The 144,179-nt window shown below is 47.2% G+C and overlaps 1 protein-coding gene, 1 long non-coding RNA gene, 4 other non-coding genes and 1 pseudogene across 6 annotated transcripts; 4 read left to right on the forward strand and 3 right to left on the reverse strand.

Moving 5' to 3' along the window:
• Positions 1-21,034: 21,034 nt before the first annotated feature.
• On the forward strand, positions 21,035-21,108 carry trnan-guu (transfer RNA asparagine (anticodon GUU)). The gene has a single exon. It is a non-coding gene; the product is annotated as a tRNA-Asn (tRNA).
• An 8,828-nt stretch (positions 21,109-29,936) lies between these two features.
• On the forward strand, positions 29,937-30,008 carry trnad-guc (transfer RNA aspartic acid (anticodon GUC)). The gene has a single exon. It is a non-coding gene; the product is annotated as a tRNA-Asp (tRNA).
• A 17,859-nt stretch (positions 30,009-47,867) lies between these two features.
• On the reverse strand, positions 47,868-48,193 carry LOC127586565 (histone H4-like; annotated as a pseudogene).
• A 6,857-nt stretch (positions 48,194-55,050) lies between these two features.
• LOC127586566 (uncharacterized) lies at positions 55,051-72,819 on the reverse strand. Its single transcript, XR_007958707.1, has 3 exons — positions 72,295-72,819; positions 63,013-63,247; positions 55,051-57,142 (listed from the first exon to the last, which is right to left on the reverse strand). It is a non-coding gene; the product is annotated as an uncharacterized LOC127586566 (long non-coding RNA).
• A 158-nt stretch (positions 72,820-72,977) lies between these two features.
• Positions 72,978-82,197, forward strand: LOC127586491 (uncharacterized). The gene is made up of 3 exons (XM_052044505.1): positions 72,978-72,992; positions 74,334-74,469; positions 76,166-82,197. The coding sequence occupies exons 1-3, from the start codon at positions 72,978-72,980 to the stop codon at positions 76,843-76,845; spliced, it is 831 nt and encodes a 276-aa protein (XP_051900465.1). The 3' UTR covers positions 76,846-82,197.
• A 19,430-nt stretch (positions 82,198-101,627) lies between these two features.
• Positions 101,628-101,699, forward strand: trnag-ucc (transfer RNA glycine (anticodon UCC)). Its single transcript has one exon. It is a non-coding gene; the product is annotated as a tRNA-Gly (tRNA).
• A 3,704-nt stretch (positions 101,700-105,403) lies between these two features.
• Positions 105,404-105,477, reverse strand: trnan-guu (transfer RNA asparagine (anticodon GUU)). Its single transcript has one exon. It is a non-coding gene; the product is annotated as a tRNA-Asn (tRNA).
• Between the last annotated feature and the right edge of the window lie 38,702 nt (positions 105,478-144,179).

Below are 144,179 nucleotides of genomic sequence, written 5' to 3' on the forward strand. Positions count from 1 at the left end.
AAGATTTATCGCAACGGTATACTGAAATATACATAATACCAGGCACAAGTCAAGCCTGCCTCGTGCAGCTTGTATAGAAGCAGTAGAGTCATACTGTCAAACAGAACATAAACAAACCGTTACCATGCCGACCATCCATTACCCATCAGCACCAATCCCAATGAACAGCCTTTGCTCTTCAGCATTTTGTGTCGGCCATTCAGCTGCTCGCCTGCGTTCTTCAATACCGTGAGCTTCCCTGCTTCAACCAGTCACTGATGTAGTGCGACTGAGATTCCAGTAGCCTTCTGGATGGAAAAGTCTCCGGTAAATCTCCTCTATTTTTCCCACACCTTATCCTCAATCTTTGTGTTTTAGTTTTTGAAACTTCTGGAAAGGGGAATAATTCCTTACCTCTAATATAGTCTCTGTTCCGATATACACGGAGCATAGAACGGCACAGAACAGGAACAGGCTCTCCGAACCACGATGTATGTGCCGACCATAATGGCAATTTAACTTGCACATGGACGATGTCCCTCCATTTCCTGCCTGTTCATGTGTCTGTATAAAAACTTCATAAACGTTGCTATAGCATCTGCTTCCATCAATTCCCCTGGCACTGCGTTCCAGGGACCTACCACTCTGCATCGTGAATTTCCGATAAGCTTTCCCCCTCCACGTAAAGCCATGCTCTCTCATATTTGATATCTTTTTATCCTGGAATCGTTTTGTCCTGGGATCATTTACACCATTTCTGCCTCTCATAAGTTTATGAACGTCTGTTAGGTTGACCTCAGCCTCCGACGCTTCAGAGAAAACAATCCATTTTGTCCAACCTTTCCTTCTCACCAATAGTCTCCAATCCATGCAACATCCTGCTGAATATCTTCTACACCCTGTGCAAGGCCTCCCCATCTAGCGGCGACCAGAACTACATAGAATTCTCTAACTGTAGCCTAACCAATGTTTCATACAGTTGCAACATTACCTCCCGACTGGTACATTCAACAAACCGATAGATGAAGGTAAGCATGTTGTACGTATTCTTGACCACCCTATCTACTTGTGTTGCCATTTTCACAGAACTCTAGACTTACACCCCAACATCCCTCTGTACATCAGTGCTTCCAATTGTGCTGTCATTTACCACTTACTGCTCTCTATAATTTGGCTTCCCAAAATGCAGCACCACACATTATCGGGATTGAACTCAATCTGTAGTTTTTCTCTGCACACATTTTCAGTTCTATTCCTTGGTGACTCTTTTTACAACCTTACTCACCATCCACAATTCCACCTATTTTTGCGTCGTCTGAATACTGACTAATTAGTCCGCCTGATATTTGTTCAAATCATTTCGATGGGTCGCAGCACTAATGCCTGCGGAACACAGCTCGCCACGCACCTCCAATCAAAATAACTCTCCTCCACCACTACCTTCTGGCTTCAGTGGCCTTGCCAATTTTAAACCCGCTCAAATCAATTCTGCATGGACCCCATGTGCCTTCATGTTTTCGATCAGCTGACGGTGAGGGAACTTCTGAAAAGCTTCTCTAAAAACCTGCATACAACATCCACAAATCCACTGTCCTCCCCTCACCAATCATCTTCGTCACCTCTCAAAAGTTCAATCAAGTTTCTAAGACGTGACCTCCCCACACAAAGTAATGTTGACTATCCCTTAATAAGTCTATGCGTTTTCCAAACGGGAGTGGATCCTATCCTTATGAAGCGTCCCCTATGAGTTTCCTACCGCTGCTGTAAGACTCCCCGGCCTAAAATGTCCTGATTTGTCTACATTGCTCTTCTTAAACAAAGAAGCAGCTTTGGCTGTTGTCCGTCCTCTGGGGCCTCGTATGTGGCTAAAGCGGATGCAAAGATCAATGTCCACGGGAAACTCCTCCCATATCTCTCTAAATAATCTGGTATACATCCCATCAGGGTCTGCGCACTTACCCGACTTAATGTCCTTGAAGAGACCACCTCCTTGCTGATGAAGACATGTTCCAGAATATCAGCAAACCCCACCCTATGCTCACAATATCATGAACTTTTCCTTGGTGACTACCGATGCGAAGCCTCATTCAGTATTTTGCTCATTGCCTGTGGCTCCGTGCATAAATTCCTTTCTTTGTTCTTGACTTGCCCTCCCCTCTCCGTTACCCTTTTATTTTGATGTGTGTACGAAATGTCTAGGATTCTCAATAACCTTACTCACCGAGGATATTTCATTGCCTTTTTTCGCATCTTTCTCTCTGCGGTGATGATTATTATACCACTCCGTTCCCCATTTATTTCCCTTCCTTTTTATATTCCGACCTGATGAGAACGCCGCAATTGGTCAGACAATAGAACTTCACCCAGAATTTAAATCACGAGCAGCACATTAGACAGGAAAAGGGGGTTAACCCTCTATTCAACAGTCGACAATTACTTCACTCCATAGCAGACACAATCTCTGTTCACCAATTGCCCTCGCCGTTTTTTTCTTTCTGTCAGTTAGACGAAGTTGCTTTCCTCCTTTCTCAAGTCCGATGGAGGGTTTTCGATCTGAAAGGTTAACTGGTTTAACTTTTTATGGCTATATAACCTTCAAAGTTGCCTTCCGGGCCACCCCTCGCCCACAATTTGGGAAATCAGATCATCATGCTGCGCTCCTTCTCCCTGCATGCAAACGGAAACTGAAACGGGAGGAATCGGTACAGATAGTCGTGCAGTGCTGGTCTGAGGAATCTTATGAGCTTCTACGCAACAGCTTTGAGACAATCCATGTTCAAAGACTCAGCTGCCAGCCTATATGATGAGTATGCCACCACCATCACAGACTTTATCAGCAAATGTGTTGAGGACTGTATATCACAGAGGACAATACGGGTGTTCCCAAACAGGAAACCATGGATGAACCGGAAGATCCACTCCCTACTGAAGTCGAGGACTGCTGCACACAAATCTGGTGATCCTGACCTTTACAAGAAATCGAGATATGACCTTCGGGAAGCTATCAGGAATGCCAAAGGGAAACACCAACTCAAACTAGAGTCCCAGACCAGCCGTCATTTATGGCAGGACTTACATGCCCTAACAGGCAACAAGACGAAGACGTGCTTCATAGTTAAAAACAGCGCATCCCTTCCTGATGAACTTAACGCATTCAATGCGCATTTTGAACAGAGGGAAAGTAGAATTGCCACTGCCCACCCTGACAGCCTCCAACGCAACTGAACCCGTGGTCACCGTTGAGGACGTAGGATCAGTCCTTCAGAGAGTGAACACGAGGAAAGCATTTGGCCCAAATAGTGTCCCCGGCCGTGAGCTCAGATCTTGTGCTGATCAGCTGGAAGAAGTATTTGCAGACATATTTATTCTCTCCTTGCTTCATTATCAGGTTCCCATCTGTTTTATGAAGATCACTATCATCCCGGTACCGAAGAAAAGCAAGGTAACGTGCCTCAACGACAACCTTCCAGTGGCTCTGACACCGACCATCATGAAATGCTTTGAGATGCTGGTCATGGCACCTATCAACTCCAGCTTCCCGGACAATCTCGACTCACTTCAGTTCCCCTATCGCCGAAACAGATCTACAGTAGACGCCATCTCCCTGGTCCTGCACTCTGCTCTGGAGCATCTGGACAGTAAGGACACCTCCGTTAGACGATTGTTTATTGACTACAGCTCTGTCTTCAGTAGAATAATCCCAAACAAACTTGTCACCAAACTCGAAACCTAGGACTCAACAACTCCCTCTGTAACTGGATCCTTGACTTTCTAACCAACATACCGCAATCAATGAGGATAGATACTAATACCTCCGGCACGATTATTCTCAACACTGGTTCCCAACAAGACTGCGTCCTCAGCCATCTACTCTATTCCCTATACACTCATGACTGCGTGGCCAGATTCTGCTCTAACTCTATCTACAAGTTTGCAACTGATACCAGAGTTTCAAGGCCGTATCTCAAACAGCGATGAGTCAGAGTACAGGAAGGAGCTAGAGAGCTTAGTGGCATAGTGTCATGACAAAAACCTTTCCCTCAATGTCAACAAAACAAAAGAGCTGGTCATTGACTTCAGGAAAGGGGGTGGTGCACATGCCCCTGTCTACATCAACGGTGCCGAGGCCGACAGGGTTGAGAAATTCAAGTTCCTCGGACTGAACATCACCAACAGCCTGTCTTGGTCAAATCATGTAGATGCTACGGCCAAGAAAGCTCACCAACACCTCTGCTTCCTCAGGAGGCTGAAGAAATTCGGTATGTCTACTTTGACACTCACCAAGTTTTATCGATGCTCCATAGAAAGCATCTTATATGGATGCATCATGGCTTGGGACGGCAACTGCTCTGCCTAGGACCGCAAGAAACTGCAGAGAGTTGTGGACACGGAAACTTGTCACGGAATCAAGACCCCCCTCCTTGGACTCTATCTTTACCTCCCGCTGCATTGGTGAAGCAGCCAGCATAATCAAAGACCCCACTGACCCTGGTTATTTTCGCTTCCCTCTTCTGCCTTCAGGTAGAAGATACAGGAGCCTGAGGGCAGGTACCACCAAGTTTAAGGACAGCTTCTACCCTACTGTGATAAGACTATTGAGATGGACTCTGACCTTGCACCTTATTACACTGCACTTTCTCTGTATCTGTGACACTTTATTGTTTTTACCTGTCCTACTTCAATGCACTCTGACCTAACTCAATGTAACTGCACTGAGTAATGAATTGACCTGTACGAGAGGCGCGCAAGACAAGATTTTTTCTGTACCTCGGTACAAGTGACAAGAGTAAACCAATACGATTACCAACATCTTTCCATTGCCTGCGTTATTCCAGCATTTCTGTTTCTGTTTCATATTGAAACGTTTGCATATTTTGGATTCCATTTCTCTTTATTATCTAACTGGAGGACATCAACATTGCTCCATCGCTAGGAGACGATCCTTTCATTTTCATTTCTACCAGTAAAACAATGGTAACGCCTTGTGTCTCTGTGTGTCAGGTAATAGATACAATTGTTTTTGTTTTCGCATAACATCTGAAGACAGGGTTTCTATTTTCTCCTAACAATCACGTTTAGAAGATATCGCATCCCAGATTTTTGATAGTGTTCCGGTAAGGTAAGACGGACAGTCTGAGCTTGTACAGGCTTGAGTTTAGAAGAGGGAAATGTAACTTGTTTGAGATCTATAGAATCCTGAGGGCATCGTAACAGGGGTCATATCGCGTGAGAAGGAGGTTTATCTCAGTTCCCCATCAATCACCTCACTCGCATCGTGAAGCACATCTCATCTGGCCCTGGGTATTTTTTGCACCATTAATCCAGTCAGAAATCTAATGCATAATCAATGCTTACGTGTACAAGCGTGAACGCGACATACAATAACTGGCGGCCAAATGCAACGACAACCATAGAATTAAATCTTTAGGCAATTTTCAAATATCTTTCAACATTCAGCCAATAAAATTAACCAATCATAATAATTTTCCATCACATTTCCAATCTGATTTGGTGCAACAGCACACTCCATTTAACCGCATCATCATTGGTATCTCCACCTGAGCCCAAGGTAATTTGGATGAACAACTTGCAATGTTCCGACTTGGGACATAACTGAGTTATAGACTCGATGCTCAATTTCTCCATTTCAGATGATGATCCGAGGTGAGAAGAGCGAATATCCTCAACACGGTCACCCTTTCATTTTCCAGCTATTTCTGCCCCTTCTTTCCGCTTCATACAACTTTAAGCTTGTTTTCTTTCGCTGAAATATTTGAACAGGTGACTGTGTTTCTCTACCCATAGATGTTCGCTGAACTGATGAATATTACTTTCCGATTTGATTCATTTTCCAGGAAGAGGGTTCTGGTAATAGTGGAATTTATTTTTTGGTTACTGCCAAAATACATCGGATAATCAATTGCGTGTCCTGAATCCCATTCAGGCCAGAGTTCTGGAAGTCATAAGAGATCCCTTGTCTTCGATTCTCTGAGTGGTTATTTGTTTAATAACTCCATCTCAATACAATTTCATAGATGTCACAGCGACGTATAGTGTTTACCAAATGTACTGAGGTGGGTGTGCGTTAAATCCACTGGACTGATTGCCATGACACGCACACACTGACACATCCTCCATTTGACCTGAAGACACGTTGCTTGATAACATTTGCACTGATATTTGGAACAGGTTTTACCGATTAAATTCGTACAACAATGCTGTTTTCAATTCTCATTGCCCCATTACAAGTATCCTGTCATTCATCTCCTCAGTCAGTTTCAATGACATTTTTCTCGAGTGCGCTGTCCATGTAGCTGAATCAGCAATGGCGACCAGAGTATGAGTTTGGTTAATTGGCGATAGGATGCTGGAGGTTTGTGTGTGAATTTATGGATCGCATTGTGCAGTCTCAGCTGTCTATTGTATTTTGCAATGTAATCTCGCCTCCACACCTCGCAGTGCTACACCAACACTGGTATTTGTCCCTGTGACACTGGCCCCTCTCTCCACACCTCGCAGTGCTGCACCAGTACTGCTATCTGACCCTGTGACACTGGCCCCTCTCTCCACACCTCACGGTGCTATACCAGTACTGCTATCTGACCCTGTGACACTGGCCCCTAGGTCCGCTCCTCGCAGTACTAAACCAGTACTGCTCCCAGTCCCTGTGACAGTGGGCCCCTCCTTACACACGCAGCAGCGTTAAACCAGCACTGATATCTGTAGCTCTGACAGGGTGCCCCTCCATCCAAACAGCAGTGTTAAACCAGTACTGGTATTTGCTCCTGTGACACTGGATATTTCCACTGCGACCTACTGAATTTTTCATCAACTCTCGCCAGTTTACACCACTCACCGTCACACTATGGGTAATTTACAATGGATAGTTCATCTACCAAACGGTACGATGGTGTGGCCCGCAACCGCAGCATCCTGGGACCCACGGCCTCAGAGGATAAAAACTCCACACTGTCAGTATCGGTGCTCTGGATCTAACTCGAGCCGCAGGAGCTGTGAGACAGCAGCTGCGCTCTCTGCTCCACTGTGCCGTTATTCGCTATACCTACACAATCGACGTCAGTTCTGCATTTCCCTGCTTAACCATCACTGCCTAAGTTCACAAGGCACAAGATCACAAGACAAGTGAGTAGAACTAGGCCATTTGGCCTATAGAGTCTGCTCCAAAGAAAAAAGGGAAAGGAAAAAAAGGGAAAAAGAAGAACAAAATGAGAAATTGGGACAAACTATTCTAGCCCCAATTTCCAGCCCCATATCCCTTGATACCTTGACTAATTAGATATCTATCTATCAATCTCCTTAAACACCTCCAATGATCTGGCCTCCACTGCGGTACCTGGCAAGGAATTCCATAAATTAATACCCTCTGGCTAAGGAAATTCCTCCTGTTCTCTGTTTTAAACCTGTACCCTCTAATTCTTAGATTGTGCCCTCTGGTCCTGGACTCACCCACCAAGATAAACAGCCTGGCCACTTCTACTCTGTCCAGTCCTTTCAACATCTTAAATGTTTCTATGAGGTCCCCTCTCATTCTTCTGTAGTCCAGTGAGTACAGTCCAAAAGCCGACAAACGCTCATTATATGTAAGCCCTTTCATTCCAGGAATAATGTTTTTATGTTTTTATTCTTGCGTTCAATTGTCCCCGTGTCATCCTGCCAACGTTCACATTGCAACTGGTAGCGGCAGGACCAGAGTGAAAGTGGCCCCTTTGTAACCCGGGATTCAGATCGTACTGAGCAGAAATCGTTAATGTCTGTTCATCATTCAGCATGAGTGACCCCGAACAATAGAACAATATGGATACTGTAAATGGGTCAGCTAAAAGATGCTGGATCACGCGACGATGAATGAAACGTTGACTGCCTGCAGAGACAATACCTCCATTTAATGCTTTACGATATATTTTACCAGGTTATTTCATTATTATCAACAAAATCAATGACTGCATCGAACCGCTATGAATCGGGTCCAGCCATATCAGAAGTGACATCTCTCGCTGGAATTTTTTTTTTGCATCCATTGGCATGAATGACCATGGTTTGCAGTGCGTCATAGAGTCATGTCATAGATTCGTTCAACACAGAAACGGCCCTTCTGTCCATCATGTCCATGCCGCGCTTTTTGCCCATCTGCACAAATCTCATTTGTCCGCATGAAGAGCGCATCCTTCTCTGCTGTGCCGATTTAAGTGTCTGCTTAAACGCCGTTGAAACACACATCCCTTACTTTGAAACCATGATCTTATGTTTATTATACCTCTACTTCCAGGGAAGTTTCTGACTTTCCACGCGACCTATGCTACCGATAAATTTATGCACCGTTATCAGATCACCACTCTGCCTCCTTCGCTCCATAACAAAAACGACAAGCCTATCATATCTCTTCCTATCATCAAAGTCCTGATATCCAGGCAAAATCGTTGGGTACTGAGCCCCAGGTATCAGTGAAGAGTATCAGTGATTGGAAAGACTCCGTGTGCCGCTAACCTGCGCTCCTCTGATCCTTGAATAAATCCGGAAGCTCGACGAAATGGGCCATTCCCGGGTCGGGAGCCGGTGACCAGGGATCAGTGCTGGAACCCGGCTTCTCAGAAACTATCTTCTAAAATATTCACAGACTCTGCTCCATCTGCCCTCTGAGGAAGGGAGTTACAAAGACCGACAGTCCCCTGGGTACAGGTCCTGGCTCTTACCTGAGGTATTGGTCTGACCGAGGAGGTGAATTCAAAGTTCACCGGGGTGTCCTGTGATTGGAGGTGCAGCAGCGTGGGCGCATTTTCTCTGGAATTCAGTGAGTGAGAAGTTATCTCGTTTCTCCTCACACAGTCCAGGTCCCGAAATTCGGGGCCGGAGCCAATAATGGCAATGTGCTGCTCGGCAAGTAAACTATTTGGCCCATAGCGTTCACATCGGCGATAGATGATCAGTCGACATTTTGGAGGAACGAGGACCACTGCAGTGACAGCATTTCCAACCCAACGTCCAAAATTCATAACGGAAGCACTGAACAGTAGTAAACGCAGTAATATTTATCCCATAGTCTTCTTCCTCTGGAAGCACAAATCAACAGACCCTCCAAAATCCCACACACACCATGTACTCCAACCAAACCTGCTACTGCCGTCGGCAGCATTCTAGACTGCGAGGGGAGTCCCGAATGAATATCTAGTCTGTCGGGCTAAACATGCGGCCTCGACTACGGTAAGCAGAAGGAAATTTTCCATGGGATGCTTTGTGTGTCCCAAGACGAAAGTGAACGGCACCGAACCCGGAATTAGAGAAACAGGACTGATCCTGAACTTAAAACAGAAACTGCTGGAAACACCTCATAGGTCAGGCAGCGTCTGTGAAGGGAGAAATTGGGATAACCTTCCAAGTCTATGACCTTTCACTCTGAACTGTGCACGATGAGTTGGACGGAGGGAGTCTCACTCAGAGCGGGATGGGTTTTCTCACCCGCCATCAAACCTCCCTTTTTGCTCTCAATCTCTAAATGCGGGCAACAGCAGCAGAGAAAGCGGTAATTGCCGTTCCCCAACTGCCCTGGAGGAAGGGGTGCCTGGTCGCCTTCTCGGGCCGCTGTGTTCCGTGTGGTGATGGAGCTCCAACTGGGCTGTCAGTGACGGGGCTCCAGGATCCTGACCCGACTCCAAGGTAGTAGTGGTGATCGGGGGACACTGCAGGGTGGCCTGTGCTGGACGGCCGGAGTGGTTTCACTCCCCTTCTGATCCATCCGACATGCTTGCTGGGCCCCTTCAGGCGGCAGTCGCGAGGCGACCAGCTTGGTCTGGGCTGGAGTCACATGCAGTCCAGAGCGAGTGAGGACGGTGGGTTTTCTTACCCGAGAGTGAGCAGTTGGGAGGGACTGAGTGTAAGAAAAGTTCTGTTCCCCACATTATGCAGAGGACGTGGTGATATCGGGATCTGTGCAGAGAAGATTCACCGAGATGTCGCCGACCTTCTATAAGGTGAGATTGGCTCCGCTGTCTTCGTTTTCATTGGAGTGGAAGAGGCTTAGTGTTGGGGGGACGGTTTGTTGTGCACATATTATGACAATGATAGGGAGAGAACAGGACACCATGCCATACAGCGAGATATTTAAAGCGAGAGGACACATCTTCAATCCGTGGAAGTGAGGTAATGCTGGCGGAGAGTCTAAACAAGACCAAGGGACACACAATCAATGGTAGATCATGAAGAATAAAGGAGCCGTGGGAATTCGGTGAACATGTGGACAGATCCCTGAAGGTAGGAAACAGGTCGGGCCGTCATCAGTTAGGAAAGCGGATGGGAGTCTTACCTTTCTTGGCTGAAGGAACAGAATTCCAGAGTAGCGAGTTCTGCTTGAACTGTTTGAACACAAATTCGCCACAGCGGGAGCGCTGTTTACAGCCCTGGTTATCACACCAGGGGAACATGCAGACACACCAACACGGAACAAGGAGCAGGAGCCCTACTCAGCTGCGCAAGCGCACTCCTCCATTCAGTCAGATGAACCATCATCTCATTTGAACACTAGCTCCGCGTTCCCATGTACCCACGGTTATATTTCACTCCGTTGATTATTAAGTATCTGTCGACAACAGCCTGAAAGATATTCAAATCTCGGCATCCATGTCCCTTAGCGGAAGAGAGTTCCGTGGCCTAACGAACGACTGACGGAAGATATTTCACACTTAAATAATAAATGACCGCTTATTTTAGACAAGAGCCACGAATTATAGATTTTCTCCCCAGTGGAAACATCCTTCCAATGCATATACGTTCAAGACTTACTGATTTCATGTATTTCAACAAATAACCTCTTCGTCTTCTAGACACTGGCGGATACAAATCCAAACTCTCCAACCCTATTTTATAAAATAACCTGTGTATTCCTGTTATTAGTCGAGTCAACTTCAACAGGATAATATCCTGAAATAGAGTAATGCTTCGTTTGTTTGCGAAATGGCCTCCACAGTCGTCCACAGAACTGAAACATTGACTTCTTATGATGGATTCAATTCTACGTTCGACATTCTGTGCACTCCTGTAACTTTCCTCATAACTTGCTGTACCTGCACACGAGCCTTTTTATGAATTTTTCACCAGGACACCCGTCTCCCTGATCTCCAAGATCTACAGTCTCTTATCATGAAAATAATATGGTGACAATATGTCAATATCACAGGATCTGACAGACAGTTGGGAGTATGTGGCGACGATTTAAAGCTGGTTTCACCCGCGGTGCTGATTTACTAGGAGTTCATCAATCACCCACATTCTGCAATGTGAGATCCAGGGTCATTTCTGTTCGACCCAGATCTGCCCTCATAATCCGACTCGTTCAAGTTTATTGTCATGGCGATATATAAATGGCATGGAAAAGTAACTTCTTGCAGAAATAGCACAGTGCATTGCAAACATGACAAATATAAGTTACTTAAAATTAAATTAGCATAAATTACACAGAACCTATAGAACACAATTAACAAAAATAACAGAACGACCTCAGTTCAAGTTGGGAGAAATATAGTATAAAGTAGAATTAGGATATTTCATGTCGGTTCAAGAACCCAATGCCAGTCGGGGGGGGGGGGGGGATATTTTTGAATCTTAAATTGCGAGTCGTCAGGCTCCTGTACCTCCTGCCTGATGGCAGAAGGCATGGCCCAGATGATAGGGGTCGTTGATGACGGATATCACCTTCCTAAGCCGTCGACATTTGTTGATGTCCTTGATGGTGGGTAGAGCTGTACCCGTGATGGAACGGACTGAGTCACCACTCCTTGTAGCCCGTTGTGTTCCTGTGCATTAGAGTTCTCATACTACGCTGCGATGCAACCTATCAAAATATCTGCAGAAGTTTGGCAGAGTCTTCGATGACATGCCGAATCTCCTTAAAATTTTAAGAAAGTTGAGACGCTGGCGTGCCTTCTTCATGGCTGTATCTCTGTGCCAGGCCCAAAGTAGATCGTTCGAGATGTTGATACTCAGCAATTTGAAGCTGCTGACCCTTTCACTCCCAGATCCTTCCATGAGGACTGGTGTGTGTTCGCCTGACTTCCCCTTCTTAAAGACCACAATCAGTTCCTTCGTTTTGCTGAAGTTGAGCACAGGCTGTTGCCACTAAACCGGCTGATCCATCTCACTCCTGAACGTCTCCGCGTCCCGAACCCTGATTCTGCCAACAACATTGGTGTCATTGGCCATTATGCAGATGGCGTTGGATCTATGCTTCGCATCACAGTCGAAGGTATAGAGAGAGAGTAGATCATGGGTTAGACAGGAGCCCTGAGGTGGTCAGTGAGGAGGAGGTGCAGTGCTACCCAGAACAATACAGTCTCAATTATATTGCAGGCCAGTCCAACATTCGTATACCGTGTCAGCCTGTGTTGCATTATTTATCACTCGCGCACGATTCAATCAAAGAGTCATGTTCTGATCTGCATTGAAGCAGTGATAGGATAGCTAGCAGGAAAATCATTCTCTTTGCAGATCTGTGAAAATCAGATTACCAGGAGTAACGCCAGGGGACAGGAGGATTATAAAGTATCTGCGGGAGATTTTCTTTCGCCCAGAAAGCGCTTGGAATCTGGGACACGCCATTCCAGTAGCTGGTTGAAGCCAACACTACATTTAACGATTATCCAATCGAGAACAGGAACGCCCAAGATATATAAGAGATAAACCAAGTTTATTCATTGGAATTAGTGAAGGTGTATAATCAATGATCTGCATGCGCAGAATGGGCCGAATGACCTGATTCTGAGCTGCCTGACTCTATGAATCTCGGAGTACTACTCCATTATAACCAACATCATTCAAGCTTGCACTGAAGATAATGTAATTTAAGAATCATCCAAAGGTGACTAAGTATAGTTGTCTTAAATATAGTTAGAACAACAAGCGTAGATAATCATATAAAGCTATTCAGTAACGTATTTGTGGAACACAAATAAGAAAATAGTATAAACTCCAATTAACTCCACACACTCACACTGTCCTAGAGACTGACAGGCACAGAATTAACCCCACGCTCTCACACTACCAGAGGCAAACAGGAACAGAATGAGACTTCACGTGTCTGTTGCCGTCTCTCTCTCTCTGTCTGCTTTCTCTCTCTCTCTCTCTCTCTCTCTCTCTCTCTCTCTCTGTCATGTATTTTATGCATCTTTTTTTCCACCGAGTTATGGCTAACTTACGTCTGTTCCTTTACTCAGTTAGTTATGTTTTGTTTATTATTCCTCTATCCCCTTCCTTCCTCTTGCAATTGGCTAATTCCAATTCATTTTTATTTTGATCTCTGACAGACTGAATGCTTCCTTCAATTATTCCTTTGTAGTTATTGGCTTCAATTCATTCGCAAATGTCTCCAGCTTTTGTATCCTGGCTCTCCGAATTTTTGGACTCTGTGTGTGAGTCTATGTGTGTGTGTGTGTGTGTTTGTGTGCGCGTTTCTGTGTGTGCCTCTGTGTGTGTGTGTGTTTATGTGTGTGTGCGTCTGTGTGTCTGTGTGTATGCGCGTCTGTATGTGTGTATGTGTGTGTCCGTGTGTGCGTGTGTGTGCGTGTATGTGTGTGTCTGTATGTGCGCGTCTGTCTGTGTGTGTCTGTGTGTCTCGGCGTGTGTGTGTGTGTGTGTGTGTGTGTGTCTGTGTGTTTGTATCAAAATCAGTGACGGCCGGGGCTATGTTGTTCGAGCTCTGGTGGGCTGGGTTATTCCGGATAAGGGTTGCGGGATGTTAAACGCGTTAGGTTTATGGATGAACGTACAGCACAGCTGTATAGAAATTGTAAAGGGAGCCGCTCATTGTTGCAGGTTTCCTCTTCTCTGTGCCTGTCGGTTTCTTTGCTTGTATCAGGCCCTGTGTCCGTGTTTCTGTCCTACTGGCCGTATGTGTGTGAGTGTCTGTGTCTCTGTCTGTGTGCGGTGATCATGGGTTTCCAGTTTGGTGTTGTGGCTGTGTGCACGCCCTATTGCAGATCGTGAGAATGGATGTGGCGGCTGAGTGTGGAAACACACGCGTTATCTGAGGTGAATTCTGTGCATTGGATTACAGAAAAGAACAGAAACATAGGCCGTGAATCCCACGAATGTATGGTAGCTATGGCGAAGTTAAAATCACTCGTTGACCATGTTGCTGCAGGGAGGTTAATTGAGACAGGAGAGTGGACTGTTACTGGGCTGATAATTCCCAGGTCGATGAAGCAAACCGGTGTCATTCTCACACCCTGCCTCACTAACACCAATGGACATCCGGTTCATCCACTGCCACTGAACCTACTTATGTTTGCTTATACAAGGCCCTGCTGCATGTAGTTTGTCCACAGCCCGGCCAGTCTCACCAGTCATCCCACTATCTGCCCCACAATGGATGAAGGATCCTGAAACACCGACGATTCCTTTCTGCCTTCAATCCCCATTCCTCCATCTCTCCATAACTCTGAAAACTCATGTGGAGCCACAATACGAAATTTGCTCCGCCACCTCCACCTGACCGGCTGCTCACCGAACTGACACTTCCTATTTTTGCAATCTGTTGCTTATCCGCCTTCCCTCTGCCATGAACGGACGGTCAAGCGTTCAGCCATCTGGATAAAAAGTAATAAAAACAATCAACGTGAGGATGGGAAGAGGTCATTCGTCGAATTAATGTTGATGAAACTATTAATTACACTATTGCCGGTCTGCTGTTAGCTATCATTCCGATTTTTGTCGGAATTTCTCAATTGTGAAAGGATAGTCTCAGTTTTTCAGACGTTATGTGCATACTATTTGCTTTCAATTGTCGTGACGTGAAGTTTTAGAATAAGGGGTTTATGTTACAACTGAATAAATTATGAGTTAATCCACAGCTGGAATCCTGTGTACAGTTCTGGGCGCCCCAATATGGGAAGGATGTGACAGGGCTGGAGGAGCTTCAGAGGAGATTCAGCACGGGTGTTAACTGGACAGCTAACAGGTTGCTGCAGAGAGGTTATTTCAGGAAGCACTGTGTTGCATTGTTTAGCAGATGCCCCAGGGATCCAGGAATGAAACGGTTCTGCAATTTGCGTTGTCATTTCCGATTTTCCTATTCGACTCTTTCGCGCAAAACTATCAGGTCACATGCACGCTCATTCCACCTTCATATGTCGGGTAAACATTCCAACCCAGAACACACCCGAAATATGACCTTCATTCGCTCAGCAGCAAAGGCTCCGATCACTGAAATCGCCCCAACCTTGCGGACCTTCTGGTAACCATTTCTGCTGCGCCGCTTCTGCACCACAGGACCAGCACTTCAGCGCAGGGATATCGGGCAAATGGTCACAGCGAGAAAACAAGCAGCACAATTAGACATCTGTGTACAGCGCGAAATCTGTACTTGGCGGAGGATATCTTTGACTCTCTACCCGTTCATCCCATCTGTTCTACGTTACACATTAGTCAGGGCCGTTACACAATTATCAACTACTTAGAACATCAGACATCCAGGAAATATAAAATCAGCTAAATTGTGAGGAAAGTCTTGAAACATTGTTGCACGTCATACAGCAATGAATATATCTGCAAAGAAAAGAAATCATCAGATAACAGGGGAGTGAAGGAGGCGGTGATGGAGAACAGGACCTGTAGTCCGCTGGGCAGGGAGAGTGGTAGTTTGGATCTGTAACCCATACGGAGCGTGGCGGCTGGGGGTGCGGCCAGGAAGGAGCTGAAGGAAGGAGTTCTCACTGCGAAACTACAGGGACAGAGGACAGGGGTCGTATTGTGCCTCTGGATTCACTGCATACTCGGGAGAAATCAGTTACAAGTGTGGATGAATTAGCTTCGAATACAACAGTGTGAAAGCTGCAAATGCAGCGGCCAACGGAAAACGATCAGTCAGGTGTGCTCAAATCTACTGGTACTAATTGCAAAAGAGAAAGGACTGAGGTAATGTCGGGGACTTGGACATATTTGTGTTAAATCGCCACAATAGTTGCAATAGATATATTAGTGATAATATAATTTGTTTGTTCAAGTGACTGTAACTAAGAACAGTGGTTAAGGTTATAACAATATAACAATGTCCTTGGATACTGATGCTCTATAAATCAGACTTGTTGGAGTACATCAGGTCAGAGTGTCTGCCGGAGCTGTGGATTCCGGAGCAACAGGTCACAGCTTCTCACTGAAATGGGATATCCGGTATTTTGGCGGATACAAGACATTTACTATCCTGTTATTTCAGCCGCTGGTATTCGCGGTAAGCCGCTGTGTCAGCCGCCGATGGTGAAAATTGATGACTAATTCCAAAGTTCGGAATTGTTTCTCTCTCTGCGATTTTGCACAGCCATCTGTCACCTGTCCAGTCGCAGTATTTTAAGAATGAAATGGAGATGCAAACGACGTCTGATATCTGGAGTAAAAAAATCTGCTGGAGGAACTCAGCAGATCAAGCTACATCCGTGGAACTCAACAGCTCGGACAGATGCAGCCTGACCCACTGCTTTCCTCCAGCAGTTTGTTTTCTCAATAATGGGATGTGCACGGTCTCTGCGCCTTTGGTCTTGTAGCAGCTGCACTGCATTTGCTGTGATTCTGTTTACACAGGCCGGGAAGTGACACAGGATGTTTGTCTGTGCTGGGAGTGGTTGTGCGGGTTAAAGACGGGAATCGGATAATTGACAGGTGGCAATAGTTGAGTAGCTGTGAAGAAATCCATGTTGGAGAATGAAGCTGTTGTTGATTCTTAAAAATAATTAAGTGTGCAATGACTGAATATGTGACAATTTATGAAGAATTCAGGGAGATACTCCTGGCGTCAGAGCTAACATTGTGATTAACCGTTATCAATATTGTAAAATATATTTATGTTATATCTGCATTGAACAAATCTCCAGACTGCTGCATTGAGACTTCTGCTGGTTGCTGAAACCCTCTCCATTGCCTCGTTGTGATAGATTCAGTGGGAGACGACACGTCTGGCTGTCAGGGTGTGTCAGTCCGCACTGCACCGGTTGAAGTTAGCCGACCTTCTATTGTAAAACCAACAAAATGGCAAATGAGAAGATGTGAAACGCAAACAGAAAATGCGGGGATAACTCAGCCCGGCAAGTAGCGTGTCTGGAACGAGAAAACATTGAACGATTCAGGTCACGGGTCTTTCCCAGAACAGTTCTTGGGAAGTGTCACGGACACAAAGCATTAACCGGTTTCCCTTACCAGATTTGCTGCTTGTCTGGTTGAGTGCTTCCAGGTTTTCCTGTTTTTCATCCCTTGTTTATTTGTTCCGTCACTGACATGGAGGGAGGCGAAGGGACGTAGATTATGTTTGGCTGTTGGAACAACGCCGCATTCCACTGCCTTATTTATTAATTTCATTCAGCATAATACACGGACGGCGCCGGTGAAGCTGATCCATCCATTTTTGCCTCTATGGAGGCAGTTGTCCAGCTGGAGCTTCCACGCTACTACTAAGTTAAATCAGAATTTAGGAATCCTAATCCAGATCGGACACATCTTACAAGATGCCATAATCTCCTTCTGTGTCCATAACGGCTCTGCGCCCTCACTGAATGCTTCGAAGGAGACAGGAACGAGTTTGCACCACTCAACGCAGTAACATAGTGGAGCTGTCACCGGGACCTGTCAAAATCCTGCATTGGTTTCGGGTCTGGTCAGTAATTTCTTTGCTTCTTTTTCTCGTTCTTCCAGTTAACCTGGTGGCGAATGTTTTACCGTCTCGCCGAAAGTGCGCTCTGTCGAAATGTATCACTCGCTACCTGGTGGGAATGGCAGCGGCCGATCTCATCGTCGTTACCTCGGACCCCCTGCTGACGTGGACGGTTGTGATTTATTTTCCATGATCAGTCCTCCGCATCACTCCTGTGTGCTGTCTCGTTGTGTGTCTGGTGTTTGCAAGAACTGCGGTCTCTGTCTGGCTGACAGTCGCGTTCACCGTCGATCGATTTGTAGCCATAGAACCATAGAACACCACAGCACAGAAAACAGGCAATTCGGCCCTTCTAGTCTGTGACGAAACTTTATTCCGCTAGTCCCATTGACCTGCACCCAGTCCAGAACCCTCCAGACCTCTCCCGTCCATGTATCTATCTAATTTATTCTTAAAACTTAAGAGTGAGCCCACATTTACTACATCAGATGGCAGCCCGTTCCATACTCCCACCACTCTCTAAGTGAAGATTTTCCCCCTAAACCTTTCCCCTTTCAGCCTAAAGCCATGTCTTATCGTGCTTATCTCTCCTAATCTAGGTGGGAAAAGCCTACTCGCATTTACCCTGTCTATACCCCTCAAAATTTTGTAAACCCCTATCAGATCTCCCCTCATTCTTCTGCGCTCCAAGGAATAAAGTCCTAACCTGTTCAATCTCTCCCTGTAACACAGCTCCGGAGGACCCGGCAACATTTTAGTAAATTTCCTCTGCACTCTTTCAATCTTACTGATATCCTTCCTATAGTTAGGTGACCAGAACTGCACACAATACTCCAAATTTAGCCTCACTACTGTCTTATACAACCTCACAATAACATCCCAACTCCGATACTCAATACTTTGATTTATGAATGCCAGGATGCCAAAAGTCTTTTTTACAATCCTGTCTACCCGTGACGGCACTTTCAGGGAATTATGTATCTGAACTCCCAGATCCCTTTGTTTCTCTACACTCCTCAGTGCCCTACCGTGTACTGTGTATGTCCTACCGTGATTTGTCTTTCCAAAATGCAACACCTCACACTTGTCTGCATTAAGTTCCATCTGCCATTTTCTGGCCCATTTTTCAAGTTGGTCCAGATACCTCTGCAAAATTTGAAAGCCTTCCTCGCTGTCCACTACGCCTCCAATTTTAGTGTTATCAGCAAATTTGCTGATCCAATTTACCACATTGTCATGGAGATCATTGATATAGACAACAAACAACAATGGTCCCAGCACAGATCCCTGAGGCAAAACACTAGTCACAGGCCACCAGTCTGAGAAACAATCATCCACTACCACTCTCTGTTTTCTCCCACACAGCCAGATTGGAATCCAGTTTACAACCTCTCCATGGATACCTAGTGCCTGAGCCATTTGTTGTCAGAAGCTGAAAGCAAAATATTCCACCAAGAGAACGGCCGCTGTGGTTATAGGGACAGTGAGTATGCTCGGCTGTTTGAAGACTGTCCAAAGGTACATTTCATACGAGCCTGAAGAAATAATTGACGATATTCCTTGGAACTGTTTTGTTAACCTGAGCTTCAAGACACCCCGCATGGGCGGCATTTGAGTTGTTAAGCCGCATTTAACTCCTTGTGTCCCGTTCCTTCTGATTTTTCTGCTCAGTGTTCTCACAGTCAAACGGATTTTAGCGGCCAGTAGATTCCGGAGGGGGCTCCGCCGTCGCAGAAGTGGAGAGGATGACAACGTCCCGAAGATGAAAAACAGAAGGAAATCCATCGTTTTACTCTTCAGTATTACTGGCAGTTTTATTCCGTTGTGGATAACACAGGTGAGGTTTCACATCTGTCATCGAATTTCAAAGATTCCCAGTTCTACTTCCACTGATCCTCGTTATATCACAGAATTCACACCGGGAATGCTGCACGTTCTCAGTACCTGCACCAACATTTGTAATTACGCCGTGTCTCAGAGCAAATTCCGACAGGAACTGAAGAACGCGGTGAAATACCCGCTGAATCGGATTGTGAAAATCATTAAACTTAGAAATAAATGGTATGAAACATTATAATTAAATCTGCCGACCTGCTCCCAACCGTACATCCTCCACTTGTGGAAGTAGAAATTGTGTTATGAACGGAGTTCTGCAATAACAGTGGCAGCTGATCCTGTCAGCAGCCCGTTCTCACCATCCCAGAGATCCCCCCTTTATCCCAACCTCCCTTCCCCACTCACCTTTCAGCTTGATACGAACTCTTACTCCTGTTCCCTGGTTCTGACAACGCATTTTCGACCTGGAGAGTTAACCCCGTTTCTCTTTCCACTAATATTGTCTGATCTGTTGTGCACTTGCAGTATTTTTCTCGGCTCTCTCTCTGCCCTCTCTTGCTCCCGTCATGACCAGCTCCTTTTCTTCACCGTCTTTTTTTTTCTTTTCTCTTTATCTCTCTCTGTCACTCTCTCTCTCTTTCTCCCCCCCATCTTTATCCCCCCCCCCCAGCTCTCTATAATGCCCAATGCCTTCTCTTTCTCCCTCGAACTAACTTCTGTTTGCAAAATTTAGCTGTTTTATAAATGGCGGCAAACGACCGTTACCGCTCCCTGAAGCTTTCTCTGGTCTAGAGACAAAAAGTTACCTCCGCTTCTCCATGTTTTTCCTCCACAGGTAAAATATCGCAGTGCTGCCAATAGTTTCATGAATCGCTCTCCTTTGTCACTGCAATCTGAGCTCTTGTGTGACAGGGTCATGGTCATGGAGTCACGGAGCACAGAAACTGACCATTCAACACACTGGGTCCACACATCAATCACCAGTTTACGTTGATCCCATTTTATTCTCACAACATTCCCATCAACTCCTCCACTCCCTTGCACCCGAGGAGCATTTTAAAGGACCAATTAACCTTCTGGTAATATTTCAATTCTATTTTGGAAATTCTCTCCTGCGCAGTTGTCTTGATTGTTCCCAGAAGTCGACTGATTATCTGTGGACGACATGGACGCGATGAGCCGAATGGTCTCGTTGCTGAGCTGCAAAACAAAAATAATGATGTGCAGGAACTACTGAGCACCTGTGGGAAGAGGAACAGAGTTTCAGGTCAAACCCCCTTCGTCAGAACTGAACAGGGAACAGGAAACGCCTGCAAGATGCAGGAAAGGATTTTGATCTGAAATATTAACTCCTTTCTCTTCCCACAGACGTGGCCTTATCTGCACAGCATTTCAGCATTTCCCGTCTGTTTCCTATTTATGTAATATGAGGGTTTTCTTTAATTTTCACTTCCTATCAGATCTAAAAGTCATTAATCGCTGCTGACACCTACATGTCGGTCCAGAGAGTGTGAGTAGCAATGAGATCACCTCCCATTCACTGAACTTCAGAGATTGTCGGCTCACTTCCTTCAGCTTGTCTCTGTGGCGCAATCGGTCAGCGCGTTCGGCTGTTAACCGAAAGGTTGGTGGTTCGAGCCCACCCAGGGACGCTGGCGATCCGGCAGCTTTTGCTGTGCATGTCATTATCAGCTGGGTAACACTGAGCTGTCCGGAGGCTGCTGCTGCCTCACTGGGCTCAGTGGGATCTCAACCCAGGAGTCCCGATGTTTTGCTTCCTTTTCACCGGAATGTATTGGTATTGGTATTGGTTTATTATTGTCATTTGTACCGAGGTACAGTGAAAATCTCGTCTTATAAACAGATCATACAGGTCAATTCATTACACAGTGCAGTTACATTGAGCTAGTACAACGTGCATTGAGGTAGTACAGGTACAAACAGTAACAGTACAGAGTAAAGTGTCATAGCTACAGAAAAAGTTCAGTGCAATAAGGTGCAAGGTCATAACAAGGTAGATCGTGAGGTCATAGTACATTCATTGTATAAGGGAACCGTTCAATAGTCTTATCACGGTGGGGTAGAAGCTGTGCTTAAGTCTGGTGGTACGTGCCCTCAGGCGCCTGTATTTTCTACCCGATGGAAGAGGAAAGAAGAGAGAATGTCCCGGGTGGGTGGGGTCTTTGATTATGCTGGCTGCTCCACCAAGACAGCGAGAGGTAAATACAAGAGTCCAAGGAGGGGAGGCTGGTTTCCGTGATGCTCTGGGCTGTGTCACAACTCTCTGCAGCTCCTTGCGGTCCTGGGCAGAGAAGTTGCCGAACCAAGCCGTGATACATCCAGATGGGATGCTTTCTATGGTGCATCGGTAAAAGTTGGTGAGAGTCAAAGGGGACAAACCAAATTTCTTTAGCCTTCTGAGGAAGTAGAGGCGCTGGTGAGCTTCCCTGACTGTGGCATCTACGTGATTTGACCAGGACAGGCTGTTGGTCATGTTCACTCCCAGGAAATTGAAGCTCTCCACCCTCTCGACCTCAGCACCATTGATGTAGGCAGGTGCATGTACACAGCACCCTTTCCTGAAGACAATGAGCAGCTCTTTAGTTTTGTTGACATTGAGGGAAAGGTTGTTGTCATGACACCATTCCACTAAGCTCTCTATCTCCTTCCTGTACTCCGACTCATCGCTGTTTGAGATACGGCCTGCAACGGTGGTATCATCTGCAAACTTGTAGATGGAGTTAGAGCAGAATCTGTGTGTGTGCTTCCTTCGGCGATATCGTTGGAACCGACGGACTTGCCAGGACTACTGCCGTGTTTTGACTTAATTTTGCCTCTTCGATCATTCAGTTGGGGTCTAAATAGTTGCTTCCCACGGGGTCTGGGGAGAGAACGGGACAGGGGATTGATCAACCATGATCGCACTGAACGGTGGAGTGGAAGGGCCGAATGGCCGATTGCAGCCCTATTCTCTATGTTCCAATGTCTACGTCTTTTGCTCAACGGGCGATACACGGCAGGCAGCGGCCTTTCGAAATTACGGTGTGGCCGTGGGGATGTAGCTCAGTGGAGGAGCTCATGCTTTGCAAATATGATGTCCCGGGTTCAATCGCCGGCATCTCCATGCTGATGATCTTGAATTTTGAACAATACCCCGTGCAAGTCCCTGGGAAGATTTCCGACTGACTTTAGAATGGACTTGGACAGTAAAATCCGAACCTGATGTGGGCTCGAGCCAAGGAGAGCTGGGAAAGTGACATCTAACATGGATAACTCACCTCTACTATCTCCATCGCAACTGCCAGAGATGCGCCTCTTAATCTTACCTTGTCCAATACCAGAGGATGTGCACTTAAGGTGAGACGGGTAAGTTCAAAGGAGATGTGCGGGGCATTTTTTTTACACAGAGTGTTGCGGGTGCGTGGAATGCGCTGCTTGGGGTGGTGTTGGAGACAAACACGAAAGGGGCTTTCAACAGGCTCTTAGATACAAGCATGGATGTGCAGGAAGTGGAAGGATATGGACATTGTGTAGGCAGAAGGGATTAGTTTAGTTGGGTATTCGAATACTAATTTAAATAGTTCGGCACATGGTTGTGGGCCGAAGGGCCTGTTCCTGTCTAGTACTGTTCTATGTTGGAGGAGCTCAGTGGGTCAGTCTTCTTCTGTGGGAGGTAAGGAATTGTCGACGTTTCGGGTTGAAAACCTGCATCAGGAAGGTCACAAAGTGACAAAGTGAGCTGCTGTCCCTTCAACAAGAAGGAAATCTGACAATTATTCAGTTACAGTAACAGGTTTGGGAAGCTACCCAAAATGAGCTACCACCAGGTGTTGGTGAAACCAATGCATGCTGTCCCGCGGAGTGACTGAAGTGTCCCCAGGTCATCCCCCACTGCAGCACAGCCCGTGCCCTCCGCTCTATACATTCGTGAAGCGGAGGCAGACATAGACAGGAGTTTCAGGGAGATAGTCACCACTAAAAGTCAGGAAGCAGGTAGCTGGGTGACTGTCAGGAAAGGGAAGAGGTATAGACAGAAAGAGCAGAGCACCCCTCTGGCATTCCCATCAACAATAAGTATACCGTTTTGGATACGGCTGGTGGGGACAACCTACCAGGGACAAGTTGTAGCGGTCACATCTCTGGCACCGAGGTGGTACCTTCAGCTCAGAAATGAAGGAAGGAAAAGAGGAGAGTAGTAGTGATAGGGGATTCGACAGTTCGGGGACAGATAGGAGGTTCTGTGGGAGAGATCGAGAATCCCGATGGTCTGTTGCCTCCCTGGTGCCAGGGTCCTTGATATCTCGGATCGAGTTCTCGATATTCTTAGGAGGGAGGGTGAGCAGCCAGATGTCGTGTTCCACGTAGGGACCAATGACGTGGATAGGAAGGAGGAGGAGATCCTGCAAAGAGAGTTTAGAGAATTAGGTGCAAAATTGAAGGACAGGACCTCCAAGGTTTCAATCTCAGGATTGCTATCCATTCCACGAGCTGGTGAGGCTAGAAATAGGAGCGTTATGCAGCTAAATACGTGGCTAAGGAGATGGTGCAGGAGGAAGGGCTTCATGATCCTAGACAATTGGGCCTTGTTCCAGGGAAGGTGGGACCTGTTCCGACGGGACGTTTTGCACCTGAACTGGAGGTGGACTAACATACTTGCGCGTAGGTTTGCTAGTGCTGCTCCGGGGGGTTTAAACTAGATTTGCAGGGGAGGGGACCCGGAGTGATCGAGCAGATAGTGAGGTGACGGGGGAAAATTGTCAAGCAAGGAGTGCAGGTATGGACAAAAATCAAAGCTTTGTACATGATAGAAATGTCTTAAAGTGCATCTATTTCAATGCAAGGAGTATTGTAGATAAGGCAGATGAGTTTCAGGCGTGGATTGGCACCTGAGATTACGACATTATTGCTGTTAGTGAGACCTGGTTGCAGGAGGGGCAGGACTGGCAGCTTAATGTTCCTGGATTCCGTTGTTTCAGACGTGATAGAGGGGGAGGGATGAAAGGGGGAGGAGTGGCATTACTAGTCAGGGAAAATATCACAGCTGCGCGTAGGACAGCCCGGAGGGCTCGTCTACAGAGGCCATATGGGTGGAGCTGAGGAACAGGAAAGGTGTGGTTACACTATTAGGGTTGTATTATAGACCGCCCAATAGTCAGAGAGAATTGGAGGAACAAATCTGTAGTGAGATAACAGACCGATGTAAGAAACAGAAAGGAGTCACAGTGGGGGATTTTACTTTCCATATATTGACTGGGACTCCCACACTGCGAAAGGGCTGGATGGCTTGAAATTTGTCAAATGTGTTCACGAAAGTTTTCTAAATCAATATATAGAGGTACCAACGAGAGAGAATGCAATACTTGATCTCTTATTAGGGAACCAGACAAGTCAGGTGACAGAAGTATGCGTAGGTGAGCATTTTGGGTCCAGTGACCATAATGTCATTAGTTTCAAGTTAATTCTGGATAAGGACAGGTCCGGTCCTTGAGTTGACGTTCTAAATTGGAGAAAGGCAAATTTTGTGGAAATGAGAAAGAATCTGGGAAGAGTTGATTGGGATGTTGTTTTCTGGCAAGGACGTTTTCAGTAAGTGGAAGGCCTTCAAGGACGAAATTTTGAGAGTGCAGAGTTTGCATGTTCCTGCCAGGCATAAAGGCAAAGTTAACAAGCATAGGGAACCTTGGTTTTTAAAAGATATTGGTACTCTGGTTAAGAAAAAGAGAGAGGTCTATAGCAAGTATAGGCAACTGGGAACAAATGAGGTACTTGAACAGTATAGAAAATGTAAGAAAATGCTAAAAAAGGAAAGCAGGAAGGCAAAAAGAAGACACAAGGTTGCTTTGGCAAATAATGTGAAGGTAAACCCGAAGGGTTTCTACAAGTATATGAAGAGTAAACGGATAGTAAGGGACAAAATTGGTCCCCTAGAAGATCAGAGTGCTCATATATGCGTGGAGCGTCAGGAGATGGGGGAGATCTTAAACAGTTTTTTGCATCAGTATTTACTCAGGAAACGGGCATAGTGGATATGGAAGCAAGGGAAACAAGCAGTAGGGTCATGGAACATATAGAGATTAAAGAAGAGGAGGCGCTTGCTGCTTTACAACGAATAAAGGTAGATAAATCCCCCGAGCCTGGCAAGATATTTCCTCGGACCTTGAGAGACTAGTGTAGAAATTGCAGGACCCCTGGCAGATATATTTAAAATGTCCTTAACCACGGGTGTGGTGCCGGAGGACTGGAGGGCAGCTCATGTTGTTCTGTTGTTTAAAAAAGGATCTAAAAGTAAACCAGGTAATTACAGGCCGGTGAGCCTGACATCAGTTGTAGGTAAATTATTGGATATAAATTATCTGAGAGATCGGATACACAAGTATTTGGACAGCCAAGGGCTGATTAAAGATAGTCAGCATGGCTTTGTGCGTGGTAGATCGTGTTTAACGAATCTTGTAGAGCTTTTTGAGGAGGTTACCAAGAAAGTAGATGAAGGAAAGGCTGTGGATATTGTCTACATGGACTTTAGTAAGGCCTTTGACAAGGTCCCACATGGGAGGTTAGTTCAGAAGATTCAGTCACTAGGTATCCATGGAAAGGTTGTAAACTGGATTCCAAATTGGCTGTGTGGGAGAAGAGTGGTAGTGTACGATTGTTTTTCAAACTGGAGGCCTGTGACTAGTGGCGTGCCTCAGGGATCTGTGCTGAGGCCATTGTTATTTGTTGTCTATAACAATGATCTCGATGATAATGTGGTAAATTGGATCAGCAAGTTTGCTGATAACACTAAGAATGGAGGCGTAGTGGACAGCGAGGAAGGCTTTCAAAGCTTGCGGAGTGATCTGAACCAACCGGAAGAATGGGCCAGAAAATGGCAGATGGAATTTAATGCAGACAAGTGTGAGGTGTTGCATTTTGGAGACGAAGCAAGGTAGGACATACACAGTAAATGGTAGGGCACTGGGGAGTGCGGAGGAACAAAAGGATCTGGGAGTTCAGATACATAATTCCCTGAAAGTGGCGTCACAGGTAGACAGGGTTGTAAAAAGGTCTTTTGGCATCCTGGCATTCATAAATCAAAGTATTGAGTATAGGAGTTGGAATGTTATGGTGAGGTTGTATAAGTCATCGGTGAGGCCAAGTTTGGAGTATTGTGTGCAGTTCTTGTCACTTAACTATAGGAAGAATATCAATAAGATTGAAAGAGTGCAGAGGAGATTTATTGGAATGTTGCCGGGTCTTCAGGAGTTGAGTTACAGGGAAAGATTGAACAGGTTAGGACTTTATTCCTTGGAGCGCAGAAGAATGAGGGCAGATCTGATTGAGGTTTGCAAAATTATGAGGGGCATAACCAGAGTTAATGCGAGTAGGCTCTTTCCACCTAGGTTAGGAGAGAGAAGTACGAGAGGACATGGTTTTAGGGTGAAAAGGGAAAGGTTTAGGGGGAACATTAGGAGGAATTTCTTCACACAGAGAGTGGTGGGAGTGCGGAACGGGTCCCGGGACTGAAACGTTAACTTGCTTTCTATTTCCACAGACGCTGTCTGAGCTGCTGAGTGTGTCCAGCATTTTCTGTTCTATAGTAGGTCACAGCCTCATACAGCAGCATTTACTGATGTAGTAAATGCGGGCTCACCCTTGAGTTTTAAGAGTAAGTTGGATAGATACATGGACGGGACAGGTCTGGAGGGTTATGGACTGGGTGCAGGCAAGTGGGATGAGCGGAATAACGTTTCGGCACAGACTAGGAGGGTCGAATGGCCTGTTTTCCTGTGCTGTAGTGTTCTATGGTTATCTGGTTCTATTTCACCCAAAGAAAGCAAAAGAGACACAGAGGAAGAGAAACAGGATGTCCGTCTGCTGGGTCACAGGAACAGGTATAATTAAATAATGTCAAACACGGTTATTGCTGAAATGTTGGGAACGAGGATCCGACCTGACCAGAGTACAGACAGCACGGGGATGGTAACGGGAAGGGACAGGGAGTAAGGAGCAAAGAAAGGAAGGGGAGAGAGAGAGACGGGGGGGGGGGGAGGGAGAGAGAAAGAGAGAGAGAGAGCCAGAGACAGACAGACAGAGAGGGAGTTTACGGGAAGAGATGAAGTAGTAAGTGAGTGGGAAGAAAAGAGAAACCAGCAAAAGAAACAGTGTAAAGTCGGACAAGAAAACGGCAAAAGAGAATAAAAGAGGGAATACAGAAAGATGCACTTTGCTTGTGTAACAGCAGAGTGGCGCAGCGGAAGGGTGCTGGGCCCATAACCGAGAGGTCGATGGATCGAAATCATTTCTGGGCTGAACATTTTACAACAGGACACTGTCACGTCACACATCCCCACAATATACATTTCGCTTCACTTGCTCTGAAAATCACGCATTTCAATATCAAAGTTCCTTTCATTTCATCATCTTATGCGCACAGGTCCGTAGAGGCGAACGACTGTCCCTGTTGTGCTCAGCTACAGTCTAGTACACATTGCAGAATGTTGTGAAAGGCTGTGACCTGCTATAGAACAGAAAATGCTGTACACACTCAGCAGCTCAGGCAGCGTCTGTGGAAATAGAAAGCGCGTTTACGTTTCAGTCCCGGGACCCGTCATTAGAACCGGGACAGAGAGAGAACAAGTGAATGTTCGGTAGCAGAGAAGGTGGGGAGTGAGCAGTGGGGAGAACAAGGGGAACATCTCTGACAGGGTGAGACCAAACACATCACGTGACGGGGCTGTGGGACACATAGTACGGGCTGGTTTTACCTCTGGTAAGGGGAAACACGGAGCCACAATGACAAACTGGTGACGGGCAGAAATGTCCAGTTCCGAGACAGGGTGAAGGGGTTTGGAGACGGTCTGAGGAAGGTTTTTCATCCAACGGGTGGTTGGTGTCTGGAACGTAGGACCTGAGGGGGTGGCGGAGGCAGGAAATCTCACAACATTGATGAAGTAGCCAGATTAATATTTAAATCGCTGAGGCAGATAGGTTTGTGGGACAAGTACGTGTCAGAACGGAGGGGGAGTGAGGGGAGAGATTGCACGGGGTAAATATAGACAGGCAGCATGGGGTGAGTAACTGACGTCACTCAGTGTGAACACGTCATCTGGGACATGCTGGGATCATAGAACAGAGAGCAGTACAGCACAGGAACAGGCCCCTCTGCCCACCATGTCTGTGCAGAACTCGATGCCGAATTAGACTAAACTCTTCTGCCTTTACTTGATCCATATCCCTCCACTCCCTGCAGATTCATGCGTCTATCTAATACCCTCTTAAACGTTGCTGTCGTGTCTGTTTCCAGCTCTACAGCTGGCAGGCCGTTCCAGGCACCAATCGCTCTCTGTGTAAAACACTTGCCACACCCATGTTCTTTGAAGGTCCAACTCTCACGTAAAATGCAGGCCCTCCAGTATTTTACATTTCTACCCTGGTAAAAATATTCTGACTCACTGCCCTATCCATGCCTCTCATAGTTTTATAAAGCTCCATCTGATTTCCCCTCAGCCCCTGACGCTTCAAAGAAAACAACTCACGTTCGTCCAACCTCTCCTTATAACTTCCAATTCCGGCAACCTCCCGGTAAACCTCTTCTGCATCTTTTCCAAATCCTCCATGTCCTTCCTGTAATCGAGCGACCGCATGTGTCCCAGTTTACTGTGGGAATCTGGGACAGAGTGAGAGCAGGTAGCTGCAACGATCTGTTCATTGATTTACCTGGAAAAAGGTGAGGGAAGGAAATTGCTTCCCTGACCCACTGACCTGCTCACAGTAAATGATAATTAATGAAACAGCAATGGGATCTCTCTTACACTCACCCTTCAATCTACATGAATGCAGCAGGTTAGCCTGAGTAGACCACTCGGTTCTTCCATTCTATACAGACCGTTGAACTTTGAGAAGTTCATTTCTGATAGTCCCAACCTGTGATGGCCGGGAGCGGAACCCGGTTCAAATGCTTGGAAGGCAGCTATGCTCACCATCGCTCCATGATGCTGCAGGAGATTCGGGTACTGAGCCGTCTCCAGTGCTGTTTGACTCTATGACTCGATCCCCGAGCTGCTCTCTGAAGGATCATTCCTCATTCTGCTGCAGTTCCTGTCCCGTCCAGTTGCTGTCGCCACCCTCCAACAGACCAGAGTCACATAACACCGAGTGATTATTCACCCGGGATCGGACTGAAGTAAGAGTCGATCCCTGAGATAGTGTAAGGGCTACAAATCGTTTCCTGCCTCATAATCACACAACTAGAAAAAAATCATGATTAGAAATGTCCTTTCCAACCACACTCAGCTCGGGCCTAATGGGTGTCCCACGTCCGGCCAGTCCTTGAACACAATAAGTTACTGAATAGCTGGGGAATCCTGAGACGCCTCCAGTCACACAGTGAGGTGGGTGTCTGAATGATGCGGGTTCACAGTCAACGAACAAACACGGGGATGATCCTGTGAACCCTCAGATACCCTGAAATGCACATGATAGAGCTCGGAGTCCTGTCGGTTCCTCGTTAGTATAGTGGTTAGTATCCCCGCCTGTCACGCGGGAGACCGGGGTTCAATTCCCCGACGGGGAGATGGACTTTTTGCTTTCAAAGTTAACTGGAAATACCAGAATTTTTTTTTGCAGTAAAAAATCGCAGTGATTAGATCCTATTATATTCGGAATGTGGAACAACCCGGACTGCAGTGAGCCCAGGACGGGAGAATCTCCCGAGAAGAAGGGACTTTGTGTTCAGCCTCAGGAACAATTTTGCAGAGAACGATCCCAAGTGGATGCTTTAAAAGCGGACAGGTCCCGAGTTTAAAGCCACCCTGTCCCTCCCACAGTCCCGGACCCTACGCTCTGATCAAAGCGATCTGGGCAAAGATCCGGCTGAGCTTTGTTCTGTGACGTCAGGAGGACAGGAGCGCATGCGCCGCGTAGTCCCGCCCCAGCCCTGATTGACAGCAGGCGGCAGACCATATTCGCCGTGTGCTGCAGCTCTGGCTGTGAGCGCCATTCCCTCACCAAGCGGTGGGAGCGGGTTTACAGCAGCCGGGAATGGAGAGCTACCGGGCCCAGGGGTTGAGCGCTGACAGCATCCTCCTTCCAGCAGCGCATCGCTCTGGGAGCCGCTCCGCAGATGGGCTAAGGGATCGGCATTGAGCACGGCCCCGGTGCAGTGGAAGCGGCGGCTGGGGGGAAGAGGCGGAGTGGAGCAGTGATTAGGCCCGGGAAATGGAGTGAGTGTGGAGGGAGAGGCCGTTCCCGGGCTGCGGGTTGGTAGGGCGGGGGAGCCGGAGTGGAAAGGCGCTGCCGGTGACGGCCACTGCTGCTTCCTTCTCCCCAGACCAAGAGGGAAAGTCCCCGGTTTGGTTCCTCTCTCTCCGTGTGCGTTGATACTGAACAGTGAGCAGTGGACACGGAGCCGGACACTCAGGGTGGGGGTAGTTTTACAAAGATCGTCAGTTGCAGGCTCCCAGTGAGAAGTGTAGGGGACACAGTTTAAACAGAGGCGGTTTGGTTCCGGTTGAGTGGGGAGTCCCACGGGAGAGGCAAGTGGAACTGCGATCTGTGTAAATCTCCCTGCTCCATGGGCAGTCCCATTCCCGGATCCGTGCCGGGATGTGGCGGTGTGTATGTCCCTCACTTGGTGTGGAGCTGCCGCCCTCTGCTGGTCGGCAGAAGCTGAAAGCTGCAGCCCTGCAGCGGCCTCACACACTGGCACTGGCTGCACCGGCCGCTTCACACAGCCGTCTGCCTTTTACCTCTCCCTCAATGATTCCGTTTCCTTTTCCTTCCTCTTCCCACATGGAGAGACTTCAATCAACTCTGTTGTTTCTCCCGAGGCACAAGGGACAGAGCAGACACTCCGTCTCTCATACACAAGTTATGTTACAGTGCACAGAGACACCGACAGCTCATCAGTTCCACAGTATCAGACAGCAGAGACGTTCAGTCCCACATTGAGCCCAAGACCCAGACAAAAATTTCCAATACAACAGTTAAACAGTAGGAGTGAACAGGGCTCCTTAACGATCAACAAGGTGATCTATATTTGGAACCATAGTATATGGGTGAGGTCCTGATCACATTTCACATTTTTATTTACCATGGAGAAGGACATGAATGGCAGGGAACTCGGGACAGAGATGTGGAGGAGGTGCTGGAGGTCTTACAATGCACAATGGGGGATAAAGCCCTGAGGCCTGACCAAGTGTATCCTGGGGCATTGTGGGAAGGTCAGGAAGACATTGTGTGGCCCCTTGTGGAGATACTTGTATCATCGATAGCCACGGGTGAGGGACCAGAAGATGGAGGGTGGCTCATGTTGTGCTGCAATTTAAGAAGGACTGCAAGGAAAAGCCTGGGAGCTACAGACTGGTGGGGATAACGTCAGTGGTGGGACAGTTATTGGAGGAGTTTCTGAGAGACAGGATCTATCTGCACTGGGAAAGGCAAGGACTGATTATGGATGTCAGCATGGCTCTGTCTATTGGAAATTTGGTCCCTCAAATTTGGTCAAGCTTTTTTTGAAGAGGTGACCAAGAAGATAGATGAGGGTATAGTGGTAGATGTTGTCTACATGGACTTCAGCAAGGCCTTTGACAAGGTCCCACATGGTTGTCTGGTCTGGAAAGTTAGATCACATGGGATCCTGGCTGAGCTGGTCAATTGGACACAATATTGACTTCATGGTAGGAGACAAAGGGTCATTTTTCAGAGCGGAGGCCTGTGACCAGAGGTTCACCACAGGGACCAGTGCTGTGTCTGCTGTTGTTCATATCATAATTATTTATGTGAAAGATTTTGATGAGAATACAGTGGCATGGTCAGTAAGTTTGAAGAGGATACTAACTGGGTGGTATAGTGGACAGTGAAGAAATTTATCTGAGATTCTAAAGTGATTTTGATCAACTAGGTCAGTGAGCTGAGGAATGGCAGATAAATGTGAGATGTTGCATCTTGGCAAGACAAACCAGGGCAGGACTGATGCAGTAAGTGTTCAGGCCCTGGGAGTGTTGTAGAATGGAGAGACCTGGGGGTCCAGGTACCTCATTCCTTCAAAGTGGAAACACAGGCAGACAGGTTGGTGAAGAAGGCGTTTGACATGCTTGCCTTCATCGGTCAAAGTATTGGGCACCAGAACTGGGATGTCATGTTACAGCTGTACACACCACTGGGAAAGCTGCATTTGGAGCACTGTGTACAATTCTGGGTGTCCTGCTGTCAGACAGAGGTCATTCAACTGGAGAGGCTACAAAAGAGATTTGGGGATGTTTCTGGGACTGGGGGGCTTGGGTGATGAGGAGAGGTTGGATGGGTGAAGATTCATAGGATGCTCAAAGCAGCTGCAGAGGTTGACTTTGTGGTTAAGAACTCAAATGGTGTATTGTCCTTAATCAATCATGCAATTGAACTTAGGAGCTGAGAGGTAATGCTGCGGCTAGATAGGACCCTGGTCAGACCCCACTTGGAGTACTGTGCTCAGTTCTTGTCACCTCACTACGGGATGGATGTGGAAGCCATAGAAAGGGTGCAGAGGAGATTTACAAGGATGCTGCCTGGAATGTGGAACATACATTATGAAAGCAGGTTGAGGGAACATGGCCTTTTCTCCCTGGAGTGACAGAGGATGAGGGGGGACCTGATAGAGGTATATAAGATGATGAGAGGCATTGATCGGGTAGATAGTCGGAGGCTTCTCCCCAGGGCTGAAATGGTTTCCACAAGAGGACACAGGTTTAAGGTGCTGAGGAGTAGGTATAGAGGAGATGTCAGGGATAAGTTTTTTACTCAGAGAGTGGTGAGTGTGTGGAATGGGCTGCCGGAAATGGTGGTGGAGGTGGATATGATAGGGTCTTTCAAGAGACTGCTAGATAGGTACATGGATCTGAGAAAAATAGAGAGCTGCAGGTAAGCCTAGTAATTTCTAGAGTAGGGACATGTTCGGCACAGCTTTGTGGGCCAAAGGGCCTGAATTGCGCTGTAGGTTTTCTATGTTTCTATTTATTTCCCTGGAACGTACGTAACCTCAGAGATGTTTATAAAACCATGACGGACTTAGGTCAGATGAGCAGCCAAAGTCTTTTCCCCAGGCAGAGGAGTCCAATACCAGAGGCACAGGTTTAAAGTGAGAGAGGAAAGATTTAAAAGGGACCTGGGGGCAGGTTTATCACACAGAACGTGGTGCATATATGGAACAAGCTGCCAGAAGAGGTGGTACAGGCGGTTACAACAATTAAAAAGCATTTGGACAGTTCCATGGAGAGGAAAAGTTTACAGAGATGTGGGCCAAATGTAGGCAAATTGGAAAAGTTCAGGAAGGTCACTTGGTCGGCATGGATGAGTTGGGCTTAAGGGTGTGTTTCCGTGCTGTATAACTCTGTGACTCTAAGTCTGCTGGTGTTCCAGAGCTGGGGGGCAGTGTCAGCAGTGAGAAGGTTGCAGAGAGGGTTTGGGGGTGTAGACAGGATAAGTGAATGGGTGAGGACAGGTCATATGGAACAGAATGTGGGGAAATGTGAGGTCATCCACTCCCAGAGGAAACAGAGAAAAGAAGAGATCTTTTTCCATGGGGACAGAGTGAAATGTTCAGAGGGACCTGGGTGTCCTTGTAAACAAACCACTCAAAGTGACCACGCAGGGACAGCAGAGAATTCAGGAGGCCAAGAGGATTCTGTCCTGTGATGCAGGAGGATTGGAGAGCAGGACTAGAGATGTCCCACTGGGGTTATATAAGGCCCTGGTGAGAGCGCACCTTGAACATTGTGTCCACTTCTGGTCACACTACCTCAGGAATGATCTACCTGCAATAGAGGGAGCAGTGACTGTTCTGTGACTGGACTTGTTCCAGGGAGGGCAGTTCCCCTGTGTGAGGGGACAGTGAGTGGGCTGGGCCTGTATTGTCTGGGGTTAAGGAGAAGAAGGGGAGATCCAATGGAGACTTGCAGAATTGTTGGCGGGTGTGACAGACCGGATACAGGGAGGGTGTTTCTGCTGTCTGAGGAGTCTGTAGTGAAGGGTCACAGTCTCAGAATGAGGGGTTGGATCTTCAAGGACAAAGTCCAGAAGCTTCTTCCTTCATCAGAAGATGGTTCAGAGCAGCGTGGGGGGAAGTAGCAGAGACCCTGTCCATCATTTCCCAGCCCTCTCTGTCTACAGGTGGGGTGCTGGAGGATGGAATGCTCTGACATGGTATCGGTGGTTACAGAGGGAGACAGGAACAGACTGAGTTATTACGGTTTGGTTACCTTCACAGCAGATGCGGCGGAATTACTGGGGGGAGTTCTGAGGGATGGCAGGAATCACCACTGACAGCAGCACAGGAATGGGTTCTTGGATTCAGAGTGGGCTTGTCCATGGAAGACAGAGGGTGGTGGTCGATAGGGCTTGTTCTGGTGGGAGGTCTGTGACTTGGCTGGAAAAGTGGATGGGTGGCTTAGTAAGTTCACAGATGATACAAAGATCACTGGCATTGTGGATAGTGCAGAAGATTGCCGAAGGATACAGTGAGATATAGATCAGTTACAGATGTGGGTGGAGAATCAGCAGATGGAGTTGAATCTGGCCAAGTGTGAGGTGTTGTGCTTTGGGAGATCACGTGTGAAGGGATACTCTACTGCTTAATGGCAGAGCCCTTAGCAGTATTGATGTACAGAGGAACCTTGGGGCCCAAGACCATAACTACCTGAAAGTGGCTGCACAGGTTGACAGGGTTGTAAAGAAGGTGTATGGCAGTGAATTCAAGAGATGGGAAGTTATTTTGCACTTTATAAAACTCTGGCTAGGCTGCATCTGGAGTATTGCATTCAATTCTGGTCAGCCCATTACAGGAAGGATGTGGAGGCTTTGGAGAGGGTGCAGATTTACCAGGATGCTGCCTGGATTAGAGGGCATGTGCTATATTGATATATTGGTTTATTATTGTCACATGTACTGAGGTACAGTGAACAAACCTGGGTTGTTTTCTCTGGAGCGGTGGAGACTGAGGGGAGACTTGATCAAAATTCATAAGATTATGAGAGGCATAGATGGATTTGACAGCTGGTATGTTATTCCCAGGATCAAAACATCTAATACTCAAGGGCATGTATTTAAGGTGAGAGGGGTTAAGTTCAAAGGAGATGTGTGGGTAAGTATTTTCACACAGAGAGTGCTGGGTGCCTGGAATGTGCTGCCAGGGTGGTAGTGGGGGAGGCAGATATGATACAGGCATTGAAGAAGCACTTGGATTCAGCTGGAAGTGGTGCAGAAAACATCCACAAGGATGTTGCCTGGACTGGAGGGCTGGAGTTACCAGGAAAGATGGGAGAGGCCGAGTCCGTTTCCCTGGAGCAAAGGAGGTTGAGAGGTGACATGATGGAGGTGCAAATAATAACAAGGGACAGAGACAGGGTGGAAGGGCAGAGTCTGTTCCCCAGGGTGGGGGTGTCTGACCGAGTGGGCAGAGGATGAAGCTGAGAGGGAGGAGCTTCAAAGGATGCGAGGGGGACAGTTTTCATGGAGTAGTTGGGATCAGGAATGAGCGGCGGGGAGCTGCTGGAGGCAGGAACAGTGACAACAGGCAGAGACGTCGGGACAGGTTGGTGAGTGAGCAGGGCGCAGAGGGATGTGGAATTCATGCAGGCAGTGGGATTGGTGCAGAGAGGTGTGATGGTTGGCACAGAGCCAATGGGCATAAGGGCCTGTGTCTGTGCTGCACAACTCTGTGACTCTGTGACTGATGAAACATGTTGTTCTCCACTTTGATGCACAGGGCAAGGGGTTTATTTTAAATTGGGAGCAAGTGGGGAGTGCAGATGTTCACAGGGACTGGGGTGTCCTTGTCCCAGCCCAGGGGAGCACTTGAGTAGGAGCAAGGGACGTTTCCCTGGTGTCCCACCAATAACTGATCCCCAGTCCCACCCCAGGAACAGATCACCCTGTGGTCAGCACTGTCTGTGGGATCATGCTGTGCAGGACTCACACACCATCCATCCCAACAGTACCTGTGCTGTAATCCACACTCTCATTGGGTGCTCAGTGACAGGGTGACACCATCACTGCAGACGTACACGGAGACTTTATTTCCAACAACACACCCACCCAGTGACACCGAGTCCCAGTTGCACACCCGTCACATTCTGAACCCTCCACACTTCCCGGGAACAAACATCAATCCCGCCCCTGCACTGCTGGGATGCCATGTAGTATTCTTGGGACTTAGTGTCGGCAGTGGGAGGGTCACTGTCACTGACCTGGGTCCACGGGGTCTCCCAGTCCGGGCCCCCAAGGTGTGTGTCACAGACCTGGGTTCCACAGGGCCCCCATCCACCCTGGAGTCACTGTCACTGCCTGAGCTCTGCAGGGTCCCCTGGTCCACCCCCATGGTGAGTGTCAGCTTTTGCATGCAGAAGTTGCCCCTGATGTCCCCTTTAAATCTCTCACATCTGATCTGAAACTTATGCCCTCCTGTTTTTCTCACCCCCTCTAATGACAATGTACTTTCACCCTCTCTCTGCTCCTCAGGATCTCATCTAGCTCTATCAGGTCACCCCTCAATCTTCTACATTCCAGGGAATAAAATCCTTGTCAATCAACTCTCTTGTAACTCAGGGCCCTATGTCCAGGCAACATCCTGGTAAATCTTTTCTGCACTCGTTCTAGTTTATTAACATCTATCCTATAACAGGGTGACCAAAACTGTCCAAGTGAGGCTTCACCAACATAACTTCCCAACTCCTGTACTCAGTGTCCTGACTGATGAAGGCCAGTGTGCTGAACCCCTTCACCACCCTCTCTCCGTTAGACACTGCTTTCAGTGAGCCATGCACTTGCACTCTGAGGTCCCTCTGTTCCATAACACTTCCCAAGTTCACTGTTCAAATCTTACACTGGTTTGATCTTCCAAAAAGCAATACTACACACATTTACCTGGATTGAAATCCATTTGACAATTCTGACCAGTGGGATGTGGGAGGAAGGGGTTAGATAGTCTTAGGAGTGCTTTGAAGGTCAGCACAACATGGTGGGCTGAAGGGCCTGTATTGTGCTGTATTGTTCTATGGTTCACCTGACATACCTTGCTGATCAAGATCCCCTTTAATTTTTCTTAATCTTCTGCACGATCTACAACACCATCTAATATGGTATCATTTGCAAACTAACCAACTGTGCCTTGAACATTCACATCTAAATCATTCATATGAATTATAAACATCAAAGGCCCCAGAACTGACCCCTGTGGCACTCCACTAGACACAGATCTCCAGTCTGAGAAACAACCCTTGACCATCACCCTCTGCTTCCTTCCACTGAGGCCATTCTGAATCTAATCTGCTCTCTCCCCCTGGATCCCATGTGATCTAACCTTTCAGACTGAGGAACTTTGTCAAAAGCCTTGCTAACTCCATACACACAACGTCCACTGCCCTACCCTCGTCTGCACTCTTAGGTACCTCCTTGAAGAACTCAGACACGACTTCCCAGGCACAAAGCTGTGCTGACTGTCCTGAAGCAGACCAAATGCTGGTGGATCCTGTCTGTCAGAATTCTCTCCAGCAATTTACCCACCATCCATGTCAAGCTCACCAGTCTGTAGTTTCCTGACTTGCCTTTACTGGCCTTTTTTAACAATAGTACCACATTAGCCACTCTCCAGTCATCCAGAACCTCACCTGTGGCCAGAGGTGAAGCAAAAATCCCTGGAAGGGCCTCCATAATTTGTTCTGTAGCTCCCCACATGGTTCAAGAATGCACTAGGTCAAGCCCTGGGGATTTATCCATCTTAATGAACTTTAAGCCCTCCTACACTTCCTCGCTGCTAATCCGTATGTGGTCCAAGACATCAGCACTTGTCTCCCCCATTTCCTTCACTTCCATCATTTTCTCCACATTAAAAACTGAAGAGAAACATTCAATTAAAAACCTCACCCATTTCCTTTGGTTGCACACACAGACGGACATGCTGATCTTTAAGGGGACCTATTCTCTCCCTAGCTACCCTTTTACTCTGAATATACCTGTAGAATCTCTTGGGACTTTGCCTCACCTTGCCTTCCAGATCCTTCAAATATCCTTTTTTTCCTCCTAACTTCTGTCTTAAAGTGCACCCCAACACTTCTTGCAGTCATTAAGAGATTCACTAGTTTCCAATTGCTTATATGCAGTGTATACCTCCCTCTATTTCTCTAAGCCTCAATATTTCTCATCAGCCAGGGTTACTTAAACCTGCCAGCCTTGCTCTTCACCCTAACAGGAACATGCAGGCCCTGAACACATGATATCCCACTTTTAAAAGCCTCCGACCTGGCAGATGCTCCTTTCCCTGCAAACAATCTCACCCAGTCGACAACTGCAAGATCCTGCCTAATGGCTCCAAAATTTGCTCTGCCCCAGTTCAGGACCTTAACATGTGAACTGACCCTATTCTTCTCTGTAACTGCTTTAAAACTAACAGAATTATGGTCACTGAACCCAAAGTGCTCACCGCCACTTGCCCTACTGCATCCCCTAGAAATCTCCATTTTCCAGAACTACTTTGAAACTTTCTGAGTTATGCTCACTCGCCTCAAAGTCCTCGTCCACTGACACTTCCATCACATCCCTGCCCTGTACCCAGTTGGACTATCAATGTACTGGCATAGAAAGCTCTCCTGGATGCACTTTATAAATCCCATATCTGATCCTTTCACACAAAATGGATCCAGTTAATGTTGGGGAAGATGAAATGCTCCAACTGCTGTAACCGTATTTCCATTACACCTCGATGTGATTTGCCCACAGATCTGCTCCTCAATCTCCCACCAACTATGGGAGGCCTGCAGTATAAACCCAGCAATGGGAATGCCCTTTTATTTCTAAGATTTGCACACACGGCCTCAAGTGAAGAGCCTTCAGAAACATCCCTCTTCATTACTGTACTGATGCTGTTCTTAACCAATCTTGTAATCTCCTCTTTTACGTCCCTCCCTACTATGTGTGAACACTCTACACCCCAGGGTGGAGAGTGTCCAGGGTGCAGAAGGTTCATGTGACAGGGAGGAAAGCCACATTTTGTTTTAAACATTGTGTTTGTCCCCACCTCTACAGCTTCCTCTGGCAGCTCATTCCATATACCCCCCGCACTCTGTGTGGAAAAAGTTGCCCTTCAGGTCCCCATTAAATCTTTCCTCTTTCACAAATCCATGTCCCCTAGTTTTAGACTCTCCGACCCTGGGAAAAAGTCAGTGATCGATGCACCCCAGGATGTTATAAATTTCTATAAGGTTCCTCTGCCTCCTAACCTCCAGGAAAATAAAACAATCAAGACCTCTCCAGTCTCTCCTTATAACTCAAGCCCTCAGTCCCAGTAACATGCTTGTTAGTCTTTGCTGCACCCTTTCCAGCTTAACTGCAGTCTGCCTACAGCTGGGCGACCAGATCTGCATAAAGTACAGTGTGGTCTCACCAATGACATGTGCAGGAGTAACACAACATCCCAACTCCTGTACTCAGTGCCCTCACCGATGAAGGCAAGCATGCCAAACACCTTCATCATCCTGTCTACCTGTGTTTACAACACTGCCCAGGGCCTTGCCATTTCCTGTGCAAGTCCCGCCCTGGTTTAACTTCTCAAAATGCAACACTTAACTTCTCAAAATGCAACACCTCACACTTGTCCCAGTTAAATTCCATCTGCAATTCCTTAGCCCACATCCCCAGTTCATCAAGATGCACTTACAGTCTTGGATAACCTTCACTGTCCACTGTACCACTGATTTTGGTGTCATCCACAAATGTACTAACCATGTTATCATCCAAATTGTTAATATAGATGACAAACAACAGTGCACCCAGCACCAATCCCTGTGAACACCACTGGTCACAGGTCTCCAGTCTTAACAACAACCGCCCCCACTGCCCCCCTCTGTCTCCTTCCTGCAGGTCAATGCTGTAGCCACTGATGTCAGGCTCACCAGCCTGTTATTCCATGGTTTTTCCTTGCAGCCCTTCTTCAAAAAAGACACAACGTTAGCCACTCTCCCGTCTCCCCGTACCTCACCCATGGCTGAAGCTGATGCAAATATCTCTGCCAGGGCTCCTGCAATTGCTTGCAAAGCTTCCCACAGTGTCCTAGGATACAATTGATCATGTCCTGGGGATTTATCCACCTGAATATTCTCTCCTCTGAAAGGCCTTGTCTCTGACTGCAACACTGCCACACCCTCTCCTGCTGATCAACTCTCTCAGTCCATCTGCTTCACCAGTGCATTAAAATGGATTCAATTTCCCCTTCCACCCCTCCCAGGTCAGGCCCATATCTGCTCTGCCCACTGCACTGACCCAGCTGAGTGGGAAGAAGTGCTTCCTGACATCCCCAGAGCACAGCCTGGCTCTAATTCTCTGGCCATTCCCCCTTTTTCTGAACTCTCCCACCAGGGGAAGTAAGAGCCTCTGCTCTTCTCTGATCAGTTCCATGAATCACAGGGGAGTGTTGGGGCTGTCCTGCTGCTTAACAGTGGAGTACAGATCTGTGTGTTCACTGCACAGTGCTGAGAGTTGTATCAGTCTGTGTCCCTATGGTAAAGGACTTGGTGTTGTAAAGTTCACTCTCCTTGTAGTCCACTGTGGACTGTTTCTGTACAGTGCAGTGTGGGGGGTTTATGTGGCTGTGTCATGAAGGTGCAGGGCTGTGGTTTGTACACTCTGCAGTGCAGTTCTGGGTGTTGTATCATTCTGTCCCCTCAGACTACACTGCTCTGATGGTGACATTTGTGTCTGCACCATGCTGGGAGTTGTAAAGTCCTGTGTCCCTGCTGTACTGGGATTGTAAGTGGCTGTGTCCATAGGATCCACTGCTGCTGTATGTCCCACCCTGTGTCCTCCCAGTGCAATGCTCCATGTTGTAAATTTCTGTGTGCTCATGGTGCAACGTTCTGTGTTGTAAAGGTCTGTGCCCTCACAGCACAACACTCCTGTTGTAAAGGTCTGTGTTCTCACACTGCAATGATCCATGTTGTGAAGACCTCTGCCCACACATTACCACAAAAAACACAAGGGAACAGGAGCAGGAGTTGATCACAGGGTCCCTCAAGACTAGGCCATGATTACATATGATGGCTGACCTGCCCCAAGCCTCCTCTTCCATGTCAGTCACACTTGGACTCAGTTCTCCAATGTTTCAAACATTTACCTCCCTCCTCTTTATATCCCTCCAGTGATCCAGCCTCCCTGTCCCTCTTGGGTAGAGAATTGTAGTGCTTGCCATACAGTCAAACAGTGTTTTACAGGACTGTGCCCTTACAGTACAGTGCAGGGATTTAGTCTTGTTTCCTGTCAGTTCACTGTAGTGATGTACAGGTCACACAATGCAGTGTCAGTTACCTGTTGTGTAAGATGCAGGTGTCCCCCACTGGTACAGTTTGTGGATGGCTGGGTGTCTGTGTGACCAATGTAAATCCAGAAAATGCTGGAAATACTCACTGGATGCAGGCTGACATCAGTACTTTGAGCATTTTCTGTTTTTATTTTTGATTTCCAGCATTTCCATATTTGAATTTCATTCTTGTTTATTTGTATAAACAGTTGTAAGGTTCTGTGCCCTTACAGTACAGTGCCAGCTGTTGTAAAACTCTGTGCCCTTACAGTACAGTGCTGGCTGTAATAAAGGTCTGTGCCCTTACAGTACAGTGCTGATGATGTTTATAGGTCAGAGTTACAGTGCGATGCTGGGATTGTCCAGTGTTGTGTTTTGTTAAATCTCTGCCCCTGTATTAGAGAGCTGGGTGTTGTACTGGTCTGTGTCCTCACTGGCCGGTGCTGTGCTCTGGCAGCACAGTGTGCTTGGGATACATTACAGTGTTTTTACAGAAGTGTGTCCTTGTTACACAAACACTGTCTCACCCTGGAATTTAAACACAGGTGGTGGAGGAAAGGAGAGGAAGAGACCATTTGACCCATCGAGTTGTGCTGCCTCCCGGTACAACAACCCCATCAGTCCCATTCCCCACTCTTTCCCCATAGCTCTGCCAGTTATTTCCCCAGAAGGAACTGTCCAATTCCCCTTTGAACACGCTGTTTGGGTGTTCCCACCACCCCTGCAGGCAGTGAGCCCCAGATGAGAACCACACTCAGAAGAACACAAGACAACAGGAGCAGGAGTTGCCCACCTGGCCCCTCACACCTGCCCCAACATTCACTGTGACCGGGGCTGATCTGTCCCAGGCCACAACTCCCCTTCTGTTCCAATTCCACATCCCCCTCACTTCCCTCATCTTTCCACCATGTATCTTCCTCCTCTTTCCATCTCTCCAGTCATCCAGCCTCCATCCGCTCCGGGGCAGAGAATCCCAAACATTCCCCACCCTCTGCGAGAAGTTGCTGCACATCAGCTTTAAATGGCCCCTCCCTGACCGTGTAACTCTGTCCCCTCATTCCAGGTGCTCCCACTGGTGGAAACACCTCACCACCTCCCCTGTCTTCACCTGGATGGGCCGTGAGTGTTTCAGTGATATCACCTCTCATTTTCTTAAACCCCAAAGAACTTGGATCTACTTTCTCCAGAACCTTGGGATCGGACAACCCTCTGATCCCAAGGATTATCCTGTTGAATCCCTTTGGGACTGACCCCAATGCCAGCAGAGCCGTTCTTCAGTAAGGGGACCAGAACTGTGCCCAGTACTCCAGGTGTGGCCTCACCAACTCCCTGTACAACTGCAACAACACTTCCCTATTTCTAATCTCCAACCCTCCCATCACAAATACCAACAGACCATTTCCCTCCCGTACTGCTTGCTGCACCCAGCTACTGAACTGCAGTGATTCACACGAGAAAACCTAGATCCCTCTGTACCTCACCCCTCTATAACGTCTCCCCATTTAGATCACAACCTGCCCCTTGATTCCTATGACTGAAGTCTATGACCTCACACTTCCCCACATTAAACTCCATTGACCAAGTGTTCTCCCACACACCAACTTCTCTCTATCCTGCTGCAGAGACCAAATGTCCCCACCACAACATGCCCTCCCACCTGTTTCCCTTTTGCTGACAGACTTGGATACCTCACCCTCTGCTCCCTCCTCCAGGTGATTAATATTGATGGTAAGTAATTGAGGACCCAGAACTGATCCTTGGGACACTCCACTGGTTACATCCTCCCAGCCTGAAACACACCTGCTTATTCCATCTCTGTCTTCTGTGTGATAACCAGTCTTCAGCCCATGTTAACACACATCCCCAGCACTGTGAGCTCTGGTCTTGTGCACCAGCCTTTTATGTGGCACTTTGTCAAGTGCCTTCCAGAAATCCAAACACACCACATCTACAGGTTCCCTTCTAACATCTCGAACAACTCTGGCATATTGGTCAAAGTTGCCCAGCTGTTGATGTTGACAGAGTTACTGAGGGGTGCAGCACAGACACAGCCCTTTCAGCCCATCGTGTCCATGCCCACCATTGTACTTCTCCATCCTGGTCCCAGTGACCCCATTTGTTCCATATCCTCCTCTGCCTTGGTGATTCAGGGGCTGGTCTGGGTACATGTAAAATGTTGTGGGTGAACCTGCCTCCATCTCCTCAGGCGGCACATTCCTGATTCCTTCTGCTCTCTGTATGTGAGGGATATCACCCTCGGGTCCCCTCTGAACCTCCTCCCTCTCACACTTCACCTCCGCTCTGTGGATTCAGACTCCCCCACATAGGGAAAATATTCTTTCTATTTACTTTATTGTTCCTGCTCATACTTTTGTGTCCCTCTATCAGATCACCCCTCTTCCTCCTCCCCTCCAGGAACAATGAACCCAGTACAATCAAGGTCTACTTGTACCTGAAATACTCCAATCCAGACACCATCTCACCTGCACCCCCTCCAGTGCAGTCCCTTCCCTCTGTGTGGTGACCAGAACTGCACCCAGTGCTCCAGCTGTCCCCTTCCCAATGGTGGATGAAGCTGTTACCTGCTGTCCCTGCTCTTCTGGTCTCTGCAGCAGCTGATGAAGGCAAACATCCTATGTACATCCTTCACCATCCCATCTACCTGTGCTGCCACTTTCAGGGATCTGTGGTCCCTCTGTTACCTGACACTCCCAGGGGCCCCACCATTTAATTGGTACGTCTGACTCCAGTTAAACTTCCCCAGTGCATCACCCCACTCGTGTCAGGATTAAAGTCTATCTGCCGTTCCTCTACCTGATGTTCCAGCTGCTGAATCTCATGTTGTGGTCTGAGACCATCCTCCTCACCGTCGACATCACCACAGATGTTTGTGTCAGCCACAGAATGACTGATCACCCCTCCTACATTCACAGCCAAGTTGTTCCTTGGTGTGTATCACAGCCATCAGTGATGGCAGCACCAACCTCTGTGGGACACCACTGGTCCCAGACTTCCACTGGGAAAACCAACCCTCCACCACCTCTCTCTGCATCCTATCAACAAGCTCATTTTAGATCCAATTTGCCAACGTGCCTCGGATCCCATGGGCTATAACTTTCTGAGCCAACCTTCCATGGCTGAAATGTCACAGAGTCGGAGAGTTATACAGCAGGGAAACAGTCCTTTGGCGCAACTTATCTGTGCTGAACCTTTGCCTCCTTGAGCTAGTTTCATTTGCCTGTATTTGGCCATATCCCTCGAAACCTTTCCCATCCATGGACCTGTCCAAATGTATTTTAAATGCTGTAATTGTACCCACCTATGCCACTTCCTCTGGCAGCTCATTCCCTATACCCACCACCCTTTGTGTGGGGAAAAATTTGCTTCTCATGACCCATTTAAATCCCCCCCCCACCTTAAAATTCTGCTCTCCAGTTTTAGCCTCCCCTACCCTGGGGAGAAAGGTTGTGACCATCCACCTCATCTATGCCCCTCATAGATCGTCCCTGATGTATCTGCCCCCACAACCTATGCCTCCTGTGCTCCAGGCAAAAATGCCCCATCATCTCAAGACAGGTTAACATCTTTTTGAATCTTTTCTGCACCCTTTCCAGCTTACGGACATCCTTCTTGTACATGGAACATAAAACACAGTACAGGCCCTTCAGCCCCCAATGTTGTGCCAACATTTTATCCTGCTCTAAGATCTATCTCACCCTTCCTTCCTGCATAGACCCCTATTTCTCTATCATTCATGTGTCTATCTAAGAGTCTCTTTAATGTCCCTGATGTATCTGCCCCTACAACCTCTGCCAGCAGTGCATTCCATGCACCCACCACTCTCTGTGTAAAAAAAAAACTTACCCCTGACATCCCCCTTATAGTTTCCTCCAATCACCTTAACATTCTGAATCCACGCAGCCAAGTTTCACTGGATTCTAGCTTGGTGGCCAGAACTGCACACAGTACGCCCACCAGCACAACCCCAATCACTGCAGTACAACAACATGATGATCACTTTGCACTAAAGTGAACTTCATTTTTTGTTTGAATTGTGTTCTTTCTTAGAAAAATTATGTGTAATTGATGTTTAATTGATGTTTTTCTTTAGAATGCTGTTTATCTGAAGCTCCGTCTGTGTGATGCTGCTGCAGGTAAGTTCTTCATTGCACCTGTGCACACATGAACTTGTGCACATCGCCATAAACTCGACTTATCGAGTCACAGAGTAACACAGCACAGAAACAGACCTTTGACCCAACTCGTCCGTGCCGACCAGGGTGCCCATCTAAGCTAATCCCATTTGCCCATCTTTGGGCCACATCCCTCTGAACCCTGCCCCCCCCCCCCCCCATCCATGTACTTATCCAAATGTCTTTTAACCTTTGCTGTTGTACAATGATGTAACGTGATGGACTCCTGCACTCAGTGATAAAAACATGCACGTCATATACCGCCTTCACCCTGTCCACTTGTGTTGCCACTTTCAGGGAATGATGTACTTGTACCCGGAGATGTCTCAGTCCTACGTCACTCTCCAGGGCCCTGCCATTTACTGTGTAAGTCCTGACAGGGTTTCACTTACCAGACACTTTGCACTCGTCCAATCTGCCATTCCTGCACTCACTTTCCCAGTTGATCTGGATCCTGTTGTAATCTCAGAGAACCTTCTTCACCGTCCAGTATAGCATCATTTTTGGTGTCTGTGCAAACTTACTAACTGAGGAAGTCACTGATTGGTGATGGACCCCCTGTTGTTTGCCATCTATATTCCCATCCAAATCATTAATATAGATGTCAAACAGCAGGGGACCCGTCACCAATCTCTGTGCACATCACTGGTCACAGGCCTCTAATAACAAAAAGAACCCTCCACTACCACCCTCTGACTCCTTCCACCAAGCTAATTTTGTATCCAGTTAGGTTGCTCACCCTGGACCCATGTGATCTGACCTACCAACCAGCAGCACCTTGTCAAAGGCCTCACTGAAGTCCTTGTCCTGCCTTTGTCAATTCTTTTGGTCACCTCTTTGAAACTCAAAACTCGTAGGACATGATTTCCCCCACACAGCCATGCTGACTATCCTGAGTCAGTCCCTGTCTTTCCAACTGCAGGTATGTTAGATCCTGTCCCTCAGAATCCCCTCCAGTAACCTTTCCACCACTGATGCCAGGCTCACCGGCCGGTGGTTCCCTGACTTGTCCTTGCAGCCCTTCTTAAATACTGGCACATTAGCCCCCTTCCAGTCTTCTGGTACCTCACCCATAGTTAAAGATGATACAGATACCTCTGCCAGGGCCTCACCCATGGCTCATGATGGTTCAAATATCTTGGCCAGCACCCCAGCAATTTGTTCCTGGCTTTCCACCATGTCCCTGGAAAGTCCTCACTGAAGCCCATATACAGACATGCACAATGCTGCCCTCATTAGTATGCACCATCACCTCTGGAAAACATTCAATCAAATCAGTGAGATGGGATTTCCAGGAATTGGAATTGGTTTGTTAACTGTCATGTGTTCTGAAGTACAGTGAAAAACTTGTCTTGTATACTGTTCACAAAGCGATCCCCCTCACTTCAGTATACTTCACTGCCCCAATTCCCCACTCCACCAGCTGAATGAAGCTCTCTCCCAGTGGAGAGACAGCCGGTTCACTGGGCCCGGAGTGGGGAAATGGGGAACTTCAGAACGGCTGCCACTTCCAGAGTACTGACCCACAGAGGAGCAGTTTAATTTCCAGCCATTAATGTCACAACCCCGCTCTTTCTGACCTGATGCCACCCAGTCTGTGTTCCACAGTGCCGTTTGACTCTGGACTTTACCGATGTGTAAACAGAACAACCGGTGACCAAGTGATGCTCATGTTTGTGTCTTAACATTTATCTACAAACCCACCCTCCCACCACATATCCCTGCAGAATTTTCAATAATTGGCTAAAAATCTCATCCACCTGGTTCTCCGAAATATTATCGAATATTGTTGGGAAGAAAGTGTTAACATTTCAGGCCAATGACATTTCATCAGATCTCTGGGTCACTGCTCCCTCTGTGAGGGAGTGGGTGGCTCCAAGAAGAGCCTTTGTGTTGTGCTTGGGAAAAAGGGGCAAGTTCTTCAGCCACTGAAGCCATAGAGAGTGTGGCCCTGGTGTTTCAGAGCATACACCACATCCACAGCAGTGACCAACTTGTTCTTGGCATGCTCAGTGTAGGTGACCGCATCCCTGATCATATTCTCCAGGAAAATCTTCAGCACCCCATGGGTCTCCTCGTAGATCAGACCCGAGATGTGCTTGATGCTGCCAGGCTGAGCCAGGCCCAGATGGCTGATTTGGTGATGCCCTGGATGTCATCACTGAGCACTTTATGGTGCTGCTTGGCTCCACCTTTGCTTAGTCCTTTGCCTCCTTTTCTTCTGCCAGACATGATGCTGCTTCACGCAAGTACCTGTTCAATGACACACCGACTGCTGCTGTCTCCTTTTATACACAGCGGACCAACCTGCCCGAGAAAGGTGCACAGAGAGAGAGAGAGGGGTGGGAAGGAGAGGAGAGGAGGCAGACAGAGTGGACAGCGGCTTCTCATCTTCCAGTTCCACCCCCACTTTTCTACAACCACCAATTTCCAATGGTTTCCCCACAGCAGAGTGGAAACACAGCACTCGGGACAAACTCTCTCACACACCGTGTCCATGTTGAAGGATTTCCCAGTTTCACTGCCTCTCCTGCTCCTGAATTATCAGAAATCCATCTCTGTTTGACAAACAAACACTTGATGGACCGGGTGAGAGTGATGTCTGTCCCTCCCTGGGCCCATGAACAGGGCAGTGCACCCTCGTCACACACAGCAGTTAGTGGGGGAGGGTGCAGAGAGCTCTAGTGATGTGAAGATTAATTCATTAAATATAAATCTGGGAGAGTTGTGGTACCAGATAGTGAGGGGGGAATGAAAAATCGTGGTCATGGGAAGGGGCAGGAATTATAAGCAGATCTGTGCTCCTGGTGAGTTCCACAGTGCAGTTACAGTTGTGGTGAAGAAGCTGGTGCAGGAGGGAGGGCTTCAGGTACAGGGATCATTGGGCTCTCTTCCAGGGCAGGTGAGACCGGGACAAGGAGGTCGGGTTCCACCTAAACTGGAGAGGAACCAATGCCCTCACAGGGAGTTTCACTGGTGCTAGTCAGAAGGGTTTAAACCAGTGTGGCAGGGGTTGGGGAACAGAGCTGCAGGTCAGCAGGTGGGGGGACTGAGGGGAAGGTCATGGTTGGGAACAGTCAGCCTGATGGGGAAGATGGGTAGGGCCAGGTAAATGAACACAGTGGGACTGAGCGGCTGAAGTGTGTGTGTTTCAGGGGATGGGACACTTTGGGTAAGGCAGGTGGCCTCAGAGCCTGGATCGGTGCAGGGAACTGTGATGCTGTGACCAGTACAGAGACCTTGTTGTGAGAGGGATGGGACTGGCAGCTCAGCATCCCAGGGTATCGATGTTTCAGACGTGATGGAGAGGAAGGTAGAAGAGGAGGTGCATCAGTGATCAGGGAAAGTGTGACAGCTGCAATCAGAGAGGACAGACTGGAGGGCTCATCCACCAAGGCAATGTGGGCAGACCTCAGGAATAAAGAAGGTGCTTTCATTCTGATGGGGTTCTACTGTTGGCCTCCCAACAGCCAGTGTGACAGAGAGACACAGATATGTGGCCAGGTTATGGAAAGATGCAAAAGCTTGTCATGGTGAGAGATTTTAACTTCCCCAATAAATGACCAAGACTTCCTCAGTGCAAGAGGCTGAGATGTTCCAGAATATGTTTGGTGCATTCTGAAGGGTTTCTTGAAGCAAACTGGAGATGGTTCACTGGAAGATGGACCAGACTGGACCTTGTATTGGGAAATGAGCCTGGCCAAGTGACTGGGATTTCAGTGGGCAGCATTTTGGGAAATGTGGCCACAACTTCTTACAATTATAGACACATGAGTAAGGATCAGTCTGGACCTCAGGGGAGGAGGGGGAGGGATAAACTGGGGGAAGAAAAGTTACAATATTATTGGGCAGGTGCTGGGGGTCTACACTGGAAGCAGCTGTTGGTGGACAAGTCCACATTTGGCATGTGGGAGTCGATTAAAGACCAGCTGATGGGAATTCAGGACTGGTGTGTTCCAGTCATGGGGAAAGACAAGGGGGGCAATGTTTGGGAACCTTGGATGATGAGAGATGTTGGGAAGTTAATCCAGAAGAGAAAGGAAGCAGATGTCAGGTGCAGGAAGCTGAAATCAGACAGGGCCTGAAAGGAACATAAAGGAAGCAGGAGAGCGGTCGTGCAGGGAATGAGGAGGGGTAAACGGGCCATGAAATGTCCTTGATGCGTAGGATTAAGGGAAATCCAAGGGCATTTTATACACACATTAAAAACAAGATGGTTGCTATGGCGAGTGTTGGACCTCTCAAGATCAAAGCAGGGAACTTCTGCCTGGAGTCAGAGGATGTGGACGAGGCACTAATGAGTACTTCACATCGGTGTTCACTAAGGAAAAGGACATGGGGGATGGTGAGAGCAGTGTGGGGAATGCTGATCACCTCAGGCATGTTGAGATCACAGAGGTGGGGTCGGGTTTTCCCCTGGGGTAAAAATGTTAAATACTCAAGGGCACAGCTTTAAGTTTAAATGAGATGTGTCGGGTAAGGTTTTGTTTTACACAGAGAGCAGTTGGTGCCTGGAATGAGCTGCCAGGGGTGGGAGTGGAAGCAGACATGATAGCAGCATTTCTGAGGCATTTTGACAGGCACAGGAACATGTAGGGAAATGGATCATGTGCAGGGAGACAGGTAGTTTAGTTTAGCATCATGGCTGGTGCACACATTGTGGGCCAAAGGGCCTGTTTCTGTGTTGTGCTGTTCCATATTGTACAGTGATGACTGTGTTCAATCCAAGAGCTGTTGCAGGGACATAGTTGTAGGGTGACTGGGACTGGGAACTCAATATACCAGGATATTCAGTGTTCCACAGGAATAGGCAAAAGGGAAAAGAGGAGGGTGGCCTTGTTGATCAAGTGGGGGTGGGGGGTGTAGATGTAGGGACGGTGATGGGGAATTGGCTTGTGGGGAAATAGTAAACAGCATGGAAAAGAATGCATAGGTGGGAGTGGTCTCTGGACCCCCAGGTGTTGCCTCTCGATGGGACAGAGCATGAGTGGGGAAATATCAAAGGGAGGGGAGAAGGGAACTGTGACTGTCATGGGTGGTTTAATCTGTGTATTGATTAAGCTCATCAAACTGACAAGGTGCCGTGGGAGAGGAATGTGTGGAGTGGTCAGGGACTGTTCCTTACAGCAGTGTGTTATACAACCTACCCAGAGACAGGACATGTTAGATGTGGGTCTGTGTAATCAGGTGGGATCAATGAGAGATCCTGTGGTGCAGGATCCCTGAGCAAGAAGTGATCACAAGGTGGGAGAATTCCAGACACAGTGTGAGGGTGAACACCCGGCTCCAGAATCAATGTCCTCAACAGGAATAAGGGCAGTTCCACGGGTGTGAGGGTGGAGCTGTCTGGGGTGGACGGGGTAAATAGGGACAGGGCAGTGGGTGAGCAGTGGCAGATGTTTAAACAGCTGGTTCATCGTGCTCAGCAGATGTTGATCCTAATTAGACAGGGGGATCCAGGAGAAAGATGAACCTTCTGTGGTCAACAAAGGAGGTTGAGGGAAATAATAATCCAGGAGCACATTAAATGGCAAGGGCTGGTGGTGGACCAGAGGCCTGGGGAGTTCTCAGGAACCTGTGACAAGAGACTCAAAAACTGAAACTAACAAGGAAATGGCAGATAGATTAACTCAACACTGAGATCAGTGTTCATGATGGGGACACAGCAAACATCCCAAAGATATCTGATGGGTGAAATTTCAACATCTGTAACAATTCCATTATGAGGGGAAAACTAATGGGACCAAAAGCAATCGTCATGGTGTATGTATATGGTGTATTGTCCTTCATCAATCGGGGAATTGAATTTAGGAGTCGAGAGGTATTGTTGCAGCTATGTAGGTCCCTGGTCAGACCCCACTTGGAGTAATGTGCTCAGTTCTGGTCACCTCACTACAGGAAAGATGTGGAAGCCATAGGGAGGGTGCAGACGAGATTTACTAGGATGCTGCCTGGAATGCGGAGCATGCTTTATGAAAGCAGGTTGAGGGAATTCGGCCTTTTCTCCTTGGAGAGATGGAGGATGGGGGGGACCTGATAGAGGTGTATAAGATGATGAGAGTTATTGATAGGGTAGATAGTCAGAGGTTTTTCACCAGGGCTGAATTGGTGGCCACAAGAGGACATAGGTTTAAGATGCTGGGGAGTAGATATAGAGGAGATGTCAGGGGTAAGTTTTTTTTTACTCAGAGAGTGGTGAATGTGTGGAATGGGCTGCCAGAAATGGTGGTGGAGGCTAATACGATAGGGTCTTTCAAGAGACTGTTAAATAGGTATATGGAGCTGAGTAAAATATAGGGCTATGGGTAAGCCTAGTAATTTCTAGGGTAGGGACATGTTCTGCACAGCTTTGTGGGCTGAAGGGCCTGAATTGTGCCATAATTGTTCTACATTCTATGTTCTATGTCACCTGGTCCCAAAAACCTGCACTCAAGTGTTTTAATGGAAGTGGCCGGAGAGATGTTGGAGACACGAGTTGAAGTTTGTCAAAACTCACTGTGTTCCAGGAAGGTCCCAGTGGGTTTCAGAACCTCAGATGTGACCCCCATTGTTGGAGAAGGGTGGAAGACAAAAAGCAGGGAACTGTGGTGCTGTTAACTTCACATCTGTTGTTGGCACCGTGCTGGAGTTTGGAATCAATGGAGAAATAACAGCTCATTTAGAAAAGTTTAACGTCATCAAACTGAGTCCACATGGTTCAGAGCCACAGAGTCACACAGCACGGGAACAGGCCCTTCGGCCCATCTGCTCCATGCCAACCAGGATTAACAACTAAGCCGGTCCCATTTGCCTACATTTGGCCCATATCCCTCTGAGCCTTTCCCATCCATGGACCTGTCCAAGTACATTTTAAATGTTGTTAATGTACCTGCCTCAATCACTTCATCTGGCAGCTCATTCCATGTACTGACCACCCTCTGGGTGAAAAAATAGCCCAACAGGTTCCCAGTAAATCTCTCCCCTCTCAGCTTCAACCTTGGCTGTCTAGTTCCTGATTCCCCAACCCTGGTAAAAAGACTGTGCATATTGATCCTATCGATGTCCCTCATTATTTTATACACCTCTGTAATATCATGACCCACTCTCCTCCACTCCAAGGAAAACAGTGCCAACCTGCTCGACCCTCAAGTCCTGGCAACATCAAAGTAAATCTCTGTATTCTGTCCAGCTCAATGGCATCTTTCCTAAGGGCCAAAAGCCTTCTTCACCACCCTGTTGACCAACGACCTGGTTTCCAACACTCTCACCTGGTTTGGTGAAGGGAAACACATCTTTGACGAATATGCCACAGTTGTTCGAGATGTTAGAAGGGAGCCTGTAGATGTGGTGTGTTTGGATTTTCAGAAGGCATTTGACGAGTTTCCACAAAACCAGAGCTCACAGTACTGGGGGAGGTGTGTTAACATGGACTGAAGACTGGTTATCACATAAAACACAGAGACAGAATAAACCGGTCTGTTTCAGGCTGGGAGGATGTAACTAATAGAGTGTCCCAAGGATCAGTTCTGGGCCCTCAATTATTTACTGCTGATATTTATCACCTGGAGGCGGGGGCAGAGTATCCAAGTCTGTCAGTGACAGGGAACAGGCAGGAGGACATGTTGTGGTGTGGGCATTTGTTCTCTGCAACAGGATATAGAGGGGTTGGGTGTGTGGGAGAAAACTTGGTTAGTAGTGTTTAACATGGGAAAGTGTGCAGCCATGCACTGCCATGTGGAATCGAAGGGCAGACTGTTATGGATGTGGAGAGAATGTGTAAACGTTTGAAATAGAGAGGGATCCAGGTGTTGTCCTGCACAAGTTACAAAGGAAGTAACGGACAGGTGCAGCAAGTGGTTCAGAAGGCAAATGGCATGTTGACATTTATTGCTGGTTGGTTGGTGCGGAGAAACAGAGAAGTGTTGTTACAGTGGTCAGGACACACACAGTGAATGGGAGGGTCCCGGGGAGTGTCAGTGAACAGTGAGACCTTGGGGTACAGGGACATAGTTCCCTGAAAGTGAAGACACAGGTAGACAGGCCAGTGAATGTGGTGCACTCAATGCTTGTTTTCATCGACTGAGGCATTGAGAGGAGTTGAGACATCATGTTACAGTTGTACAAATTAGTAAATAGGCCACGTTTGGAGCACAGTGTGCTGTTCTGGTCAGCACACTGTGGGAAGGATGTGATTCAGCTGGAAAGGGTGTTGAAAAGATTCACAGGAATGTTGCCAGGACTGGAGGTACAAGGAGAGTTTGTATGAGCTGGGACTGTTTTCCTGGGAGTGAAGGGGGCTGAGAGGAGACGCGACTGGGTGGGACAGTCACAATCTTTCTCCCAGGGTGGAAATATCAAAAACTGGAAAGCACAGCTTTAAGGTAAGAGGACGCAACTTTAAAGGAATAAGCAGGGCAATTTTTTTTTAAATACACAGAATAGTTGAGGGCATGGAATGTGCTGCCATGGGGACTGGTAGAAGCAGATACAATACAGGCATTTAAGAGGCTTTCAGATAGACACATGAATATACAGGGAATGGGGGATATGAATCAGGTGCAGGCAGAAGAGATTTAGTTTTATTTGGCATTGTATTGGTACAGACATTGTGAGCCCAAGGGCCTGTTCCTGTGCTGTACTGTTCTATGTTCTTGGTGAGCAATAGTGATCGGGAATTCTTTTGATAGGTTGTTCTACAGGAACGAGTGAGACTGCAGGATGGTGTGTCATCTCCCTGGTGCCAGGTTCATGGATAGTCAGAAAGGGGAGGGTGAGCAGCCAGAGGCAGTGGTCCTTATTGGTACTAATAACAGAGAGAGACAAAGAGAAAAGACTATTCAGGGAGTTGTGCAGAAAGTTAAGCAGGATGTCTAGGGTGGCAGTCCCAGGATTACTCCCTGTGCCACATGCTGTTGAGGTAAGAAATAGGAAGAGAGTACAGTTCCATGTGTGGCTAAGGAGCTGGTGCAGGAGGGACGGCTTCAGGTACTGGGATCATCTAGCTCTCTTCCAGGGCAGGTGGAATGTGTACAAGAAGGTTGCACATAAACCTGTCCTCCCGAAATCAATTTTCCCTTTCCGTCTGCTGTAAATAACACAGAGCCAGAAGGTCGATTCGAACAAATACCTTTATTAGCAGTGCACCGCTAGGAGAATTCTCTTCAACACTCACTAAGAGTAGCTTCCCGAGTTCTCTCCGAACAAAGAGCAGACAGACATTTACACAGGAATTGTCACGCACATCCCAAGCAAATGGCGCCATGAGTTTTGGTCAAGCTATGGAGATCCCGAGACAGCTATCACACCTTTTATCTTAGTATAATTGAGTTATAATCCAGGCTTTCAAAGGCAGGTATCACCCTTCATTGCTCAGACCAAGTCTTCACCTCGATGTTAATTACACTCAGTATCGCCACCGTCTGACATATCGGAATGGTTCATTACGCGAAACAAAGGCAGTTAACATACTTAACATTCCAACCTAACTGTTGGGTCAGCAGCTTGCTAGTCCTTGCTAAAGAAATATAAATGCACATATATACATCTTGTTTGCCAGTTATAGGTATGGTTGCAATTCTTAACCCTTCACTTCCTCATTCCCTCCTTTTTATCATTTCATGATAAACTACAGCGGCACTGAGAATGGGGCCGAGAGCTTATTAATAAGGACCTTGCAACAGGTATTTAGACAGGCCAGCACCACACAGCATACTATTATAATTACAATTAGTTCCACAGCTCCATGCAGCAGGTATGATGCCCACGACCCTCCTAGCAGCCACCCCAACCAACTTGTCCCTCCTGTAAATCCGTCTAAAGCTATCTACTTGAGTCTGAATGTCCTGAATGGCATGGGAGATGTTGTAGGACTCGTCTCTCACATTGGTGATACATTTGTCCCCAACTATAGCACATATTCCTCCTTGCTGAGCCAGCTGGTAGTCCACAGCATACCGGGTCCACTGGGCATAAAGTCGAAGCTCTGCCAGTTCCCGGTTCACCACCTTCAGGCCCTCCATAGTACTGTTTCCCAGTGAAGCCAGTCCACAAATAAGGTATTCCAGTTGTTTGTGGCTATAGTTCCTGCCGAACCCCCAGAGAGAGAGTACTCAGGAATCCATGGCCTAACAATGCTAAGGGAGATCCCAATGACATAGGATCCCTCCAATCCTCACAGAACTCCTCACTAACTGACCACACCACAAGTCTTCATCGGACATGAGCCTTCTGGGGGCAGGGGACCATGACCGGACCGATCGTTCCTATTGCAAACCAGGCTGGCAGAGTGGGGGTGGCTGTGGTGTAAGTGCCATTAAAGAGGAACACATACCCTTCCTTAGCCCCGCAGCAGGTTACATTACCTGATTGCCGTGGACTGGGCATTTGAGAATACCAAGAGATCCCAGCAACATTTCTCCCATGGTCCCTCAGGTAATTCTCCCTGGTTAGCCATTCTAAGGAGACATTAGACAATCTCACGTGGGTCCCGTTCCCTTCTCCACAAACCCATCGCTCTCCTGCAAGTAACGTAGCACACCTAGTGGCAGCGCACTCACAGCTAAACCATCCCCCTTTAAACCCGAAATTCCTCTCTGTGCAGGTAGTGGCGGCACATGCTTATTGTATGCTGTACAATTGCTAGCCCACAACCCCTCCCTATGCTGGTGAAACAGTGGGAGGACTGGTGGTGGGCTGTACTACTAGGTCCTGTTACTGTTCCATGCAAGCATTTACCCGGCAGCACCCTCCTGTAAGTTCCCGTCTGTCCAACACACATTGTTTTTGAAAATTCATACTTTAAGAGGACCCTGGGGCTCCAGCTTGGTGTGGCTATAAAAAGGCCTTCCACTGACTCTGCCAAGGGGTAATAAATGGTGCGATTCCCATGTAGCAGCATATGTATTCTGTAAAACAAATTATCCTCTAACACCCACACAAGAGTACTGGTAATGGTGAGAAGTCCGAATTTAAAAGGTATTAACCTTCCTCCGGTGGTCATCGTTTGCAGTCACTCAGATGAATCCAATGTTCCTGGCCTTTTACTTTCATGGCTGTCAGTGTTTGGAGTAATATCTGGAAGGGGCCTTTCCACCGAGGTCCCAGTTTAGGGCGCTCCAAATCCCGTATTAGTACAGAGTCTCCAATCTCCAGGTCAGGCAATTCCGTGTTTTGCCCTTCAGGTAGTTTAAAGGCACTCTCCACCTGTGAATGAAGAAACTTTAAAGAGGACGTAAGTTGTCTGAAATACCTTTGTAGTTCATCCCCCATGATATTAAGGTCAATCTGTGTAGGGGGTTGCGTGGCGGCATCCCATGGGGTTCTTCCCGGACGCCCATAGACGATTTCAGCAGCCGATACCCCGGTGGCTGAGTGGGGAGTGATTCTCATATGGTATAATGCTAAGGGGAGAACCTTCAACCACTTTAGACCTGTCTCTGACACTAATTTGGTTGGTTTATTCTTAAGGGTGCTGTTAGCTCTCTCTACTACACCCACTGACTAAGGGTGGTAGGTGCAGAGGAACTGCTGTTCGATATGCAGTGCCTCGCACAATTCCTTATTTATTTTCCCTATGAAGTGGGGCCCATTGTCAGAACTTATCCGTCGGGCTACCCCAAACCTTGGTATAACCTCTGTGAGCAATAACTTTACCACCGTTGAGGCCTTATTGTTGGTGGTTGGAAAAGTTTCAATCCATCTACTAAATACACGTGGTAATTCAATAAAGTCGAGTTGTATGCATTCAAAAGGACCACCTGGCAAGGGGTTTTTGCCTGGGGTGCACTTCACCCCTTTTGCAGCATTGGTTTGTTGACGTATCAAACATGACCGTATTTTGCCTTGTGCTGCTTCCTCCAATCTGGGGTGCCACCAGGTACGTAGTAAAATGTTATTCATTCCCTCCTTGCCAAGGTGGGTGTCAGAATGTAGGCAGTCAATAAGCATTGGTAACAAAGAATCAGGTATACATTCTTGACCGACTGGAGTAACCCAGAGGCCATGTAGCGCAGAGTGCGTACACCCGTGCACCTTCCACATGTGTTTTTCTGAGTCAGGGGCGTCCCCCTGTAAGTCCTGCACAGTGACCATGTCTGGGGTGCCGGGCGTTGCTTGTTTTTCCAGAGTGGAAACGATTTTAGAGCCCTGGCGTGCTGCCAATTTCGCTTCTATATCTGCCGTGTTATTTCCCTGGGTTATTAGGGAGGCATGCGAAAGGTGAGCGGAGCATTTAATGATGGCCAATTTGTTTGGGAGGAGGATGGCTTGGACGAGGTTCTTTACATAAACCACATTCTGTATGGGGCTACCTGTAGAGGTCAGAAATCCCCTGTGTGCCCAGAGTTGGCCAAAAATCATTGGCAACTCCAAAAGCATAGCGGGAGTCAGTGAAGACATTACCTACTTTGTCCTTGGCTAAAATGCAAGCTCGGGTCAGGGCAAAGAGTTCCGCTTTTTGGGCAGAGACTGGGGGCTGCAGAGATGCAGATTCCACACTCTGAGAGTCGTTTACTACGGCATAGCCGCTAAGGCAGGTGCCCTGTTCAGAAATGTAGGAACTACCGTCGAAGTACAGGTTTAAGTCGGCTGACTGGATGGCCTCATCTGAAAGGTCCGGACGGGGTGCAGTTAAAAAGTGGTTACACATTAGACAGTCATGAGGTGGGTCCGCAAGATCCTCAGGTGGGGCCTCTAGGAAGGTGGCAGGATTAATGGCCGTACAGTAGGCAAAAGTGAGGAGTGGGTTATTCAGGAGTGCTACCTCGTATCTGTTTCAGCGGGCGTGGGTAAGGTGTTGCGTCTGGTGAGAGGTTAAGAGTGCCATTACAGTGTGGGAGGAATAAAACATCACTGCCTGTTGCAGGGTTATATTGGAGGCTGCTGTTACTAGGGAATAAATGGCTGGAAGCATCTGTGAGCATGGTGGAAGTCCCCTTGCAACTGGGTCCAGCGGAGTGGTGTAGTATGCCAACCGGTCTTTTCTTATCCCCATGGGTTTGAGTAAGGATGGCTGTAGCGCAGTCCTCTAGGACATTCACGAAGAGCTGAAATGGGCGATCATACAAAGGGCGTCCCAGGGCCGGTGCGCTGGCAAGGGCCTGTTTGAGGTCTATCAAAGGCCTCCCTTTGTTGCTTGGTAAGTTCAAAGTAGTCCCACGGACTGGCTTGAGGCCAAGGGTGTGAGGTGCTTAGTAAGGAGCGCCACATGAGGTAGCCACTGCCTGCAGAAATGTACTAAACCTAGGAAGGCGCGCATACCCTTTGGGGTATTGGGCGGTGGGGTGGCAATGATGGGTGCAATACGTCCTGGAGTGAGCCGCCGCTCTGTAACCCTTAAGAGGGTTCCCAGAAATTTCACCTGGCGCTGGGTTTGTTTTACTTTCTGTGGAGGTATGTATCCCCAAGTGTGGAGCGCGTTAAGTAGTCTATTCGTGTCCGCGATTTTGGCGGGCTCCGAGGGGCTTGCTAGTAAAAGGTCATCTACATACTGGACAACAGTGGATTTATCAGAAAGGTGCAACCCTTGAAGTTGATTATGTAAAACTTAGGAAAAGATAGTCTGGGAGTGTATAAAACCTTGCGGGAGGCGCGTCCAAGTGTATTGCTGACCTTGGAAGGTGAAAGCAAACAGGTACTGCGAGTCGGGAGAGAGAGGAATTGCGAAAAATGCATGCTGCAAGTCCACAATGGTAAAAATGCGAGAGTCGGCAGGGATACTGCTGAGAATGAATGGTAGCTGGATTCGGGACCACGGGATGTAGTGTCTCCTCTATCTCGTTGACCTTACGTAGGTCTTGTACAAGGCGCCACTCTGTCCGTCCAGGTTTGGGGACGGGTCAAATTGGGGTGTTACAAGGTGATTGGCAAGGAACCAGGATGACTTTTTTGCGGAACGAATCTATTAACTGAGTTATTCCGTCGACTGCCTCTCTCCGAAGGGGATACTGTGGGACAGAAGGCAGTTGTGCTCCCGGTCTTACACGGATCTGGACTGGGGTCACTGGGGTGTTCCCTACCTCGGACTTCGATGCGGCCCATAAATCGGGGGTGGGTTCATCCGAAGGGAGTCGATGGGGCCGGTGATGGTGTAAACAGCCCGTCACCGAGAAAGGAACGAGGGAATAAGGCAGAGCCTGAGGAACCCCGAAAAGACCTTTGTCTGCCTGCTCCTCAAGCAGGTGGGATAGGAATCACAGTTCCTTTGGTCTATGTCCCTCGTTAACTGAGAGGGTAATGTGAGGGGACATCAAGCCTGACTGATTCCACAATTCATCAGGCACTTGGACAAGAAGTGCTGCCCCTCCTTTCCCACTACTTCCACTAAAATAGTGACAGTCACCATTCTACCCAGGAGAGGAGCATACGACCCTTCTAGTTCCCTTGAGGCCCCGGTGGGGTCGTAAGCTGGCGTCACATGCGGGTCAGTGGTTTCCAAGGGTGGGTCAAAATCGCTGCTCGTGAAGGTCATCGTCCACCACTGAGGAGGCTGGTGAATCCAGAGGATCCTGTGGTTTTTAGGACCAGTAATGGTAATACCGTCATCCAGGCATTGTATTTTGAGTTGGAAAGAGCAGAGCAGGTCCCTCCCGGCTAGATTAACTCCCAGGCTTGTGGTGAACGCAAACTGGATCAGGCATTCCCGATCTTCAAATTTAACTTGTAAGGGTTCAGTTAAGGAGTAGGATCTTTCCTGTCCCTCCAGTCCGTTCAATGGAACTGAAGCAGTGGACAGTTTAAAATCATGATGGGTAATACAAGGGGCTTCAAGGGTCGAAGTATTTGCTCCCGTGTCTATCATAAAGGGAATTGGCTTTCCTCCAACTAAGAAATTAACGATGGGTTCATCGTTCGGGTTATCGGTGAGGGCAGGGTACATGGAGAGGCTCTCTCCACGTCTAGTCAGGCAGATAACGGGTTGTTGGTTGAAAAAGTTTGTCGGCTACTGGGGGTCCAGTCTGCCGATGACGGTAGTGGGGGCAGTCCCTCCGCCAATGGTCAGGTGCCCCACAAAGGTAGCATCCCGTCGGCCTGGCGCTCGCCGGTGTGGGTTGTTGGGGTCCCCTGGGTCCCAGGTAATTACGAGAGCGTGGTGGTGGTGGCCCACAAGGGAGCCCGTACACTGGGGCTCTTGTCATTGGGGTACACTAGGTATCCTTTGCCGGACCAGTCAACCCCTTCTGGAACGCAAAATTGCCGCTCCATTTGATAGCCCGTATTGTCGGAATAGGAAGGTTGGGGCCGAGAGGGTCTCTGCACCATTTTCTGTTTTGTCTTTGTGGCTTTCGACTCGCGCCCGTTACTCCAGAAGTGGACTAGCGCCCTCCTCATGGCTTGTCGTGTGTGGTCAGGCCAGTTCATGTCATTATTGCGGATAGCTGAGGCCACTCCCGCAGGGATGCATTGTAATAGGAGGGAGTTAAACTGGGGGGAGGTATTGCCTCTGTTGTAGGCATCATCCCCAGCATAGGTACCGTAAAGTGAACAGAAACGGTCCCAAAAGTCTGGGCCGTCCTCACCCTGTTTCGGTCGGCATTCTAAAACTTTAGTTATGTCAATAGGCTGTTGGAGGGTTTTATGAAGCGCAGTTCTAATAGTGGCCACCTAGTCCTGAGGCCGGACGGCTGCCTGAAAGGCTGTCCAGTCAGCATAGTTCCTCAGGTGTTCTTTCCACTGTGCCACCTCATTAGTCGTAAGGGCCATGCAACAAAGACTGAAAAGGTCTTGGTGGGCGGCCTGGTGCATCTGAATTGTTCAGATCACATCATCTTATGAAATCCTCCGGGTTGGTTTTACGGTTGGGCGCCTGACTCATGATTAAACCCATATCCTGAGGCTCCAAGGGGTGTAAATTTGGATTGTAGGATTAGCGCTGGCTTGGGCGGGATCAGGATTGGGAACACTCCCGTTGGGGAATTGTTTCTTAACCTTGGCTCCCTTAACCACGTTCAACATGGTTGGTGGGCTGGGACCTGTAGGGTCGCCATAATCAGTGGTAGAATCAGAGTAGGTGTCCGTCTGAGAATCTATTGAAGGACTGTCCCTTGTTAAAAAGCTTCGTCGTTTGTCTGTGGCCTTAGAGCAACCCGTCTGTGGGCTTTCCCTTCGACTAAGCCGCATCCTGGTTCGGGACGCAACAGGGCCATGGACTTGTTCTGTGGGTGGAACTTGGCTAGCAGTCGCTGGTGGTAAGGGCGGGAATGCTGGCGGGCTAGCCGCATTATATGGGGGCGGCAATGAAACCGGAGGGTAGGTTGGTGCTGTGGGTCGGACCATCCAATCCTCCTCCTCTTCGTCCGTATCATTACTTTTGAACAACAGGGGCACGCCGGACATGTCGGGAGGCACCTCCACTGTATCCTTAATACTTTTATTTTTATTTCTGCTCTTCTGCTTATACACCTCATTTACCTCTTCTCTCTCCCTTCTGCTCTTTTCAGCATCGTGGTCTCTGCACTGAGACTTCAGGACTTCGCAACTCTTAGGATTTCCCTGTTCATCACACACACTAATTCCCCTTCTGAGCGCATTATGTTCCCAGCTAGCCTGCTTAGATTTATGTGTTAGGTCTTCGGCCGTTTTTCTCCAAGAGGACATTAATGTTTTCCATTTTTCCCCTGTATTCCGCTCCCAAATTGCCTTTTCTGCCTTTAGGCATTTATCTACGTCCCAAGTTCCCCCCAATGTCCATATTTCGTTTCCCAATTTCTTATTGAGGCATGCTGATAATTTACGGAAGTTACTCTCGTTCTTCGGATCGTCTTTACATAACTTAGATAGTGGGGTATTGGACCCAGACTTATCGAGCGTTTGTCCCATTTTTGTATTCTACCCGATCGGACGGTACGAATCGCTGCGATTACCTATAAGATCGGTCTCTTTCCTTCACCCACTTCAGGTTCCTGACCTTCCCGTGGGGGATTTCCCCTATTAAGTACCGGTCTAAGGCAGGGTGGTAGTACCGGAGAACCGATCTCAGAACTTAAGAGCACAAAACCTTGAAATTCACAACTTAAAATCCCAAACCCAAAACTGGGAACTCGAACCCCGAACAGAAATTAACTTAACTGGGGACTCGAACCCCTCCTTACCTGTGGCACTCGGACAGGTTCGCGAGGAGTCCGTCAGAGGATTGTCGGTAAGTGAAGGGATCGATCAGGTGTCCGACTGCCTGAGAGGGATCAAGGTGAATCGTACCTTGTGGGCCCGTCCGTCTCAGGTGGCCGTTATCCCCGTCCGTCGCTCACGCCTCTTCTGAAACCTCGTCTTGGACTCCTGGCTGGCTCGCCAAATTGTCATACCGAAATGAATTTCCCTTTCCGTCCGCTGTAAATAACACAGAGCCAGAAGGTCGATTCGACCAAATACCTTTATTAGCAGTGCACTGCTGGGAGAATTCTCTTCAGCACTCACTAAGAGTCGCTTCCCGAGTTCTCTCCGAACAAAGAGCAGACAGACATTTATACAGGAATTGTCACGCACATCCCATGCAAACGGCGCCGCGAGTTTCGGTCAAGCTATAGAGATCCCGAGACATCTATCACACCTTTTGTCTTAGTATAATTGGGTTATAATCAAGGCTTTCAAAGGCAGGTATCACCCTTCATTGTTCAGACCAAGTCTTCACCTCGATGTTAATTACACTCAGTATCGCCACCGTCTGACATATCGGAATGGTTCGGTACCCGAAACAAAGGCAGTTAACATACTTAACATTCCAACCTAACTATTGGGTCAGCAGCTTGCTAGTCCTTGCTAAAGAAATATAAATGCATATATATATATTGTTTCCCAGTTATAGGTATGATTGCAATGCTTAACCCTTCACTTCCTCAAACCCATGTCCTACAGGGAGGTTCACTAGTGCTACTCAGGAGGGTTTAAACTGGCGTGGTGGAGTGGTGGGGAACAGAGCAGTAAGTAGGAAGGGGCATTGATGTGAAGGAGAGTTGTGGTCAGCAAACACTGAAAGGAAGTCCGGGCAGGGCCAGGTTAATGATCACAGTGTGGTTGTTTCAATGGAGGCAGTGTTACATTTCAGGCAGATGGACTTAGAGTTGGTATGGTACTGCGATGTTGTGGCCATTACACAGATTTGGTTGAGAGAAGGGCAGGAGCAGCAGTTCACTGTTCCAGGGTTCAGATGTTTGAGACACAGTACAGAGGGAGAATGTCACAGCGACACTGAGGGAAGACACACTGGAGGCCCGTCCACGGAAGCAATGTGGGGAGAGCTCAGGAATAAGCAAGGTGCAGTCACTGTGATGGGGTTACACTGTAGGCCTCCCAATAGCCAGCAGGAGATAGAGGAACAGGCACGCAGGCAGATTATGGAAAGACAGAAAAACAAAACAGTAGCTGCAGTGGGTGACTTTAGATTCTCCAGTATTGACTTGGGCTCCCTCAGTGCTTGAGGCTTAGATGCAACAGAATTTGTTAGGTGCTTCCAGCAGGGTTTCCTGAAATAAGCTGTCAAACCAGAGTAGGGGACATACTTGACCTTGTGTTGGGAGAGAGTCCAGCCAGGTGAGCAGAACTTCAGTGGGAAAGTCTTGGGGAACAGTGATCATAAGTTTCCAGACAGTTATTTATGAGAATAAGACTGTAAACAGATGTGAGGTTCAGAAAGCTGAAAGTGGACAGGGCTTTGAGGAACACAGATGAAGTAAGGGCTCAGGCTGGGAATCAGGAGGTCAACAGGGGCCGGAAAAGATCTTTCGTGAGTGGGATTAAAGTCAATCCTGAGGCATTTTACACTCACATTACAAACTATAGGGTGACTAGGGAGAGGGCAGGACCACTCAAGGACAAAGGAGGGAATTTATGCCTGGAGCCAGAGGAAGTGGGGCACTAAATGAGTACTTCACATCGGTGTTCATTAAAGAGAAGGGCATGGTCAACAGCGAGATCAGGGAGGGGAACGGTGATAATCCAGGGCATGTTGACATCAGGTAGGAGGTGCTGTTGAGTATCCTGAAGAGCATGGAGGTGGATAACTCCACACAAGGACTGATGGGATCTTTCCCAGGTTATTGACAGTGAAAAGAGGAGATATCTGGGGCCTTGACGGAGGTCGATGCATCATCTTCAGGTACAGGAGGGGTCCCAGAGGATTTAAAAATAGCCAGTTTTGTTCTTGGTTAAGGAGGGCCACAGGGACAAACCAGGAAATTATAGGCCAGTGAGCTTGATATTAGCTGAAATTATTGACTAAGATCCTTAGGCATCAGATCTACTCACATGTGGAAAAGCATGGACATGTGAAAGACAGTCAGTGTGGCTTTGTGTGGGGGAGGTCACATCTTACAGACTTGAGTGTGTGAGGTGACGAAGATGATTGATGAAGGGAGGGCAGCGGGTGAGGGATACATGGACTTCAGTAAAGTTTTCCACAGGGTCCCTCATGGCAGGTTGATCCAGAAGGTAAAAGGTAGATGGAATCCATGGAGAATTGGTTAGTGGATTCAAAACTGTCTTGTCCACAGAATACAGAAGGTAGTGGCGTAGGTTATTGTGTCTGGAGGTCTGCTGGGACCTGTTGCCTGTGATATATGTAAATGATTTGGACAAAAATGTAGGTGGGTTGATTAATAAGTTTGCAGATGACAAAAAGTGCTGGAGTTGTGGATGGTGAGAAAGGTTGTCAAAGGATTCAGCAGGATATCGACCAGCTGGAAATATGGGCAGAGAAACAGCAGATGGAGTTTAATCCAGACAAGTATGAGAGGAAAGTACAGAGTAAATGACAGGTCCCTCAAGCAATGATGTACAGAGGGACCTGGGGCTGCAAGTCCTTTGCTCCCTGGAAGTGGCAAGACAAGGAGAGAGGGTGGTACAGAAGGTGCACGGCATATTTGTCGTCATCAGTTACTGTAAAAATAAAGTCAGGAACACACGTTGCTGCTGGATAAAACTTTGATTGGGACACAGTTGGAGTACTGTGTGCAGTTCTCCTCGCCACATTACAAGCTTTAGAGAAGGTTCAAAAGGGGTTCACTCAGATGCTGCCTCAAGGCAGCAACATCTGTCATCAAACATTCCACCATCCGGGCCAGGCCATCTTCTGACCGGTCCCATTGGGCAGAAGGTACAGAAGCCTGAAGTCCCACACCACCAGGTTCAAGGATAGCTACTTCCCTTCAACTATTCAGTTCTCAAACCAACCTGCACCACCTTATTCAACACTTCATCTCATCACTTTGCACTAACATGGACTTTGTATTATCATATTCTAATTGTGTTTTTATCTTGTAAAAACTGTGTATAATTTGTGTTTAATTGATGATGTTCTTGTGAATGCTGATTATACGTGGTATGTGCCTCTGATGCTTTTCATTGCACTTGGACATGGACTTCTGCAAATGACAACAAACTCGACTTTCAATGGAAAGTGGCAGCTACAGGGTTTAGAACAGCTGGCACTGTACTGTAAGGATACAACCTTTACAACAACCACATATGAAGACCTCCACAGCCACAGAACAATACAGGAAGGACACAGATTCTTATCATACACAGAAAACTAACTAGCACTGTACTGTGTGAATAGAGACCTGGACAAGCCCTGCAATGAATTGAAATTAGACAATAATACAAACCCCACACTATTGTGTAAGGACACAGGCTGATAAAATACACAGCTCTGTTTGACAAGCCCAGAGAGAACACAGCACTAGAATGGAAGGACACAGATCCCAACAACACCAGCAGTGCTCTGTGGGGCCACAGATTTCCAGCACCAACCCTTCTGCTGTACAGATAAAAACATGAACAACCCCTGTACTACACTGTGAAGTCACAGCCCAACACAGACCACACATAGCCCAGCCACCCCTACACTGGAAGAACACAGACCTGTACAACCCAGCCCAGGACTGCACGGGGACTGCACAGCAGGGAGATGAAGAAGTAGAAACCAAGCACAGTCCTGCAGGGACACTGACTGCTACACCCTCACCATGCTGAAGGAGGGGAGGGGGTATCTCTGGTATAAACCCCCCCCCCCCACGCTGGACTGTACAGAAACAGCAGTGGACTACAAGGACAGTGAACTTTAAGATACCAAGTACTTCAACATGAAGACACAGAGCTATAAAACTCTCAGCACTGTGCAGTGAGCACACAGACCTGTACACACCCAGCACTGCACTCCACCGTTAAACACCAGGACAACCCCAGCACTTCAGGGACAGAGACCTGTACAACCCCGACACTGGGCAAAAAGAAAAAGGAAACATAAAGAGGGTTTAGGAAGCTGAAATTGGACAAGACCTTTGAGGAATATGAAACAAGCAAGAGAGAATTTAAACAGGGAATCAGCAGTACTAAATAGACAATAGACAATAGGAGCAGAAGTAGACCATTCGGCCCTTCAAGTCTGCACTGCCATTTTGAGATCATGGCTGATCCTCAACAATCAATATCCTGTTCCTGCCTTGTCCCCATATCCCTTGATTCCCCTATCTATAAGAAACTTATCTAGCTCCTTCTTGAAAGTGCCCAGAGAATTGGCCTCCACTGCCCTCTGAGGCAGTGCATTCCACAAATTCACAACCCTCTGGGAGAAGAAGTTTTTCCTCACCTCTGTCCTAAATGGCCTAGCCCTTATTCTTAAATCATGCCCCCTGGTCCTGGACTTCCCCAACATCTGGAACATATTTCCTGGCTCTATCTTGTCCAATTCCTTAATAATCCTGTATGTTTCAATCAGATCCCCTCTCAATCTTCTCAATTCCAGCGTGTACAATCCCAGTCTCTCCAACCTCTCAGCATAAGATGGTCCCGACATCCCCGGAATTAACCTCGTAAACCTACGCTGCATGCCCTCAATAGCCAGGATATCCTTCCTTAACCCTGGAGACCAAAACTGTACACAATACTCCAGGAGTGGTCTCACCAGGGCCCTGTACAAATACAAAAGAATCTCTTTGCTTTTGTACTCAATTCCCTTTGTAATACAGGCCAACATTCCATTAGCCTTCATCACCGCCTGCTGCACTTGCTCATTCACTTTCAGTGACTGATAAACAAGGACTCCTTGATCCCTTTGTATTTCCCCCTTACCTAACTCCACACCATTCAATAATAATCCACCTTCCTGTTCCTGCTCCCAAAGTGGATAACCTCACACTTATCCAAATTAAACTTCATCTGCCAAGTATCTGCCCACTTACCCAACCTATCCAAATCACCTTGAATTCTCCTAACTTCCTCTACACATGTCGCACTGCCACCCAACTTTGTATCATCAGCAAACTTGCTAATGTTATTCACAATGCCTTCATATAAATCATCAACATAGATCATAAACTTCTGCGGTCCCAGCACTGAGCCCTGTGGCACCCCACTAGTCACGGCCTGCCATTCTGAAAAATACATCCATTCACCCCTACCCTTTGTTTCCTATCCGCCAACCAGTTTTCTATCCATGTTAATACCCACCCCCCTATTCCATGAGCCCTAATTTTACCCACCAATCTCCTGTGTGGCACTTTATCAAATCGGGGGCAGGAAATGTCTTTGGCGTTGGATTAAAGAAAATCCTACTCACCACAGACAAAACAAGAGGATCACTGGGGAGAGAGGAGGACAACAAGGACAATGGAAGGTACTTATGCCTGGAGCCACAGGAAGTGGGTAGGTACAAAATGAGTATTTCACATCAGTATTCATTAAAGAGAAGGCCATGGAGGACAGTGAGACCAGTGAAGGGTTTGCTGATATTGCATTTGCATGTTGATATCAAGGGTGTGGTGGTGTTGGGGCTCTTGAGCAAAATTAAGGTGGATTGCCCCAGGGCTGGATGGGATATATCCCCAGTTATTTAGTGAGAGAGGCAAGACAGGAGATTCCTTTGTAGCCTCTTTGTCATTGCAGAGGAGTTTGCAGAGGACTGGAAAGCAGCCAGTATTGTTCCTCTGTTTAAGAAGGGCAACAGAGACAAACCAGGTAATTAATGGCCAGTGGGCCTTAAGTCAGTTGTAGGGAAATTATTGGAGAAGATTCTTAAGGATAGAATCTACTTGGATCTGGAAAAGCATAAAGTATTACAAAGAATCGGCATGACTTTGTGTGGGGGAGATCATGTCTTACAAACTTTAGTGAATCTTTTGAGTAAGTGACACATTCGATTGCTGAGGTCAGGGCAGTGGGCGTTGTACACACGCACTTCAGTAAAGCTTTCAACAAGGTTCCCCATGATCAGCTGATCCAGAACATTAAGGCACACAGGATCCATGGAGACTTGGTAGAATGGATTCAAAATTGGCTTGGCCACAGAGGGTAATGGTGGAAGGGAGTTGCTCTGACTGGAGCTCTGTAACCAGTGGTGTTCCGCAAGGATCAGTGCTGGGAGCTCTGTTGTGTGGGATGTGACTGGATGAAAATACAGGTGGGCTGATCTGTAGGTTTGCAGAGACACAAAAATCGACAGAGTTGTGGATGGTGGGGAAGGTTGTCACAGGATTCAGCAGAATATCGACCAGTTGGAAATGTGGGCAGAGAAATGGCAGGTGAGGTGCTGCACTTTGGGAGGTCACATTTCTGAGGTTTTCCTTGCAATTCCTCTCCCCATCAGAGTACCTGGGATGGCAGTGACAGCAGTGACATGCTCCTCCTCAGGATGTGGGAGAGCAGGGAGACTGCCAGTGTCCCTGATGGCTTCACATGTTGGACGTGCACCCAGCTGCAGCTCCTGACTGACCGCATGAAGGAAATGGAGCTGGAATTGGATGTACTTAGGACCATCCAGGATGCTGAGAGTATCACAGACCAGAGCTTTAGTGAGGTGGTCACACCTAAGGTGCAAGTTGCAGATAGTTGGGTGACCACTAGGAGAGGTAAGGGGAAGAAACAGACAGCGCAGGGTCCCCCTATGGCCGTTCCTCTCAGCAACAAGTAGAACCCTTTGGATACTGCTGGGGAGGGGAATTAACTATTGCACAGCACCAGTAGCCAGGTTGGTGGTACTGAGACTGGATCTGAGGCTCAGCAGGTCAGGGAGAAATCAGACAGTGCAACAGTGACAGGATATTCAATAGTTAGGGGGACAGACAGGAGATTCTGTGACCACAAAACTGATGCTATGATGGTGTGTTGCCTCCCAGTACCAGTCTCGGAGCAGCTGCAGAACATTTTCAAAGGAGAGGGTAAACAGCCAGAGGTCCTGGTGCACATTCGTACCAATGTTATGGGTAGAAAGAGAGATGAGGTCCTGCACAGTGAATACAGGGAGTTAGGAGAGAATCTAAAAAGCAGAACCCCGAGGGCAGTTATGTTTGGATTACTCCCAGTTCCATGTATTTGTGATGGTAGAAATATGAAGATACCTCAAATGAATGTGTGGCTAAGGAACTGGTGCAGGGGACAGACATTCAAATTCTAATATCATTGGGATCTCTTCTGGGGTAATGGTGGCTTGTACAAGAGAGATGGGTTGCACCTGAACTGGAGGGAACCAATATCCTGGCTGGGAAATTCGCTGGAGCTACTTGGGAGGGTTTAAACTGGAGTGGCAGGTGGGTGGACCCTGAGCAGCAGAGTGGCTGATGAGAAATCAGGGTAATACTGGAGCCAATGAGAGCAAATGTAGTCCTCAGGATAGACAGGAGCACGATAAAGGGAGAGGAAAGACCATCGGTTTAAACTGCATTTATTTCAGCGCAAGAGGCTTGGCAGGTAAGGTGGATGAACTCAGGATGTGGATCGACTCTGGGAACTGGGATATCATCATCATAACAGGATCATGGCTGAGGGAAGGGCAGGACTGGCAGCTCAGTGTTCCAGGATACAGATGGTACAGGTGTGAAAGAGGTGCAGGTAAGAGAAGAGTTGCCTTCTTGATGAAAGAGGATATAACAATGATTATTAGAGAGGATATTCTTGAGGGATCATCCAGTGAGACCATATGGGAAGAACTCAAGAGACAATAAGGGAATGCTCACTCTCATAAGATTGTATTATAGGGCCCCCGATAATCAGCGGGAATTGGAGCAGGTATGTGGAGAGATTACAGCTTGTTGTAAGCACAGTAGGGTAGTATTAGTGGGAGATTTTAACTTCCATAATGTGACTGGGGCAGCCACAGTGTAAAAGGCTTGGATGGATGTATTGGATGGAAATAAATTGAAGAAAGCTTCCTTCATCAATATATGGGGGAAACTACTTGAGGATGAAACACTGGGCTTCCTCCTGGGGAATGAGGTCGGACAAGTAGTGATGTGTCTGTCGGAGAACACTGTGGGTCCAGCGACCATAATTCTATTAGTTTTAAAATAGTTATGGAGAAGGATACGACCAGTTCACAGGTTAAGTTCCTGAACTGGGGCAGAGCAAATTTTGGAACCATTAGAAGGGATCTTGCGGTGCTTAACTTGGGTGAGTTTGTTTGCAGAGAAAGGAGTGTCTGCCAGGTGGGAGACCATTAAAAGTAGGATGTCAAGTGTTCAGGATCTGCATGTTCCTGTTACGGTGAAGGGCAAGACTGGCAGGTTTCGGGAACCCTGGCTGACGAGAGATATTGGAGCAGTGGGTAAGAAAAAGAGGGAGGTATGCATTGTGTATAACCAATTTTAAACTACTTCATCTCTTGACGACTACAAGAAGTGTTGGGGTGCACTTAAAAGAGAGGTTAAGAGGGCAAAAGGAGGATCTGAGAAGGATTTGGAAGGCAAGGTGAGGCAAAGTCCCAAGAGGTTCTATGGGTACATTAAGAGAATAAGGGAGGCCAGGGAGAGAATAGGTCCCCTTAAGGATCAGCATGGCCGTCTGTGTGTGGGACCAAAGGAAGTGGATGAGATTTTTAATGAAAATTTCTCTTCAGTTTTTACTGTGGAGAAATGATGGAAGTTAAGGAAATGGGGGAAACGAGTGGTGATGTCTTGCACCATATACGAATTAGTAGCGAGGAGGTAATGGAGGCCTTATGTAAATCCCCAGGGCCTGACGCAGTTCATTCTTGGACCTTGTGGGAAGCTAGAGAACAAATTGCAGAAGCCCACCAGATAAGGTGGATAGAGTCTTCTACCCAGGCCGGAAATGTCAAATACCAGAGCGCACAGCTTTAAGGCGAGAGAGCGGTTGTTTAAAGTAGGTTTCAGAGGCAATTTTCTATTTGCCCACGGAGAGTGGTGGGTGCGTGGCGCACGCTTCCAAGGAAGGGGTGGCAGCTGAGACAACAGGGATGTTTCAGGGGTATTCAGACAGGCAGATGAACAGGCGGGGAATGGAGGGATCCGGACCGTGCAGGCGGATGGGATCAGTTAACACGGTCCCCAGAGTGGGTGCAGACATTGTGGGCCGAAGGGCCTGTCCCTGTGCCGGACTGTCCCATGTGTGTTGTGTGGCTGAGGCACTGACAGACACTTATCGTTCACCGGCCGGCAGGCAGGAAGGGAAGAGGCCGCTGCCCACAGTGGAGGCGCAGTCAGGCCCACAGACTCCACCAGTCGGCTCACAGACACACACAGGAACGGCAGAGAGCAGGGAGCAGCCCGTCTGATACAGTCGCCGCCGCCTCCATCTCTCCCCATCACCCTGCAAACCAGAGGACGAGACGATGGCATCACCTCTCATTCCGCTAAACCCCGCAGGTGCAGACCGGCCCCGCCCCGCCCGGGGGAAGCCTCAGCCCCACCCCAGGGCCCAGGCCACTACCCCCTCTGGGAAACGCCGCCGCCGCCCCCGCCTGGACAGGCCCGTGGCCGAGGGGAACGACGTCACTGACGGTACACAACCCCTGAGACGTCAGCGCGTAAAGGGATCACGTGGTTGCTTGGCGCCACGTGATGGTGCGGCCGCAGCCCGGGAGGAGGGGCAGAGGGAGCTGTCAATCAGAGGAGCGGCTGGGAACCCTGAAAATACTGTAACTGTATTGAACAAAAGGGCTTCACCGAGAGACATTTCGAAGCAAAGTCCTTAACTGTGGAAGGTAAATAGAAATTGTAACCGAGGGAGAAGACTAATTTGTCTGTTTCAATTGTATTCTTTCTAGTATAACGTTGTATAATTTACATTTAATTTATGCTCTTCTTGTGAATGTTGTGTCTCTGATGTGCCTATGACGCTGCTGCAGGTAAGTTGTTCATTGCATACATGTGCTTGTGCATCTGACAATAAGCAGAGCCGGACAGCCAGAGTGGGTGGGAAGTGGTTACCGTCTCCGGACTGGGGATCCATCTGCAGCACCGAGGGGGCGCCTCACTGCCCGAGGGGCCGGATCTCCACTGGGACAGGATTCCGTCAGGTGGGGAGAGGGTGGAGTGGACGGGAGGTGATCTCGGTGACCTGGGTGAGGTGAGTTGGGAGTGGGGTAAATGTTGGGAGGTTGGTCCCCCACACGTCAGGGTCTGAGAACGGAGGCCACGGTCTCAGAACCAGGGGCAGCCGTGACCAACAAGATGAAGGATTTCTCCCCACAAAGGATTGGGGGTGTTTGGAATCCCTTCACCCAGAAGCTGCAGAGGCTGAATCCTTGAACACATTGAATGGTGAGGTGGACAGAGTTTCCCTCTGTCCGTTTCTCCAGAGGGTTACGGGGAGAGGGTGACAGAGTGAATGAGGAAAGTTGGATCAGTCAAGTGCAGCCACTGAACGGTGCAGCAGACTGGAGGGGCCGAACGGCCGCCTGCTATTACCACTTCTTCAGGCCAGCTGCTCTCTGGTACAGGGCACCACACTGTGGGTCACTGGTTTATTGTTGTCACATGTATCGAGGGACAGTGAACAACTTCGTTTTGCTGCCATCCACCAGATCATCTCCAAGCACAAGTACACCGAGGTGGTACAGGGGAAGCAACAACAGAATACAGAATACAGTGTCCCAGTTACAGAGAAAGTGCAGTGCAGGCAGACAGTGAGGTGCACGGGCCACGACGAGGCAGACAATGAGGTCAGGAGTTCATGAGTCGAAGGAGAGAATGAGAAGGTGCAGAAGGGATTTCCTAACCTGGCTCCAGGGCTGAGGGACGTCAGTTATGTGCTGGACTCGGGAAGCTTGGCTGGTTCTCCTGGGGATACAGTAGGTTGTGAGGGAACCTGATAGAGGTGTTTAGAATCACGGGGATACAGACAGAGTGGGGAGAGACTGTTCCCATTGGTGGGTGTGTCAGGACCCAGGGGACACAGGATGAAGGTGAAACTGCCCAGGGTGAGATGGGGATGTCTCTGTAACAGGGCGAGTGGGTGGGATGGGGAACACATTGCTGAGGGGGGCGGTGGGTGGAAGAAGATGAACTGCAACAGTGAAGGGGGAGCTGAATCAGGATGTGGGACGGGACAACCTGCAGGGCTGAGGGAGAAGGCTGGGCAGTGGGACCGGCTGGAGTGACCAAACAACGAGCTGGTACAGAGTCGACGGGCCGAACTGCCTCCTTCCGTGCTGTATCCATTGGGTGATTGTGTGACACCTCCACAGGACAAAGTGGCGCACAGACCGAGGAAGGGGGGCTGCGTTCCCCACCCGAGGCGGACGGAGCAGGAAGCCCTGGAGCTGTGGAGAGCCGGTAGCAGGAGAAGGGAGAAGCAGCCGGCTGGAGCTCAGCCCCCACAGGGTGAGTCCACTCTCCCTCCCCCACTCTCCCTCCAGGGGTCAGGGCACGGGCACTGGGTCCCCCTGGGGTCGTCCCCATGTGTCCACAGGAGCAGAGGATGTCACTTGGCCTCTCAGGTCTGTTCCACCATTCCGTGTGATCACAGCTGGTCTGCCCCAGGGCTCAGCTCCCCCTCTGTGTCAGGTCCCCAGAGCCCTCAGTCCCCCGATCTTCCCCATTTCTAAACTGCAACACCTTTGTAATAAAGGCCAATGCGTCAGTTGTCCTCTTCCCCAGCTGCTGCATGTGTCTGCTAACTTTGTGACTCGCCCACAGGAAAACCCAGGTCCCTCCGCACTTCACTCATTCCCACTTTCTCCATTTGGATCCCCAGCTGCTTCTGTTGCTTCCTCCCACCACAGTGCCTGACCTCCCAGCTCCCACCAGTGCCTGACCTCCCAGCTCCCACATTAAACTGCATTCACCCATCCACTCAATCCATTTGTCTCTCACCGAGGAGTCACAATCTCCATGTCACAACCTGCCCTTCCCACCACATTTGTCTCATTGCCAAACTTGCACACCTTGTACTCCTCCCCCTCCTCCAGGTCAGTGATATAAAAGGAAAATAAATGAGGGGCAAAAACAGATCCCTGGGATAATCCACTAGTTACATCCTTCCGACTTGGAAAAAGTATTCCAAATCTATTGTGTATCTGTTAACCAACATTCAGTCCATTCTAATGCACTTCCACCATTACCATACTTGTACAATAACCATTTATATAGTACCCTGTGAAATGCCCTTCAGAAGTCCACACATACACATCTGCAGGTTCTCCTCTGTTGACTCTGCTTGTTGCATCCTCAAAAAACCCAAACAAAATGTGTCAAACGTGATTTACCTTCCAGTTAACCATGTTGTCGAGGTTTAATTACATTAAGCTTTCTCAAACAATCAGCTACTTCTTCTTTGAAGACTGACTCCAGCACTTTGCCAACAACGGACTTTAAACCAACAGGCCTGCTGTTTCCTGCCTTTTGCTTTCCTCCCTTCTGGAACACGGGAGTCACGTTTGCCGTTTTCTAATCCATCGGCACCATCCTGGAATTCAGTGAGTTTTGAAAACCTTCCCCCAATAGGTCTCTGTGGCCGATTCCTGTAAAACACTTGGGTGCAGGTCCCCAGGACCTTGTGATCCATCCAACTTCAGTCCTGTGGGTCTCTTTGACACCGTGCCCCTCGTGAGTGGGATGTTTACACGTTCCTCCGTGCTCCTTGAAACTTGCCCGTGTCTAATCTTCAGGGTAACTGCGGCACCCTCCACGGTGAAGGCTGAGGCACAATCAGGTGTTTCACATTTCTGTCATTTCCTTGATTCCTAATGTTAATTCCCCAGCTTCATTCTCCAAAACTCAGCTCCACTCCCTGCCTTTTTATACATCCACAGAAATTCCTACTGCCATTTTAATATTATCTGCATGGTTTCCTCCACTACAAGTTTTCCCCTGGTGATTTATGTTTGCTGAATGCTGCAGCTTGCTGACGCATCCCGAGTCCTCTGCTCCACCATTGGTTGCTGCTAACTTGTCGGTCCTGATCTAACCTTCTCCGTGACCCCCTGTGTAATCCGCGGGTGGTTGCCCTTTCTCCTGAAGCCCCTCAAGCTGTTGCCTCCCCTCCCACTACTCACTTAGCCCCTGCCCTCTGATCCAGGTCCGCCCCGTGACTGGGGCCCTACCGGACAGGAGACGGAGGGGGAGCAACTCCCAGAAGGTGCAGCAGCCACCACCTCGGGCCACTCGGAGCCAGGAGCCAGCGCTGGGAGGGGCGACCAGTCAGCGGGCTCCACACGGGGCGAGTCACTCAGCGACGGTGAGCAGGAGCCAGCCACAGGGGGCTGGACGGTGCAGGAGGGGGGTGGCCGGAGGCGGGGGCCGCCATGCATCCCGGCTGAAGAGGGAGAGAACGGAGAGTTCAACAGCCCGGCCTTTAGACGCAGGGTCTTCCATGTGCACCACCAGTTGCTGGAGGCCTTGGACAGCCTGTCCACCAGCTGTCTGGCCTTGTCCCAGAGCACGGAGTCGGCTCCCACCCTGGCCCACCTCCTGCTGCAAGCTCTCTCCAGCCTGCAGTCCCTGACGGAGCAGGCTCCCAGCTGTGTGGGGGCTGCCAGGAGACCCTGTGCCCAGGAGCCTGTGGCACCAGCGCTGGCACCACTGATCCAGGATCAAACGGCTGCCCTGCAGGGTCTGGTGGGCGAGGTCTCCACCGGCCTGGAGAGGCTGCGGGAGCGACTGGACGGGGGCTTCAGCCGGATCACACATCTCCTGCAGTCTGCCCTCCCAGGGAGCAGTGGCGCGGCAGGGTCACAGCGCCGGGGGAGCCGTGCATGAGTGGACCAGACTGCACTGGGGCAGCGGCAACCCTGCAATCTGTAGCCCAGGGCAAACAGGGCGGACCGAGGGACCCTGTGGTACCTGAGTTAGTGACAGTGATCCCATGGTTGGACCAGGGGACCCTGTGGAGCACGGGTCAGTGACACCCACGCTGAGCGTGGACCGGGGGACCCTGCCAAACCCAGGTCAGTTTCACCCACCACAAGGGCCCAGACTGGGAATCCCAGCAGACCCGGGCCAGTGAAAGTGACCCCAGGGCTGGGGCAGGGGACCCCACAGATTTATTACTGGCAGTGACAGTGACCCTCCCATTGCCGACACTAAATCCCGGGAATACCACATGGCATCCCAGCGGTGCAAAGACGGGGATGATGTTTGTTCCCGGGGTGTGTTGGAGTGGTCAGAATGTGACGGGCATGGAACTGGGACGAGGTGTCATTGGCTGGGTGTGTTGTTGGGAATAAAGTCTTCGTGTCTATCTGCAGTGATGGTGTCCATCCTGTCAATGAGCACTCAATGAGAGTGTGGGTTACAGCACAGGTACTGTTGGGATGGATGGAGTGTGCGTCCTGCACAGCGTGATCCCACAGACACCACTGTGACCAGAGGATGATCTGTTCCTGGGGTGGTCTGGGGGTCAGTTATTGGTGGGACATCAGGGAAACATCCCCTACTCCTACTCAAGTGCTCCCCTGGGCCGGGCAAGGACACCCGGGTCCTTGTGAACAACTGCACTCCCCACTCGCTCCCAATTTAAAATAAACCCCTTGCCCTGTGCATCAAAGTGGAGAACAACATGATGTTTCATCAGCCACAGAGTCACAGAGTTGTGCAGCACAGACACAGGCCCTTATGCCCATTGGCTCTGTGCCAACCATCACACCTCTCTGCACCAATCCCACTGCCTGCATGAATTCCACATCCCTCTGCGCCCTGCTCACTCACCAACCTGTCCCGACGTCTCTGCCTGTTGTCACTGTTCCTGCCTCCAGCAGCTCCCCGCCGCTCATTCCTAATCCCAACTACTCCATGAAAACTGTCCCCCTCGCATCCTTTGAAGCTCCTCCCTCTCAGCTTCATCCTCTGCCCACTCGGTCAGACACCCCCACCCAGGGGAATGGACTCTGGCCATCTACCCTGTCTCTGCTTCTCGTTATTTTATACACCTCCATCATGTCACCTTTCGGCCTACTTCGCTCCGGGGAAACAAACACAGCCTCTCCTATCTCTCCTTGTAACTGCAGCCCTCCAGTCCAGGCAACATCCTTGTGAATGTTTTCTGCACCCCTTCCAGCTAAATCACATCCCTCCTGTCGTGTGGTGACCAGAATGGTACACTGTGCTCCCAGTGAAGCCTAACCAATGTGATGTACAACTGTAACCGGATGTCCCAACTCTTGTACTCAATGGCTCAGCCGATGAGGACAATCATGTCCTGCCGCTGCCGCTCCCTCAGCTTCCCGTCCCCCTCCCCACTCACAACCCCACCCAGCCTCAATTCCCCGGCCTGTTGAGCTGGGGTTTGAACGACCTCAATGATTGAGCCACCACACTCCCAGGGCGGACACTTCCAAAGGTCCAGGGCACTCTCGGTGATGTCATTTTTCACCTCAGCTCCTGGCCCCCTTATTTTGTGACCCCTGTTTCCAGGTCCTTCACCCAGGGGAAAGCATCCTCCCTCCTCCAACACCAGGTCCTTGTGGAGGGAGCATGAACCTCCAGGATTTCTGACCTAGTGGGTTGTAGGAACCAGATCACTGGAGGGATTTGTTTCAGGTTTCAATGAGATCAGCTCCTTCTTCTAAACTCCAGACAACACAGACCTAGTCTGCTCAATCTCTGCACACCCACCATCCCCAGTACACGTCTGGTGAACCTGTCTGCACTCCTCTGTGGGAAGTCGATACATGTCTAGGTTCGGGAACTAAAACTGCACAACACTCCAGGAGCACTGTAACCAAGGGCCCACAGAACTGCAGTCAGTCACCTTCATTCTGGGACAGATCACCCTGCAATAATGCCAACGTTAACAACACAGACCTTTACAACAGCCGGCACTGTACTGTAAGGGACAGAAATATACAACAGCCAGCACTCTACTGTAAGGGAACAGACCTTTATAGCAGCCAGCACTGTACTGTAAGGGCACAGACCTTTACAACAGCCGGCAATGTGTATAACATACACTGCATTGCATAAGAGGGAAAGAACACGCAAGTAAAACAGCAGTATAAGCCAAGGACACAAATTCAAACAAACCTAACACTGTTCTGTGGGGCCAGAGTTTTCCAGCACCAATCCCTCTGCTGTACCGATAAAGACATGAACTGTTACGAGCCACGTTGCTATTTAAGGCACTTGGACAGTAGAGTAGTAGTGTGTGTGTGTGGTGTCATCAAGACATCAAAATAACAACGTGCTGGCAATTTTCCTCAGTGAGTCAAGAAGAGAGAGAGACTGCTGGTCTCCGTAACAATGGATGAAGAACAATAGCTGTGTCTGTCACTACAATCCATGTATGGATTTTTGGAGCAAACAAGTGCAGTCCACTTTGTCGTTCACCTGTAGTGGGAAACAGGTATTTCTGTGGGCGGCCACGTATCGAATGCCTTCGGGGTGGCACATACTTTGGAACAAAGCAAAGGAGATCATCAGGGATTGAGATGTCATATGGGTTCCATCGTGGAACATGTGGATTTTGTCATTTCTCTCTACATTCTCTCTACATTTTCTCTTCAGTCAACGGTGGTTTTGCTAAAGCCTTTGCTCACGTTTAACCTTATGACTTTCTGAACTGAACTTTGAGAACTATTCCTGGACTTGCGGTTTGGGAATTTGTCACACTCATACAATGTTTAATATTTAACTTTTTCACTTTTCTTATTATCATAAGCAGTTATTAATAAAATAGTTTCTAACACTTATACATGATGCGGGGTGTTTCTATTGTTGCTGGCATGTAACAAAATTGGGGGCTCGTCCGGGATCAATCCCAAGATTGACGAGGGTAGTCCAAGATCGAACTCAAGACTGGCACAAGAGGTCTGGGTTTGAAAAAATTGAAGCTTATTGGATGGCTGGTTGTTGGTCGGCCTGGTAAATGTCTTTTTGATTGGTTTGTGTGTGTGGAAACCAGCAACAATGGATACATTTTTGAAAAAAAATCCCTGTGGGATTGCAGGGCATGAATAAGGATGGTTTGTTCAACCTTGAAACAGTAAAGCGGTCAATGAGAAAGACAGCTGTTCAGACACTGATAGCTGTCCGTTATGTGGAGTTGAAGATGTTTGGGGAAGATGTGTTAGAACAGTTTCCTGGGAGTGAATCAGAGATTCAGCCGAATGAGAACAAAGGAAACTAGATGGCCCAGATGCAGCCGAATGAGAACAAAGGAAACTAGAGCTAGAAGGAAGAAGGTTAGATGCTGAGGCAGAACAAAGGATGTTAAATGCCCAGATAGAACTGAAGAGGATGGAGGATGAGGACAAGGAGAGACAGAGGCGGCATGAGTTAGCAATGAAATGAAAGAGTTCTGAATCTGGTTCTGATTCTGATAATGATAGCCATATCATATGATGACCATAGCCAGAGGGGAGGTTCTATTAGTCCCTCCTTTTGAGGAAGATCAGGTTGATCAGTATTTCCAAGATTTTGAAAAAGTTGCTGAGAGTTCAAAGTGGCCAAAAGAAAGATGGGCTCTTATGTTACAGAGTGTGATTAAAGGTAAAGCTCAACAAGCTTATTCTGCTTTGTCTGTTGGGGATGCAGCTGATTATAACAAGGTAAAACAAGCTGTGCTTAAAGCTTATGAATTAGTACCTGAAACATACAGACAGAAACTTAGAGACCTGAAGAAGTCTACAGGCCAGACGTACTTGGAATTTGCCAATGGAAAGAGAATATATTTTGAACGATGGTACATGTCTAAAAATATAAATGGGAATTATGATAAACTGAGAGAATTGATTTTAGTGGAGGACATTAAAAAGTGTGTCTCAGTTGAAATAACAACATATCTAAATGAGAAGGAGGTGGAAACTTTGCAAGAAACTGCTAGGTTGGCAGATGAGTATGCTTTAACCCATAAATCCAAATGGGGACAAACGAAGACCTTTCAAAAGAGTTATAGGGATAATCCAGGTAAACCGGAGGTTAAATTGAGAAGTAATCAAAAGAGGAAGGGTGATCGGAAGCCAGTGCTGGAGAAACCTGCTGAGCGTATTTGTTATCACTGTAAGAAACCTGGTCATGTGATAGCTAATTGTTCCCTCTTGAAGAAAAGGAGGCCGTGCCAAATACTTGCTTTCAAGTAGTTAAAACTAAAAATCAAAAGGGTTTTGGTCATGTTGTTAAAGATCAGTCCTTGCCAGAGGTAAATGCTGAAATGTTGGATGAGGTTAGGGAGGAATTCCGTTCTTTTGTATCAGAGGGTTTTGTCTCACTGAATGTTGGGTCACCCCAAGTGCCAGTGAAAATCCTTAGAGATACTGGGGCTTCCCAATCCATCCTGTTAGAGTGTTTCAAATTTTGGTGAGAAGACTGCTACTGGTGAGGTAAATCTAGTGCGAGGCATTGCAGGTGACACTGTGTCTGTACCTTTGCACAAGGTAATTTTAAACTCAGAGTTAATAGAAGCACCTGTTAAAATAGGGATATGACCTAGTTTACTAGTGGAAGGAGTTTCTTTGTTATTAGGGAATGACCTTGCAGGTGGAAAAATTGTCCCTGTGGTACAGTTAAAGACCAAACCAATTATTGATGAGTTCAAGAACGATTCAGATGTTTATCCATCCTGTGCAGTGACTCGAGCTGGGGCTAAAGAATTTGACGTCCAATAATCCCGTGCAGCCTGATTTTGTTACCTGTGACAGCACTAAACAAGATGCAAGTTATGATCACTTGTCCGAGACAGTTCTGTTTTCACTGGAGAATTAAAATCCTTGTATTGGGCCTGAGTATAAAGATTCGTCCTTTGCAGGAAAGAATTTATAGTGGAGCAGGCTAATGATCCTGAGCTTACTGAATTGAGAGAAAAAAAGCACTTTCATGTGATGACATTGAGAAGGTGCCAACTGGATAGTATTTCAAAAGTGGACTGTTAATGAGGAAATGGAGACCTCCTAATGTTCCTGCCAGTGAGGAATGGAAAGTTATTCACCAGGTTGTGGTCCATAATGTTCATAGGAATGAGATTTTAAACCTCGCCCATAGTATGCCTTTAGGTGGTCATTTTGGTGTGACTAAAACTGTAAGAAAGATTGTGAAACAATTCTTGTGGCCTGGTTTGAGGAAGGATGTTGTGATGTTTTGTAGAACTTGTCACACATGTCAGATGGTAGGTAAACCTAATCAGAGCTCTCCCCCCCCCCCCCCCCACCCCCCGTGGCTCCTTTACAGCCTACTCCTGCCTTTGGTGAACCCTTTTCGAAGGTGATTGTGGACTGTGTTTGTCCATTGCCAAAGTCTAAAGCTGGGAATCAGTATTTGTTAATCATCATGTGTGTAGCTTCTAGATTTCCAGAGACAATACCACTCAGAAATATTAAGGCCAAGACTGTGTCAAAGGCTCTCCTAAATTTTTCACTTTGGTTGGTTTGCCTAAAGAAATCCAGTCTGAAGTAATTTTATGTCAGGTTTATTTCAACAATTAGTCTATGAGCTGGGAGAAAATCAGGTTGTATTGTCTGCCTATCATCCAGAATCTCAGGGAGCTCGGGGATATTTCATTCTACTCAAAAATATGCTGAAGACTCTTTGTTTTGAAAACACAAAGGATTGGGATGAAGGAATTCATTTGCAGTATGTAAGTCAGTGCAGGAATCCTGAGGGTTCAGTCCTTATTAATTTCTGTTTGGACATCAGGTTAGAGGACATCTGGAATTGCTAAGAGAACAATGGGTAAATGAGGAGATGCACTTGAATTTGTTGGACTATGTTCAGAAATTTAAAATCGACTGCAGAGATTTTGCCAGTTAGCAAAAGAGAATTTAAAAACAAGCCAAACGAAAATGAAAACATATTTTGATTAACATGCTCACTCAAGGACGTTTAAGGTGAGAGATAGTGTTAGTGTTTTACCCTATTCAAAACAACCCTCTCGAAGCCCAGTTTCATGGGCCATATGTTATTGAGTAAGATTAATGATTTAAATTATATGATCAAGACACCTGATCGATGAAAGCAAAAACAACTCTGTCATGTAAACATGCTTAAACCTTATTAAGAGAGAGATACAGCTGTGGCTATGGCTGATAATGTGGGTGTTGACCCGAGGGTATCTAAAGTTGAGACTGTGGAAGATCAGTTTCGACCAAACATTGCATCACCGGAGCTCGGAAATAATAATATTTTGGAGAACATTGAAACAAAGTTGGAACATTTCCAATTTTCACAAAAAACAACAGATGAAGCAGTTAATTTTAAAATTTTGAAATTTGTTTCCGGATGTTCCAAAGAGAACTCAATAACTAATCATGACGTTGACATTGGGGATGCAAAGCCAATCAAACAACACCCATATCGAATGAATGTAGAAAAGAGTAATCTTGTTGACCAAGAGATTGAATATATATTAGAGAATGATATTATTAGATGTTCCACTTCAAACGTCAGTTCACCCTGTGTTATTGGGCCTAAACCAGATGGGAGAGTTAGGTTTTGCACTGATTATAGAAGAGTGAACACTGTAACTAAGTCAGATGCTCACCCTATTGCTCAGGTGGATGATTGCACAGAGTGGGAAAGGCGAAATTTCTTACAAAGGTTAACCTATTAAGAGGGTACTGATGCGTCGCATTGACAGATATAGGAAGAGAGATTTCTGCCTTTGTAACCCTTTCTGGATTGTATGAGTACAATGTTTTGCCATTTGCAATGAAAAATGCTCCGGCAACATTTCAAAGAATGATTAATTCAGTGATTCATGGGTTAAAACATACAGATGCCTACATTGATGACTGAGTGACAGGGAATGATACATGGGAAGCTCATACCTCTGCGTTAGAAAGGTTGTTTGAAAGACTTTCCAAAGCTAACCTTACAGTTACCTTGGCTAAAAGTGAACTTGGCCATGCCACTGTGATGTATCTTGGTTATGCTGTAGGTCAAGGCAGGTTATCTCCTGTTCAGGCAAAAGTTCAAGTAATATCTGAGTTCCCTGTTCCCACAGGTATGAGGACCGTTAGAAGGTTTTTGGGAATGGTTGGATATTATCGCAAATTTTGTGAAAGAATTTGCTGATATTGCTCTTCCCTTAACTGATCTTCTTCAGAGGGCAGTGGTTTGTTTGGACAGATGCTTGCCAAGAAGCATTTGAGAAGCTGAAAGCCATTTAATGCTACCATCCTGTGCTCAAATCACTTCACTTTGAAAAACCACTTTCATCAGCAGTAGATGCCAGTGATGAAGCTGCAGGAGCTGTGTTGTTGCAGAAGGGTGACCGTGATGGTATTGACCATCCTGTAGCTTGTTTTTCAAAGAAATTTAATGAGCATCAAAAGAATTATTCCACCATAGAAAAAGAATTACTGTTGCTTGTTTTAGCTTTGTAGTATTTTAATGTGTATGTTTTCACCGCTCAGAAACCACTTACTGTGTACAGATCATAACCCATTGGTATTTCTGAGCAGAGTGAAAAACAAGAACAGAAGGCTGTTAAACTGGAGATTAATTTTGCAATAGTTTGATCTCATGATAACTCACATTAAAGACAAAGATAATGTGATTGCTGATTGTCTTTCCCGATGTTAAATGGAAAAATGTAACTTCACTAACATGATTTTCTGTAATCGTGTAGCATGATAATTATACATTGTTTTACTAATTGTATGCGTGCTTAAAAATTTTGGTCTTGCAGATCAATCTTATTTCTTTCGAGGGGGAGGTGTTCTGAGCCAGGTTGCTATTTGGTGAATGTCCCTTTAAGGCACCTGGAGAGTAGAGCAGTGGTGTGTGTATGGTGTCGTCAAGACAGCAAGATAACAACATGCTGGCTGTTTTGCTCAGTGAGTCAAAGTGAGTCAAGAAAAGAGAGAAATAGAGAGAGGGAGAGGGAGAGGGAGAGAGAGAGAGAGAGAGAGAGAGAGAGAGAGAGAGAGAGAGAGAGACTGCTGGTCTCCGTAACAATGGATGAAGAACAATAGCTGTGTCTGTCACTACAATCCATGCATGGATTTTTGGAACAAACAAGTCATTAACCTGTAGTGGGAAACAGGTATTTGTGTGGGCAGCCATGTATCGAATGCCTTCGGGGTGGCAGAGACTTCTGAAGAAAGCAACAGAGATCATCAGTGATTGAGGTGTCCTATGGGTTCCATCGTGGAACATCCGGATTTCATAATTTCTCTCTACATTTTCTCTTCAGTCAATAGTCGTTTTGCAAAAGCCTTTGCTCACGTTTCACCTTGTGACTTGCTGAACTGAACATTGAGAACTATTCCTAGACCTGGGGTTTGGGACTTTGCCACGCACACACTTGGAGTTTATTAGTTTTGGGGATCACTTCTCTTTTTACTTCTCCTATTATCACAATTAATAAAATAGTTTCTAACACTTATTCATGACTCAGTGTGTTTCGATTGTTGCTGGTATGTAACATAAACAACCCCTGCACTACACTGTGAAGTCACAGCCCAACACAGACCACACACAGCCCAGTGTGGACAGAGAGCTTTACACCAGCCACCCCCAACACTGGAAGGACACAGACCTGTACAAACCACCCCCGGACTGCACAAGGACTGCCCAGCACAGCACAGCAGGGAGGTGGACAAGTAGAAACCAAGCACAGTCCTGCAGGGACACCGACTGCTCCACCCTTAGCATGGTTCAGTGTGCTGCTGAACCTTCAGAAGTTCCTGCCCAAGGGTTGTGGGAACCAGAACACTGGAGCGATTTGAAGGATAATTTTGGGAAAGATTTGGGAATTGTGTGGAACTGGCACAGAAAAGGAGTTGAAGCCTGGGGCAGACCACCTGAGATCACATGGAATGGTGAGGCAGGATTGGTGTCCGACACCCTGCGCCTGTTGCTGTGGTGATGCAGGGAGACACAGGGGTGGAATTTTTAAAGTGCACCCAGGAGAGCTTCATCCGTGGACAGACCTATTTGCAGCAGTGCTGGACTCAGTCCATGGGAAAGAGGCCAGGAGAATGCAAGAAGTTTCAGTGGGCGAGCACTTTGGGGCTGGTGAGCAGAACTCAGGAAGTTTCAAAGTAGGTCTGGAAAGGGAAGACAGATCGTATGGAAATTAAGTGTCTGGATTGCGGGGTTGGGGGTGGGGAAGGACAATTTCATCATCATTAGACAGGAGAAAGTAACTGCAGGGAGAGAAGTTACCTGCAGGCAGACCTACGTCCGTGAGGTGGGAATGCATAAAAGGTGAAACAGTGAGAGTTCAGGGACAACGTGTTTCTGTCAGATGAAGGACGGCAACTCCCTGGAACCCTGGATGTCCAGAAATACTGAGGATTTTATGAAAAGAATAAGAAGAGGGTGGTGGGTATAGATCACTGAAGGCTGGCGAGGCCCTTCAGGTGCACAGAGAGTGGGTGTGGTGTGTGACTCACAGAAATAGGAGGGCAAAGAAGTCACAAAATATCAGTGGTGGCTATGATTAATGGAAAATCAAGAACTTTTTTTGTATATCAAGAGTAAGAGGGTAACTGGAAAATGGGTGGGGCCTGTGAGGGGACAAAGTGACAACCTGTGTGTGGGACCAGAGGGTGTGGACAAGGTCTGAAATGAATCATTCCCATCTGTGTTTACTGTGGAGAAGGACATCGTGGTTGGAGGTTTCATTTGAGACAGTGACATTCCAGAGCACATTAAAATCAAAAAGGAGGTATCAGATGTCTCAGCAGAGATTAGGGTGGATAAATCCCCAGGACCTAAGGAGATGCATCCCAGGCTTCTGTGGGAGACAACAGAGGAGATTGTTGGGGCCCTGATGGAGATATTTAAATCTTCACTGGCCACAGGTGAGATGCCAGGTGACGGAAGACAGGAAATGTGGGATCTGTATTCAGGAGAGGGAGCAGGGGCAAGCCAGGTTATTGAAGGCCAGTTAGTCTGACATCTGCAGTTGGAAAATTATTGAAAAGAAACTTGGAGAAACAGGAATAATCTACACTTGGAGAGGCAGGGATTAATCAAGGACAGTCATTGGATTTGTTGGAGGGAAATCCTGTCTGAGTAATTTTCTGATCACTTCCCGTGGTAGCTGGTGGTTGTCCATTCATATGTGAAGAAAGATCACACCAAGAAATTAGAGGTCTGTCAGCGTAGCTTTAGTCGTGGGGAAATTTTTGAAATCTATTCCAAGGGACAATGTTGACTCAATTTAGAAAGGCAGAGATTAAGCTGGGGAAGGTAATGGGTGAATTCATTGAGGTGGTAAAAAGGAGAGGCAGTGAGGATTTCAGCAATGCGTTGAGAGATTCCACAAAACTGGCTGGTCAAAAATTTCTGTACCAGCCAGTCACTGATACAGTATGAGGTTCGATCTCTAACTGTCAGTCTCTGATACAGTGTGAGAGTGTGTGGTTCATTCTGTCCATGTCAGTCATTGGAACAATGTGAGAGTGTGGGGTTCATTCTGCACATGACAGTCCCTCGTACAGTGTGAGAGTGTGGGTTCATTCTGCACCTGACAGTCCCTGGTACAGTGAGAGAGTGTGAGTTTATTCTGCACCTGACAGTCCCTGGTATGGTGTGAGAGTGGGGCTTCATTCATTACCTGTAAATCTCTGGTGCAATGCGAGAGTGTGGGATTCATTCTGTACCTATGAGTCTTTGGTACAGTGTGAGAGTGGGGGTTCATTCATTACCTGTAGATCTCTGGTGCAATGTGAGAGTGTGGGGTTCATTCTGTACCTGTCAGTCACTGGCACAATGTAGCGTGAGGGTGTTATTCTGCACCTGTCAGTCTCTGGGACAGTGTGAGAGCGTTGGGTTCATTCTGTCATTGTCAGTATCTGGTGCAGGCAGTGTGAGAATGGGGTTCATTCTTTACCTGCCGGCCTCTGGTACAGTGTGAGAGTTTGGGGGTGATTCTGTAGCTGTCGGTTTCTGGTACATGGTGAGAGATTGGGGTCCATTATGCACATGTCAGTCTCTGCTATTGTGTAAGAGTGTGTAGTTCATTCTGTACCTCTCAGGCTCTGGTAGAGTGTGAGAGTGTGGGGTTCATTTTGTACCTGTCAATCTCTGATATAGTGTGAGAGTGTGGGGTTCATATTGTCCCTGACAGTCTCTGCTATAGTGTGAGATTGTGGGGTTCATTCTGTGCCTGTAAGTCTCAGGTACAGACTGAGAGTTTGAGGTTCATTCTGTACCTGTCAGTCTCAGGTACTCTGCTATAGCGTGAGAGTGTGGGGTTCATTCTGTACCTGTCAGTCTCATGTGCAGCAGGAGAGTTTGGAGTTGATTTTGTAACTGTCAGTCTCTGGTACAGGGTGCGAGTGTGGGGTTAATTCTGTACATGTCAGTCCTTGTTACAGTATGAGAGTGTGGTGTTCATTCTCTTACTGTCAGTCTCTGGCATAGGGTGTGAGTGTGGGGTTAATTCTGTACATGTCAGTGCTTGTTACAGTATGAGAGAGTGGTGTTCATTCTCTCACTGTTAGTCTCTGGTACAGTGTGAGAGTGCAGGGTTTATGCTGTCCCTAACAGACTCTGGTACACTGGTAGAATGTGAGATTGTGGGGTTCATTCTTTACCTGACAGTCTCTGGTACAGTGTGAGAGTGTGGGATTGATTCTGTACCTGTCAGTCTCATGTACAATGTGAGAGTTTGCGGTTGATTTTGTTACTGTCAGTCTCTGGTACAGAGTGTGAGTTTGGGGTTAATTCTGTACATGTCAGTACTTCTTACAGTGTGAGAGTGTGGCGTTCATTCTCTCACTGTCAGTCTCTGGTACAGTGTGAGAGTGCAGGGTTCATACTGTCCCTAACAGACTCTGGTATATTGGTAGAGTGTGAGATAGTGGTGTTCATTCTGTATCTGTCTCTCTATGCTACTGTGAGAGTCTGTGTGGTACATTCTGTTCCTGCCAGTGTCTGGTACAGTGTGAGAGAGTGGGGAATCATTCTGTACCTGTCAGTCTCTGGTACAATGTGAGAGTGCGGGGTTCATTCTGTACCTGTCAGTCTCTGGTACAGTGTGAGAGTGTGGTGTTCATACAGACTCTGGTACACTGGTAGAGTGTGAGATAGTGGGGTTCATTCTGTACAAGACAGTCTCTGGCACAGTGTGAGAGTGTGGGGTTCATTCTGCACATGTCAGTCTCTGTTACTGTGTAAGAGTGTGTGGTTCATTCTGTTCCTGTCAGTCTCAGATACAGTGTGAGAGTTTGGAGTTCATTCTGTACCTGAGGGTCTTTGGTATGGTGTGAGAGTGTGGGGTCCATTCTGTACCAGACAGTCTCTTGTTCAGAGTGAGAGTGTGGGCATATTCTGTCCCTGTCAGCCTCTGGTATAATATGAGAGTGTGGGGTTCATTCTGGACTTGTCACTCTGTGCTACTGTGAGAGTCTGTGTGGTACATTCTGTACCTGACAGTCCCTGGTACAATGTGAGGGTGTGGGGTTCCTTCTGTCACAGACAGTCTCTGATACTCTGGTATAGAATGATAGTGTGGATTTCATTCTCTACCTGTCATTCTCAGCTAAAGTGTGAGAGTGTGGGGTTGACACTGTACCTGTCAGTATGTAATGCAGTTTTTTTTAGAATGTGGGGTTCATACTGTACCTTTCAGGGTCTTGTTCAGTGTGAGAGTGTGGGGTTTATTCTATACTTGTCAGTCTGTGGCACAGTGTGAGATTGTGGGGTTCATTCTGCAGCTCTCAGTGTCTGGTAGAGTGTGAGAATGTGGTGTTCATTCTGCAGCTGTCAGTCTCTCATACAGTGTGAGATTATGGGGTTCATTCAGTACCTGTCAGTCACTGGTACAGTGTAGAGTGAGGGGCTTATTCTGTGCCTGTCAGACTCTGGGACGGTGTGAGAGTTCAGTGTTCATTCTGCACATGTCAGTCTCTGTTACTGTGTAAGAGTGTGTGGTTCATTCTCTACCTGTCAGTCTCAGGTACTGTGTGAGAGTTTGGGGTTCATTCTGTACCTGAGAGTCTCTTGTTCAGTGTGAGAGTGTGGGTATATTCTGTCCCTGTCAGCCTCTGGTACAGTGTGAGAGTGTGGGGTTCATTCTGGACCTGTTACTCTGTGCTACTGTGAGAGTCTGTGTGCTACATTCTGTACCTGTCAATCTTCCTCGGACAGTATGAGAGTGTGGGTTTAATTCTGTACCTGTCATTATGTGGTGCAGTGTGAGAAAGTTCCATTCACACTGTACCTCTCAGGCTCTGGTACAGTGTGAGTGTGTGGGGTTCATTTTGTACCTGTCAGTCTCTGGTGTAGTGTGACAGTGTGGGGTTCATATTCTCCCTGACGGTCTCTGCTATAGTGTGAAATTGTGAGGTTCATTCTGTAGTTGTAAGTCTCAGGTACAGACTGCGAGTGTGAGGTTCATTCTGTACCTGTCAGTCTCAGGCAGAATGTGAGAGTGTGGTGTTCATTCTGAACCTGTCAGTCTCATGTACAATGTGAGAGTTTGGGGTTGATTTTGTAACTGTCTGTCTCTGGTACAGAGTGCGAGTGTTGGGTTAATTTGGTACCTGTCAGTCCTTGTTGCAGTATGAGAGTGTGGTGTTCATTCTCTCACTGTCAGTCTCTGGTACAGTGTGAGAGTGCAGGGTTCATACTGTCCCTTACCGACTCTGGTATACTGGTAGAATGTGAGATTGTTGTGTTCATTCTTTACCTGTCAGTCTCTGGTACAGAGTGAGAGATTGGGATTCATTCTGTCACTGTCAATCTCTGGTACAGTATGAGAGTGTGGTGTTCATTCTCTCACTGTCAGTCTCTGGTACAGTGTGAGAGTGCAGGGTTCATACTGTCCCTTACAGACTCTGGTACACTGGTAAAGTGTGAGATAGTGTCGTTCATTCTGTACCAGACAGTCTCTGGTACTATGTGAGAGTGTGGGTATATTCTGTTCCTTTCAGTCTCTGGTACAGTGTGAGCATGTGGGTATATTCTGTTCCTGTCAGTCTCTTGTACAGTGTGAGAGTGTGGGGTTCATTTTGTACCTGTCAGTCTCTGATATGGAGTGAGAGTGTGGGGTTCATTCTGTACCTGTCAGTCTCTGTTACGGTGTGAGGGTGTGTTTATTTTGTACCTGTCAATCTCTGGTACAGTGTAAGAGTGTGGATTTCATTCTGTACCTGTGAGGATTTGGTACATTGTGAGAGTGTGGTGTTCATTCATTATCTGTAAATCTCTGGTACAGCGTTAGAGTGTGGGATTCATTCTGTTCCTGTGAGCCTTTGGTACACTGTGAGATTGTGGGGTTCATTCAGTACCTGTCAGTCACTGATACATTGTAGTGTGAGGGGATTATTCTGTACCTGTCAGACCCTGGGACAGCGTGAGAGTTCAGTGTTTAGTCTGCACATGTCAGTCTCTGTTACTGCGTGAGAGTGTGTGATTCATTCTGTAGCTTTCAGTCTCAGGTACAGTGTGAGAGTGTGGGGTTCATTCTGTGTCTGTCAGTTTCTGTTATAGTGTGAAAGTGTGGATTTTATTCTGTACCTACCAGTCTCTAGTACATTGTGAGATTGTGGGGTTCATTCTGTACCTGGCAGATTCTGGTACGGGGTGAGAGTCTGGGTTCATTCTGTGTATGTCTGTCTCCAGTGCTATATGAGAGTGTGTACCTGCCAGTTTCTCATAGAGTGCAAGAATGAAAGGTGTATTCATGTTTTATTCCTCACAGATGAATCCTTTGATTAAATCTATTTGTTTATTGATTAATATCAGAATAAAACTATATTATTTTTGTCAGTGCCAATGATTCTTGTTGCACTGAACACGCTTTGGAGCACTGCATCCACAGATATTCAATGCACAGATATTCTTCTTGGGAGAAATAATGTGACTTTCCTCAAGACCCCATCTCGGAATTTTGAACTGGTCTGTGTTGTGTTGCAACCATTGGGCTCATGGAATGGAGACTCTTCTTCTGACTGTAGATGTGTCATCCAGTGGTATCTGTGATGGGACCTCTGTTTGATCAGATGACAATGCACATAGGCTGATTAACTAGCTGATGACAATTGTTTGTGCAGGTGTGGATGGCAAGGAAAGTTGTCAAAGGACAGAGCAGGATAAAGACCCCTTGGAAATATGGGCAGAGAAGTGGAGGATGGGGTTTAATCTGGACAGACATGAGGCATTGTTCTTTGGGAGGTCAAATGTTGGATTATACAGTAAATGGCAGGATACTGGAGAAGAGCATTAATGTACTGAGGCATCTTTGGGCGCAAGTCCATAACTCCCTGAAATGGGTGTTACATGGAGACAGGGTAGTACAGCAGTCGTAGGGAACACTTACCTTCCTCACTCAGGGCACTGAATATAAAACTTGGGAAGTGATGTTGCAGCTGTAGAAAACTTTGGTTGGGCCACATCTGGAGAACTGGGTGCAGTTCTTCTTGCCACAATAGAGGAAGGATGTGGAGGCTACGGAAAGGGTGCAGAAGAGGTTTACCAATATACTGCCTTCATTAAAGAGTATTAGTTGTCAGGAAAGCTTGGATAAACTTGGATTATTTTCTCTGGAGGATGAGGGGCGATCTGAGAGACATACATAAAATTATGAGAGCACAGAATGGGGAGATGGTCAGGGTCCTTTTTTGCCAGGGTGGAAATACCTAATACTACTGGGCATTGGTTTAAGGTGAGAGGGTGAACATTTAAAGGGGATGAATGAGGCGAGTTTTCTTTTACCCAGTGAGTGGTCAGTGCCGGGAACATGCTGCCAGTGGGGGTGGGGGGGGAGGTGGAAGCAGATACAATTGCAACATTGAAGATGCATTTGGACAGGTACATGAACTGAGAGGGGGTGAGGAGATGGAGACCATGGACAGGCAGATGTGCAGTCTAATCTGACATTATGGAGGCACAGGTATCGTGTGCCAAAGGCCTGTTCCGGGGACTTTTTTGCAGCTGCAACAAATAATGAGGAAAACTAACAGAATGTCATCTTTTATTGATGAGGAATTGAATACAAATGTGAGGAGGTTGTGCTTCAGTTATTTGGGACAGTGGTGAGGCCATATCTGGGACACCAGTGCAGTAATGGGCTCTTTATTTAAGGAACAATGTCAATATATTGGAAGCAGTTCAGAGAAGGTTTCCTGGACCAACACTGGCACTGGGCCTGTTGTCTGATGAGGAAGGGTTGGACTGTCTGGGCCTGTATCTGCTGCAGTTTAGAAGAGGGTGATGGGACTTGATTAAAACAGGCAGAGATCCTGAGGGGTCCTGACAGGCCATGTGGGGAGAGGATGGTTCAACATTTGGGAGAATCTAGAAACAGGGACTGCTGTTCAATGATAAGGAGTCTCTCATTTGAGCCGAAGATTATTTACGATATTTTTAAAGACGATTTTTCTTGCAATTTTTTTTTACCTCATTGGTTGTTGGGTCTCTGGAATTCTCTTCCTCAAAGGGTGTTGGGAGTGGAGTCTTTGGTCCTTTCTAAGGGAGAGGTATTGAGATATGTTTTAAGGCAGGGGGTGAGACTTTACTGCGGGCAGACAGGAACCTGCAGTTTGATGTTAAACTGAGACCAGCCTTGAGCTCATTAAATGACAGAGCAGGTGGGAGGGGCTGAGTGGGGACTCCTGCTCCTAATTCGGATGTCAGTGTGTCTGTGTGTCCCTATGGGGTGGTGACCAGGACTGGACACAGCACTCCAGCTGTGCTCCAACTTGTGTTTCTACAGTTCCAGCAGAGCTCCCTGCTGTGGCATTCTGCACCTTCAGCCAACAAAGGCAAGTCTCCCATCCACCTCCTTAACCCACTGACCAACCTGTCCCTCTACTTCAGGGACCTGTCCTCATGCTCCCCAGGGTCCCTTGCCCCTCCACATCCCCCCATGTAATGTGTGTCCCCAGCTGTGTTTGGGCTCCCCACTTGCATCACCTCACTTCCCCAGATTAAATTCCATTTGCCACCTGTCTGCTCACCTGTCCAGCCCACTGAGATCTTCCTGCAGCCTTCAGCTTCCCTCCTCACTGTCAGCCACATGGCCAACAGTGTAGATACTGCAGATACTGTAACATTTGCAAACCCCTCCATCAGCTCCTCACACTGACAGCAGAGTCATCCCTTCCCATCAAACGCACGGGCTCTGGCCCTAGACCCCAGGGAGTGCCACTACAGGCAGCCTTCAGGTACTGAAGCCTTTGTCAGCAGTTCTCACTTCCTGTCACTCACGCAGTCTGGCATCCAACCTGTCACTTTGCCTTTGAAGGCATGGGGCCAATCTTCCCTGTGGGATTTGTCCAATACCTTGCTGACATCCATGCAGACCATGCCATGCACACTGTACAGAACACACAGCAGTACAGCACAGACACGAGCCCTTCAGCCCACAGTGTCTGTGCTGAAAATGATGTCAAATTAAACTAATCCCTTCACCTGTGCAGGATTCCCTATAATAGAACCATAGAACACTACAGCACAGAAAACAGGCCATTCGACCCTTCTAGTCTGTGCCAAAACGTTATTCCACTAGTCCCACTTACCTGCACCTCCAGACCTCTCCCATTCATATGTCTATCCAATTTATTCTTAAAGCTTAACAGTGAGCCCGCATTTACCACATCAGATGGCAGCCTGTTCAACACCACTCTCTGAGTGAAGAAGTTCCCTCTAATGTTCCCCTTAAGCCTTTCCCTTCACCCTAAAACCATGTCCTCTCGTACTTATCTCTCCTAATCAAGGTGGAAAGAGCCTACATGCACTAACTCTGTCTATGCCCCTCATAATTTTGTAAACATCTATCAAATCTCCCCTCATTCTTCTATGCTACAAGGAATAAAGTCCTAACCTGTTCAATCTTTCCCTGTAACTCAACTCCTGAAGACCCGGCAACATTCTGGTAAATCTCCTCTGCACTCTTTCAATCTTACTGATATCCTTCCTATAGTTAGGTGACCAGAACTGCATGCAATACTCCAAATTTGGCCTCACCAGTGACTTATACAACCTCACCATAACATCCCAACTCCTGTACTCAATACTTTGATTTATGAATGCCAGGATGCCAAAAGCCTTTTTTACCACCTTGTCTACCTGTGACGCCACTTTCAGGGAATTATGTATCTGAACTCTCAGATCCCTTTGTTCCTCCACACTCCTCAGTGCCCTACCATTTACTGTGTATGTTCTACCTTGATTTGTCCTTCCAAAATGTAACACCTCACACTTGTCTGCATTAAATTCCATCTTCCATTTTCTGGCCCATTCTTCCAGTTGGTTCAGATCCCTCTGCAAGCTTTGAAATCCTTCCTCGCTGTCCACTACGCCTCCAGTCTTAGTGTCATCAGCAAACTTGCTGATCCAATTTACCACATTATCGTCTAGATCATGGATATAAACAACAAACAACAATGGCCCCAGCACAGATCCCTGAGGCACACCACTAGTCACAGGCCTCCAGTCTGAGAAATACTCATCCACAACCACTCTCTGTCTTCTCCCACACAGCCAATTTTGAATCCAGTTTACAACCTCTCCATGGATACCTAGTGACTGAACCTTCTGAACTAAACTCCCATGTGGGACATTGTCAAAGGCCTTACTAAAGTCCATGTAGACAATATTCACAGCCATTCCTTCATCTACTTTCTTGGTAACCTCCTCAAAAAACTCTACAAGATTCATTAAAAACGATCTGCCATGCACAAAGCCATGCTGACTATCCTTAATCAGCCCTTGGCTGTCAAAATCCTTGTATATCCGATCTGTAGGAACACCTTCTAATAATTTACCCACTACTGATGTCAGGCTCACTGACCTGTAATTACCTGGTTTACTTTTAGAACCTTTTTTTAAACAACAGAAAAACATGAGCTACCCTCCAGTCCTCTGGCACCGCACCCGTGGCTAACGACATTTTAAATATATCTGCCAGGGCCCCTGCAATTTCTACACTAGTCTCTTTCAAGGTCTGAGGAAATATCTTGTCAGGCCCAGGGGATTTATTTGCCTTTATTCACTGTAAAGTAGCAAGCACCTCCTCCTCTTTAATCTTGATATGTTCCATGACCCTACTGCTTGTTTCCCTTCCTTCCATATCCTCTATGCCCATTTCCTGAGTAAATACGGATGCAAAAAATCTGTTTAAGATCTCCCCCATCTCCTGAGTCTCCACACACAGACGTCCACTCTGATCTTCTTGGGGACCAATTTTGTCCCTCCAATCCCTGCACGTTGACATGCCTGTCTGAACCCACTGAGCCCCACTCTCATGTCTGCATTCACTACCACCCTGGCAGTGTGTTCCAGGCATCTTCCACCTGTGGAAAAGAAATTTGCCTGCACATTCCCATTAAATGTTCTCCCTCTTACCATAAAGCCATGGCCTCCAGTGTTTGACATTTCTACCCTGGGAAAGAGACTCTGCCCATCTCCCCGAGCTCTCCAACATTTTATAAACTTCTATTAGGTCTCCTCTCAGCCTCTAACACATTAGAGCAAACAATCCAAGTTTGTCCAACCTCTCCTTAGTGCTAAACCCTCTTATCCAGGCAGTATCCTGGTAAACCTGTTCTGCACCCTGCACAAACCCTCCACATCCTTCTGCAATGGGGTGACCAGAACTGCACACAATACTCTAAGTGCAGCCTAACCAATGTTTTCTCCAACTGCAACAAGACTTGCTGACACTTATACCCGTTGCACCTTGTGCTAAGGGCAGGTATGACACAGGCATTCTTTACCACTCTGTTTACCTGTGCTGCAACTTTCAGGGAGACATAGACCCCAAGATCCTTCTGGAGATCAATGCTCCTGAGGGTCCTGCCATTTACTGTATGCCTTCCCTTTATATATAACCTCACAAAGTGCAACTCCTCACACTTGCCAGGATTAAACTTCACTTTTTTCATCAACTCTCCTGACAAATTATCAGAATAGCTCCAACCTTCCCATCTTGGATCCGTGGTGACTGCCCTCGAGAATAATTCTCTGCTGTTCTCAGTGGTGATTCCTGCCATCCCTCAGGATTCACCCCAGTAATTTCCCCAGCACTGATGTGAAGGTGACCAGCCTGTAATAACTCTGTCTGTCCCTGTCTCCCCCGTAACCATGTCAGCAGCCTTCCAGTCCTCCAGCACCCCACCTGTAGCCAGAGGGGGCTGGGAAAAGGTGGGCAGGGTCTCTGTTATTTCCACCGACGCTGCTCCGGGACGTGTTTATCCAGGCCGCTGAATTATCTGTGTGTAAAGGTGCTGAACAATGTTTCTTCCCTCTGAGCCATCTCTCTCTCCCACTCCTCCTGCTCCTGTTCCTGATGTTCTCATTCAGCTCCTTGTGCCTGCTCCACTGGTCAATGAGGTCATGGCTGGTCTTTCACCTCAGGACCACTCTTCAGCACTAAACACAGGTGCAGCAACTTCCCGAATGACTAAATATCTCCCAGAAACTATCAGTCTCAGCCCTGAATATAATGAAACCTGGGTCACCACAGTCCACAAGTCAGGAACATCAAGGTGAACCATCTTCTGATGAAGGAAGCAGCTTCTGGACTTTGTCCTTGATAGTCCAACCCCTCATTTTGAGACTGTGACCCTTCACTACAGACCCCTCAGACAGCAGAAACACCCTCCCTGTATCCGGTCTGTCACACCCGCCAACAATTCTGCAAGTCTCCATTGGATCTCCCCTTCTTCTCCTTAACCCCAGAGTATACAGGCCCAGCCCACTCACTGTCCCCTCACACAGGGGACCTGCCCTCCCTGGAACCAGTCCAGTCAGTGTGGGGAACAGTCACTGCACCCTCTATTGCAGGTAGATCCTTCCTGAGGTAGTGTGACCAGACGTGGACACAATGTTCAAGGTGCACTCTCACCAGGGCCTTATATAACCCCAGTGGGACATCTCTAGTCCTGCTCTCCAATCCTCCTGCATCACAGGACAAAATCCTGTCAGCCTCCATAATTTCTTGCTGTCCCTGCATGGTCACTGCCAGTGGTTTGTTTACAAGGACACCCAGGTCCCTCTGAACATTTCACTCTGTCCCCATGGAAAAAGTTCTCTCCTTTTCTCTGTTTCCTCTGGGAGTGGATGAGCTCACATTTGCCCACATTCTGTTCCATCTGACCCGTCCTCACCCATTCACTTATCCTGTCTACACCCCAAACCCTCTCTGCAACCTTCTCACTGCTGACACTGCCCCCCAGCTCTGGAACACCAGTAGCCTTAGAGTTACAGAGTTATACAGCACAGAAACACACCCTTCAGCCCAACTCTTCCATGCTGACCAAGTGACCTTCCTGAATTTGGCCCACATCCCTGTAACCCTTTCCTCTCCATGGAACTGTCCAGATGTCTTTAAAATGCTGTAACCATACCCGCCTGTACCACCTCTTCTGGCAGCTCGTTCCATGTACGCACCACGTTCCGTGTGATGAACCTGCTCCTGGTCCCTTTTAAGTCTTTCCTCAAAGCCAATGCCTCTGGTTGTGGACTTCTCTCCCCTGAGGAAAAGACATCAAGCTGTTCACTTGATCTATATCTGTCATGATTATTTTAACCTCTCTAAGGTCATGTACACTTCAGGGAAATAACTCTTAGCTTACCAAAACTCCACTTATCAGCCAAATCCCCCATTCCTGGGAACATCCTGAAACCTCCTTTGCACCCTCTCCAGTTGAATGACCTCCATCTGACAGCAGGACAATGAGATCTGCATGCAGTGCTCCAAATGCAGCTTTCCCAATGGCATGTACAGTTGTACATGATGTCCCAGTTCCGGTGCCCAGTATTCTGACCAATGAAGGCAAGCATGTCAAACGCCTTCTTCACCACCCTGTCTACCTGTGTTGCCACTTTGAAATAATGAGGTACCTGCACCACCAAGTCTCTCCATTCTACAACAGTCCTGTCCTGGTTTGTCTTACCAACAGGCAACATCTCACATTTGTCTGCCATTCCTCAGCCCACTGACCTAGTTTATCAAGATCTGGTTGTAATCTAAAGACACATTTTCTCACTGTCCACTGTACCATCCAGTTGTGTATCCTCTGCAAAATTACTGACCATGCCACCTAAATTCTCATGCAAATCTTTCATATAAATGATTCCGATATAAACAACAGCAGACACAGCACTGTTCCCTGTGGTGCACGTCTGTTCACAGGCCTCCAGGCTGAAAAACGACCCTTTGTCCCCAACCATGAAAGCAATATTGTGTCCATTTAACCAGCTCACCCTGGATCCCATGTGATCTAACTTTCCAGACCAGCCAACCACACAGGACCTTGTCAAAGGCCTTGCTGAAGTCCATGTAGGCAACATCTAATACACTTCCCTCATCCATCTTCTTGTTTGCCTCTTCAAAAAAAAACTCAACCAAATTCGGGAGGCACAATTCCCACAGACAGAGCCATGCTGACCATCCATAATCAGTTTTTGCCTTTCCCAATGCAGGTAGATCCTGTCTTTCAGAATCCCCTCAAATAACTGTCCCACCACTGACGTTAGCTCCACCAGTCTGTAGCTCCCATGCTTTTCCTTGCATCCCTTCTTAAATTACAGCACAACATGAGCCACCCTCCATCTTCTGGTTCCTCACCCGTGGCTATTGATGATGCAAGTATCTCCACAAGGGGCCACACAATGTCTTCCTGACCTTCCCACAATGCCCCAGGATACACTTGGTCAGGCCTCAGGGATTTTTCTACCTTTTTACATTGTAAGATCTCCTCCATTGTCATGTAGTCTCTCTTCAAGACATCTCTGTCCCTGCTATTCATGTCCTTTTCCACAGTAAATACAAATATGTGTTCAGGACCTCACCCATATACTATGGTTCCACGTAGAGATCACCTTGTTGATCTTTAAGGGGCCATGTTCACTTCTACTGTTTAACTGTTGTATTGGACATGTGTGTCTGGGTGTTGGGCTCAGTGTGGGACTGAATGTCTCTGCTGTCTGACACTGGAACTGATGAGCTGTCAGTGTCTCTGTGCTCTGTAACATATCTTGTGTATGAGAGACGGAGTGTCTGCTCTGTTTATTGTACCTCGGGAGCAACAACAGAGTTGATTGAAGTCTCACACTGTGGGAAGGGGAAGGAAAAGGAAACGGGGTCTGTGACGGAAAGGTAACAGGAGACGGCCGTGTGAAGCGGCCGGTGCAGCCAGTGCCAGTGTGTGAGGCCGCTGCAGCGCTGCGGCTCTCAGCTTCTGCCGACCAGCAGAGAGCGGCAGCTCCACACCAAGTGAGGGACACACAAACCGCCGCATCCCGGCACGGATCCAGGAATGGGACTGCCCATGGAGCAGGGAGATTTACACAGCTCGCATTTCAACTCACTTCTCCCGGCGGACTCCCCGCTCAAACAGAGCTGAACAGCCGCTGTTTAAACTGCGTCCCCCACACTTCTCACCGGGAGCTTGCTACAGACCTTCTTTGTAAAACTGCCCCACCCTAAGTGCCCGGCTCCGTGTCCACTGTTCACTGCGCAGTAACAACGCACACGGGGATACTGGAACTAAACCGGGGACTTTCCCTCCCGATCTGGGGAGATGAAGCAGCAGTGACCGTCACCGGCAGCGCCTTCCCACTCTGGCTCCCCCACCTGCCCACACCCACAGTGGGAACGGCCTCTCTCTCCACACTCACTCCATGTTCCGGGCCCAATCACTGCTCCACTCCGCCTCTTCCCCCCAGCCGCCGCCTCCACTGCCCCAGGTCCGGACTCCATGCCGATCCCTGAGCCTATCTGCGGAGCGGCTGCCAGAGTAATGCGCTGCTGGAAGGAGGCTGCTGTCAGCGCCCTGCCCCCAGGCCCGGGAGCTCTCCATTCCCGGCTGCTTTAAACCCGCTCCCGCCGCTCGCTGAGGGAATGGCGCTCACAGGCGGAGCTGCAGCACACGGCGCATGTGCGTTGACGCCATTGTCAATCAGGGATTGAGGCGGGGCTACTCGGCGCATGCGCTCATGTTCTCCTGACGTCACAGAGCGAAGGTCAGCCGGACCTTTCCCCAGTTCACTTTGATCAGAGTCTGAGCGAAGGGTCCGGCGCTGAGGGAGGGACAGGGCGGCTCTAAACCCGGGACCCGACCGCTTTAAAAAAATCCACTTGGGATCGTTCTCTACCAAATGTTTCAAACTGTTCGTGATGCTGAACACGAAGTGCCTTATTCTCGGGAGATTGTCATGTCCCGGTCTCACTGCAGACCGGGCTATTCCACATTCCGAGGTTCCGATAAACTGATCACTTCAACAACAAAATCTTTGTCGGTTTTAGTATTCAAAAATTCTCTTATATTTCCCGTTAGCTTTGGAAATAAACATCTCCCCGTCGGGGAATTGAACCCCGAGCTCCCGCGTGACATGCGGGGATACTAACCACTATACTAACAAGGAAGCGATGTAATTATATCGCCCACCTTTCGCTTGTCAGGGTACAGGACGACTCACAGGATCACACTAATGTTAGGTCATTGATTGTAAAACAGGCGCCTTTCACACACTCACTTCACTGTGTGACCAGAGGGGTGTCAGGATCTCCAGCGATTCAGTCACTTGAGCTTCAGGTGTGAGTAATGACCTGTCAGACACTAGCTCGGGGACTGGTGATTGAGTCACAGAGTCAAACAGCACTGGAGACGGTTCAGTACCCGAATCTCCTACAACAGGATCATGGAGCGATGGTGGTATAGTGGTGAGCGTAGCTGCCTTCCAAGCAGTTGACCCGGTTTCGATTACCGGCCGTCGCAGGTTGTTGAGTTTTAATCTCCTGACATCGGGTCTATCAGAAATGAACTTCTTACAGTTCAATGGTCTGTACAGAAGTGGCGGGGCCGATTGATCTACTCAGGCTAACCTGCTGCATTCATGTAGTTTGATTGGTGAGTGTAAGAGAGGTCCCATAGCTGTTTCATTAATTATCACTTACTGTGAGCAGGTCATTGGGTCAGGGAAACAATTCCCGTCCCTCTCCCTTTTCTCGGGAAATCGATGAACGGATCAGTGCAGTTTCCTGCTCTCACTCTGTCCCAGATTCCCACAGCAAACTATCACACTTGTGGTCGTCCCATTACAGCAAAGATGTGGAGGCTTTGGAAAGGGTGCGGGAGAGATTTACCAGGCAACTTCCTGGATTAGTGGATATGAGCTGTAAACTGGGACACATGCGGTCGCCACATTGCAGGAAGGACATGGAGGCTTTGGAAAAGGTACAGAAGAGGTTTACCCGGATGTTGCCCGGATTGTAAATTATAAGGAGAGGTTGGACAAACGTGGGTTGTTTTCTCAAGACCATCAGGTGCTGAGGGGAGATCTGATGGAGGTTTATAAAACTATGAGAGGCATGGATAGGGCAGTGAATATTTTTCCCAGGGCAGAAATGTAAAATACTGGAGGGCATGCACTTTACGTGAGAGTTGGAACTTCAAAGGAGATGGGTGTGGAAAGTGTTTTATACAGAGAGCGATCAGTGCCTGGAACGGACTGCCAGGTGTAGAGCTGGAAGCATACACGACAGTAACGTTTAAGAGGCTGTTCGACAGACACATGAATCTACAGGGAGTGGAAGGAATATGGATCAAGTACAGGCAGAAGACTTTATTCCAATTCGGCATCGAGTTCGGCACAGACATGGTGGGCCGAAAGGCCTGTTCCTGTGCTCTATGATCTGTTCCTCTGTTCTATGATCCCAACATGTCCCAGATGATGTGTTCACACTGAGTGACGTCAGTCTGTTCACCCCCGCTGCCTGTCTATGTTTACCCCGTGCAATCTCTCCCCTCACTCCCCCTCCGTTCCGACACGGACTACACCCGGTGCTTCTGCACTGACAGGTGTAATACAGGGTCAGAGGGTTACAGGGCCTTCGACCCAGCATGTCCATACCGACCATAACGGGTCTGTGTTAAACCCGTTGCTCAGCCCTTGTCCTATAAACGTCTCCGCCTTAGCGATTCAAATGCTCCTTTGGATATTTCATCACTATTGGGAAAGTTCCTGCCTCCGCCACCCCTTAAGGTCGTGCGTTCGAAGCACCAACCACTCTTGGGAGAAATAATTTTTCCTCAGACCGTCTACAAACCTCTTCCTCCTGTTTCGGAACTGGACATTTCTGCCCGTCACCCATCTGTCATTGTGGCTCCGTGTTTGCCCTTTCCAGGGGTAAAGCCGGGCTGTCCTGTGTGTCCTACAGTCCCGTCACGTGATGTGTTTGGTCTCACCCTGTCGGAGATGTTCCCCTTGTTCTCCCCACTGCCCACTCCCCACTTACTCCGCTGCCGAAAATTCACTTGTTCTCTCTCTATCCCGGTTCTAATGACGGATCCCGGGACTGAAACGTGAACTCGCTTTCGATTTCCACAGACTCTGCCTGAGCTGCTGAGTGTGTCCAGCATTTTCTGTTCTATAGCAGGTCACAGCCTTTCAAAACATTCTGCAATGTGTACTAGACTGTAGCTGAGCACAACAGGGACAGTCTTTCGCCTCTATGGACCTGTCCGCATAAAATGATGAAATGAAAGGAACTTTGGTATTGAAATGCGTGATTTTCAGAGCAAGTGAAGCGAAATGTATATTGTGGGGATGTGTGATGTGACAGTGTCCTGTTGTAAAATGTTCAGCTGAAGTATAGTAGAAGATGGTTTCGATCTATCGACCTCTGGGTTATAGGCCCAGCACCCTTCCGCTGCGCCACTCTGCTGTCAAAAGTGCAACTCTCTGTATTCCCTCTTTTAATCTTCTTTTGCCGTTTTCCTGTCCGACTCTACACTGTTTCTTTTGCTGGTTTCTCTTTTCTTCCCCCTCACTTACTACTTTATCTCTTCCCAGAATCTCTCTCTCTCTCTCTCTCTCTTCCCCTCTCTCTATTTCTCTATTTCTCTCTCTGTATTTCTCTCTCTTCCCCCTCTGTCTCCCTTCCTCTCATTGTTCCTTACTCCTTGTCACATCCCGTTGCCACCCCTGTGCTGTCTATACGCTGTTCCGGTCGGGTCCTCATTCCCAACATTTCAGTAATAACCGGATCTGACACTATTTAATTGTCCCTGTTCCAGTGACCCTGCAGTCGGACATTCTGTTTCTCTTCCTCTGTGTCTCGTCTGCCATCTTTGTGTCAAATGTCAATGTACAGGGCAGAGGGCACTGTCTGTGCTGCAGTGGGGGGGGGGGGGGTGACCCTTGGACACTTTAGTCACCCCGCGGGACACCACGCAATACTTCACCCACACCTGGTGGTGGCTCATTTTGTTCAATCCAAGGTCTCAATAACGTCCCAACCATGTCAGAATAAATGCCAGAATTCTGTATGTGTTGAAGGCCAGCAGCTCATTTTGTCTCTGTGTGACCCTCCTGATGCAGGATTTCGACCCGAAACATCGACAGTTTCTTTCCTCCCACAGATGAAGCTTTGACCCACTGAGTTCCTCCAACACAGGACCGTGCAGCACAGGAACAGGCCCTTCGGCCCACAATGATGTGCTGAACTATTTACATTAGTAATCAAATTTCCAAATAAACTAATCCCTTCTGCCTACACAATGTCCATATTCTTCCATTTCCTGCACATCCATGCGCCTATCTAAGAGCCTGTTGAACACACCTTGCGCATTAGCCTCCAACACCACCCCAGGCAGCGCATTCCACCACAATATCTCGTGTAAAAAATAATTGCCCCGCACATTTACCCGTCTCACCTTAAGAACATGTCCTCTGGTATTGGACAAGGTAAGATTAAGAGGCGCATCTCTGGCAGTTGGCGATGGAGATAGTAGAGGTGAGTTATCCATGTTAGATGTCACTTTCCCAGCTCTCCTTGGCTCGAGCCCACATCAGGTTCGGATTTTAATGTCCGAGTCCATTCTAAAGTCAGTCGGAAGTCTTCCCAGGGACTTGCACCGGAAATTGTTCAAAATTCAAGATCACCAGGGTGGAGACGCCGGGGACTGAACCCGGGACCTCATCCGTGCAAAGCATGTGCGCCTCCACTGAGATACATCTCCACGGCCACTCAGTAATTTCAAAAGGCCGCTGCCTGCTGTGTCTCACCCGTTGAGCAAAAGACGTAGACATTGTAACAGAGAATAGGGCTGTCACGTAACATGCGGCCCTTCCACTCCGCCATTCAGTGCTATCATTCAAGTTCAATCCCATGTCCAGTTCTCTCCCCAGACCCCCTTGGCCGAAAACATTTAGATTCCAACTGAATGATCGAAAAGCCAAAATTAAATCAAAACACAACAGTTGTCCCGGCAAGTTGGTCAGTTCCAAGGATTTCGCCGGAGGAAGCACACACATTCCGGTGAAAGGGAAGCGGGACATTGTGGGTCCCGGACGTGAGATTCCGCAGGAGGGCTCCCACTGAGCCCAGTGAGGCAGCAGCAGGGAGCGGCCGCCTCCGGACAGCGCAGTGTTACCCAGCTGACAATGACACACAGAGCAAAAGCTGCCGGATCGCCAGCGTCCCTGGGTGGGCTCGAACCACCAACCTTTCGGTTAACAGCCGAACGCGCTGACCGATTGCGCCACAGAGACAAGCTGAAGGAAGCGGGGTTGAATGCCAGTCCTGATGAAAGGTCCCGGCCTGAATCGCCGACTGTTTATGTCTCTCCGGAACATTTCGTGTGTGTTGATGAATGATTCATTCCCGGGTTGGGAGGCGGTGACGAGGGACTGGTGCGGGAACTGGCTTTTCACAATTTGCATTAATGATTTGGATCCGGGGGTCACGAACAATATAAAACAGAAAATGCTGGAAACACGTAGTCGGCAGGATTCGGACCTGGGCGGTGAAATACCAATGGATGTCTCGTCTATCGCCTTAACCATTTGGCCACGATTACTACTCTCCCCACAGCTGGGCAGACATTGGCCATCGGATGTGATCAGTGTATCCCAGGACGGACGGGGACAGCGCCGATACGGGAGTCAGAGAAACAGGACTGATCCTGAACAGCAAAAGACAAACTACCGGAAACACTCAGCAGGTCAGGCAGCGTCTGTGGAGGGAGAAACAGAGTTAACGTTTCAGGTCGATGACCTTTCACCCTGAACTCCGGGCAAGCAGTGGGACGGAGGGAGTCTCACTCAGAGTGGGACAGGGTTTCCTCACCCCTCCACCACACCCCCAGACCTCCCAGTTTGCTCTCACTCTCTGACTGTGGGCATCAGCACAAGGAACAGCTGTTATTGCCGTTTCCCAGCCTACCTGGAGAAGGTGGGGCCGGGCCGCCTTCCTGGGCCGCTTCGCTCAGTGTGGTGAGGGAGTTCCCATTGGGTTCTCAGTGATGTAGCTTCAGGATCCTGACCCGGCGCCCAGGCAGTGATGGCGATGGGGGACTCTGCAGGGAGCCTGGGCTGGGCGGCCGAGCTGGTTTCACTCTCCTCCTTCTTTCTGATCCACCCTAAGGGCTTGCCGTCCGCTTCAGAGGGCAGTCACCAGGTAACCAACAGGTGTGGTCTGGAGTCACATACAACCCAGAGCGGGTGAGGACGGCGGGTTTTCTTCTCCCAGCACCCGAGATTCAGCAGGTGGGAGACACTGAGTTCGGTTGGCGGGGCTGAGCTGATGTCCCGTTTCTTGTCAAAGGGCATTGACCTGACACTTCTCTCTTTTCTCTCCACGGGCGCTGCGTGACCTGCTGAGTTTTACAGCATGTTTTGCTGTCATGTCCAATTTACAGCAACCTCAATAATTATGGGCTGTTTGGACTCGACACTGGATATACAAGGGCGGACATGGACTAGGGCGAGACTGACCTCGGCGCGATAAATTCGCCCCTGACTTGCATAAGTGTATTTTAATGAGTAGTAAGGGGATGGTGTTCGTACAGAGACCTTTAACGTGACAGCAAACACTGATAAGAGTGTGACGCATCCAAACGGGGGAGATCCTTCACGAGCCGATGCAGGGAACTTAACAGCAGGGTGACTTTGTTACAAACCTGTGAGAGTTTGAGTCGGCCCACACTGGAAAGCTGTGTGTCGTTCTGTTCGCCGCACTGTCGGGAGGGCCAGATTTCGCGAGAGAGTGTGCAGAGGAGATTCACCAGGATGTCTCTTCCGTTATAAAGGTTGTTCCCTTTGGAACAGCAGAGATTGCGACGTGATGTAATTGGGGTACGTGAAGTGACAAATGACATAGTAAGAGTAGACAAAGAGAAGCCGTTTCCATTGGCGATAGCACTGGAACATGGTACATGGACTGGAGGTGAATTATCGGAGAATGATGGGAGGGATGAACACCGCTGGAACAGGGGACGTGGCCTGAGACCGAAGAGGGAATTCCAACGTCCAGTGCTCGCGCTCAGGGTACAAACGGGAATATTTTTGTGGAACAGGGAGAGCGACTGAGACTCGGAATGAAGATATGTCATCGGTCTGTGCAGAAGAAGGGGACAGAGTCTATGTCGAGAATGGAGGGGGTGTGAGGAGAGAGATTCCACAGGTTAAACATAGACAAGAGCGAATGGTGAATGGACGGACGTCACTCAGTGTGAGCACATCATCTGGGACATGTAGGGCATCTGTAGGCATACGAAACTGTTGGCATCTGGAATAGAGAGAAAACGAGCTGGAAAATGTTGACCCGTTCATTGATTGAGAGGGAAAGATGAGGGATGAGAATTATATCCCTGATCTGCTTTCAAGAAGTGACTAAATAATCTCTCTTACACTCATTACCAACCTCAATTTAAAAAATGTCGTATGAATATTTACACGGAAATTAAACCCTGACTGTACTGCTTTCACTCTTTCTTGCTGCGCTTCAGAGACAGTCATGGTAACACAGTGGGTCGACGGTCTCTGGAGTTCAGCGAATGAGTGGTGATCTCATTGCTCCTCATACTCTCTGGAACCACGGGTTCGTGTCATAAACAGATGGATGATTTTTAGAACTGATGGGAAGTGAAAATTAAAACAAAGAACTCATATTGCAGAAATACAAAACAGACACAGGAAATGCTGAAATACTGAGCAGATGAGGGCATATCTGTGGAAAGAGAAAGGGGTTAACGTTTCAGGTCAAAATCCTTCCCTGCATCTTGCAGGCGTCTTCTGTTCCCTGTTCAGTTCTGACGAAGGGGGTTTGACCTGAAACTCTGTTCCTCTTCCCACAGGTACTCAGTAGTTCCTGTACGTTATTTTTGTTTTGCAGCTCAGCAACGAGACCATTCGGCTCATCGCGTCCATGTCGTCCACAGATAATCGGTCGACTTCTGGGAGCATCCAGGACCACTGCGCAGGAAAGAATTTCCAAAATAGAATTGAACATATAGTCGGGAGGTTAATTGACCCTTTAAGATGATCCTTGGTTGCAAGGGAGTGGAGGAGTTGATGGGAATGTAAACCAGTGATTGATGTGTGGACCCAGTGTGTTGTATAGTCAGTTTCTGTGCTCCGTGACTCCATGACGATGACCCCGTCACACAAGTGCTCAGATTGCAGTGTCGAAGGAGAGAGATTTATGAAGATATTGTCAGCTCTGGGATATTTCAGCTGTGGTGGGAAAAAAACATGGAGAAGCGGAGGTAAGTTTTTGTCTCTGGACCAGAGGAAGCTTCAGGGAGAGGTAACGGTTGTTTACCGCCATTTATAAAACAGTTAAATTTTGTAAACGGAATTTGAGGGAGAAAGAGAAGGCATTGGGCACTAAAGAGAGAGGGGGAGAGAAAGAGAGAGAGAGGGTGACAGAGAGACAGAGGAAAAAAATGACTGTGAAGAAAAGAAGTGTATCGTGACGGGATCAGGAGAGGGCAGAGAGAGAGCGACGAATAAAATACTGCCAGTGCGCAACAGATCAGACAACACTTGCAGAAAGAGAAGTGGGGTTAACGTTCCAGGTCGAAAATGCGTAAGCAGAAGGAGGGAACAGGGGTAAAATTTCCTTTCAAGCTGAAAGGCTCATGAGGAAGGGACGTGTTGGCCAAAGTGGGGATCTCTGGGATGTTGAGACCGGGCTGCGGAGAGGATCAGCCTGTCACTGTTGTTTCAGAACTCTGTTCATAACACGATTTCCATTTCCCACAAGTGGGGATATCCGGCAGGGAGCAGGTAGGCAGATTTAATTGTATTGTTTCATACCATATATTTCTATCGTTCAATGATTTTCACAATCCGATTCAGCGGGTATTTCACCGTATTCTTCAGTTCCTGTCGGAATTTGCTAAGTCACTGCGTAAATACACGTGTTGATGCAGGCGCTGAGAACCTGCAGCATTCCCGGTGTGAGTTCTGCGATATATGCGATATAACGGGGATCGCTGGAAGAGTAACTGTGAAATTCGATGACAGATATGAAACCCCACCTGTGTTATCCACAACAGAATGAAACTGCCGGTTATACTGAAGAGTAAAACGATAGATTTCCTTCGGTTCTCCATCTCCGGGTCCTTGTCGTTCTCTCCTTTGCTGCGGGTCCGCAGCTTCCTACGGACTGCACTGTCCGCTAAAATCCGTCCTACCGTCAGTGCATTGAGCAGCAAAATCAGAAAGAACGGGACACAAGGGGTTAAAATGCGGCGAAACAACTCAAATACCGCCCATGCGGCAGATGTAGTGAAGCTCAGTTTAAGAACACAGTTCCAGGGAACATCGTCAATTATTTCTTCAGACTCGTACGTAAAGTATTTTGGGACAGTCTCTGGACAGCCCAGCACACTCACTGTCCCTGTAACCACAGCGGCCGTTCTCTTGGTGTAACATTTTGCCTTCAGCTTCCCACAACAACTGACTATAAATCGATTGAGGGTGAAAGCGGCTGTCAGTCAGACAGAGACTGCAGTGCTTGCAAACACCAGCCACATAACGAGACTGTGCACGGGAGCGATGCGGAGGAATGATCGCGGAAAATAAATCACAACAGTCCACCTCAGCAGGGTGTCCGAGATAACGACCATGAGATCGGCCGCTGCCACTCCCAACAGGGAGCATTTCGACAGATTGCACTTTCTCGAAACAGGATCACAATCGCCACCATTTTATCTGGAAGAAAGTGTAAAGGAAGAGAAGAAATGACTGACCAGACCCGAAACCAATGCAGGAGTTTGTCAGGTCCAGGAGACAAATCAACTTTGTTGCGTGCGGTGGAAACAGAACAGCTACTGACACAGAAGGAGACTGCGGTATCGTGTCAAATGTGTCAAATCTCGATTAGGATTCCTAAATGGTGACTTAAATTTGTAGTAGCGGGGAAGTTCCAGCTGGATAACTGCCTCCATAGGGGCAATAAGGGATGGATCAGTTTCATTGGCGCCATCCGCGTATTCTGCTGAATGAAGTTAATAAATCCGGGCAGTAGAACGCTGCGTTGTTCCATTAGGCGAACTCGAAATACGTCCCTTCGCCGTGAGACTGTGGGGCTCATTCTGTACCTGTCAGTCTCTGGAACAGTGTGAGAGTGTGGGGTTCATTCTGTACCTGTCAGTCTCCGAGGCAGTGTGAGTGTGTGGAGTTTATTCTATTTTATTATTTGTTGTTCCACAAATACGTTACTGACCAGCTTTATATAATTATCTACGCTTATTGTTCAAACAATTTTTAACACAACTATATTTAATCACCATTGGCTGATTCTTGAGTTACATTATCTTCAGTGCAAGCTTGAATGATGTTGGTTATCATGGAGCAGTACGAAGAGGTTCACGGAGTCAGGTAACCCAGAATCAGGTCATTCGTCCCATTCTACCCATGCAGACCATCGATTATGCACCTTCAATAATCCCATTGAAAAATTGGTCTATCTATGTACTTTGGGCATTCCCCTCCTCGGTTGGATAATCGGTAAATGTTGTGTCCTCTTCAACCAGCCACTGGGCTGATTCGTTCCAGATTCCAACCACTTCCTGGGTGAAAAAGAATCTCCCGCAGATCCTCTCTAATCCCTGTATGACACAGATGTATACACACAAAGTACCTCTCTGTACAGACACAAATACGCACACACACACACAGTTGCTCACTGTACGCTACAGATGTAGGCACACACAGTACCACATTGTAATGACAGGTATCTGTGCTCTCAGAGTACCTCACTGTCCAGCACAGATGTCTACACACCCGAAGTACTTCGCGGTAAGGACACCTGTCGATACCCACAGTACATCAATGTCTTCTCACAGATGTATGCAAGTACAATGCCTCACAACATGGACACAGATGTATACACCCACACACCCACACACCCACACACACCCACACACCCACACACCCACACCCACACACACACACACACACACACACACACACACACACACACACACACACACACACACACACACACACAGTTCCTCACTGTCCAGATACAGATGCATACATACATAGAACTTTATTATACAGGCACAGGTGTATATAGACACACGGGGACTCAATGTCCATACAGAGATGTACACACCCAGAGTACCTCACTGTCCAGACAGATGTGTACACACATAGTCACTCACTGGACAGACAGAGATTTACACACCCACAGTGCCGCACTGTTCAGGCAGAGATGTGCAGACACATAGTACCTCGATCTGCAGACACAGAATCATACACCCACAGTTGCTCAATGTACTGTACAGACACAGCTGTACATACACACAGTACCTCACTCTTCAGACACATTATCAAACCCCCTGCACCTCACTGTCCGGGCACTCATGCACAAACTCACAGTAAATCACTGTAATCACACAAATATATACACACTGTAAGGACACAGATGTTCACACAAACATTACCTCACCACACAGACACAGATGTATACACACACAGTACCTTGCTCTACAGACACAGAATCATACACTCAAAGAATCTCAACGTAGAGACAAAGATGCTTACACCCACTGCACACAGATGTGTACACACACACCACACTGTACAAACACAAATGTATACACACACAACACCTCACTGTACGGACAGGGAGGTATACACACAGAGTACCTCACTGCACAATGACACATGCACTCACCCACGGTAGCTCACTGTAAGGACACAGAAGATTATACAGACAGTATCTCACTATGATGACATATCTATGTTCCCACAGTACATCACTGCACATAAACAGATTTACACACACACATTACCTCACTGTGCAGATGCACGTGTACACTCACAAAACCTCACTGTCCAGACACAGATGGACACACCTAAAGTACCTCACGATAAGGACACATGTGTAGATACCCACAATAACTCAATGTCTGGAAACAAATGTATTCGTGCGCAAAAGCACAGGGTAAGGAAACAGGTATACACACCCACAGTACCTCACAGTACAGACACAGATGTATACGCCCACACTTCATTTACAGACACAGATGTGTACACAGAGTAGCTTACTGTTCAGCCACAGATGTACAAACCAACAATAACTCACTGTAAGGACACAGATGTATACACACAGAGTACCTCACTGTACAGACACCATTGTGTCCACCCTCAGTACTTCACAGTACTTCACAGACATAACCACAGATATAACCTCAAAAGTTAGAGACACAGTTGTATACACCCACATTACCTCACTGTAAACACACATGTATACATGAAGAATACCTCACAGTACAGGCCCAAATGTATACACCCTCGGGACCTTACTGTACAGACACATACATGGATACACACAGTACCTTACTGTTCAGACATGTATACACACACGGTATCTTATTGTATAGGCATAGTACAGACACAAATGTATACACAGTACCTCACTGTACAGACAGACATGTATAAACCCACAGAACCTCACTATGCCCACAGATATGTATACAAACACAGTAAAGACACATATATAGACACACAGTACCTCACTGTACAGACAAATATAGATACAGAAACAGTATCTCACTGTAAAGACACAGATGTGCACACCCACATTTCTTCACTGTACAGACGCAGATATACAAACACACATTATCTTACTGTACATATACCCAGTATCTCTCTGTAAAGACACTGATGTATGCACACACAGTACCACAAGTGTTCAGACACAGATGTACACACCCACAGTACCACACTGTACAGACTCAGATGAATAGACACAAAGTACTTCACAGTACAGACACATATGTGTACATGCTCAATACCTCACTGTGCAGACACATGTGTACACACACAGTAGATCACTGTGCTGACACAGATGCCTACACCCACAGAACCTCACTGGGGAGACATAGATGTATATGCGCACAGTTCCTGACAGTACCAGAGGCAGATGCATACACACACAATACATCACGATACAGACACTGATTTGTACACCCACAGTACCTCACTGTACAGATACAGATGTACACATCGCAAAACCTCACAGTGCAGACAAGATGTAAATACCCTCAGTACTTGACAGAACATACACAGATGTACACGCAAACAGTACATCACTGTACAGACGCTGATGTACGCAATAAAATACCTCACTCTGCAGACACAGTACACACTCTACACATACAGTACATCACTGTGTAGACACCAACAGCATCTGGCGGTAGAAATGCAGATTAATATACCCACAATATTTCACTGTACAGACACAGAATTATACACACACTGCTCTTCACTGTAAAGACGCTGCTCTATTCACACAGAGTACCTCACTGTACAGACACAGATATAAACATACAGAGTACCACACTATACAGACACCGATGCAGACAAACACAGTACTTCTATGTACAGGCACTGATTTATACACCCACAGTGCCTCAGTGCACAGACACAGATATATACATACAGAGTACCACACTATACAGACACCGATGCACACACACACAATACTTCTATGTACAGGCACTGATTTATACACCCACAGTGCCTCACTGCACAGACACGGATCTACACACCCACAGTACTTCCTGTACCGACAGAGATGTATACTCCCACAATACCTCACTGTAGAGACACAGGTGCATATACACACAATACCTAATGGTACAGACACAGGTGCAGACAAGTTCTGTACAGCACTGCACAGGCACAGATGTATACTCCCAGAGTTCTTCACTCCATGGACACTGATGTACTCACACAGAGAACCTCTCTTTACAGAAACAGATGAAGAAACATAGATTACCTCAGTCTTCAGGCACTTATGTAGAAGCACACGGAACGTCTCTGTACAAACACTGATTTATCCGCAGACAGCTACTCACTGTGCAGACACAGATGTACACCATCACAATACTGCACTTCCACAGTACCTAACGGTACAGATACAGATGTATAAACACACATCACTCCACAGACACATTAATATACCCACAGTTCTTCACAGTGCAGACAGTGATGTGTACAGACACAGGACCTCTCTGTACAGACACTGATCTCATACACACAGTATCTCATTCTACAGGAGCTGATGTCACACACAGTACCTCAATGTACAGATACAGATGTATACACAGACTGTAGCTGACGGTCCAGTTGCTTATGTATACACACACAGGAAATCACTGGATAGTCACAGATTTCCACACACAGACATCTCCTTCACTTTGCAGACACTGATGTATTCAGAGAGAGCACGTCACTGTATAAACATAGATATATTCACACATTACCTCACTGTACAGATTCTCATGTATACATCCACAGTACCTCTGTGTGCAGACACTGATGTACACACACAGTCCCTCACTGTATGGACACTCCTCTTTCAATGTACAGCACCCCACTGAAAGATGATGTCTCTTTGCACCTTCTGTACCTCGCTGGATGGACACACCTCTGTGTACATACATCACCTCACTCTGTGTATAGTTTTATACATCTGCCGTACCTGATTGGATTGACACACTTCTACACTGTGCATAATGATAAAGATAAAACTCTCTACACACACAGAATTCCTCTGTGAGATCTCAGCTGTACAAACACTGAGCACCTCACTGCAACAACACAGCTCTTCACTCCGAGTAACTCACTGTAAGGACACAGTCCTGTACACCCACAGTACATCACTGAACAGACACAGGTCTGTACATTCACAGTACTTCACTGTAATGACACAGCTCCACACACCAACAGCATCCCTCTGTAAGAACATAGCTCTGAAAAGCTGCTGTACCACACGGTAAGGTTACCACTCTTTATGCCCACTGAACGTCACAGTAACGACACAGTTCTGGACACAAATAGTCTGTCTCTGCACCCAAAATTCCCCATTTTAAGCAAACAGCAACATACCCCTGCAGTCACTCACGGCAATGATCCAGATTTATACATCCACAGTAACTCACCGTGAAGTAATGAGTCGATATGGCCACACTACCTCAGTGTATGGACACAAACCTAAACATCACAGTAGCTCACCATATGAACACAGCTCCATACACACTGAACAGCTCACTGTAAAATGACAGCTCTGTATACAATGACCCTCACTGTAAGGACGCAGCTCTGTACACACTTTTACTCACTGTAAGGACTCTGATCTGTACACACTGCACCTCAATGTAAAGACACATCCTTGTGCAAAGTGACTCTCAGTGCAAGGACAGAGCTCTCTACCCACCGATCCACACTGTAAGGACAGAGCACTGTACGTACTGAACCTCACTGTAAGGTCACAGCCCTGTACACACTGATCCTTGCCGTAACGACACTGTTCTGTACACACTGCACATCAATGTAAAGACACATCCTTGTACACACTGAACTTCACTGTAAGGACACTGCTCTGTACACACTGCACCTCAATGTAAAGACATATCCTTTTGCAAATGACCCTCACTGTAAAGATACAGCTCTGTACACACTGATCCTCATCGTAAGGACACTGCTCTGTACAGATGGATCCTCATTGTAAGGGCACAGCTCTGTACATACTGCACCGCATTTTAAGGGCACAGATCAGTAAATACTGATCCCCACATAAGGACACCGCTCTGTACAGACTGATGCTCACTGGAAATACACTGAAACTCACTGCAAGGACACAACTCTGCACAGATTGAACCTCACTGTAAGTACACATCTCCGAACATACTGAGCCTCACAATAAGGACAGTTCTGTATGCACTGGTCTTCACTGTAAGGAAACAGCTCCGTAAACATTGCACCTCATTTTGACACAGCTCTGTACACAATGATCAAAATTGTAAGCACAACGATCTGTACACACTGATACTCACTGTAAGGAGACAGATGTGAACACACTGATCCTCACTGTAAGCACAGAGATCTGTACACACTGATCCTCACTGTAAGAACACAGATATGAACACACTGATCCACAAAATAAGAAACACACAGCTCCGTACACAAGGATCCCCACTGTAAAGACGCAGCTCTGTACACACTGACCCTCACTGTAAGGGCACAGCTCTGTTCACATTTCACCTCATTTTAAGGACACGATACTGTACACACTGATCAACACTGTAAGCACACAGCTTTGTACACACTGATCCTCAATGTAAGGACACTGCTCTGTACACACTGACCCTCAGTGTAACGACACAGCTCTGTACACACTGACCCTCACTGTAACGACTTAGCTCTGCACACACTAATCCTCACTGTTAGGACACAGCTCTGTACACACTGACCCTCACTGTAACGACTTAGCTCTGTACACACTAATCCTCACTGTTAGGACACTGCTCTGTACACACTGACCCTCACTGTAAGAACACAGTTCTGTTCATACTGATCTTCACTGTAAGAACACAGTTCTGTATACACTTACTGTACGGACAGAGCTGTGTACAGATTAACCCACAATGTTAGCACACAGCTCTCTGCACACCAATCCTCATTGTCAGTACACAGCTCTATGCCCATTGAGCCTCACTGTTCGGACAGAGCTTGATAGAATTGAAATAACTCACTGTACGAACGTTACTCTCTGCACCGACAGTAAGTCACCGTAAGGGTGCATCACCATATCACTTTATGGTCACAGTTCTATACACCAGCGATAACTCACTCTGTGGACACATGTCTATAACTAGCAGAAAGTCACTTTAAAGATATAACTCCATAAACTCACAGTTCGGCACTGTAAAGATACGGCTCTGTAAACCACACTACATCACTCCTGTCAACCTGCAGTAACTTAATCTAAGGTACAGATCTATGCACCCAGAGTAACTCTGTCAGCACACAGCTCAATGCACCCACTGCTACGCATGGTAAAAATACAGCTCTGTACCGCACACTACATCACTGTATGGATATAGCTCTATCCACCCACAGTAATTCACTGAAGGACCCACCTCTATGCACACACATTAACACACTGGAAGGAAACAGCTTCATTCATCTGCAGTAACTCACTGTGAGGAAACAGCTTGAAACACCTGCAGTAACTCAATGGAAGGAAAAACTGTGGGTGTGTAGAACTCTATACAGCTGCATTAACTCACCGCAAAAATGCAGCTCCATTAATGCAAAATTATACACTGGAAAGCTTCAGTTGCCGAGACCAAAATACTGTACAGCACCTTAAGAACACAGCTTGATGCATACACAGTAACCCACTATAACTATACAGTTCATAACTACATTGACATTGTTTACTTCGATATTTTCTGTCCAACAAATTATTCCATTCAAGTACATATTTACAGTGGGAGCACGTTGTAAATGATGATATGACTCTAACTGTGCAAACACCATTGTTCGGAGAAATTACTTCACACCGAAGGTGTAAAAGCTTCAGAGAACAGGGAAACACACTCGCAGGATGAATGCTGTGGCGGCTGACTCTCTGAGTGAACAAAGATCACAGTTACTGAAAGATCAAAGATGCCCGTGACCAGGGGTGATGTGCTCAGTGACAACACTCAGTCTGGTCTGGCAGCCCTCCTTGACTTCTGAAAGAAGGGACTAAAATAACTGAGCTGTCGATGCCTGGTTTGATGCAGCCAATTAACATCGCCTATTGTCTACTGCTTGGCCGATACAGACAGGAACGTCTCATAGCCACAGAAATCTCCAAACCACACAATGAGCAGCCGGTCCCTGCTGTGGGCCAGCAGCCTGTGCTCTGCAGGTACCTTCCCATTTCAGAACTTCTCGATGCTTTTATTTTACATTTAAACAGGTTTATTGAAGACTGGTTGGTACTTGTTTGTATTAATACATGCCACCCCTGTTCTGTAACACAAAAAAGATGGTCCATCACTAACAGTTCCCAAAAAGATACGTTCCTTGATAACTGAAGTACCTCAATGTAAGGAAACATCCATCGACACACACAGTACCTCACTGTAAGGACACATCCCTGGACACCCATATTACCTCACTGTGAGAACACATCCCTCAACACACAGGTACCTCAATGCCAAGGCACATCTCGAGACACCCACGGTACCTCACTGTAAGGACACATCCACAGACAACTACAATACCTCACTGTATTGTCACATCTCCAGAGACCCAGAGTACCTCACTGTAACGAGACATCCCCAGACACCCACAGAACCTCCCTGTCAGGACACATCGACAGACACGCGCAGTACCTCACTGTAAGGATATAACCCCAGACACCCACCGTACCTCACTGTAAGGACACAATCCCCGACAAACATAGTAACTCACTGTAGGGACAGACCCCTCAACATCCACCGTACCTCATTTTAGGTACACATCCCTCGACACTCACAGTATCTCGCAGTAACGATACATCCCCAGAAACCCACAGCACCCCAATGTAAGGACACATGCCTCTACACCCACAGCCCTTCACTGTAAGGACACATCCCCAGTCACACACAAGTGTGTGTGTGTGTGTGTGTGTGTGTGTGTGTGTATTTGTGTATGTGTGTGTATTTGTGTGTGTGCGCGCGCGCGAGTGCACGCGCGCGGTGACAATGGGGTTACAGTTTGATGGTGTGACAGTGTAGACGGTCCATTGTAGGTGGTGTTACTGAGAGTGGGTGCAGCGCTGTGTGTGGAAACACGCGCGTTGCTCTGAGCGGGATTCTGGGTATTGGAGTAAAGGAAAGAGAACCGAAACACAAGTCGTCAATCCTACAAATGCACAGCGGCTGTGCAGAAGTTGAGACTACTTGTTTCTCTGGCGCTAAATGGTCGCTGCAGAGTTTAATTCGGACAGCAGACAAGAGTGTTTCTGAGCCTATAACCCCGAGGTTGATGAATCAATTCGAGGACCTCTGCTCTGTGCGCGGTAATTACCAATTGTCCAATATGACCCTTCAGCACAGAGCCGTCGCGTCGCCTCTACTTTATTGTCACCTTCGTACATCTAACAAACATGTCAACACGGAACACGTCCGGCAAATCACCTTCATTCCTTCACCAGCTAAAACTCCGAACGCTACAAACTCGCTCCAGCCTTGTGCCCCCTTCTGGTAACCATTCCCCCAGCGCCCGCTTTGGACCATCGGACCAACACTTCACCCCAAGGATACGGGGAAATGTTCACAGCGGGGAGACAAGCAGCAGAAGCTGACATCTGAAAATAGAGCGGCATCTGTACACGGCGGAGAGCGTCCTTCAACAAAAGACTGCTGGTTTATATCACTGGTACTTTATAGAATAGTCAGTTTTTTTCACAAAAAACGCACCAAGGAACACAACTTTACATACACTGCTTGGAAAGTCTTGAACCGGCGGGGGAATCTCAACAACAGGTTGTGCTTATACAAGGAAAAATCACAGATAACTGGGGACAGCTTAGAACGGGGTTATAGCGAACGGGACCCGCGGTGTGCTGCACAGGGGGAAAGGTGTTTCCATCCATTATCATTTACTGAAGATGGCGGTTGGGTTACCGCCCAGGAAGGAGCTAAAGGACTGAAGGAAGGAGGTGAACGGTTATAACTAGGGAAACTGCAGTCGAGAGTGGTCAAGTTGTGCCGCTGGATTCATTGCACACCGGGGAGGAATCGATCACACGTCCGGATAAAACAGTTGTCAATTCAGAAGCGTGAAAGCTGCAAATGGAGGTGTTCGTTAGCAACGTCCAGTCATGTGTGAGTAATGCGAACGGTCTAACTTCTACCAGAGACACCGCTGAGGTGATGCCGAGGATTTTGATTTATTCGTGTTAAATCGTCCTAATATTTACACCAGAAACGAGGTGTTGTTGTAATATGTTTGTTCAACTGACTCTAACTAAGATCAATGTTCAGGGAGCATAACCGTGTGTCACGGACTCGGTGAATGTCCCTCTAAGATAGAGTTACTTGAATATGTGTGTGTGTGTGTGTGTGTGTGTGTGTGTGTGTGTGTGTGTGTGTGTGTGGCGTGCTTACGTCAACAGATCATATAGGACGTAATGACGTTGTTGAAGAGGTCAGTCTAAGTCATCAGAGAAGAGAGAGAGAGAGAAAAAGGAGAAAGACACCAGCCTGCTAGTTTTCTCTATCGATGGATGAGAAACAATAACTGTGTCTGACACTGCAATCCACGTATGGAAATTGGGAGTAATCCGGTGGATTTCACTTTGTTGCTGACCTGTAGAGGGAAAAAGGTATTTGTGTGGACGGCCACGATTCGGATGCTTTTTGGGGTGAGGAGGTCACTGCCGACTAAACACTGAGGTGTTGTTTGGGTTCCATCGTGGAACATTTGGATTTCGTAATTACTCTCTATGTTCTCTACATCTACGTCTTATCTTCAGACAACGGTGGTTGTTGAAGAAGCCTTTGCTCATGTTTCACCTTATGGCTTGCGGAACTGAACTTTAAGAACCATTCCTGGACTTGGAGTTTGGGACTTTGTCTCACACACACACGAAGAGTTTAGTTTTTGGGGTTAATGTTCAAGGTTTAACGTTTTTACTTTTATTTTTCTTAATATCAAAAGTAGTTATCAATAAGGTAGTTTTTAACACTGAATCATGATTCAGTGTGTTTCTTTTGTTGCTGGTTCGTAACACGTCTCACTGGAGACTGATCCTCTGTATAAATCAGAGCCTGTTGGAGCACATCAGCTCAGAGTGTCTCCAGGTGCTGTGGATTCCGCAGCAACAGAAGTCACAACTTCTCACTGAAATGGGATATCCAGTAATCTTGCGGGTAGAAGACATTTACTATCCTGCTATTTCAGCCGTTGGAATTCCCGGCAAACCGCTGTGTCAGCTGCCATTTATAGAAATAGTTGTTTCATTTAAATGTTTGGAATTGTTCCTCTCCCTTCTTGTTTCCACAGCCAACTGCCCAGCCGCAGGATTTCAGTGCTGGAATATTCGCTGTCTCTGCGTGTTTGCTCTTGTCACAGCTGCACTGCAGTTGCAAAGATTCTGTTTCTACAGCCCGTTATTGATGCGGGATGATGGTCTTTAAATGTACTGGGAACGGATGGCTGGGGCAGGGACAGGGCAGGTCGTATCACTGGCAAGTCGAATCGTTTCAGCCGTTGTGAGGAGTTACATGTTGTAGAACGGAGCCGTTGCGGATTTCTTTCAAATACGTGTGTTCAATGACCAAACACGAGACAGTTTATGGAGAAGCCATTGAAATACGTGAGGCGTCAGTTAAAAGAGAGGAACATGTGCTTCATGGTTACAACTATTTTGATATGTCATTCTATTGTATCTGCATCTGACACCGGTGCAGAAGTCTGACTGCTTCACCGAGCTTGCTGCTGGGCGTTGAAATCCTCTCGCCCGCCTCCCTGTGATGGATTTAGTAGGAGACACGTCTGGCTGTGAAGTTGTGTCAGACCGCACTGTTACCTGTTGGAATCGGCCGTGCTTCTGTTGTAAAACCAGGACGGTGACAAATGTTGGAATGTGAAACAACACAGGACATTCCTGAAGCCCTCAGTCTGGCAAGAATCATGTTTGAGAGGAGAAACCAGATATGGCTTCGGGTCAGGGCATCTCTCAGAACAGTTCTGGGGAAGGGTCACTGATCGAAACGTTATCTGGTTTCTCTTTCCACAGATGATGTTTGCCGGGTGGAGTGCGCATAGAATTTTCTACTTTGTCCTTCTGTTGTTGCGGCATCGACAGGGAGCGCCAGGGAAGCTGATGTTTGATGCCGCCTTCCAGCGGCCGGATCTGTCGATTCTATTCACCACTCATCCATCCGTTATTTCCCGAGGAGACAGTTACCCAGCTGGTGCTTCTCTGTCACCTGAAATTTCTGTTCGTCAGTAGGGAATCCTCATTCAGATCTGTCCTATATTATATAAGGCCGCACCCGTTTCTGTCCACACCCGCTGCGCCCTCTCTCGGCCCTTCGCATGACACAGGAACCAGTTTCCACCGCTCCCTGCAGCAACACAGTGGAATTGTCCCTGGATCCCATCAAACTGCTGCGTTAGCTCCAGGTCTGGTCAGTAATTTCTCTCTCTTCCAGTTAACTTGGTGGCGATTGTGATACTGTGCCGGGGAAGGTGCGGTTTCTACAAATGTATCACTCACTACCTGGTGGGAATGGCAGCGGCCATTCTCCTGGTCGTTATCTCGAGCCCCTGCTAGACTGGACTGCTTTTATTTATTTCCCACGAGCATTGCTCCGCATCACTCCCGTGTGCAGTGTCGATCTGTGGTTGATATTTGCAAGCACCGTAGTCACTGTCTAGTTGATGGTCGCTTTCACCTTTGATCGATTTGTGGCCATCTGTTGTGAGAAGCTGAAAAATAAAATATTGTACCAAGTGAACAGCGGCTGTGGTTATTGAGATAGTGAGTGTGCTCTGCTGTTTGGAGAGTGTCCCCAGGTACTTCAGATATGAACTTGGAACAATAATTCATAATGTTCCCTGGTTTTGTGCCACATATATATTCCCAGCATGGGCGGCTTTTGAGATATTTCACCGCATTTTAACCCCGTGTATCCCGTTAATTCTGATATTGCTGTTCAATATTCTGACGGTCGGACGGATTTTAGCGGCTAGCAGTGTCCGCAGGGGGCTCCGGGGCTGCAGCAATGGAGACAATGACAAGGGCCCGGAGACGGAGAACCGAGAGAAATCCATCGTTTTACTCTTCAGAATAACCAGCAGTTTCATACTGTTGTGGGCAACACAGGTGGGGTTTTCTCTCTATCAGCGAATTTCAAAGATTTACGATTACGCTTCCACCGATCCCCGCCATATAAAAAAACACACAGAAGGAATGTTGCAGCTTCTCATTTCCTGCACCAACACGTGCATTTACGCAGTGACTCAGAGCAAATTCCGAGCGGAGCTGAAGAACGCGGTGATATACCTGCTGAATCGGATTGTGAAAGTCATTAAACGACCAGTGAGGTGACCAGTGGTGTACTGGATCTGTTCTGGGACCTTTACTCTTTGTGGTTTTTATAAACGACCTGGATGTGGAAGTAGAGGGGAGGGTTTGCGGATGACACAAACGTTGGGGGGTGTTGTGGATAGATTGGAGGGCTGTCAGAGGTTGCAGAGGGACATAGGATGCAAAGTTGGGCTGACAATTGGCAGATGCAGTTCAACCCAGATAAGTGTGAAGTGGTTCATTTTGATAAGTCAAATATGATGGCAGAATATAGTATTAATGGTCGGACTCTTGGCAGTGAGGAGGATCAGAGGCGTCTTGGGATCCGAGTCCATAGGACGCTCAAAGCGACTGCACAGGTTGACTCTGTGGTTCAGAAGGCATATGGTGTATTGTCCTTCATCAATCGGGGAATTAAATTTAGGAGCCGAGAGGTATTGTTGCGGCTATATAGGTCTCTGGTCAGACCCCCTTGGAGTACGGTGCTCGGTTCTTGTGGCCTCACTTACAGGAAGGATGTGGAAGCCATAGAAAGGGTGCAGAGGAGATTTACTAGGATTCTGCCTGGAATGCGGAGCATGCTTTATGAAAGCAGGTTGAGTGAACTCGGCCTTTTCTCCTTGGAGCGACGGAGGATAAGGGAGGACCCGATAGAGGTATACCAGATGATTAGAGGTATTGATCGGGTAGATAGTCAGAGGCTTTTCCCCAGGGCTGAAATGGTGGCCACAAGAGGACATAGGTTTAAGGAGCTGGGGAGCAGATACAGACGCGATATCAAGGGTAAGTTTTTGACAGAGAGCGGTGAGTGCGTGAAATGGGCTTCCGGCAACGGTGGTGGAGGCGTATACGATAGGGTCTTTTAAGAGACTGTTGGATTGGTACACGAAACTGAGAAAAATGGAGGGCTATGGGTAAGCCTAGTAATTTCTAGAGTAGGGACATGCTCGGCACAGTTTTGTGGGCCGAACGGTCTGTGCTGTAGTTTTTCTATGTTTCTATTACAGAAATAAATGGTGTGAAACAATGTAATTAAACCCACCTACCTGCTTTCTACATCTCGCACTCCAAGGGGAAATCTGTTATGACCAGAGCTCTGAAACAATAGGTAACAGCTTATCCCGACCGCACCCCCGTTATCACCATCCCAGAGATCACCCCTTTGGCCCGCACGTCCCTTCCCCATTCGCCCGGCAGCTTGATACCAGCTTGTTACTTCTGCTCCCCAGTTCTGACAAAGAGTCTGCGACCTGAGGCTTTGACCCTGTTTCTTTTGCTACAGTTGCTACCGGATCTGTCGTATCTTTCAGTATGTTCTATTATTTTTGTCACTCTCTCTCTCTCCCATTTCCTGCTCGCGTCATGATCCGTTACTTTCTGCAGCCTCATATTTTTCTCTCCATGTACCTCTCCCTATACCTCTCTCTCTCTCGTTCGCTCGCTCGCTCTCCCACTGCCCTCTACCTTCACTTTCTCCCTCTCTGTACACAGTACGCCTTTCCTCGGTTTCATTCCTTCTATCCCGATCTTGACACCCTCCTCCTCCTTACTCTTTTTTCAAAGACATATAACATGTGTTCAGCGGTAATTGAAATCGTCGTTTGCAATCCTTGAATTAACCTCCGGTAGCAGAATTCCGCTGTTGAATAAATGTGGATAAACGCCATTAAGTCTCCCTGCAACTTGCTCTGTTTGAGAAAAAAAGCCCACAAATCCAATTTTTCATTGAGCTGGAATATTCCAGTGTTGAAAATATCCTCATAAATCGCACTCCTTGGTCACTACAGTCTGAGCTCTTGTGTGATAGGGTCATTGTCATAGAACCATAGAGCACAGGTACAGACACTTCGGCACATTGGTGCACACATCAATCACCCATTTACACCGATCCCATTTTGTTCTCACAACATTACCATCAACTTCTTCCCGTATTCTAGCACTCACGTACACACGAGGAAAATTTTACAGATCAATAAACCTGCCCACAATGTGCGCTCTTCTGCCTTGGAAATGTTCTCGGTTTCACTGGTCTTGGTGACTGCTGAATGTCCACTCATGATATATTGCCGATATGGGCACGATGAGCCGAATGTCCTCTTTGCTGAGCTGTAAAACAAAACAAAAACAGAAAATGTTGGAATTATTGAGTACCTGTGGGAAGAGAAGGTCAATCAGCCTTGTGGGGCTGAAAACGTAACGGAAGAAGCTTATGAGATGCAGGGAGGTATTTTGACCTGAAACCCCTTGCCTTCCCATAGAAGAGGTCTGACCTGCTCAGTATTTCCTTCATTTTAAGTTTTATGTAATATTTCCACAAACGAGGTTCATTTTTTTTATTTTTTTTATTTACACCTATTTCCAGATATAAAACCCGATCATTGTCTCTGGACCCGAACCTGATTACCCAGCGTGCGTGAGGAGCAATGAGATCACCCGGTGATTCTCCGTTCCATTCCCTCGATCACAAATGTGTCCTTCACCAGGTAGAGGCCCGGACCTGTACGGCAGAGGCCTCGAGTCTTTGTAACTCCCTTCCTCAGTAGGCGGTTAGAAACAGAGTCTGTGAGTATTTCTGGGCAGAAATGGGTAAATTGTCGATCAGCAGAAGGTCATCGGGGAAGAGGGGATGTGGAGTGCAGTATCCAATCATATTCGCCGTGATATTACTAAATGACAGAGTGGTGTCGAGGAGCCGAGTAACCTGACCCTCTCTTTACTGATTTATATGTTCCCATATTCCAGATGTCGTCCCACAAGGCTCTGTGTAATTCCTTCTTTCATTACAGACCGGAATACCACTTGCTTTTCCATTTGATCAACGACAACATTCAGTGTATTGTGTACAAGGACATCCTGGCTCCTCAGAATATCAACACCTTTCAATAAAATACTGTTTCTACAGAGCACCTCGCAATTTTTTGATCAATCACGTTGTCTCCCCATCACTACCACCCCCGCCCCTCCCCCCCATCGCCGCGACACAATTACCCCGATATTCTTTATTCTGACCAGGACAGATATACAGAAAAGGCATCATGCGGTCTGGGGAGGGAGCGGGAACATGGGGTTGAATTTGGAAGACCAGTCATGATCATGTTGAATGGTGGACCAGACTCGAAGACCCGAGTGGTCTGCCCCCAATGTGTTCCTCTCTTTGATTGTCAATGCTTCGTCCTCAGCTGTAGTAAAGCGGGAGGGAGTTTGTGCCTAAATTTGCCAATTCGCGTCGGGAATGTTGCTCAGTGGGAGAACGCGTGCTTGGCACGTATGACGTAACGGGTTCCATCCCCGGCATCCCACGCTGGTGTCCATGAATATTGAACACTGAGCGTAGGTTCCCGGACAAGTCAGATCAGAACTGCGAATGGATTCCGACTGTAGCGGCGATGAGCCGAGTCCTCAACAGCTGGGAAAGTGACAGCTGAGTACTGCAAATCACCTTCAGTATTTCGTTCGCCGGCTCTCGGTAATGCTGCTCTGCACTTGTCACTCTGTTCGTTGTATTGAATTGGGAACCAGAAACAGGGACACGAGTGAGAAGTGAGCACAGAGATTATAACCCAGGGGTGGGGACCTGGGAACTAGGAGCAGGGACATTGGGTGAGCAGTGAGAACTGTGACAATAACCAAGGTATGGGGAATGGGATCTGGGAGAAGGGAATCGGGGTGAGCAGTGAGAACTGTGACAATAACCAAGGTATGGGGAATGGGAACTGGGAGAAGGGAATCGGGGTGAGCAGTGAGAACTGTGATAACAACCTGATGAAAGGGAAAGTAACGAAAAAAGAAACGAAGACAATGGGAAATAGGAAACTGGAAGATAAAGAAGGGAAATAAGTCGGGAAAGAAAGCAATGTCGGTGAAGAATAGGAGATGCTGTCAGGGGAAAATAGAACCGAAAATTAACCTAAATTTGTGAGCGACATTTACAGCAGAGCAACGTAATATACCTGGGTACCCAATAGCAGAATGGGCCTTCGGAAAATCTTGTAAAGGGTGCAGAGGAGATTTACCAGGATACTGCCTGGTTTAGAGTGTATGCACTATGAGGAGAGACCAAGGGAGCTTGGGCTTTACTCTTAGGAGAGAAGGAGGATGAGAGGAGACATGATAGAGGTATGCAAAATATTGAGGGGAATAGATAGAGTGGACAGCCATCGCGTCTATCCCAGGGCACTAATGTTCAAAACAAGAGGGAATGGCTTTAAAGTAATGGATGGGAAGTTCAAGGGAGATATCAGAGGAAGGTCTTTTTAAATAGAGAGTGGTTGGGGCATGGAATGCGCTGCCTGGGGTGGTGGTGGAGGCAGGTTCTTTGGTCAAATTCAAGAGATTGATAGATAAGCATATAGAGGAATTTAAAATAGAGGGATATGTGGGAGGAAAGGGTTAGATAGTCTTAGGCGAGGTTTAAAGGTCGGCACAACATTGTGGGCCGAATGTCCTGTACTGTGCTGTAATGTTCTATGATTCTATGAAATGTGCTGGGCCTATAACCCAGAGGTCGAAGGATCGAAAACATCCTCTGCTATTTGTTTTGTTGTCAACAATCATGCTTTTCACAGCGGCTGTAGGATTTAATGATATTTCCCACAAAACAAAACCATAAATGTAGGTCAGGGAATGGTCAGGTCGGTGAGGGATACAAATGGGAACATTCCCGCGGAGAGCGGGCGTGACTGGAGCTCTGTTTTCCCTTCTTTACTTCTTTTTTAAAATATTTTTGTCACATTTGTCACGCTCTACTCCGTAGGAACAGTTCCAAAGTGCAAATAATTTGAGAGGATGACCAGCAATTTAATCACTGTTTCCATCATGACTTCCTTTTGTTTATCTTAGAGAGTGTCTACATTGGAAATGAATGCAGCCTTTGACGGAGCGTGACATCAACAAGTGCTGATAAAACTGAAGTTAATGGGAACCAAAGGGAAGACACTGCAAGGGTCGGAGTCATCTCCCGCACAGTGGAAGAGGTTGTGAGTTGTTAATCATCCCAGCTCCAGGATATCACTGCAGGATTTCTGCCTCAAGCTCAAACACATTCCGCTGTTTCATCAACGACTTCCCTTCCATTACAAGTGGGGATATTCGCTGATAATTTAATGATTTTACACCTCCCCCGGAAATGAGCCACCCCACGCCTAAGTGCGCCAAGACATCCGGGGGTGCGTTAACCATTCACAAGTAATGTACACACAACGAAAGTTCCTAGCAATGACCATCTTCATCAAGAGAGGGTCAAACCATGTAACAACAGCATTCCCCAACATCAAAACCACTGGTATTACAAATGACCCAAACTTAAATTGGACCAACAACAGAAACACCGTCACCACTGAGACCGGGTGCTCTGGGGTATTATCAGAAATTTAGCATCTTACTGTCGTTAGAAACTGGACGGGAGTGTGGCTTAATTTTGCGGTCAACTACGTATAATTGGAAGGTCGAGCTTTTATCTATTCATAGCTGATGTGAGTTATATGAAACGTTTAATATAGCTCATCAGCCATTGCAGCTGGCGACTGTCGGCTGAATAATTACTGTGATTGTGTAAGTGAAATCTGTTGGAGCCTGAGAAGATCAAGCAAACAGAACCTGAATTGCAAGGGAGTACATTTAAACTGATGCAACACACACGATGCTGGAGGAACTCAGCGGGTCAGGCTGCATCTGTGCAGGGAAAGGGACATTGGACGTTTCGGGACCAGACGCTTCCTCTTGACCTCCATAGATGCTGCCTGACCCGTGGAGTTTCTCCAGCATCTTGTGTGTTGCTTCAGCATCTGCAGTCTCTCCTGTGTCTCTATTTAAACTGAGTACATCGGAAACTGCAAAAGATGGAACTCAGCGCCTCTGCACTGCTGGTGTTCTATCTATGAGCAAAAATTCATGGACAACTTGTCGGCCTGTCAAGAAGGATTCTTCAGAAGGTTAGAGACCAAGGGATCCAGGGAGGCTTGGCAGTGTGGATTCAGAATTGGCTTGCCTGTAGAGAGCAGAGGGCTGTGACTCGTGGTGTCCCACAGGGATCTGTTCTGGGACCTCGACTTTTTGTGATATTTATTAATGACTTAGATGAGGGGTGGAAGGGGGGGTAAGCAAGTTTGCAGATGACACAAAGATCGGTGGTGTTGTGGATAGTGTGGAGGGCTGTCGAAGCTTACAGAGGGATATTGATAGGATGCAGAGCTGGGCTGACAAATGGCAGATAGAGTTCAATCCAGAGAAGTGTGAGATAGTACACTTTGGAAGGACAAACTCCAAGGCAGAGTATCAGGTAAATGGCAGGATTCTGGGAAGTATAGAGGAGCAGAGCTATATGGGGCTTCATATCCACAGATCAATGAAAGTCGCCTCACAGGTAGATAGGGTAGTTAAAAAAGCTGATGGGATGTTATCTTTCATGAAGTCGTGGGATCGAATTTAAGAGCCACGAAGTAATGATGCAGCTTTACAAAACTCTGGTTAGGCCACACTTGGAGTACTGTGTCCAGTTCTGGTCGCCTCATTATAGGAAGGATGTGGAGGCGTTGGAAAGGGTGCAGAGGAGATTTACCAGGATCCTGCTTGGATTAGAGAGTATGGACTATGAGGAGAGACTAAAGGAGCTAGAGCTTTACTCATTGGAGAGGAGGAGGATGAGAGGAGACATGATAGAGGTATACAAGATATTAAGAGGAATACATAGAGTGGCCAGCCAGCGCCTCTTTCCCAGGGCACCAATGCTCAGAACAGGAGGACATGGCTTTAAGGTAATAGGTGGGAAGTTCAAAGGAGATGTCAGAGGGATATTTTTCACCCAGTGAGTGATTGGTGCATGGAATGTGCTGCCTGGGGTCGTGGTGGATACGTTGGTCAAGTTTAAGAGATTATTAAGTAAGCATGTGGAGGAATTTAAGATAGAGAGATATGTGGGAGGAAGGGGTTAGATAGTCTTAGGTGTAGTTTGAAGGTCGCACAACATGGTGGGCCGAACGGCCTGTATTGTGCTGTATTGTTCTATGGTTTTATGGTTCTATGGTTCTAACTTAAAAAAAAGAAACGGTAGTAGCGATGGGTGCAAGAGATATCACATCGCCATTTATTGAAAAGGAGCAGGAAGATAATTCTCACCCATCGTCTTTTCCCAGTAAATCGATGAATGGATCAGTGCAATTTCGAGCTCTCACACTCTCTCTCTATTCCAGATTTCTTCAACAAACTAGGCCACATGCCAACAGGTCCAGATGATTTCTTCGCAGTAAGCGACGTCAGTCTGTTCACCGCACGTTGACTGTCCATTTGAACCTTGCAGAATCTTGCCTCTCACTCCCTTCCATTCCGATTTACTCCATCCCCTTCGTCTGCACAGACCGATGACCCGTCTTCATTCACAATCTCAGTCACGATCTTTGTTCCACAGTATCATTACCAGTTTTAACCCTGACTGGCCCTTGGTTTCTACCACACAAAAATGCTGTGTGAACTCAGCAAGTCAGGCAGCAACTATGGAGGGAAATAAACAGTCGACGCTTCGGGTCGAGGTCCTTCATCAAGACCTGATATGTTCCTCCAGCATTATGTGTTTGTTGCTCCAGTATTCAGCAACTGTGGAATTTCTTGTCTCCTAGTTCTCAAGTAATCTTTATAGTTATTAGATGTGTGTGTGCACTTTGCGTTTGAATTACCCCCTCTGTCACGGGCCACACGCTATTCTCTCTTGGTGTTCATCCCGAATATAGATTTATTTGTTTTTTGATAATTCACCTCTCGTCCCTCGCCCCCAGTTCTTGACCGGTCCTCCAAGGTGAACGGACTCTGCTGGTCTACTCTTCCTATGCCCGTTGTAACTTCAGCTGCATTAATGAAATCTCCTCCTGGCAATCTCCTCTGTACTAAAGGGAGTATCCGTGACTTCCCCAGTCTATCAACACAACTGAATATTTTCATCGCTGCAACTATTCAAATAAATACTCTGAGTGCCCTCTGTCGAAGCCATTGCAGCTTCTCTTTCAACTGATGCCGCCATTGCAGATCTTTCTGTTTGTGATTCTGATTTTTCGCATCTTACGTTTTCCATTTATTTGGACACGATGCGCCATGTGTGGCCGAACCAAACGTTCAGGAAGGTTCATCAGGATTTCCTGGCTTTACTTCCCAACGCTATCTCTGCAATGGCCAGGACTCCGTCTGCGTTTCTTGCCATAACTTGCCTCCCCGCTTCCAACGGGTTGTTCTGAAATCCAAGTCTGTTGCACGATGATGACGACACCAGCTGGATGAAACAGAAACCGCACGGAGCCAGACCCGATCCGCATGAAGTAGGTCAGGGACTGATATCCCATCCTTCCTCCTTCCAACTTCTCTCTTTTGTAGAGTCCAAGCAGCAAAACACCGAGAGGATGAGATGTCCCTATACGCTGTGTGACGGGTGTCCCGTGTTGAGCAGAACTCATTCTCGATCATCATAAATTACACCAGATTTGGGTGGTACTTATGCCCAGATGTCCGTTGTCTGCAGTGATACATTGAATGAGTACAGGTTTGGCGGTGATATGGGGCTGTATCTGTGGAAAAATGGGCTTCACTATGAGTGGAATCTGGGCAGTGTTCTACCGAAAGAAACATCGAAACATAGGCATTCTATTCTACAAATCGAAAGCTGCAACAGCGCATTTTCCTTTGCACTGTTTTGCGCCAGAGGAAAAGGAAATCACCTTTTCCTCTGGCGCAAAATGGGTGCAAAAGAGAGATCAGTTCAGACAACAGAGTCAACGTTGTTTGGCTCAGAATTCAGAGGACGAGGGAAAAAAAACATTGCTCTGCTCTTTGTGCTCTCATTATCAATTTAAACCTGAGAACGCCCGTGAAATTACCTTCATTCCTTCATCAACAAAACCTTTGACTGTTGCAAACTCACCACAGCCATGCACCCGCTTCTCGTAACCATTCCTGCAGCGACCCCTCTACACCATCGGACCAACACTTCACCACAGGGATACCAGGGAAATTGTCACAGGGAGAAGACAAGCAGAAAAAGCTGATATCTGTAAACAGAGGGACATGTATACACGGCAAAGAATATCTTTGAACAGCACACTACTTTTCACGCAGTTGGTGATACGTTTACCCAATCGGGGAGCAATTGCACAATGGTCAAATTATTTACATATCAGACACCCTATGAAATAAAAGTTATCTCTACTGCGAAGTAAATTTTGAAGCACGGTGGATAACACCGATAGCGAATGTCGCTGCGAAGGAAAACTGTAGATAGCTGGGGGCAATGAAGAAGGGGCGATGGTGAACATGACCTGCAGTGTACTGTACAGCGAGGGTGATGTTTTGGATATGTTACCACATCCTGAGGCTGGAAGTTAGGTGAGAGGCCATGATGGAGTTGAAGGACTGAAGGAAGGAAGTGCTCAATTCTGACTGGGGAAACTGCAGCGGCAAAGGAAATGGGTCAGTTTGAGTCGCAGTTCACTTGGGGAAAATCGGCTGTATTTATAGATGAATAAATTGCCAACACAACTGTATGAAATCTATGAATGGAGTCTCTCACGGACAAAGATTAAAGGTACCGGCCTTATTTAAACCAGGGACAATGTTGAGTTAATGGTGAGCTCTTTGATGTCTCTGTGTTAAATCGTCCCTGTATTTCTAATGGAGACAATGGTGTTGTTACAATGTTTGTTCAAGTGAAAGCAAAAAAGGCGCAATCGTTTGGCTGTAATCGTGTCACCGAAGCCTGATTCTCTGTACGAAGCAAACCCATTGGAGAAGATCAGGTCAGATTATCTGCCAGAGCTGAGGCTTCCGGAGCTGAGGCTTCCGTAACATCTTCTCACTGAAAGGGATATCCAGTAATCACGTGGATACGGGACGTTTACTTTCCTGTTCTTTAAGTCTTTGGAATTGCTGGTAAGCCGGTATCTCAGCTGCTATTGGTCGGAATTGATGTGTAATTCCAATCCTAAGGATGGTTTGTCCCGCTGCTTGTTTCCACAGCCTCCTGTCCAGTGCCTGCATTTCAAAGAATGGAATGGAAGCACAACAGACTGTAGATTCTGGGATCTGAAGCAAAAACAAACTGCGGGAGCAAATCAACGGGTAGAGCAGCATCTGTGGAATTTAACAGGTCATAGCGCTGCGGCCTGACCAACTGCGTTCCTCCAGCAGCAGGTCATATATCCGCGGTCTGACCTACTGTGTTCCTCCAACAGCTTGTTCTTTGTGTTTCCCTCAATAATGGCACGTCCGGGGCCTCTGCGCGTTTGGTCTTGCAGCAGCTGCACTGCATTTGCAAATATTTTGTTTCTCAGCCTGGGTTCAGGATTATTGTCTGTAAATGTTGTGGGAGCGGCTGTCTGGGTCAGGGACAGGGATCAGATTATCGGCAAGTAGTAACAGGTGTGAAAAATGCCATGTTGTCGAACCAAGCCGTTGTGGATTTTTTCAATAAATGAGAATGAAGTGACTGAATATGAGACACTGTCTGGAGAATTCAGTGCAATCCTCTGCGTCAGAGACGATATTGTGGTTAATAGTTATCAAAGTTGTAAAATATAGTTATATTATACAGTTTTCTGACAGCGCTCCAGACGTCTGACTACGGCACCGTGCTTGCTGCAGCCTGTTGAAATCCCCTCCCCTGTCTCCCTGTGAGGCATTCAATGGGAGACGACATGTCTGGCAGTGAGGTTGTGTCAGACCGCACTGTAACTGTTGGAACGGCCGAATTAGAGCTGTATAATAAAAGGTTGTGCTGTAAAATACGCGCAGAACCCAAGTAATTGAACAAACAAAGCCAATGCGAGAGGACCAGACGTAATGGTATTCTCCTCCGGCATGGACAATGTATGCACAACGGACAATAAGCATGTAAGAGGTGGACGTGGCATGCCTAACGTGCCGAATCAGCAATAGGTGTTCAGTCATTGCCGGGGGAACAGAAATGGAAAATAGGAGGCCGTTGTGAGAGGAAGGGAACCGGAATGTTTCATGTTTGCGAGACACATTGTGAAGCGGCAGGCATTGTGGGATTGTCACCTGGATGGAGACAACGAGGATGTCTGGAAGATTGTTTCACGAAGACGTGATGAGGCCTTGTGGTTTCCCAGAAAGAAATATAGTGCGAGGATAACACTTTGTCATTTTATGGCGTTTTGGTTTCGTGATTATCAATGTATTTGGACGATTGGATTGGTGAAACTTAAATACAGGACAGTTGAAAGTAAAGAGGGAAAGCACACTACTGGTGTGTGACGAAATTTACGATGGACAAAAAACCCGCGGATCGATCACCGTTTCAGCTGCTCCCTTTGTTGAGCCAGGTAATGGCCTGGGACAAACTGCAGTCGAATCGGAAACTTGGAAAATCTGCAAAACAATGGAAATTGATTTGTGAAAATAATAATTACTGCAAGAAATGTCAAGGGTGCGACATGAGGTGGTGGGAACTTTCAATGGAGAGTTTCGGGTGATTCGGGCAGAATGGTCTATTTCTGTTCCAGAAAATGTCTTCTTCAAACTCCAGCTGGTCTCCTGAACGCAGACTCCCTCTATTCATGATAGAGGACTCCAGCATCGATGACACGGTGTTAACATCAGTCGAGGTAAATTAATACAGTAAACATTTTTCTGTTGAATCTCATACACCATGACAGTTGGTTCCAGCAGTGAAACCACCCTAAAGCCAAAAGGGCGGCGTAGATCTTCTCCTTTCAGGAAGAAGCACACTTCACTTCGGCTGTGTAACTAAACTTTCTTTCTTAATTTCATGAACCCAGCCGTTGATTCTAATAATGCTAGTAATGACATCTATTTGAAGCTTATTGTCCATGTTATAAATAATGTCGTTCTCACGAACAGTTCTGTTGGAACAACGAAAACTTCATAACAGAAATACAAACTGCTATATCATGATTCGAAATGTTTAGCAGACGATATTAAAACTAATTGTTTGTAATATCCCTTGAGGAGCAGAATTTCTTGCAAGGGTCGCAATACGTAAAACGGTTGGGCCTGATGCGATTGAGGAGTGGCCACACTAATTAACTCTGGGAATGTCCATGTTTTGTATAGGAGTTCGTTAAACCAATCACAAGTTCATATGGATGGTTTAAAGAGGTAGAACAACTAACAGATTTTTCACATGAAAAATGGGACATTCAGCAATCTACCATATGGCAAGAATTTACCATCCAGCACGTGCAGCCGTTGGTATCCCCGGTAAGACACTGAAGCTGGCTTTATTTTGTGTAGTTCCATCTTCGTCACTATTAAATAACGACCTTGATACCGAGCACAGAAGCTGCCTCACCTGAAGAGTGTTTCCAACATTTGAATCTTTCAAGAATCGGTTTTTAACGACTTCGTCGGAAAAAGTTATCATTTGTGTTGTTGAGTTCTTTTGTCAATAGTATCAATTAAGTTAGTGCTAATATTGACACTGTGGCCAAATGTTTTATCTTATTCGTGCTTCCGCAGTCTTACGGGTGTGAATTGTCCTGAGTATGAGGCTGCATCAGTACACAGACTTGAATTTTGCAGCAAAGGAAACCCTTGGTGTCACCACAGCTCTTTCAAAGAACGTTGCCGTTTATTTCCGACGCCCAGTTTACTTCCCTCTTGAGGAAGCAAAGGAGAACCTCTTGACTGCCATGGCTAAATGCCCGAGACAAATGAGACTGCAGATACTGCGACATGGACAAACAATCCACTGAAGGAACTCAGCGGGGAGACCCTTTCCTCCCACAGATGTTGCTCCATCAGCTGAGTTCCTCCAGCGGATTGTTGCATGTCCAAATGTCTCCTCAATTTCAACAACAACATGGGCAACTTCCCGGTTTTCTCCTTTAGTGTTGTTTTGCCTGTTTAATTTGAAATCTGTGGTTCTGCTGAGAAAATACGTTATGTCGGAGTCTCCGCGTCTATTTTATCACCACGATCAATACTCTATTCGCCATTTTCAGCTCCAATGATGACCGATGCGGTCCGCCGCTCGCTGGTAAGTATGTCGTGGACTTCAGAGGTCCCGCTGTATACTGCCGCAACGTAATGGGTGCAACCTGTACTCTGTAACGTGCATGTTCTTCAGATGGATGCAGGGGCAGAATCCAGAAGGACTGGATTTCCACTCTAATTTGAAACCATCCTGACCTGGCATAGAATACGTATTCCAGGCCTGGCGATTCGGAAGGATAATTACGTTGATATTTTTAAAAACTAATGCATTGTCGATACGGTGTTTTGTGTCGTCATTTCACATCATGTTTATTAGTTAATAGTTTTATTAAGCTTGTGCAATCCAATTTGATGTATTTGTATGCGTACGGAACATCTTTAATATGATAGGAATATTCTGACTAACAAGACAACAAAACCTTTCAGAACTCGCGGGCAAAGGCAGAAGGCAGGTTCCTCGAAAGCCTTGACATGAGAGGTAACTTTGAAGCTGTGTCTTGTGTGACTTTGTCCTGGGAACGATCTGATCGCCGTCCAATGGCTCGTGGAATGAAATTCTCTTTTCAACCTATAAATGTCGCCGGCGATCAGTTCAAATATATTTAGTCTGGACTTACATGCTGTAACTCTGTTTCTTACTGAGCAACAGACACCCCAAACATCATTCCGCTGTATTACGGGATAAACACGGGAAAGTAGCCAATAATTTCAGAGCTGGCGATCCCATAGTTACTTTGATGGACATACATTGCAAAGCACTGGATTAATGCATGAACAGAACATTTGAATTAAGTGCTGGCCATGCGATAGTTAAACTGGTAGTTTTTAATCTGCCACAGTTTTTCTGTGGCAGATTTTAAAAAATGAGAAATCAAAAGCTGGTGTCAGACAAAGTGAGCCAGAACAGTGCAAAACAGTTAACCAATGCTCGTCCATGGAAGAAACTCGTCATTCTTAACGAAAAAAACTGACGCACACACGAGTCGAAAAATAAAATGCTGGTCTAATCCAAAAATCGTCATGCTTTGCATTATATGATGTTTATATAGAGTGAGAGAGAGTTGACATCGTAAATGTACAAGTGGCGTGAAAAACCACAATTGTTGCCGTCAGAATACCAAATGAAACACGAGAGACCACAGATTCGGGAGTCTGGAGCAAATAAAACAAGAGGCTGGAGGATCTCAACGGGTCAGGCAGCATCTGTTGAGGGAATGGGATGGTTATCTTTTCGGGTCGTAGTTCTGCATCACAACTGAGAATGTAGAGTGAAGATAGCCCGGAGAAAGAGGTCAGAGGGAGGAGTGATACGGGCTAAATGGTGAGTTGAAACGAGGAGTGGTGGTAAAATATTGGCAGAAAGCGGTGGGAGACAGCGGCTGGTTGGCCACGGGAAGAAACAGATGAAATGAAACGGGGGCAGATGGAGCCAGGTAGTGGAAAGCGGATGATGGAGTAACCAACTGGAACCATTTATTTGATGTAATTTTCCACCTGATTTGGAGAGGTTGCTCTGCAAGAGTGAGTTGAAACAGGTGAGGAGGCGAGGGTGGGCTAAATCTGCATCCTTTGCAGCTTATGATAGTGTAGGAATAACATTGATTTACAGTACAGGCTGCTGATTAAAATGATTCTTAGACGTGTACATTTTGGATTAAAGTTACCGGCACGTGTCCAAGTTTTGCTGCACATTTGTGTTGGTGAATTGGTGTTGGCGAATGCAACCACCTGGAAATTATGGCCCACAAAAATGAGCAAGTTCGCAGTTGTAAAGCTGACTGCCGCTGAACAACTGATTAGCAGAGGGGATATTTGGAAATCGAAGCAGAATGACCAAGTCCCTTTCTGAGCGTCTCTCATAGCCCGGGCTCCCTGCAAACTGGGCAGCTACAATCTCCAAAGAATAAGCAACAGTCAATTGAAAATATAAATATAAGACCAAACTATCCGCAACCTTCCGGGATTTAGTGATTGACAGTACAATTTCAATTCTGTTTAACTTTGTAAACTTTGGGCATCGGGACGTTGAACCCCAGTGTCTCACCGGATATGCGGGAATACCAATCACGATGCTAATGATGCACCCGTTGATCATGCCAGCTCTGTATTCCACTGCGTGTGCGCTAGCTCACAACAGTACAATCACTCCGAAACTGGTTCATTTCACGCATCCATTGCCCACTATTTGTCCTCTGGGCGCGAGATTCAGTCACCCGGACTGGACCAGGACTTTCCACCGAAGAGATAGACAGGACTGGCTGGAGGAGGAAGTGTAAGGGAACTGAAAAGTGATGGAATCTGTCTTCGACACATTTATCATGCGCCAGCTTCTCACCAATAACTCACACACCGACGCCCATGTTTCGCCATCAGTACAAGGATCCTGCCCTCTTCACAGCCTGAACCAAAATTACAACTAAAATTTCAATTCTAGATATGAGGTGAGAGTGACTGCCTGTACATCCAACTTTTGACAGAGTGTGGCAGCAAGGAGCCCGGGTGAGACGGAAGTCAGTGGTAATAAAAAGGAATACTCGGAACTCACACAAAGGAAGATTGCCATGGTTGTCGGGGACCTGTCAATCACTGCAGCAACTCGTTAGGTGTGTCTCCCATGTCCAACCTTCTTCAGAAGTTTATCAATTACCTTTCTTCCATTATTAATCCTATCAGCCCATCGAGTCCATACTCGTCATCTCAATAATCCACACTATCACATTCCTCCTCTCTTATCCCCTTCAAATCCTCCATACGATTCACCTGCCTCCCACCGCATTTCAAAGAGCTGCCTGACCACGTTCAATGATTGATGCTTCTATACTCTGAGTACTCTTGCTCTGCCGCTTCTAGCTGTACCGGCCTTATTTTTAAATAGATTTTGTTTCACTTGGATCCCCGAGTTATCTGTTCGGCCCTGTTATGTCTAAGTATGTTTTCTTCTACCATGCAAGACGAAGGCGAACACGTTTTAAAACATTCTTTTTTCCCTCCACATTCGATCCCTTGTCACTGACATTCTGCTTTCATTCTGTTTGCTCGGTCCATTTCTTTAGTCAAACTACTTTGGAACCGAAGCAGCAATTGAGAACGTGAGGGGTGTCAGTGCGGATATTGCTCACTGGTAGAGCGTGTGTTTCGCATTGATCAGCTCCCCGATAAAATGTCCACCATCTCCATCCTTTTCGTGAACATTTTTAAACATCATTTTTCTTTTACCCCATGTATCAGATTATGCGGGCAAGGATAGACAGAGTCCCTCCGAGCTGTGCAGTCCAGAGAATCCCGCTCCATCCCCATTTCTCTGTAAATTGTTTCTCTCTGTGGAGCTCATCCTGGTTTTCTTTGGAAGTCCTAAATTGTTCTGTTTCCTACAACAAAACAGGCAGCGGATTCAGAATATTAACTTCTCCGAATGTTAGAAACGTTTCCTGCCCCCGCCCTGATGATTAACACAAAATTCCATATTTCCCTCTTGGTCCCTGTTAAACTAGCGAACAGAAATTGTTCCCTCTTTTTTTTCCAATTCATACCACTCAGGATTTTGAGTACTTCTATCACCAGTCAAATAAATCACAGCAGAGAAGAATGGTTAGTGTGGACTCGTTGGATCTACTCCAGCAGACTCTCACAAATGCCTATAGATGTACGGTGGAGAACCTTCTGATGAATCGCATCACACTTTGTCATGGAGGCTCGAATGTACACGATTGCTAGAGGCTGCAGAAGGTTCTAGACTTAGCCAGCTCCACCACGGGCACAATCCTTCCCAGCACCGAGGACATTTCCAAGAGGCAGTGTCTGAAGAATACGGCATCCATGACGAAGGACACTCACTACCCGGGACAATCCCTCTTCAAGTGACTACCATCGGGGGGTGGGGAGGAGAGGAGCCGGAACACCCACACTCAACGATTCAGAAACAGTTTATTACCCTCCTCCACTAGATTTCTGAATGGTCTCTGAACCCATGGACACCACCTTGTTCTTCCTTACTCTTTACACCATTTATTTATTTTGTCATGTTTAGTAATTTTATGCCTTCGCACTGAACTGCTACCGCAAAATAGCACATTTCACATCACATAAATCAGTGACAATAAGCCTGATTCCGATTCTGAAAAACCGTAAACTGATGGATTGCGGACCAGTGCAGGAAAGCGGGAGTCGGGTGGATCATGCAACTGTAATTTATACAGCGGCTCATTAGGCATTCTTTTGTATCGGAGATTTTTGCTGATTCCATAACTAACGAGGCTCCAGCTTATTGCAGCTCACCATGGACACGCCAGCGGTGACTGAGGACTTTAAACCTGTTTATGTAGTATAAATCCGGAAATTAGCGGGTCTGTGTCATAGAGTCATGCAGTTATACAGCAGAGAAACTGGACCATCGGCCCATGTATCCATGCCTACCGGGCTGCCTACCTGAGCTAGTGACATTTATCTGCATTTGGCGCATATCCTTCAAAACGGTCCTTTCCAGATACCTGTCTTTTAAACGTTCTCATTGCTCCTGCCTTTGCCACTTCCTTTCCAGGCTCGTTCCATGTACTCAGAATCCTCCATGTGAAATCTTGCCCTTCAGATAAAATTCAAAAATTTCAGCACTCACCTTAAACCTATCCCTTCTAGTTTTCGACTCCTCTACCCTCGTAAAAAGGTCTGATCATCCACACTATCTATTCCCCTCATGACTTTATATCCTATCCTTAATATTAACCTCCTTTTCTCCATGGTAAACAGTCACAGCCCTTCCAATCTTTCCTTCTCACCCTAACTCTCCAGTCCAAATAAGTTTCATCTCCAACTTTTCTGCAACCTCTCCAGCTAAACCACAGACTTTCTACAGTGTAGAGACTAGAATGTGTGCGCTCTCACCAGCTGATTCGTAGGGGAAGCCAGATCGATTAAATAAATCATCAATTCCCCTACCTAAACATTGTTCAACCATGTCGCATTTTGAGAGCGATCATTACTTCTAAGCCACGAATGCATTTCTAATTCAAGCCCTTCCCACCCTGTATCTACAAATACTGCAAAGCAGAAAAAGTACCGGGCAGACCAAAGTTTTAATCTTCGTTAATACTTCAATGTTTTTAAGGATCCCGAGGTTCCTCACTGTACGAGTACTTGCCAACAGGGATCTACGACATCTGTAGAAATCCAACAGATTCTCGTCACATTGACACCAACATTCATTTCTGTGTATCGTTTCTCCAGCTGTCACAGAGGATATACACCAATGTTGTAAGGATCAATAAACTAGTGAATTAGAATATAATTATATCAGATCACCACCGCTTAGTTCTTTGGCCCAGTTTCCCAACTGACCTCAATAATTATGCTGCATTTTTCGGAGTTGGGTTTCTGATGATCAGGCACTGGACTGCGCACATTACAGGCAAAATTCCAAACCTTTGCATTTTTAGAACGTTTATTTGAAAACTCAGACAAGTTGCAAGTAGATTTACATGTTATCTACACAACCTCCCATTTAATGTAAACAGATATATCATTGATTTCTTAAGCTCTTCCCTGAATTTTCTCTGTGTCACTGTATAAATACACGTGTTAGTGCACATACTGAGAATTTGCAGCATGTACCCAAGCTGTTGAAGGATATATGTCGGAGTATTAAAATACTTGTCTGTATAGAAATAGTTTTGCGCTTGCCAGTTCATAGAAGACACGATAGAGGGGCTCCAGAATAACACGAAATTGGCTGAAAGAGCGAACAGCCAAACCATTGATTTTCTCCGGTTCTCCGCTTCTTGATCGTTATGATTCTCATTGTTGTTCCGGAATTGCCTGCGGACTTTATTTGCTGCTATAACAAATCTGACCGTTAACCCATTAAACCATAGAATTAAACAGATTGGTAATAACGGCGTTATGATACTGTCAAGTAACTCGAATGCCTTCCATTCAATTGCAATGGAGTATTCAGCTTTGAAGATGCAACGCCATGGCACGTGGTTAATTATAACGTAAGGTTCTACGGCAAAGTAAAACGGCGCACATCTCGCACAGCTCACTGCAACCACCGTCACTAGAACCACCTTCGCTGTTCTCTCGGTGCAATATCGATCCCGCAGCCTTTGACAGCAAATTGCAATAAAGCGATCGAACGTGAAACCGACCGTGAACCAAACGGAGCAGTCCATGGTTACAACCCTCAGTACAAGTGTCAGAGCACAAATCGGAGTAATGAGCAAGAAACTGGCATAAACATAGATAACATTGATCTGTTCCAATATTGCAATAACCACAACCATCATTAGATCTGCTGTTGCCATTCCCACTAGGTAACGGGAGACGCACTTGGAGAGTCCGCATTTTCCACGAGAGAGGATCACAATCGCCGTTAAATTAACTGCAAAGATTTTAAGAAAGAGAGTTAGTTCCAAACACACTAATACTGATGTGTTTTACTTGATTTACATGCAGGAAACGAGTGGAAGCCCAGGGCGTCCGGGCTCCGCCGCTGCACTCCGACTGGAGGAGAACTGCGGAGCGGAGCGGCTGTTGTTCCGGCAACATTCCAGCAGTTTACAGCCGTGTCTCTGAAGTCAACGCCATACTGAATGGTGAGTGACTGATCGCCTCAGTCATCGAGACATCGTCCATCAGTGGAGCAGGAAATATCCAATGCAGCATGGATAACGGTAATAAAATAGACACAAAGGGGCTGTTTTCCAGACATAACATATTGAGCAAGAAGAATCACAGATTTAAAATCAAAGCTGGCAAAATCGTGCAAAGACGGAAACAGGGAGTTTTGTTTTTCACGACATTGAAGATGCATTTAGACGGATATTATTTAAAAAATCCTAATGTTAGCAATGACCAGCATGCAGGAGATAAAGGTTAAATTTCATTGAAAGAGCTCCGGCGACGATAAGTATTATATGGTCGCTGCTCTGAAGTTCCAAACATCTGTACTGATGCAGGCTCAGACCGAGAAAAATGTAAAACCTGTAATGATTTGGAACACAGAGCAAGGTAAAATGCCAGAACAACGTCACTCTTCGCACTGACTTAATTGATACAATCAACAAAGGAACTAGACATCAAAAACAATCAACAGTACATTAAAAACAGGTGTTTGCCTTCAGAATAATACAGGAAAATATCATGAGGTGAGGCACTTATGTAGGGCTTCCAGATTGAAGCAGGTACGAAAAAGAGAAAACCATGCAAATTGCAGCCAGTTCCAGACTCTTACCAGGGATACCAACTGCTGCAAGTAAAGGATAGTAAATTCTTGCTATGTAGTAAATTGCTGGATATCCCATGTTCCTTGTGCAACTACAATCAGTTGTTCAAACTGTTCCAACTGTCCATATGTACTGGTGATTGGTTTAACGGGTTCTTATACAAGGGAGAGAAACTCCACAGAGCCAATTAGTGTGACCACCTCCTTTGACACATCAACCACAATCCACTGAACAAACACGTACAGTCAACTATTGTTCACTGATTGCATCATTGTGCAACAGATATTGCTCCTCAAGGAATATTACAATCAGTTTTAATATTCATTGCAACCTATTCCAAAGACGATTTTGCAAATTCTATTTCTATGACACAAGGTTTGAGCTGCTTTAATTTAACAATTCTCAGAATTTGTATTATTATAAAATGAACAATCAGCTCCACACAGATATCAGTTGTAATATTCGGTTGAGAACAATGGCTTCTCAAATTAAGGAAGGAAGTTTAGTTTGGCAGGGGAACTGAAGTATATGTCTTTCTGGAGTTGGAAGATCCACGCCCCCCGCCCCTTTGCCTTTCGCGTGGTTTTAGTGCAGGTCAGCGTGGATGATATTTAACATAATGGTAACATAATGGTAAACATATTTATTTACCTCTGATGACATCAACACACTCACACCGATAGTGGCAGCAATTGTAAGGAACTCAGACCAGACAATCTTCGCTTGCTTTTATGGACAGATGGAAAGATAACACTATCTCGCATAGAAATCGACCGTTCAGCCTGAAGCCCTAGGACGTCTCCCACTGAAGGACCTGGTACCTCACCTTGCACCCTTGACATTTGCTGCAGTCTCTTGTGTGTTTTTTTTTAACATCCGGCATTAATCACCATTATATTTTGCAGTTTCCAGTGGTCTTATTCTAT

Source organism: Pristis pectinata, chromosome 37 (assembly GCF_009764475.1).
Source record: "Pristis pectinata isolate sPriPec2 chromosome 37, sPriPec2.1.pri, whole genome shotgun sequence".
Classification (NCBI taxonomy): Eukaryota; Metazoa; Chordata; class Chondrichthyes; order Rhinopristiformes; family Pristidae; genus Pristis; species Pristis pectinata.

Excerpts from the sequence above, each read along its gene's own strand:
- LOC127586491 (XM_052044505.1), top strand. Across the intron at positions 74,470-76,165 it reads TGGAGCTCAGCCCCCACAGG|GTCCGCCCCGTGACTGGGGC; the intron begins GTGAGTCCACTC and ends CCTCTGATCCAG.